The 144,179-nt window shown below is 44.0% G+C and overlaps 1 protein-coding gene across 2 annotated transcripts; it reads right to left on the reverse strand.

Moving 5' to 3' along the window:
* Positions 1 to 20,872: 20,872 nt before the first annotated feature.
* Positions 20,873 to 92,250, reverse strand: UCK2 (uridine-cytidine kinase 2; the record flags this gene model as incomplete). Of its 2 annotated transcripts, XM_082865718.1 has the most annotated exons (7): positions 20,873 to 21,980; positions 23,344 to 23,392; positions 25,861 to 25,958; positions 31,914 to 32,056; positions 38,733 to 38,829; positions 39,667 to 39,826; positions 92,152 to 92,250. In XM_082865718.1, 7 exons carry the CDS (start codon positions 92,248 to 92,250, stop codon positions 21,841 to 21,843), a joined length of 786 nt encoding a protein of 261 aa, XP_082721844.1. The 2 variants fall into 2 exon arrangements, with proteins under 2 accessions (XP_082721844.1, XP_082721845.1); XM_082865719.1 differs by lacking the exons at positions 20,873 to 21,980; positions 25,861 to 25,958 and having other exon boundaries at positions 23,376 to 23,392.
* Between the last annotated feature and the right edge of the window lie 51,929 nt (positions 92,251 to 144,179).

Consider the following 144,179-nt stretch of genomic DNA (forward strand, 5'->3'; position numbering starts at 1 on the left):
ACCCCACAGAATTATCTATAGAAAGAAAGATAAGTAGGTGGATATAGGCCTAGCCATAGACAATCTCAATGAAAAAATTAAATCAGGGTTAAAGGATAGACAGAGGGACAAGGATGGCTGCTCTGAGCATCACATCCAACAGAACCCAAATGAAGTGAGAGAATGTGAGTATCAGAGGAAGGGCATCCCAGGCAGAAGGAACGGCCAATGCAAAGTTCCCGAGACTGGAGCAGTGCAGTGATCAAGGGCTAGCAAGACATTGTGGCTGCAAAAGAACAAGAAGGAGGGTGGTAGGAGGTGAGGTCTTAGGGCTGGGGCGGGAAGGGGGCAGCGAGGGGAATATGTAGCCTTGGTGGTCACAGGAAAGACTTGGGATTTTTTTTCTTAAATGTGTTGGAACCTGGAGGATTACAGAATAAGTAGGTGTCTTGATTTGATTTACATTCTTAAAATACGGCTGCGGCTGTTCTGGGGAGAACAGGTTATAAAGGGCAAGAATGGAAGCAGAGGGGCTTCCCTGGTGGCGCAGTGGTTGAGAGTCCGCCTGCCGATGCGGGGGACACGGGTTCGTGCCCCGGTCTGGGAAGATCCCACTATGCCGTGGAGCAGAATCCTAGTCCAGTTATAATCCTGATCCTAGCCGGGGACCTCGGCATGGGAGGCATCAGAGCAACACAGAAGGTCCGGCTAGAGGCTCAGCGCCAGCCACGGAACCGTCCTTGGTTCCCCGCCCCCCTTTCGTCAAGACGGCAGGCCAGACGCACCATATAACACTTGCTGTGTATTTTTCGAATGACATTTCCCCAGTAGTGAAAACACCGCGTGCCACTTTAATGCAAGACGGTGGAACAAAGGCAGAACGCTGCGGGAGGCGCCTCAATTCCCTCCCATTCAGGGAGCCACGCTGTGTGTCCCACCAAGAGGCTGGGGACGCTTAATTTCAATACATGTTCCTGAGCACCTTCTTGCCAGGTGTTGGCTGGGGCACCAAGCTGCACATTACAGGGTGTTGTGCTCTTAGCCTGGTGGTGGGGAGAGAGGCTGGGGGACACAAGCGAAGGCGTGAAGGATGAAGCCAGGAGTAAGGGAAAAGGGACCAGGAGAAGGTCTTTAATGTGTGTGCCCTGAACAGGACTAGGGGAGGACCATGTGTAAACAGAGGCAGGCAGGTGTGCAGAAGCATGGACCCCAAGCAGTCCTGGGCAGGGGGAGTCCCTGTGGCCTGAACAACAGGAACAACAGGAGAAACAATTAATATTTACTGAGCAATGTGTCAGGCAAGCCGTGCATGAAGAGCTTAAAGGCAATTGCTCACTTGATCCTCCCAACGCTGGGAGCAGGCGGCACCACAGCCGCATCGTATGGGGTGAGGAAACAGGCTCTGAGAGCTTAAGTGAGTTGACCAAGATTATTTAGTAAGAAGAGGGATTAAAAAAAATTTTTTTTTAAGTTTTTATTGAAGTATAACACAGATACAGGAAAGATTACAAATCCTAAGTGTTACAAAACAGAAACAGACTCATAGACTTAGAAAACAAATTTATGGTTACCAAAGGGCAAAGGTAGGGGGGAGGGGTAAATTAGGAGTTTGGGATTAACATACACACACTGCTATATTTAAAATAGATAACTGACAAGGACCTACTGGATTGCACAGGGAACTCTACTCAATATTCTGTAATAAACTAAACAGGAAAAGAATTTGAAAAAGAATTGATATATGTATAACTGAATCACTTTGCTGTACACCTGAAACTAACACAACATTGTAAATCAACTATACTCCAATATAAAATAAAAATTTAAAAATTAAATTAAATTTTAAAACTTTTTATTGAAGTATAACACACATACAGAAAAGATTACATATCCTAAGTGTACAGCTGGATAAATCATCACAAAGAGAATACACCTAGTAACTACCAGCCAGGTCAAGAAACCGAATCTCACCCTTCCAAAGCCTCTCTCTGGCCCCTTCCCCAACTCTTCCTTTCCCTCCTCCCCAAAGGTAAGCACTATCCTGAATTCTGAATCCCTAGATTCGTTTCTGGAGTTGAGATTTGCACCCAGGTCTGCGGGACTCCTGAGGCCAGGGTTTTTAGTAGGCACAGGACTAGGTGGATGGACGTCCCCCAGTCTGGCTGGGTCTGCACACCATTGCCAGGACTGTTTTCCTCAACCACATCCCATTCTGTGCCATTCTCCTTGCAGTGCCCTTGGTAGCACCGGAAGACAGGTGACAGCTCTAAAGCGAACTCTGGAAACAGGTGTGGGAGCTGCCTGCACCCAGGCCAGGGTCCCTCCCTTGGCTCGGTGACAGGGATACGCACTAGACCTTAGGTCAGTGAGGTTGCCCACATCCCTTCTTCAAGAATGTATGATTTAATGCCAAGTCTGTCCTTTAGGAGAGAGCAAATCGATAGCCCTGAGCAGTGTCCTTGAATAGATATAACCATATTCTCAAAGCTAAGAGTTTTTATTTTGTGAGATGTGAAGAAAAACTTGGGGTGGGGGGAGGGGGAACGGGGAGTTAGTGTTTAAGGCAGAGAGTTTCAGTTTAGGAAGGTAAAGGACTTGGGACATGGATGATGGCGAGAGTTGCACAACCGTGTGAATGTACTTGGTGCCACGGAACCGTGCAGTTGAATATAGTTAAAATGGTATGTTTTATGTTATGTGACTTTTACCACAATAAAAAAACATTAAAAAAACTATATAGTCACTGCAAAATAAAATCAAAAGACTCCAGTTTGTCAACAGGACAATAAAACACACCCTCCGTTCCCCCACCTCACCCCCTAGTCTCTGTTCTGGTACAAAAACAGAAAAGAAGCGTAAACTTTGCTGATAGTGATTAGCTTGGGTTCTTCTGAAGCCCTGAGTAACACAAGCTCTAACCCATGTGCTGCCCGCTTCACCCTCAAGCATATTTCAGCCAGACCCTTAATACAGAATTCTGTGGTCCACTCCCCTCTTGACAAATCTTCTTTTTCTTGTGTCCTTTCACTCAGGACAAGATGAACCCCTGACTTTCTCAGGCAGCACCCATCAAGGCCCTGCTCCCCTTCCCTGGGCGTCCTGACCAGAGGACTGTTGGGTGGAAACAGTCTAGTGAAGGAATATTCCTCCCCTCTAAGCCATTGTGAGCTCAGCGGGGAGCCACCTGAAGGGAGACGGGCCAAGCCACAGACCCGAGTAAAAGAACTGAGGGTGGGGTTGGAGAGGTCCGTGAAGAGGGACTTTTAAAGTGCAGCTGTGATCGATACTGTCCCAAATGGGGATGTTATCGGGAACATGAGGCCCAGGCCAGGTGGCTGAGGTAACCACTTCCTGGTCAGGTGAGCAGGAAACCTAGTTTAGTGGAGAGCAGCATAGCACTTGTAAAGCTCTCCAGGTGGGGGAGACTGGGAGGTGAGAACCCTGTCTTTGGGACGCAGGACACAGAGGAGGCAGCAGAGTGTAAGGTACAGAGTTGAAGCTCTGCAATTAGAAAAACATGGGTTCCAATGCCAGCACCTCCATGCATTGCTGACTTGGCATAATTTACTTAACCTCTCCTAAACCTCAGCTCCTTTCATGGAAAGTGGGGTAACATAATCCACCTCATATAAGTCAAGTGAGATTTAAAATAAAATAATGTTATTACAGCGACAGACACACAGCAGAGCCTAGGTACATGGTTGATAAATGAAATGATTAGGAGAAATTTCAATTACACCCCCTGGTGGAATTAAGCCTAGCACATTGGAAAATGGAAGGAGCATTTAGGAGACGGTGTGACTATAGGATGTCATGGCTAACACACACACACACACACACACACACACACACACACACACACACAGTGTCACACGAAAATGTCTGCATGGAAATCTCATTTTAACTTAAGTTTTAAAAACAGCGACTGTGATCAAATTTATTAACACATTGCTTTTAAAATAGACTCTGGGGGACTTCCTGGTGGCACAGTGGTTAAGAATCCGCCTGCCAATGAAGGGGACACTGGTTCGATCCCTGGTCTGGGAAGATCCCACATGCCGTGGAGCAACTAAGCCCGTGCGCCACAACTACTGAGGCTGCGCTCTAGAGCCCGCAAGCCACAACTACTAAGCCCATGAGCCACAACTACTGAAGCCCATGCGCCTAGAGCCCATGCTCCGTAACAAGAGAAGCCACCACAGTGAGAAGCCCGCACACAGCAACGAAGAGTAGCCCCCGCTCGCCACAACTAGAGAAAGCCCGTGAACAACAACAAAGACCCATCACAGCCAAAAATAAATAAATAAAATAAATAGATTTATTAAATTAATTAATTAAATTAAATAGACTCTGGTGACAAAGAAATCCAAGAATCCTCACAGGGGTGTTCCTTGATGGGGCAGGAAGATAGCATGATAACATGTCTCCAGGCTGTCCTCCTCTCCTCTCTTTCCATGGACCATGGGAGGGTACCTGGAGTCCCCCGTTGACTAGAGGACTTGGTCCCCTTCCCTCAACTGTCAGTGGGATAGAAAAGTCCCCCCTAGCCACATGTTCTTTTATCACATCTGTCCTGAAAAGTGACAGAGGATTTTCCTCTTGGAGCTTGTTTCAGGGATTAGGACAGAGCCACACTCCACCCACACTGTCCTCCTTCCCCCTCGATGTCATCTTCCTCAAGGCCCCTGCGGGGGGAAGGAAGAGAGCCCCTCTCCTCAGGCTGAGGCAGACCCCTCCCACAGAGCCTGAGACAGGAACTCCTGCTACAGGAGACCTCCCTTCTTGGATGTCAGGCTGCATCAGGCCCAGGAAACATCAGAGCACGAGGCTCAGCTCAGCACTTCACTGACACTGCTGTTTCCTTGGCTCTGAACCAGCTGGTACACATCAACCAGCTGTGGGCCTCCTTTTCTGGAAGAGCTTACATTCTTTTTTTTTTCTTTTGGCTGTGTTGGGTCTTCATTGCTGTGCGCAGGCTTTCTCTAGTTGCGGCGAGCGGGGGCTACTCTTCATTGCAGTGCACAGGTTTCTCATTGCAGTGGCTTTTCTTGTTGCGGAGCACGGGCTCTAGGGCCTGCAGGCTTCAGTAGTTGTGGCACGTGGGCTCAGTAGTTGTGGCTTGAAGGCTCTAGAGCGCAGGCTCAGTAGTTGTGGCGCATGGACTTCATTGCTCTACGGCATGTGGGATCTTCCTGGATCAGGGCTCGAACCCGTGTCCCCTTCATTGGCAGGTGGATTCTTAACCACTGCACCACCAGGGAAGTCCTTACATTCAATTCATTCAACAAATGCCCAAGTGGGCCTAACTTTCCCTGAAGGAATTTTAGAGAAATTTATATGAACAATTTTTTTTTTTTTTTTTTTTTTTTTTTTTTTTTTTTTTTTGCGTTATACGGGCCTCTCACTGCTGTGGCCTCTCCCGTTGTGGAGTACAGGCTCCGGACGCGCAGGCTCAGCGGCCATGGCTCACGGGCCCAGCCGCTCCGCGGCATGTGGGATCCCCCCGGATCAGGGCACGAACCCGTGTCCCCTGCATCGGCAGGCAGACTCTCAACCACTGCGCCACCAGGGAAGGCCCTGAACAATTATTTTAATGCCTCCTAAGTTTATGGCACTTATGAATTTTCAAAGCATTTTAACCTTTAATACTTCACTTAAATGTGACACCGTTCTGGGAGGTGGTAAGGACCGATATTATGATCCCTAAATGAAATTGAGGCTTAGAGAACAGTTAATCCGGGGTCACATAACCAGTCAACTGCAAAGTGAGGCCTAGGAGGAAAACCTGATGGGAATGATAAGATATATACACACGAAACAACTGTGAGAAGAAGTCGGGTGAGACTGGGAGGGGGTGACACGCTCCTGGAGGCTCCTGTCTCATAAACTGACCAATCTGAGTCCTGCAGGGAAGAGGTCAGTGGTTCCTCCTTCTTAAGACTCCCTGGGTCGGGCTTCCCTGCTGGCGCAGTGGTTAAGAATCTGCCTGCCAAAGCAAGGGACACGGGTTCGAGCCCTGGTCGGGAAGATCCCACATGCCGCGGAGCAACTAAGCCCGTGCGCCACAACTACTGAGCCTGCGCTCTAGGGCCCGCAAGCCACAACTACTGAGCCCGCGTGCCACAACTACTGAAGCCTGCAGGCCCTAGAGCCCGTGCTCCGCAACAGAAGCCACCACAGTGAGAAGTCCGCGCAGCGCAACGAAGACTCGCTGCAACTAGAGAAAGCCCGTGCGCAGCAACGAAGACCCAACACAGCCAAAAATAAAATAAACAAACAAACAAAAAAAGACTCCCTGGGTCTAGGAGCTTGAATGTGCACGTACCATTCCGCCTCGGATACATGCTGTGTCTATACGTGAGTGGCCATTGGCCATTTATGAGGTCCCTGAGGGCAGAGACGGCTTGGCACAGTATCTGGCACATGACAGGCGTTCAATGTTTTTGAATTGACTGCCTTCCAGCTGTTCTGAAGGTTAAAGCAGGACTTGACTTGCTGTGGCTCACTCTCGCCATCTAGTGGCCAGTTCTAAGAGGAAACAGACCACAGATGGAGCCGAGTTTCCCAAGCCAATCTGGCTGCAGCATAGTCACACCTAGTCTACAGACCATTTTTCTGGTCAGGACCAACTCAGACAGATTTCCGTGACACTCTTTAAAAATATGTGTGCATCTCATGCTAACACTGTGCCTGGCTCCAAAACAAAAGTCAAGTAAATGGGCAACTATTAGGCACTGATTATGTGGACAAGTATGTGCAGCAGCACATGAAGGTACAAGAAAAGCACATTTCACAGTTCCTGAACTTAAAGAGCCTACAGTTTAACTTGGAGTAGCACACTCCACACCCTAGGCATCCCAGCACACTCACATACTTAGAACAATGGAAGTTTTAGAACTCCCAGTAAGACTTGATCCTGCAGACAAAGCAGAATTTTTCTGGAGAAAAAAAGTTTGAAAGAAACCAATGGGATTACTTTTATTTTTTTCACTATTGTGAGTCAGAGAAGCAGAAAGCCCTCTTGCTATAAAATACTAGAAATTCTAGATAAAATACCAAAATATGTCTTGCTTAATGCATAGTTGAGTACATAAGAAAATTAAAAATTTTTTACAGGGGCCAAGAATAGAAATTGAAAACATAAGGATAAGACACTGTAGAATATCAACAAGCAGATTTGTAATAAGATGAAATCGTTTTTCTAAAAGCTAAAAATATAGTCAATGAAATTAAAAACTCAGTGGATAAGTTTTAGACAACAGACTGAACATGGCTAAAGAGACAATAAGTGAATTGGAAATAGATCTGAGAAACTTTGCAAAAGTAGTTAAAAAAGGAAAAAATAGAATGAGAGTAAGAGACTTAGAGAAAAGAATAAAGAGTCCTGGGCTTCCCTGGTGGCGCAGTGGTTGAGAGTCCGCCTGCCGATGCAGGGGACACAGGTTCGTGCCCCGGTCTGGGAAGATCCCACATGCCGCGGAGTGGCTAGGCCCGTGAGCCATGGCCACTGAGCCTGCGCATCCAAAGCCTGTGCTCCGCAACAGGAGAGGCCACAACAGTGAGAGGCCCACGTACCGCAAAAAAAAAAAAAAAAAAGAATAAAGTGTCCTAATACATGTAACTACAGATCCAGAGGGTTAAAGGTGAGGAGGCACATTAGAAAAGATAACAGCTATGAACTTTCCAGAATATATGACACACGTAGCTCTTGCCAGTCAGGAAGCACAAGAAGGATAAATAAAAATAGATCCACGTCTCAACACTTCAAGGCAAATTGCAGAACATCAAAGACAAAGAGAAGTCTTTTTTTAAAAAAAGACAGTAGAAAAATATGTTCCAAATGTTGAGAGGAAATATACAGCTAAATTATCTTTCAAAAGTGAAAGTAAAATAGACAGTTTCCAACAAAGAGCATACCACTAACACCCTTTGTAAAAGTGTCATTAAAGAGTGTACTTTAGAGAAAAAAATGAATCTGGAACTAAGAAGAACAATGCAAAATGAAATAGTGAACAAAGGCATTATAAAACTCTGGGTAAACATAAAACAAGCACTGACAGCATAAAACAATACAAATTTTTTAAAAACAATAAATGATAACTAACTTAGGGGATATAAAAGCAAGGTGAATATAATGGAAAAGAATCTGAAAAAGAATATATATATATCTGAATCACTTTGCTGCACACCTGAAACACTGTAACTCAACTATACTTCAGTAAAATGAATACATGAATATTAAAAGTAAAAAAAATTTAATTTTTCAATAAAAATTAAAAAGCGAGGTAGAAATAAAACTCAGTAATGCTGACATGTAAGCTGGACTGCGTGATCAGAGTTAAAACTTTCTAAAGCTCATATTGTTAGGTAGGAGACTAGAGATTTTTTTCAAGTCAAGTACGCCTGTCAATTTTAAAAGATAATCACCAAAGGAAGAAGAATATGTGTAATTTCCAAACCTGTAGAGATGATGAAAATGAATACAGAAATCTCAAGAACTTTTCATTAAATATGGTAGATTAAACCACTGTTATATCTCTGCTCATTCCTGAAACTACTCTAAACATAGTATTAACATTAATAAGTAAGTTTAGCAAGGTTGCAAGGTAAAAAACCAGTATACAAAAATCCATAGTATTTCTATATGCTAGCAACAGGCAATTGGAAATTAGAATTTTTAAAAATACTATTTACAATAGCACCAAAAATTATGAAATACATAGGAAAAAATCTGATAAAAAATGTACAAAATCTGTAAACTGAAAACTACAAAGTATTGCTGAGAGAAATCAAAGAGCAAAATAAGTGGAGAGATATACCTTGTTCATAGGTCATGATTATATATCGAAGATCATTTAAAAATCAAAATGGAGTAACTCTGGTTCAAGCATTCAAAATGGAGCCAGATGGCCACTGTGGATGTGGTTTCAGACATGTTCCTGCATCACTGAGAACTTAAATTTTCTGAACTCCATCAAACTCAAGGATGCCACCAGTTGTTTTCAAAATAGTATTTGCTAGCAACTTCCAGCTGCAATCTCGTAACAATGTGACCATTTCGGATCCCAAGCAATCCTTGCTTAATAAGCACCCTTACTTCTTACCAGCTCCAATCCTAAGTCTTGACAAACAATTTATATAACTTTGCGGTTTTTTGCCTGTATAAGCCTCCCGCATTTTGTAGTCCACAGAATACAATTCAAGTGCTTCTTGATTCTGTGTCTTCCAGGCTATAGTCCTCAGCTTGGCTCATATAAAACTCTTTTCTATTCCTATCATAGATTGTTTATTGATTACTTGAGTTGACAGTCAAAAAACACAACATTGTTAAGATGTCAGTTCTCCCCAGACTAATCTAAGTCTCCAACGCCATCCCAATTAATGTCCCAGCAGGACATTTTGTGGAAATTGACAAGCTGACTCTAAAATTCATATAGAAATGCAAAGGACCTAGAATAGCCAAAACAATTTTGAAAAAGAACAAAATTGAAGGGCTTATACTACCTGATTTCAAGACTTATTATAAAGCTACAGTAATCAAGACAATGTGGTATTGACATCAAATAGACAAATAGATCAGTGGAGTAGAGTCCAGAAACACACACACAAATATGAACAGCTGAGTTTTTGCAAAGGTACAAAGACAATTCAATGGAGGAGAGTCTTCAACAGTGGTGCTGTTGAAAAATGGATGTCTCACGCAAAATAATGAACTTCCATCTATACCTCACACCATAAACAAAAATTAACTCAAAATGGATCACAGACTTAAATGTAAAACCTAAAACTGTAAAATTTCTAGAAGACAACCCAGGAGAAAAATTTTGTGACATTGGATTACGCAAAAATTTCTTAGATATGACTCCAAAAGTGCGATCAGTAAAAAGTTTTTGATAAATCAGACCATCAAATTTTTAAACATTAGCTCTTGAAATGACACTGTCATAGAACAGACAAACCACAGAATAGGAGAAAATACAATTGACCTTGAATAACACAGGGGTTAGGGGCACCAACCCTTCACGCAGTCAAAAATCCATGTATTACCTTATAGTCAGCCCTCCACATACAGTGTTCTGTATCTGTGGATTAAACCAACTGGGGAATCTTGCAATACTTTAATATGTATTTATGGGGGAAAAAATCCATGGATAAGTGGACCCGCACAGTTCAAACCCATGTTGTTCAAGGGTCAACTGTACTTGCAAAGCACATATTTAAAAAGGATGTGTATTCAAAATATATAAAGAACTCTCAAAATTCAATAGGAAAACAAACAGAAAGGGCAAAAACTTGATATACACAACATGGACCTGTATCAAAATTATGCTGAGTGAAAAAGTCAGACCAAAAAAAAGGAGTACATAGTGTATGACTCCACTTATATAAAATTCTAGAAAATACAAAATAGTCTATAGTGAGAAAGCCAAGCAATAGTTACTTGGGGGAAGAGGAGGAAGGAGGCTTATGAGGAAACTTCAGGGAATGATGGATATATTTACTATCTTGATTGTGATGATGGTTTCATGAATATATACATGTCAAATTTTATCTAACTGTAAACTTTAAGTATGTGCAGTTAATGTCACTTATACCTTCATAACTCCTTTCTAAAAAACAAAAAATTACATCAACAGCTATCATTTATTGAGAACTTGTCATGTTTGATTGGTTTTTCTGCTTATATTATCTTTGCATATTTCTTTTTTAAGCAGAGTAGGAATGACTCAGCTAAAAGACCACACTTCTCTATCTCCCTAGCACGCAGATACGGACGTAGGCTAAGTTCTGGCCAATGAGATATCAGCAGAAGTGTGTGGTACTTCTGAAAAGTCTTTCTTAACAAGAATAAGCCATGTCTTTCTTTTCCTCCTTCTGTATGGAATGCAAACCTGTTGACTGGAGTTCTAGCAGCCTTTTTGGAACACAAAGTAATCTTGAAAATATAAACCAAGTGCTGACGATAGAAACAGAGGCCTGAGTCCCTGACAACATGATGAAACCACCATATTTGCCTTGAACCTCCAGTCCCTAGACTTCTTTTGTGAGAAAAATAAACTACCTTGCTTAAAGCCAATTATTTGGGGCGCTCCGTTAGTTTGTGTTGTTGTTATATGCAACTGAACCTAATCCTAACTGACAGAGCCTCTTTCAATGATGCTTGGTATGGTAGAGCTACTTCTCAGACTTTGGGAAGGTTAGATCCTGTGACAGGTTGACACTTTGACCAGAGGTAAAGAAATAAACATTGTCTTCATGCTTCCTGCAGGTTCACGGACACTGTCCCAAAGCCACGCTCTCCGAGTGGCTGACACAGGCTTTCACTCCATTAATCCACTTTGCTGTTTTCATCTGCTCTCACCTCCTTTCTGGCTATGTACAGACATCTTATTTTCCTCACCCACACATTTGTCTGAGTCCAACTTGATCATTTCTTAATACCACTTTGGCCTAGTCACATTTTCCACTGAAAATAAATAACACATTTTATGTTTGTATGACAGCTTTTATTGCTCTAATTCATGTTATAGCTGTTCTTTCACGTGATCTACTAAACCATTAAGTTGAGGAGGGCAGAGAGGAGTCTCTCATTTCTCAGATGGAGAGGACTGGCAGGAGAGGTGATGTGACTTGCCAACATCCCAAGGAAAGAGTGGAAGCTCAGACCAGATGAGGTTCCCTGACTCTGTGCCCATCTTGCACTGCATGCAGAGCTCTCCTCCCTCATTCATTGATTCCCCTTTGTTTTTCAAAAGTTTGTCAAACACCTGCTCTGTGGCAGAACTAAGCCATGCCAAGCATTGGGTGGGGATACTAAGAGTAGCCAGACATGCTCTATGCTCTGAAGGAGCTCCCCATGCAGGAAAGACAACTTTTTACACACGCAGGCAGTACCGTGGACAAGCGTGCAGCATCTCTACCTAGTGACTGAGCTGCGGTGAAGACAATTCCCTGGTGTCTTCCCTTATCTGTATTTAGGAAAACACCAGAAGATTCTGGGATTTCCCCCTTTTCTCCTTTCATTACCAGTCATTTCTGCCTTCCATTTCATAATCATCTCCTTTGGACCTCTGTGTGATAAATGGATTTTTTGTGTTCCCCATCTATTCAATAAATATCATCTCAAAGATTTTGCCTTATATTCTTTTTCAACAGTTTTCTTTTTATTTCCCTCCACTCTGAATTGGTTATTTCATCCTCATCCATTGCTGAACCAACATACGTTCTTCCTGCTGTGAGGTCACCCTCCACTTCTGTCATCACCGAATTCCCCTTGAGCCCTTCACTCCTCCAGGATTTTCTCTCTTTGGCTGTTTTCTTAGCCCTTTTCACGGGCTTTCAGAGGGGGCACTTCCAACACTTAGGCCACTCCTGAAAAACTCAAGGCCTTTGGAACCCAGGGCTGGAAAAATGTAATCTTTCCTGAAGGGTAACATGAAGGCAGAAACCCCGCTAGACAAAGGCCTAACCAAGGCCTGGCTCTCTAGTTAACTAGCCATGACCTTGGGCAGGTCACTTCCTCTCTCTGGACCCCAGTACCCACTTTGGTAAAAAGATAGTATTTAACGGGAGCCCTTGCCTGACCCAAACACAATATAATTCTAACTGTACTGACCTGCGCTGTCCAATAAGGCAGCCACTAGCCATGTAGCCATTGAGCCCTTGAAATGTGCCCAGTCCAAATCAAGATGTGCCGTGAGTGTGCGACAGACACTAGATAACGAAGACTTTGTACAAAAAAAAGAAAATGCAAGATATGAGTAATTTTTACATAGACTACATGTTGAAATAATGGTATTTTGGATATACTGGGTTAAATAAAATATAATGTTAAAATTAATTTCACCTTCTTTTTACTCTTTTAAGTGTGGTTTCAAGAACATTTTCAATTACATTGGGGTTGCTTGTTGTGTGTCCACTGGCCAGCACCCAGACAGCTGTCACACAAGAAGCCCAGTGCCATGCATGGCTGGGTCCTGACTCACTCAACTCAAGACACATAGTAAAAGGAGACAAATTCGTCTACCTTAGTCACCAGGTGACCCGGAAGATTTGGATCTAGACCAGTGTTTCTTAATCTGAGGATTAAGGACAGAAGCCTTGGGCAGAATTCAGGTGGTCTATGATCTTTAAAATTTACATCTTTATTTTCACTGGCCTCTACTTGAAACGTTAGCCTTTCCTTCCGTTATGAATGTAGGAAACAAACCACAGGAATGAATGTTAGTTGTACTTGGACTTGTCTGTCAGCAATAGAAATCAGAGTTACGTTCCTAACACCTTACAGTTGCCGCAGAATTTCAAAATACGATTTAGTTTCATCACTATGATACCATGTAGTGGTTATTAGACCGGCCACTGAATCTTGCTATTTGATGTGTTAATAAAGAAGCACACGTATCACAGATTTGTTTTTATATTTTGGTAACTGTGTTTCAGTATAATTTATTTTCTTAAATTTCTTTGGATGTTATTTCATAGGTGTAAAAACATTATTCTGACAGGTGTCCTTAGACTGCTAGAGGGGTCCATGGCACAAAAAAAGACTGAAAACCCTAATCAAGAAAGACAAGGCACTTTCATCGGCTGGAGTACCAGGGGGGACCCCTAACCCCGAAGGGGCTGCCAGGACAACGTAGGCTGTCCCACTGGAGATGCCCAGCGCCGCCCCTCAGCTTGTTTGCCCCACAGACAGACTCTTCAGCTACAGAACAAGAGAACAGAATATCTGACCCCTTTGTTTTGGTGCCAAGGCTTCTGGATAGTCAACATTTTGAGGTCCTAAAAAGCACACCATCAAGTATTTGGATCCATTTTAAATACCTAAATGATATGTACAACAGATATCCTTCCTTATTCCACCCCTGAATCCAACTCCCATCTCTGAGCCTCACACCCGTGGGAGGTGTCAGGGTCAACAAGAGGGCCAGAAATGGGTGGGTTTCAGCCTGGGAGGCTCAGAGCCCTGGGGGCGGGCTAAAGCTCTGAACCTATTGGGTTGGTCTTTGCGTCAAAATATCCTATTGTGCTTTTGCTAAACCCTCCTCTGGCAACTCTGAGATTAGCCCTGGGGCAGGGCTCCAGCAGTAGCTACAGAGAAATCTGGTTTAGGAATTATTCCCCAAGCCAGCCAGCCTCTCCCAGATGCCCTGAGCTACTAAGAAAAAGCCTTCTAGGAACTCAGTCTCACCCACTGCAGCCCAATTACTAAGAGTATAAAGACAGCCGCCACTCCCTGGACACTTTACACCCAGGCCGTCCTGCCTGTGTACAAGCTCTCATTCAACACTGAGCAAAGCAGGGGTCCTTATCCCTAGAGTACAGGCTGCACAAGACCACACAGCCATTACGTGAAAGAGTCAACATTGAAACTAGATCTGTCAACTCCACAGTGATTTCCCCCAACAGGCTTGAAGTCTCCCTTTGACTTGAAGCCAGACAACAGTGAAATCATTGAGCAGAAGGTGGAATCCGTTTTACAGAACTCAGCTGACCCCCAACTAACCAAACATAATTTTTAAAAGAAGTTCGATTCTCTCTCTTCATTCTCCTGCCTTCCACCCACCCACCTACAGCTTCCTGTAGCTGCCCAAAAGAGTCAGTCCAGGGCTTCCCTGGTGGCGCAGTGGTTGAGAGTCCGCCTGCCGATGCAGGGGACACGAGTTCGTGCCCCGGTCCGGGAGGATCCCACGTGCCGCGGAGCGGCTGGACCCGTGAGCCATGGCCGCTGAGCCTGCGCGTCCGGAGCCTGTGCTCCGCAACGGGAGAGGCCACAGCAGTGAGAGGCCCGCGTACCGCAAAAAAAAAGAATCAGTCCAATGGCAGTGGTCCACCCCAACTTCTGCCACCAATGCCTGCCCTGGAGAAGCTCTAAAGGACTACAGGAGGAGAGACTTTTGTTTCCAACCCTGAAATCAAGTCCACTGCAGACCTACAGCCCAGTCGGTAGTAGGATCTGGACCCAGTCGTTTGCCTCTGGGCCCTAGGTTCCTCATCTGTAAAATGAAGGGCTTTGACTTCAATGGCTTCAAAGAAAACCCTGAGAATTCTCAAGGGAGAAGCTGCTTTTCTGCTTTTCACATTGAGACTTCAAGGAAGACTTCACGAAGGGCTCCATGACTAAAAGCATGCTTGAAGGCAGTGGACTAGATGACTTCTAAAAGCTTGCCCTGCTCCCAGGACATCCTAGGAACTTTCCCAGGGCAGACATGCAGCCGTAGTTTAGTGTCTCCTGGTGCCGGGTTTTGGGGGGGGGGGCTGGGGGGGTGGAGGGTGTCTTACAACCTAAGAGGCAGTGCTGGACTTGAATGAGCTTCTGAGCAGCCTTTAATGCCCCTTTCCAGTCCCCATGCAGGCAGTGAAGGGCTTTAAACAGCACAGATGACATTTTCAGGAGAAATGGGCTCTCCAGTGCTGTGAACATCACAGATTTAAACGGTCTACGCGATTAAATACACAAGGTCCTGGGTTTCCAACTCTGCCTATTCATCTGACTCACCTGTAGTTTGTTATAAAAGACCCTCTCCCTAGACCTACAGAATCAGAATTCTCAGGAATGGATCACAGTAGCGTCTTTATCAAGCCCCGGTGATGATGATGGCCAGCTTGGGGAACCACTAGAGTAGACTGCAGCAACAGAGAAACTAAGAAGTAGGAGCTGATGCTCCTACCTGCCTTAGTGAAGGCTTTAATAAAGATCTTCCAGGAAAAAAAAAGAAAAAAAGAATCACATCAGAAGTAGTTAGACTTCTAGGCCCTCTGACCATTCTCTTAGAAACCGTGATAGCCAAGCAAATAGTATTAGTCCCACAACCCAAGGCAACCCCCAACCCCCATTGAGAACTGAGTTCCACCACGAGATGGCAGACACGCACCAGACAGCCTCCTCCTACAGCACAGTCCTACTTCCTAGCTTCCTGGGTAGAACTGGAGCAGGACCGCATTCCTAACATACTTTGCAGGACTGTTTGAAGGCTGGAAAAGTCTGATGTGAGTGTTATCATGAAAACTGGGAAATTTCAAGAACTGAAAAGAAAGTACATGGTGCACATGGTGCTCACTGATAAAGAGGAATCTGGAAATATCCTCAACTCTAATTCCCTTAGTGAGAGCATCCTGGGCTTGTCAGATAAAACCCCATGAAGCACATGAGCTTGTAAGGCAGAGGCCAGGCTGGCTTCCCCTGGCCCAGGGCAGTCAGCACTTAGCACCACGGTGGACCCCAGGCCATTTTCATCCCCTGCATCACGGGCGCCACTGACCTAGTCCCAGCAAATCCTCATTGTAAAAGGGGATGCCAAGCATGGATTGGACTGTGCGAAAAATGAGTTTGCGTAAGGCACAGTTTCATGTTCTCCCACCCGTAAGCTCCATCTGTTCATCTGAGGAGACATGTCTAGACAAATCTTTAGTCCTAGCTTCAAATTGATTCAGTTGGCTAGTTTGTTATTTTAGTTCATGGTGTAATTGAAAAGATACATAAGCATATATGCAGGTACAGCCCAAGATTTAGCAGGAAGGTTAACTTCATTCTGGGTTTTAGCAAATGTGTTTAAACTCTGTTTTAAAATAGAAATCTCAACAGCCCCCAGCACCAGATGATGAAAGAAATCAATCCCTATGGTCCCATCCTCTCAAAGCTTTCCCACATCCTAGGCCTCCTTCTCCACCTCTTGTCTTTAAAACTCTTAAGCAGGTCCTAACAGGTTTCTTTCAGTCTGAGCCGACTGGTTTGATTCAAGCAGCACTCACTCGTCAAAAGGGTGAGTCCAGGATGCAGAGCGGAAAGTGGCTCAAAGGATGCTGCGACAGGCGGGTGGGAGGCAGAGCAAATCGCTCAAGTGCTTCACTGGCCTGCACAACTGTGCCTCAAGTTACAACAAGGAAGCAGAACTGAATTCTGAGAAATGAACAGAGTCCCAAGCAAAGCTTGGACTCCAGACGTGGTCCACAGATAGGGGAAATGTGAGAGCAACGCACAGAGCAAACTGGATCGCAGCTAAAGCGGCTTGCACAACCACGACTCACGTCTTCATCTGCCTGCAGGTAATAATCGAGCTTGATAACACACACCTAAGTGTTATGTGAAAACACAGCGGCCTTCTGAGGATGGATTCCTCTTAAATCCAAGTTCTTTTGGATCTGAATTCCTTGAAGGGTTTGCCTCTGTCCTTGGAACAAGTGGCTGGAAATAGCAGGGCAACTCCGCACATCAATGAGGGTCATTGGGTGCCTGGGAGGCAGCAGGTGAAGGGATGAAAGGGAAGCTGAGAAAAGGGGGGGCCGGGGGGAAGAGTCAGGGTGCTACAAGGAGCACAAAAGCCAATTACTTTAATTATTTTAAAATCCCCGGTGGTGGGTGACCTAGATCTTTCAGTAACAAGAGATGATGATTATCTGCATTTGATTGATGTATGACTATACACTAAATGGATATAGTCATCAGGGTAATCACACACACACATATGTATGTGAATTCAACCTGAAGTTGTTCACATTGTCCTAATGTCAACTTTCCTCCACCCAACCCCAATAAAGTTTTCTTTATTTAGAAGGTTTTGTTCTGGCTTTTATTGTGAAAGTTGAGGAAGGGATGGGGAAGGGAGGACAGGAAGGGAGGAGACTGCACAAACCGGATGACCTCAGAGGGAGCAGAGCCGGCCAGAGCCAGAGAAGAGAAGCCTCCCAGGGATCTCGACCTGGCTTCAGAAGCAGAGCAGAAACACACAAGTGCACACATGGTGGCCTGGGTGCAGCCCAGGAGGGGAGGCATAGTGACAGCAGGCTGGTGCCCGTATCCACACAGCGAAGGCCTGGAGGCACTACTTTCCCTTCAGCTCGCTGGCCTCAGCCACTGTTCCTCCGGCCCAAGCACCACAAAGAAGGCAAGAGTGGGTTCTTTTCTGTTCAGTCTTTATTTACAGCAAAGTACAGAGTATGTGGTCATTTATGTAACTGCTAAGAGTAAAGGCAGGGCAGTAGAAAGAAAAGGGGGAAGCGCAAGCATCTAAGACACACAAAAAAAGCCTACGTCTTTATTTACCACTCACTCTGTTCCTAAGGCAGGACTGGCTAGGCACTCACTGCCTCTAAGGGTGGCCGGATGCTGACCTGTAGCCAGCCCCCTGCCCCAGGAGGGCCGCAGAAGGCCCAGAGACCAAGATCAAAGGGGACTCAGCTCCAGGCTCACCCCGACGGTTTCCTCAGCCTGCTCTCCCTCTCGTTTGCTCGGACACCGAGACTTTCCCCACTCCACCCTGAGGTCAGGGTGAAGGAGAGGAGTGGCAGAGAGGTCCAGTCAGCCCTTCTCAGAAGCCCAGCCCTGGGACCCAGAATCTCCCTAGCCCGCCTCACCCACACGGTTGTGGACAGGCAGGTGGGAGACTCCAGGGCAGAGGAAAACACTTCCCTGCAAGAGGCTACTACTTCCCTCCAATAGCCTTGGGCCCTAGTGCTGGCCAAGGATGTCAAATCAGGGAAACCTCACAAGGACAGCAAAGGAGGTGATACACCAACGAGCTGGGCTCCAGTCCCTCCCGCACACAAGCCTTAGCCTGACCTAGTGGCCTCATGAGACTGGCAACCCACCCTGGACACAGAGACAAGTGTCCAAGCCAGCCCAGGAGAGGCAAGAAGCCAGTGTCCTTGACTGCACAGCAGCCGAGACCACAGTGGGTTGCTGCAGAGACAACAGGCTCTGAAGGGTGAACCGGGGACCTTTCCCTGCCACCCTCCCCAGCCTGTTCTTCAGAGACGGCTGCCTCTTTGAGGGCCTACCCTATCCATTCCAAATCAAAGGACACCTGAAGTCACAACACTGCATCTTCCGTATACACACTGCCAGCTCTCTGCCCCTATTGGTCTCAGGCTGCCCAAGAACAAGAAACCCAGGGAGCAGAAGCTCCACTGGGGTGAAGGAGCTTGGGACCAGGCCTTCCCACGACACAATGCCTGTTCCCTAAACACATGGTCCTTGGACAATACCTGCGCAGCTGGGAGAAGCAAGCACCACCGGGTATCTCTGAAGACAAGAGACTCCCATGTACACACGACCAACATCGCCCCACTCTGCTCATCCGTGTCGCCTCCCTGGACAGCAAAGGGTACCCAGGTGACTCATGTCATGATTTCTGGCCTAATGGCTCTACCTGACTCTCCAATGGAATCAGAGATCCAGTGACTCTTAAAATACCAAGTCCGGGATTGGGCACATAGAAAGCTCAAATTCAGATACTCAGTTGGCTAAACGCTGGGGTCACCACACCAAGGCAGAGCTTCCCGTCCCCTCCTGGCCCCAGACGTACTATGTCACAGAACCAGAGGAGTCGTCAGCACGGCCCAGTGAGCCCCCAACCGAGACACCAAGAATTGGTGACGGTTTTACCCAGAGGCAGGGCAGCCCTAGAGCTGCTTCCAGCGAGGACAGGGCTATTCGGAGACACTGGAGGCTTGGTCCCAACACCAGGAGTAGATGAGGAAGCGGCTAAGTAACTCAAGGCTCAGAGATGAGAAGAATCCATCTTCCAAGGCAGTGGGATAGACAGCCAAGGCACTGAATGGTTTGGCACCTGGGAGCTTCAAGTAAAGTTGACCGTGCTACCACCGAAGGGCCGAGGCGCTCCCAGACAGGGACGGGCTTCCCCTGAGCACAGACAGGCCCCACCCAGCAAGGCAGGAGACCCCTGGGTCCTCAGGATCCTGCCATCTACCCTTCATCTCAGAACCGCACAAGGCATGACTGGAAAGATAATCAATACTGACTCGGAAACACGCACTCCAGAACTTGGCCATCCCGCCAGGCACCGGCCTTCAGAGCAGGCACCTCGGGACCCTCCCCTTCTCCAACCAGGCAGCTGCTGCCCTTGGGGGGCTCCCTCAGGGCCTGCAGCACAGTCTCCTGAAGGTCTCAGGGGTGGCAAAGCCCTGCTGGGGATTAGGTTTGACTTTTTGACACAGCCCAACGGAGTTAGAGTCAAATGGAGTCCAGAAAAGGGGAGGCAAACTGCATGGTGCCGCTTGCTCCCGTGTGACTAGAGTTAACGGCATCAGTTTATCTGAATGGCTCAAGGGGCTATGAAAGCAATGGAAGGAGAAGCGCTCCCCAAAATGTTTCAGGCTGTGGCAGTCACAAGGGAATAACTAAGGGCATAGCCTACCGAGCACTGAGATGGAACACACTGAGGTGAAAAGCTTCTGCCTCTTCTGCAGTTAAAAGGTGACGCTTCAGGCCTCTCTAATTACACCTCCTCCTTCTCGCTTGGTCCCCTGCTTCCTCCACCCCTCCCCACCAGGAATCTTCAGGAATCCGTACTTCTTGCAAAGAAGGAAGTTTTCACCAAGAGGGAGCCCTCGGAAAAGCTGGAATTCTCCACCCCAAATGTTTTCAGCCCAAGACTCCAACTTGTGACTTAAAAACGCCACTCCCAGGCTTCCCTGGTGGCGCAGTGGTTGAGAGTCCGCCTGCAATGCGGGGGACACGGGTTCGTGCCCCGGTCCGGGAAGATCCCACATGCCGCGGAGCGCCTGGGCCCGTGGGCCATGGCCGCTGAGCCTGCGCGTCCGGAGCCTGTGCTCCGCAACGGGAGAAGCCACAACAGTGAGAAGCCCGCGTACTGGAAAAAGACAAAAACAAACAAAAAAAACACGCCACTCCCCTTCCCCACCCCTCGTTTCCGGCAGCTGCCACGTGACGCGGCAGCGTGGTAAATAAGTCAGTCAATGTGGCTGTGATGCCGCCAGTGACGGTCCCCGTTATCCTCACCTCGCTGCAAATCCCCACGCCTCGGGGAACAAAAGCTACAGGCTCCCTACACGGCAGAGCTCTCTTGCCACCCTGTGAGGGGCAGGCTGCCAGCAGAGGCCCTCAACCGAAGCCCAGACTGCAAGGGTCCACTGTGCACTCCACAGCTTGGGGGACAGCCCAAGGAATCTCATGGGTGACTTCCCTGGGAGGCACCAGCGTCTCAGACGATACGACAGGCATAGTCCCACTCCCTCCTTCCCCACTCAGTCAGGAAGCGACCCCGTCACATCCCCACCAGGGAAGGAGAGAGAGGCAGCTCTGGCTTTCCGAGAGACTGAGAAGCGGGTGAGTAAGGAAGGAAGTGTGGAGCTACCCGAGCAGCCAGAGGTGGGCAGGGGCAAGAAGAAAACGCAGAAGACTCATTCCCCTCAGTGGGCCCCTTCCCTGAGTTTGAGTTTTGAGTTGAGGTCTTGCCTAATTTCAACTCAAAAAAAAAAAAAAGAAAAAGAAAAAAAAAAAGAAAGAGGATCTCTCATTAACATTATCCTGAAGCTCCAGCACCAGGAAGGTGGCATCTGGCAGGGGAAGCGATCAAAAGTTCCAAACTCCACTTCCAACGAGACCCACGGACACTGAGAGCAGCGAACCGTGAGCCTCCCTCCCAGATGCCTGAGCCTGCCCCACCTGGAACCCACCAGGCAACTTCCCTTTGGTGAAACTCCAGCTCCAGCCCCCAAAACACACTCAAGTACAGGCCCTCCTGCAGAATACTTACGGCAAACAGCTGTACAGTATTTGTACATTTACACAAAAATAGATCCTTTTCTATATATATATATGTATGTATTTATAACTGGTTACACGTTGAAGTCATAATTAGGCATCACCAGTAGTAGTTGGCACAGTTTGCCATTTAAGCTCAGGGTCAAGTTCTGTTTCATTTCGCTGCTCCGAAGTACCAAAAAAAAAAAAAAAAAAAAAAAAAAAGGCATTTCATCTCCATGGTGTTTTCTTAAATATAGCAATGTCATAGGAAACCATATGTATAGATGCACAGTGCCTCCTGCCCCCTCCTCCTGTCCCTTGGAGATCGGGGCCAGGGTCTGAGGAGACGGGGGTCAGTGCGGCCGGCTGCTGGACTCCGAGGCCTGCCTCTTGCGTGAAGGAGTATAGCCATTGAGATAGCCGTTGGTCTGCCGTTTGGAGAGCCCTCCGTTCAGGATGTCCTGGATGTGCTGCACGATGAGGTTGATGGCCACTGTGGGGCAGAGACCAGAAGAGTGTTAGGGACACGGGGAGGGTGGGAGCACGTCTGTGGGGCTGTGTGTCTGTTTGGGTGGACGGCACTCAGGAACCAAAGGCTAAAAACTGTTCCAGGAAGCTGGCTCTGCTGCTTGCGAGCAGGTCACGCCACCTCCCCAAGCCTCCATCAGGGCTAATATGACCCCCGCAGGGGCATTCTCGGAGTAGGACAACGTAGAACACGATCAGAGGCACGGACTGGATGAAAGCAATCGACCCGAATTCTGTAGACATGAGGTCTGGCCTTCGCTCTGACACCATCAATTAGCTGTGAGACCCTTCCACTGGGCCCCCATCCCATGCAGCTCCCCATCCCAAAGACAGGGACCCTACAGAAGGCCCTCTCCTCCAAAGGTCAAATGGGACTCTCTTTCCTTAGCCTTGGAAAGAAATCATATGATTCAAGCAAATGATCAATGTTAACATCCCCCAAAATGGGATAAACATCAAGTGCTCTCTGAGGTGATGCCCCAAGAACAACCCTCCCCCAGGGTATTCTCCAGACTATATAAACTGAAGCTAATCCTGAGGACACAAAAGCAAACCCACGCTGAGTGCCATTCTACAAAACAATGGGCCTGTGCTCCTCAAAAATGCCAGTGTCATAAAAAACAAAGAAACGCTGAGGAAAGTTAAAGGAGATTAAGTCAATGTTAATTGTCCTGGATGTGATGAGCGCACTGTGGCAATGTAAATGAAAATGGCCTTGTCCTTAAGAAATATACAGTGAAATTTTCACTGCTCTGACTAACTCCCAAAAGGCTCGGCAAAAATTTTACTTTTTAAACAGAGGAAAATTGAAAGAAATGATAAAGAGAATGAGAAGACGGGGTATTCTCACAATTCAACTCTGCCCCATTATGCCTAAGTCCAGGGATAGTCCTACTTTCTAGACAAGTCAAAGCTAACGCATAAATGCACTAGTGGTAGAAATCCCTTTCCCTTTAGGAAAGGCTACCTTAGTGCAGGTCATTCTAAACTAGATTAAGAAGGAAATCTACTTTTGCTAAAAAATGGCCTCAGATACAAGGCAGCCAGGTATCATCACTGGGAATGACAGTAGAAGGTAATCTATTGCCCTCTGATTGTTGCCAGAGAAGCACAAGTTCACGCCTGTCCCCATTTATGTACATGCATATTCACAGGGGCCTGTCCCCGAGGCCAGATGCATAGGTATAAATACCTTTCTGGCTCACAGCAGCAGCCAGTGGCTCAACCACATCTATAGAGCCTTGTCTGGTTACCACATCCTACTCCAAAGTATAACTGACAAAGGGTAGAAGTTATGCCCCACGGGATGGCACTCCATGAGGACTCACCTAGATTATCTGCACCTCTAGGAATGATCACATCAGCGTATTTCTTTGTCTGTGGAGAAAGATATTTACAATGCGTTAAATGCATTACAACACATTAAAGAGAGAAGCTGGACCAAGCCCCTCTTCTAAGGGAATGTGGGGAAAGGGCCAGCCTTCTACCAATCCCAGAGAGCAGCAGCTTGTGGCTTTAAACAGAATACATTTTATCCACGTTATCTAATTTATAATAAGTCGGCTTTTCCCTGAGTTCTCATTAGCAGTTAACATTGTTTCAGCTTACAATCTGCACAGAGAACGTGGTCTTTGAAACCAAATATATAACTGCCTCTTCACTGATGGAAAACCAACAGTTAGTAAGACCAAACTTAAAGGGGAGCAATTCACCTTGGATTTCTATACACAGTTTATCTAGCACGAGGGTAAACCCAAAAAGAAGTAATCGCCATTGATGACCACTTTCCCTGGCTCTGTTATGACACAGCCTTAAAAAAAAGAAAGAAAAAAAGAAAAAAAACCCCACAGACTCTGTTTTTGTTTGTAAAGTTTACTGACATTTTGTGGACCATTTTACAAATAACTTGTGTCTTGGTGAGACCACATAAATGATGCCTTAGGACATGGGCATCTGTACTCTGTGCAGCTTCCAAGCTACAACTGTTGAATTGCGACTGATGCCCAACTTGAACCAGGCCGACAATTTATCAGGCCCAAGTTCCTGGTTGACGTGGGAATGAGCTGCTTTTCCCTGAGCTGAGTGGCTGGACAGGAGGAACAGGTAGAACAACCTAGAAAATATTTACGTAAAATTCTGAGCTCCATTACAAATAAGTTAAACAGCAGGAAGTTGGCAGTAAACTCTAATGTATGTTCAGTAATCAGTTTACTTTGTATTCTTTTTTTTTTTTTTTTTGCAGTACGTGGGCCTCTCACTGTTGTGGCCTCTCCCATTGCGGAGCACAGGCTCCGGACGCGCAGGCTCAGCGGCCATGGCTCACGGGCCCAGCCGCTCCACAGCATGTGGGATCTTCCCAGACCGGGGCACGAACCCGCGCCGCGTCCCCTGCATCGGCAGACGGACCCTCAACCACTGCGCCACCAGGGAAGCCCTGTATTCTTATTATTAAGTTAAAAAGAGCAGGAGAGGTCCTCAGATGGATGGATAGAATTTCACAGCTCCACAGCCACTTCTGCCCTCTTCCCAGAAACCTAATCCTGTGACCCAATCCTCTCCAGGGGAATGAACAGGGCATCAGCGTTACTCAGGCTGACTCAAAGTCTGGCTGGTTCCAGGCTGAAACAAATGTCAAGTCTGTTTTGATGCAAAACCTACTAACAGACTTAAAGAAACAAAGAGGCCCCCCGGGGTGGGAGGGATGGGCAGGGGTAGGGTGCGGTGGATGAATTGGGAGATTGGGACTGACATATATACACTACCATGTGTAAAATAGAGAGCTAGTGGGAAGCTGCTGCATAGCACAGGGAGCTCAGCTCGCTGCTCTAGGTGGTGACCTAGATGGGAGGGATGGCAGGGATCTAAGAGGGAGGGGATATAGGTACACGTATAGCTGATTCACTTCATTGTACAGCAGAAACTAACACAACATTGTAAGGCAATTATACTCCAATAAAAATGAAAAAAGAAAGAAAGATGGTTTGGGATCATATTTTTCCATGGGAGGAAAAAAGAAGTTAATTATTAGGCGAAGCAGAGAAATCCCCACACTCGGCCACACTCTACACCTCTCATCTCCCTGAAGGCATCACCCAAGACAAGACGAAGACCCAACCTCTCTCACTTTCTCTCAGAACTTAACCCCACCACTCCAAACCTCATGTCCCTGAGGTCTTCCCTCAACGTTCGCAGATCTTTCATGAAGAAGCTGGGGTGTTTCCTAGGCTGAGGGCTGATTCACTAAAAGCTGAGAATTCCCCTGTCCTCACCCTTCCTTCTCTGAAAGCCACCTCACTAGAGAGTTCCCAGCTGCCGTGGGCAGGCCTGACAGAGCCCGTGCTAGGGCAGAAGTACAGAAGCCTGTTCCAATATGGCGAACCTCCCAAATGGGAACTTACACGGGGACCAACGACAAGCTCGAAACGGGGCTCAGATGTAGTGGCAGAAGAGATTCAGAAGGGAATACCTTGTAGCTGAGGCCTCCTACACCAGTACTCCAACCATCACAGACCTTCTGAAGACCCAAGTGGCTGAGTCTATCCTGGGATACCGATGCACCCTCGATAAAGGGTCTCACACCATGAGCCTACCAAGCAAGAAGTGTACAGCTTGCTGGAATCAGACAGCAGGATCCTGAAGGGGTACCCCAGAAAAAGAGTGGCAGGACAGAGCTCTCGGAGAACACAGTGACAGGAAACAAAGCACCAAAGGCTGTCCTTTCTTGGGACTTGAGGATAGAGGAGGGAATGAGTGAAATCCCAGCCAGGGAGCTCAACTTACAGACCTTTATTTGTTTGATTACATTTTAAAGACTAAATTCAATGAAAAACAAGAACACAACTCACTGGCAAGCAGAATTCCTCAAAGGCAGGCTTGACGAATGTAATGTACTGAGATAAAATCTGCTCAAGGTCCCTCCCTCTTTCGCTGATGTCCCTTAATACTAGAAGAGAAGGAAAAACAAGAATCAAGAAAAGAGTGCATGAGTCAATACATGTCCGCCTTTCACGAGGCCGACCAGGATCACACAGGCTTCACAATGACTCTGGATGATTCACAAGCCGGATTCCTAAGAGACTTGACCGAGAGCCAGTCAGCAGCCGCTTTGGGAAAAACAAGTTGCATTTTCACATCTTGCTACAGTCAAATCCAGCTATGCTCTCCAAAGCAAGAGGTTTTCCAGGAAAGGCCAATAGTCTTGCCACTGGTTTCAAGCAACATTTGACCCAAATAAAACTTCATTGAGAACCCCAGAAAAAGGCAGGACAAACTCATAATAGGAAGTGGACCGGGCCCAGAGAGGTGGTGGGGCTTCCTGGAAAAGGGTGCGGGTTGCCCGGAGACTTCTCCTTTGCCCACCCTGATCCCGTGCCCTTACACTTACCTGTGTTCAGGGCGGCAACCCTCTGCTGATGTGCCACCTCCACCTGCCCGGCTCCCACCCACACTTGAGCCCCTACAGGGGGTAGAAGTGGGGCAGAGGGCCCAGCTGTGGTCAGCCACTCCTGCCCACCTCAAGCACAGAGGTCTGCAAAGGGAAGACCTCTTAGTGAAAGATGAGAAAACCATGGTGTAAGAAACCACGGCCTGGAGCTGTGAAGCTGTCCAGATGGACCCAAACTCACCATCTTCTACCTTCTTCCTCCTGGGGGTGCTGTTATTCGGGGACTTGCAACAAACACTGCTTTTAATACAGTCTTTCATCAAAACACGGAAAAGCGTCCAGAATCCTCGTTCCGCCACTGTACACTAACCTCCCTGGGCCTGAGTTTCTCCCAAACTCAGCAAGTGAGTTTGAGTCCCATAATCAAAAACAGCCCCTCCCTACAAATGTTTTCAATCTTGGCTATTAACTCTTTCCCTCCTACCCCAAAAGGGTATCGAATCCATCTACAGTCACTTGCAATGGGCTCTCAGCTCCCCTCAATCATTTCTCAGGTAATCGTTTCAGTGTGGGATGAAACTCTGAACAAACATAGGGAATCCTTGTAAGTGAATTTCTGGAAAGCCACGTCTGTAAATAATTCTGTGTTTACGCGCAGGCATGCGCACAGGAACGCACGCACGTGGGGAAGGGCAGGTAACAGGGAGAGCCTGTGGTTTTGGTCCAGGCTGGCATGAAGCCTGCATGATCAGATGGCTAGAAAACTGTCAGGAAGACCCCATTCCAGAAACCCGGGTAACAAATATACTGCTGTCACCATTGACTTCTCTACCAGCTCCTCAAATCACAAGGAGTTTTCCCCCCGCATGAGCCCTGGCAATAAAATGGTTGGTTGGTCCCTAAATCGTCAGGATTTGCCTCACAAACCCTGCCGCCTGTGCACCCAGCCCAGCCAGGAAATGGTCTTCTCAGGCATTTGGACACAGGGCCCCGCTCCAGCTGCCACCGCCACTGCTCTGCCAGGGACGCTTGGCCAAGTAGGAGCTCCAACAGGTGCCACGTGGCTCAGCCCCACAGGCCTCCAAGAGCTTGGGCACTCAGGCCAACGGGCCGAGCTCACCAAAACACACAGCCCATGCGGCCTCCAGCTCTTCACACGTCTCCAGATAAGGTCCAAAGAGAAAAGGAAGCCAGACCAAAAGGTTGTCAGAGCTGGAGGGAAAAAAGCAAACACACGCCCGCACTTATTAAGCAGCTTTGACTCAAAAGCCCTGCAAATAAATGCCTGATGCCGGGTTTGTTTCACAAGACGTGCATTTCACACAACTGCTGACAGCTTCAGCACTGTGGGAACCTCTGTCCTTCCCCCAGAACACACACACACACACACACACACACACACACACACACACACACACTCACTCACTCCCCTTTCACATCGCTCTGCCACTGCCCTCGGCCCAGGCCTGCAGCTCTCTTGTGTCTTGCAGACCCGAGAGCATCACCTGTCATGTCACGGGAGACAGGAACGTACCAGGGAGAAAGCAGTGGACGCAGGTGAGTCACACCTGCGACCGCTGAAGCCCGAAGCCACTTCTTGCCCCATCAGCTACAGCGATGGGGGCAAAACTGACCCAGTTTGAATCCTGACCCCATTAACTACTACCTCTGTGGCCTTAGACAAGTTACTTAACATCTTTGGAGCTCATTTTCCTTGACTGTAAAGCAGAGCCCATAATAGCAACTTTCTCACAAAGCGGTCACTTAGGAAGACAGGGAGATATCCATAAAACGCTTCAGCACCGTGGCTGGCACATGGTGTGTATTCAATAAGCCTAAATTTCTATGAAGACAACAGGAACTGAGGAAGCTCCGGGAGGGGGATGGCTCCCTGAGACAGCAGACTGTCGTATCGGAAGGATGGGAACTGTGAACTCAGGTGAGCAGGCTGGACCCAGTGGGGGTGGGAGTCCCTCAGAGCAGCTGGGAAGGTGTGGGAGGGGCCGGGGGGGGCTGCAGTGCAGGAGGTGGAGGGCGGACACGTGGAAAGACAGGATGGAGAGGGAGAAACAGGAAGACAGGCAGGGGGCATCCTCCAGCTTCCACCCTTGGAAAAGGAGATGGCAGTGGGTCGGCACGTTGCCCAGACGCTGGGAACACGCAAAACCATAAGGCTTCGCCCACCTCCGCTCCCAAGAGCCTTCCATCGAATTATTACCTTAAACAGACGGGCCCCCCTCCTTAAGCCAAGGACAGCTCGGGGCCAGCCAGTTCACCGCACTGAAACGCCCTCCTCCTCAGTCAGGAAACGGGGCGAAGCCGACAACTAAGGCAGAACAAGGTCTTGGCACAAACCGGACACTCCAGGGACTTAAACCCAGCTTCCTTGTCATCACTCTGGCCCTGGCACATTTGCTGGGCTGAGACAGGCCCTCTCAGAGGGGCCTTGCAGGGTAAAGGGCAGGAAACGACAGGTCTCCCCTTCCCTGCTTGGCCTCCACTCAGCCCTTCCAAATCAGCTAACGCTGCTTCCCATCAGCCAAAGCTGAGAACCACACGTAGAAGGACCCAGAATAAACACAATTCCTCCATGGCTGTCAAGTCACTTTAAAAATTCGTTGAGGAGACGTGTTACTCTAGTAAAAGAACACACTGACTATGCCAAGGCTCAGTGCAGCCCTAACTCCGTGTAAACTGGGCACAGAGAGCCACGGCGGGAGAGACGAGGGGTCAGCAGTCTCAGGGCCCCCGCCTCTCGTCTCCCCTGTCCCTAATTCAAGGGTTGGTTAAATGCATATAGAGAGGGAAGGCAAAGGCAAGCTTTGCTGGGAGGAAACCAATTCCCTAGGAATACAAGGGGGTCCCTGGGAAGGAAGGAAGTCCTTCCAAGGCTATGAGACTTGATGCAGACCTCCCTCCCACATGAGGGTCAACCTGGAATGTGCCCAGGAGGATGTAACCCACAGACAGGTGAAATCGTAGCGCTCACTCAAGTCTCCAGGAATGTTCTTTTGCCCCACAGCTCCCGACTAACCCTCCCTCCCTCTCCCTTACCCACAAAGCACATGCCAGGCATGTATTTGGACAGAGAGTGAATTTGTAGAAACAACTTTTGCTGAGAGTGACTAAGCAGTGGGTGACATGACAAGACAGCGGAACGGAAAGAAGGCAGCGACCTGCCCCGGGGGCATCAGGGAAGGCAGGGGGTGAAGAGAACTGACCCTAAGAAATCCCCAGAGAAGGCCACCATCACCTCAGGTCTCTCCCCCATTTCACATAAGGATCTCAGCACAAGAAAAGGAGGGAGAAGTTTCTGTTTAATCTACCCTAGGATTACTTGTTTGAATGAATCAGAGTCCAAGGATGTGGCCCCTCCACAAAACGCAGTTCTAATTTCCTATGCAATTTCTTGCCCTCGCTCCACCCTCAGGCATCACTCCATCCCCTGGGATTTTAGTACCACCTGCTGGACTAATGATGCTACCAGCCCAGGTGTCACCAGCTCCTGAGGACATGACTACTCAAGAGGTTCTGACAAGTCCTGAGAGAACACTTGGAAAACATAACATCATCATCTCAGGTGAAGCAGGTTTCTGACCTGCCACACTGACATTTATCGACTAATGCCACCACCAGGCATTTTACCTGCATTACCTCTGATCGGCACAACTATCCCAGGAGTACTAACTAATCCTTACATGATCAACCAATAGGAAAATAAGGTAGAAAGAGATTAAAACATAATCTGAGGAAGAGATATGGGAACATATGTATATGTATAACTGATTCACTTTGTTATACAGCAGAAACTAACACACCATTGTAAAGCAATTATACTCCAATAAAGATGTAAAAAAAAAAAGGAAAAACCCCCATAATCTGCCCAAGGTCACACATCTACTCAACGGTGAAACCAGGATTTAAATAATGTCCGGTTCATCTGACTCCAATTTTCCCCCCAGTGATGCCTCCCAAATTTGGCAAGCTAATATGGACATCCGAGCAGATCAGCCTAGGTAGGACCTGGGTTTGTGGATGAAGGTGATAAACCAGACCCTGGGGCAGATGCATAAGCAATTGTCAGGCTCAAGCCTCAATTATCTGTCAAAAAAGATCATGCAATTCTTACCTGGCCTGTGTAACCCTAAAAAACAGGTCTGTCTCCTTCATATTACCCATTTAAATAAAAAAAAACCCATGCCTGGGAGGTCACAAGAGGCACCAAAGTCACAAAGCTAGCAAGGGGCTCTGCTGGGACTAGAATTCTCCTTTTCTCTATCAGGTTACTCCCACTGCCCGACACCACCGGGGAGGGGAAGTACAGCTCCCCTGACTTAAAAGAGTGTGACTCCTATTACTTCTTAGGAGGGTAAAACCCAGGGAGTCATTTCTCTAGATGCTGCCATTTCCACTTATAGTTCTTGTGACAAGAGTACTGAACTGGATAAACTAAAAATCTGTTTCATGAACCGGAAAAGAGGAAACTTCACAGACTTTGAGGTCAGAAGGCTCTGGGCTGCAGCTTATGAAATCTGACTCTGCCAATGACTTGCTCTGCGACTAGGAGCTAACCCTGGCGTTTCCTGTGTCACTCCTCTTCCGCACGATGGGGACTCAAACCTTAAGTCAGCTTTCATCCCTCTCCTCAGTCACCCACACCCCGCTGCCTTGGCTGGGGTCCGGTCAGCTCTAACTCTGCTAGGAACCTTTCTCATCTCTCCCCAACTCTCCATTCCCCCTCACACCACCCACGGGCGACAGCCCTACCTGTTGTCCAGATCAGCAGGACAGTCCTAACGAGCCATGGTGTCTCTGTTTGAGGTATATGCCTTCCTGGGCTGCCTAGGCCATCACCCCGCCCCATCCAAGTCCAGAACCCACTTCCCCCACAAAGCCTGCCAAGCTCTCTGGTAGAAGCAAGCCCTCTGCTTCGCATCCCGCAGAGGGGAATTCACAGGCTCCGCTCTCCCACCAGCAAGCAGTTTGGTGTCTTCAGCACTCGTGGAAGGAAGGCCTGCAGAGAGAACAACTGACTTGGCTCCCGAGCTGGGTGGACAGAGTGACCAAACCTCCACAGAACGTTCCGGAAAGCAAAGGGCGAAAGAAGCAGGCAGGTGGGACCAGCTGCCCAGAGTTGCAGGCAGAGGGTGTTCCTGCCCACCCCCCAGATGTCCTACAGTGAGTGCCCATCTTGATTATGACACCTGTGGGTAAATCATAAAGGAACTGAGCACTTAAACTTTTCCCCAGCAAAACCCAAACGTGAACTTCTTCTGTCATCTCTGTGACCTCACAAGCTTTCCGTTATCTGAAACAGTAAGTGACTAATCCCTTCTCAAATGTCACCAAAAGTTTGGGCAACAGGACATCCCTGGGGCTAGACTGACTCAGTTGGGCTGGGCCATGCAGTCACGAGGCAGGCTGCCTCGGGGGAAGGCACGGGGCCCAGAATCGGGGAGGGCAGGGGCCTGTTACAGGCCACCGACGGGGCCATCAGAGGCTTTTGGAACGCACCTCTGCGGGAGAGCCGGGTGTCCGCATCTGTGTCCACGAAAAGCTTCATCTGGAACAGGTCTCGCACTTCCTGGGAGTAGAAGGCCAGGATCCCTTCGAAGAGCACCACATCTGCGGGGTAGACGGTAACCGTCTCCTCCTTCCTGCAAAGCACAGAGCAGATGATGGGCCGAGCCAGGTAGGGGGAGCCCGGGAGGAGGAAACAAGAGAAGCTGTCTGGGAGTCTGGGGTCCTAGCCCCTTGACTGAAAGGGCACTGAGAGGGTTTAGCTAACACAACCTTACAGAGCCCTCAGACCACCACGGAAGACCCAAGAATGAGGTCCAGGACGGCTGCAGCAAAGGTCTCCTGTGACCAGTTCTTCTGAGCTTCCGCCGTAAAGCAGATGGGTAGACATCCTTCTCCTTGGAATAAGAAACCTGCTGTTGGGACCTCCCTGGCGGTCCAGTGGTTAAGACTCTGCGCTTCCAATGCAGGACACGCAGGTTCGGTCCCTGGTCGGGGAACTAAGATCCCACATGCCACACAGCGCGGTCAAAAAAACAAAAAAAACACCTGCTGTTGAATGAAGAATAAAGACAGACAAAAGAAGATGTGATCACTTTTTTTTTTCCCCCTCCGAAGGCGTCTCCAGGAATGCTCTCAGTCCTGGCATTTATGGAACCTAACACTCTGAACTTTCAAAAACAGAAACTCACAGTTTTCTGCCAACAAGTCCACCCCCTCCCCCAGTGCTGAGGCAACTGGGAGGAAGAAGGAAGGGGCAGATGGAGGGAGGGGAAAAGAAAACTTTAGGTAAGAGGGTGGGAAGGGGAAAGGATTTCTGTGGAAGGAAAGAGTCCCAGTCCTGCCAGGGTTGGCTCTGCCCAGCTCCTACAACTGTCTTCCTTATCAATAAAGCAGGGATGGGCTTCCCTGGTGGCGCAGTGGTTGAGAGTCTGCCTGCCGATGCAGGGGACACGGGTTCGTGCCCTGGTCCAGGAAGATTCCACATGCCGCGGAGCAGCTGCGCCCGTGAGCCATGGGCGCTAGGCCTGCGCGTCCGGAGCCTGTGCTCCGCAACGGGAGGGACCACGGCAGTGAGAGGCCCGCGTACCGCAAAATAAATAAATAAATAAATATAAATAAATAAAGCAGCGACATACATTACCTCATCCATCTCCCCACAGGATTGGGAAGCCCAAGGCAGATACTACTGTAAACACGACTTTTCAAAAGCCAGGGAAGTGAAACCAAATGGATAACTGGGGGTCCAGCTCCGCCCTGTCTCAACTTTCACTGCAATCTTGTCTTTCGCTTCTGTCGGAAAACCACCTTGCACTTCACCTCAAAATTCACGAAAAGGGAAGTAATGACGCCACTGCAAGGTTTACCACTCACCCTAACCAGCAGACATTTGTGAAGAAAACCACACAGTTATTTCAAAAGTTCCTTAAGATTATAGGTTTTATCTGTGCAAACACAGTGAAGTCAGCAGCAGCTGGCCACTCAGAAGGGACTTCCCTCCCATAAACATGCTTTGATTCTTTATTGGCTCAGTCCCCTGGGTTCTTGTCTAAATTCTAAGGCAGCACTGTTGGAGCAACTACCAAGGTGGCAGAATATGGAGCATGAAAGACAGCAGAAAAGCACCAGGTTAGTGCAATTAGGAGACTCTCTAGGATGGCGGTATTAACTCTGGATGCACACAGAATCATCTGGGGAGCTTTTAAAAATATTTATACCTGGACCCGACTCCCCTGGGGCTCTGACTTCATTAGTCTGGGGTGGAGCTAGAGCATCGATATTTTTTAAAAGCTCCCCAGGTATTTCTCTTCTTTTTTTTTTTTTTTTAAAGTCATGAAACTTTATTTACTTAACAGCAGAGGTTCGAAGTATATTGAGCGGATAAAAATACCAGGAGAAACTGCATCCACGTTGGTATTGGAGAGACGCCTAACTTCTGTATTTTAGAAACTGACAGATGAAATAGCAATAAAGAAGGAAATGGAAAGTATGAATAACACAATTAGCAATCATGTATGTGTTTGTGCGTGCACACAACTTTGTACAAAACTTTGAAATACAACTGCAGCAGGCACAAAAATTAACTGTTAGGCCACAATGGAATATTGACCAATTCCAAAGAGTAGAACTCACTTGTGTATTTCTTTTTATTTATCCTGCTTGGGAATTTGTTGCGTTTCTTGAATCTATGGATTTAGTGAGTTTCATTAGTTCTGGGGAAAATTAAGCTACTGTCTCTTCAGATATTGCCTTTATTCTCTTTCCTTTCCTCCTGATTAAATATTTTTCAGGTCTTTTCACTGTCTTTTATGTCTCTTAATCTCTTTTCTGGTTTTTTTCTGTCGTCTTCTTTCCTTAATGCATTAATGAATGATTTCTTCAGATCAATCCCCTAGTGTTTGAATTGGGTTTTTTTAGGTCCATTTTGCTGCTAAATATGTCTACTGAGTTTTAAAAATGTGCCGTTGTGTTTTCCGTTTCTAGAAGCAATGTTTGTTCTTTTTCCATATTTGATACATTATTTTTAATTTTTTCTTTTTCTAAAAAATTTACATTTTCTTCTCCCAGTTTCATTGAGATATAATTGACATAAAGCACTGTGTAAGTTTAAGGTGTACAACATAATGATTTGACTTACATACATCATGAAATGATTACCACAATAATGGTAATAATGTTCAGTGAACATCTGTCATCTCATATAAATGAAATATTTAAAGAAACATTAAAAGGAATATTAAAGAAATAGAAAACTTTTTTTGTGAAGGAACTCAGGATTTAGTCTCTTAACTTTCATATATAATGTACAACAGTGATTATCTTTATCATGTTGTACGTTACATCCCTAGTACTTATTTATCTGATAACTAGAGTATGTACCTTTTGATCTAGTTCTCCCTCCTTCTGCAAGCCCATCTCCCCATTTCCCCACCTCCCCAAACTCCCCACACTGGTATCAATAAGTTTGATCTCTTTTTCTATGAATTTGTTTTTTGAAGTATAATTGACATACAATACTACGTTAGTTGCTGGTACACAACACAGTGATTTCATATTTCTATACATTTCCAAATCATTACCATGCTAAGTCTAGTTGTCATCTGTCACCATACAAAGATATTACATTATTATTATTGAGTATATTCCCCACACCGTACACTTCATACCTGTGATTCATTTATTTCGTAGCTGGAAGTCTGTACCTCCTAATCTCCCTCACCATTTCTTCTTCCCTTACCCCCTTCCCCTCTGGCAACCACCCGTTTGTTCTCTGTATCTATGACGCTGTTTCTGTTTTCTTGTTTGTTCATTTGTTTTTAGATTCCACACAATACATGAAATCATACAGTATTTGTCTTTCTCTGTCTGACTAATTTCACTTGGCATAATACCCTCTAAGTCCACCCACGTTGTCGCAAATGACAAGATTTCAGCCCTTTTTTAAAAAAGCTCCCAGGTGTGTCTACTGTGCAGCCAGGGCTGAGACACGCCAACCCTAGAAGAATGTCAGGTACTGGAAAACAGGGTGCTCATTGTGGTTTAGGATAAGGAACCAAACTGGGCAGAGTTCAGAAGCAAGATGGATAGAAAAAAGGATCAATGAGTGAGTGAAATAATGAGTCACTCTAGGCAGCTGCCCTGGGCCAAGAAGAGGGCAGAAAGGCTCTGCCGGGAAACAAAACGTGTGTGGGATTCCTAGGGTTCCATCTGGAATACACAGAGTGAGTGCAATGACTGTGCTAATTTACCCAGACTGACACTGTCTGGCAGTGCTGATCAGCTTGCCTAACTGTTAACACTAAAAAGGAACAGGTGGTTTTCCAACTCAACAGTCATGCCTCTTCAATCCTGGGACAGTAAGGAGAACCAAACTGCCTGCTCTGTGGGTGGTATCCCCAAAAGTTGAAATCAATCACTCCCCAAGTCCACATGTAGGTCTAGGTGGGAGAAAATTTAGAAATAGCCTAGAGCTAAAAACAACATTTATTGAGCACCTACTAGCCCAGGATGCGCCAGGAACCTATGGTGCGATATTCTGTTTAGGAGTTTAGAGATGGGCTGGGAGGTTCACATAAACCTGGAGAATTAGAGCATTTGGGATTACCAAATTTGGGATTACCTAGCCCAACCTTCTCATTTGACAATCATTCCTTACGATAAAGAAGGGGAAGACCAGAGAAAGGTATTTACAGAGAATAGGTGACTTCTCAGTTGTAGCCCAACATTTGTTTGTGGTCACCAAGAAAGACCCATGGCTGGGATGGGATCAGTTAACCCTGGACAGCTGGGTCCCTCACAAGTGGCTCTTAAGAGTTGGGGGGGACTGCTGTGGTCTTAGGTGGTCACAAAGCTTCATGCAAGAGATGGGCTCTGGGCCACTAAAGAACAGGATTTTAAAATAAAAGGTATGAGAGGGGAATCTGGAGAAAAAAGTCAAACACAACTGGACGGGCAACTCTGCAGGGTTTTTTTTTTGTTAATACGTGAACTTCATGGAGCTTGTGCTGCACAAGGTACTCATCTTCACCCCCTGCCCCCCGACTACACTGGTCAGGCCCTGACTCCTGCCAACTGCCCTCACTCCACTCCCTTCCATCGGGCCTGTATCAGTCTCTCACCTGGGCCACTCCAACGGCTTCCTAAACAGCATTGTGAATCCTTGTTCCTGCCACAAGACTGACCTCTCCATTCCTACATAACTGCCATCTATGGCTCTCTACTGCCAACACGTTTATCCTCTGGCCCTGGGGTCCATCCATGGTCCTTCCTGATCTGAGGCCTACCTGCCTCCCAGCCTCCCCACCTCCCGCCGCTCCTCCCACACACTGACCCCCATCCCTCCACACCTAACCTACTGCAATCCCCCACCAAGCTGGCCCCTGAAATGCCTACCTACCCATCACCTTGGAAATCCCTTTCCCAACAGCTTCTCATGCTTTCCAATGCACAGCTTAAATATCATCTCCTTTACACAACCTGCACTAAATACTCCAGCCCTTCCTCCCTCCTACTGCTCCACATCCCCTTGCCTCAGTCGTCAGGCTGCACTGTAATTCTGTAGCAGTACCCTGCCCAGGCCCTGAGAGGTGGTGGGCTAGACTGTCTCTTGTCAACTTGACATCACCACCACTCCCCCAAGGCTAGAAACTACAATTCCCAGAATCCCTTTCCCTACATGGTCCCAGCTACTTTACCAATGGGAAACTCAGAAGATGAAAGTGATTACCACAACACTGTAAATCAACTATACTTGAATAAAATAAAGGTTTAAAATTAAATTAAAAAAGAAGATGAAAGTGAAACAAAATCTGTAATTTTTAGGAGACCATAATAGCTAGACAAGGAAACTGCAGACACTCCATAAGTTCCCATTCAGAGGCTGTGGGCCGGATGAATGCAGCGGATTCTTGGACTTTGCACGAACCTAGCTGCTTCTCCAGATGGCAGCTCAGGCTGCCATCATTGGGGACGAATTTCTCTGATTCTCCGGCTGCGGCCTCCCAGATCTTTGCTCTCCCAGCCCCCTCGTTATTCATGTTAGCTCCAGTTCCCTATTCTAAGCGCCCCTTTATTCCTGCATAGTCTGGAGAGGTTTGCTATAGGAGGCATATCTTGTTCTCTGAATGTCCTGCACAGCAGAATCGGGTCCATAGTAGGAAGTACTTCAAGAGCTACTGGTGAGGGATGAAGGTGAGAACCAAAGCAGCCCGGCTTTCCATCACAATGTGCTCTTTCCTCCTCCTCCAACCCAATCTTTGCCACACCCTCAAGTTCTGAGAAAGTTCATGAGAAGAGCACAGAACATGTGAGCTAACTGCATTAAAGGCTGAGATGTGTCCTAAAGGAACACACAGGGAGATGAAGATTGGGCTTTTAATGATAGAAACATTTGGTAGTAAACATTTGGTAGTAGGAACATTTTAATGATAGAAACATTTGTTTTTAATTATAGAAATATTTGGTATGAAATCTAATTTCCCATTTTTAAAAAATCAACTCAAGAGAGAGTGGGATAAAGAAACCAAGAAGGAAAATGAAAAGTGGGAGGCAGAAACTTTCAAAAGATCCCAGAGCTAAAAACAACACTTACTGAGCCACTACTAAGGAGCTACACGTGATGTGACACACATTTACGAGTGTCGAATGTGCCTGGGAGGTCCCCCGAAGGAGACAAAGTGAGCAAAGAGCTCTATGTAGCTCTGAAAGAGCTTGGGGTCTGGCTAGCAGGAGGGAAGTCCTCCAGAAGCCCCTTCCCACCACTCAAGAGGGAAGGAGGCTGTGATGGAGGTCAAGCCACTCTGCTATTCTATTAGGAGCATGAGAATCGACAAATGGAAAGGACAGGTCTGACGTGATTGAGAAGCTCTCTGGTGGGTCTAGTCTTTGGTGACCCCAGTGCCCTCACACCTCCCCACACAGCTCGATCCCAAGTAATCCAGGAGAGCAGAAAGAACAGCTTCTTTTCTTCTTCTTCCTGTTTTTCCTCTACCATACCCCCTTGCATTTGTTCCAGAAACAACAGCTTGGGCATGTGGATGAGGACGAATGTGCAGTCCCTCACCTGAGTCCAAATTCACAAATCTATCCCTTCAGAGTTAACAAAGCATGATGATCACGATGGGACTGCTCCAGGAAGCACCTGGATGAATTCCTGACCCCGTGCACCTACAGGTATGCTGACGCCACCGCCCTGTCACTGACAGGCTGCACTGGGCACCAGACACATGGGGGCAGCGTGAAGAAGCCTGGAACTTCTGGGGACCCTCTGGGGAGCAACAGGTAACAATCCCCAGCCCAGAGCAGCTCACTTACCGGGAATGGGAGACAAAGTCATACACAGGAATCTGGACTGTTTTCCCTTCGGTGATTTCTTTGAGTGTCTTGAAGATGAGTTCATTGTCAAAGGCATCTGAAGGAAATCAAACTATTAAGATGTTTCTTAATTGTAAAATGATTTCTCCTATAGTGATGAACAGGGGCATCCCTAGAAACCTATTATTTCACATACGTGTATCACACCCTAGAGAAGCATCCCCTCCCCACAAAAAAGCCAGATTTCTACCTAAAGCAGAATGCCAATTTCCTGCATCTCAAACCAAAGTGTATAAATGAGTTCTGAAAAGTGGATTTTTTTTTTTTTTTTTTTTTTTGGCTTGCCATTCCGTCTCTGGCCTCAGACATCTCTGTCCTCCCTCTAAATCCGGCAGCATATGATAACCTGGAAAGCATACTCACAACTAGGGCACTGCAGCAGGCATCACACCAAGTTTTGACTCTCACAGTTATAAGAATTCCAAACCAGCTGAAGGGGCAGTGTGCTCATCTGGGACTGTCAGGGCCAAAGACATTCTGGACAGGCAGCCATCCTGGACCCTCCACCCCACTCTCTGCCAGTCGGTGAGTTTAACACACGAGTCACGCACACGCACGTGCTGGCGGGAGGGTGTGACACAGGCTGCTGCAGAGCAGGAGGCGGGAGAACCAGCTGTGTGTGCGCTAGCCTGTGTCTGGCCCACCCTGAGGAATAGGCTTCTCCAAGAGTCGCCCTTGTTCAGACACAGATTCGATCAGTATTTAAGGCGCCAAGCACCAGAGGATGCGTTGCAAAGCGCTTCTTTCCTCTAAGCCCCACCGCAACCCCGCAAGGCACCTAACAGTCCTCCATTTTATGGATGGGAAACAGAGAGGTTAAGTAACTTCTTCAACCGATCCCCCCCACACACGCCCCTTCGATGCCCCGACTCACCCGGGTGATCAAAATTGAACTGGCCCTTCAAGGCTTTGGCCTTCTGCTCTGAAGTGAGGACACGGTAGAAGCTATCCTGGCTCAGGATGACCACCTGCTTCTGGCGATAATCCACCTCATTCTGTCCCAGGAGCTGCACAATCTTAGCACAAACGGAAGACTGTAAGGAAAGAAGGGAACACCACGGAATAAGGGAGGTCCAGTCACTGAGCTGATGTGTGCGCCCTTAGCAAGGGGGCCTTTGGAAAGAAGAACCCAAAGGCTACGATATCTTGGATGATGCATTAGGGGAAGGGAGGAAACGTCTGCTGAGAAGGAATTCGGGGGCCCCAAAAGTCTCTTCCTCCCTTTCCTTAACACAATTTACTACACTCAGGTATCCACAGTGAAGGCAGGGGAAGGAGGGCCGTAATCTCTAACTCCTCTTCCATAAAGCCTTCCCCAAAGCTACTAATAAAAGGTGACACTATTTTATTCTTCGTTGCTTGCACCCTGGTATAGATACACAAAAAAGACAGCAGAAAGTGGGGAAAGGGCACATTGAGGCTGTGCTGATGGGCCCAAGGGCCTCTGGGTCATGAAGTGACTGGGCATTTGCTAGACATCTCACAGCCCCTGCACATCTCTTTATGTCAAAGGAATCTCATAGCAGAGAGCCTGGCTGGTTGGCAGTAAGGCCAAGGTCATGGTTTCCATCCTACTTCTGTTGGTTTCTTTTGCTCTGGTCCAGAGCCGTGGACATCATCGCCCTCATAGTACCCCAGACAGCCTTGTCACAGATGTGTGCCCCCGCTTTTAGAGCTGGAGACATAAACATCACCAATACCTGAAACAACCTAGGGGTATCCCAACTAAGAGTAGGGACGCCAGTTCCAGATGAACTCAAACCTACATGCTTTGTATTGTGTTGCCAGTAATACACATATCTGACTCCTTTTCTCTCCAATAACATACGCTCTTTGTAAAAGGAAAAGTATAAAAGCAAGCGCATTCCAAAGAATGAGATAGTGAAAGATTGTATTTACCAAATAACTCTTTTCTTTTTTTTCATTTGATACAAAGATTAATTGAAAAATAAGAATGTCTACATTACAAAACCTCTAGAAGCTGTAACTCAAGCCCCCTATGGAACTGGTTGACCTAATTACAAGCGATGAAACAATGAGCAGTTAGAGGTTTCTTGGGCTCAGCCTTAGAAGTCTTACTATTGAACTTATTTTACCAACTGATTTTACAGGGAAAAACCAGGAAACTTTTAAAAGTTCTTATGAAGAATGTATTTGATTTGTCCAAGCATAAGGAAAACTGGTCATTCCTGTTGTACTAGCCAGTGCAAACTAAAACTATTTTGAATTATACGCCAATAAAGTTGTTAAAAAAAAAAAAACTATTTTGCACAATATGTCCTGTTGTACACGTGGTGAAACACACTGCCATATTATAAGGATCTGTGGGGGAAATTTTTTTTTTTTTTTGCAGTACGCGGGCCTCTCACTGTTGTGGCCTCTCCCGTTGTGGAGCACAGGCTCCGGACGCGCAGGCTCAGCGGCCATGGCTCACGGGCCTAGCCGCTCGGCGGCATGTGGGATCTTCCCGGACCGGGGCACGAAGTCGTGTCCCCTGTATCGGCAGGCGGACTCTCAACCACTGCGCCACCAGGGAAGCCTGGGGAAAAATATTTTGACTCAACTGTTAATTATTAGAAAATTATTTTACTTTTATGACACTTTTGCATATTAACACACAAAAAAGCATTTAAAACTACTTAGGATTTTTGGAACTACAGATGTGCCAAAAGAAAGAAAAAAAAGGAAGGTATAAAGCTTGCACATGACTTAAACTACATTCAAAAATGAAAATGCTACAACAGAATCAAAGGTTCTATGCAGTCAAAACCTCTTTAAGTTTTTAAACATGTATAGGCCCATAATTTCCTTTTCCTAGCTCAAGGCTATGAGAGGGCAACTTTTATACCTGCAGCCTTCACTAGTAGATAGAACTCCTTCCAGAAGTCCAAAGAACAAAAATGAAAAGAGGGATTCATGGAGCCAGATATATATAATCTATCAGGTTATTCAAATAATGGTATTTTTTTATTTGTAGCTAAAACACATTAAATATGTGTTTTTTAAAGAAGAATAGTAATCCCACCACTGCCAGAAAAGCATATAAGGAAGTTACACTACTTAATTTCACAGATAAACCATCATTTCCCTTAACCCAGGCACAACCTAGGACAGAACCTATCCAATGGCCAATAAAATTGGTTAATGAACATACAATAGGTACAATTCTAGAACGTTAGTGCTCATCACCCTCTCTAACAAGAGTAAGGATGGCTGGGGAATTTCCTGGTGGTCCAGTAGTTAGGACTCAGCGCTTTCACTGCCGGGGCCTGGGTTCGATCCCTAGTCGGGGAACTAAGATCCTGAAAGCCACGTGGTGTGGCCAAAACAAAGCAAACAAACAAACAAAAAGAGGGTAAAGATGGCTGTTTTGTTGGTCCACAGCTGCTTGTCTCAGCTCTATGTTTTCAAGGACTGAGCTGGTGATCGTTCTTTCCACAAACATACCACCACCACCAACTGCTAACATTTTAACTGATTATTGGTTAGGTGTCAGGCCCTAGGCCAAGTGCTCCATTACAGCTACCCCCAGAAGTCACAAGTGTTACCCTTCACAGATGTGGACACCAAATTAAAGGACTTGGCTACAGTCATACAATCCTGGTTCCTTTCCTCTTCAACTTAAAAGTAGTCAGGGACTTCCCTCGTGGCGCAGTGGTTAAGAATCCGCCTGCCAATGCAGGGGACACGGGTTTGATCCCTGGTCCGGGAAGATCCCACATGCCGTGGAGCAACTAAGCCCGTGAGCCACAACTACTGAGCCTGCGCTCTAGAGCCTGCGAGGCACAACTACTGAGCCCGCATGCCACAACTACTGAAGCCCGTGTGCCTAAAGCCCATGCTCTGCAACAAGAAAAGCCACCACAATGAGAAGCCCGCATGCACAATGAAGAGTAGTTCCCACTCGCCACAACTAGAGAAAGCCTACGCGCAACAACAAAGACCCAATGCAGCCCAAAATAAATATAAATAAAATAAATAAATTTATTTTTTAAAAAAAGTAGTCAGAAGTGGGGGGTGGGATAAATTTGGGGTTTGGGATTAACATATATACACTACTACATATAAAATAGACAAATGACAAGGATTTACTGTATAGCACAAGCAACTATATATATTCAATACCTTGTAATACCTATAATGGAAAAGAATCTGAAAAATAGATATAGATATATGTATAAGTGAATCACTTTGCTGCACACCTGGAACTAACACGACACTGTAAGTCAACTATGCTTCAAAAAAAAAAGGTAGTCAGAAGTTCCAAGCCGAAAAAACCCTTTTATCGCTCAGGAGATAAACACCACTGCATGAACAAACAAAGAAACACTTGCCTCTAGGTTAATTTAGATTTTTCTAGTATTTTCTTCTTTCTGGAACTTGTTAAAACTGTTAAATCGGGGCAACAGATACTTGGGGAGGGGTTCATTGCCTCTACTGGTGCTTAGGTTTGAATCTTCACACAATCAGAAGGAAGAAGTCCTACAGAGGACATCTGCAATGAGTGAATGGTTTTTTCCTTACTGAAGGCCCTCCTTTTATATCTCCTTCACTTTAATTTCCCTTTTCTCTAACCCTACCCTTTTCAAAAGGATGAAATGGAGGTGCAAGGTGTCTTGTTCCCTCAAGAAAGGAAGTAAGTCACTAATGACTAGGGTTTGAGGAGAAGGCAGGCAATCCTGAGCTTGTAGAATGCTAAAAATGGGAGAGAGCGCAATTGCTGTGGTGAGCTAAGACTTATTAAATAATTATAGTCACAAAACCACAAGTACCATATGATCCCACTCAGGAGGTATGTAGAGTAGTCAAACTCATAGAAACAGAAGGTAGAATGGAGGTTGCCAGGGGCTGGGGGAGGCAGGGTAGTGGGGAGCCATGTTACGGATATAGTTTCAGTGTTACATGATGAAAAAGTTCTGGAGATTGGGTGTCCGACAATGTGAATATACTTAACACTACTGAAACGTACACTTAAACATGGTTTAAGATGGTAAATTTTATGTTATGTGTATTTTACCACAATTAAAAATATTATTATTATAAGAAGAGTCCACATTTAAGGGGCAGTTTCTTGCTATGTGCTGATACTGGGCTCAACATTTTTAAATCATCCCATTTACTTATTACAACCTTGTATGCTGGCCATTATTATTATACCCACTCTATTTACGGTGAAGCCTGAGGTGAAGTGACTTGCCCAAGTCAAGTGGCAGTGGAGCCAGGATTCCAACGCTAGGAGTCCAACCCCAGAGCCCACCCTCCTTCCAGCTGCACCTCCCAGGCAAACTGGTACCACCCGTGGGGCTGGAGGTAAACTCAGTTTTGCATGGTATCTCCACATGTAGCGCGATGTATCCAGAATGTCTTCTGTCCCTGCCACTTCTACTACACTATTTTAAAAGAAGAGGGGGTGGGGGACAGGACACACAGCAACAAGCCAGCTAGGGTTGCTGTCTGAATACAAAGTTAAGATCAATGAGGTTAGCTTTAGAAAAGGAAAAAAAGAAATCATATGGAAGACTCAGGGAAGGTCATTTACAATTTCTTCACTCCTGTGCCATTTTGAAGATATTATCTCAATTCTTTTACAAAAGATACTATTTTATCTTTTTTTTTCCTTAATGAGAAAACTGAAGCTTAGAGATTTCATTCAAGCTGAATGGCTTGCTCAAGGTCATGGAGCCCAGTCTCAAGCCACAGATCTTCTAACTGCAAAGGCACAATTCTTTTCACAATTCCAAACTGAAGCAGCTCTGGCATCAGCCCCACTACTCTCTATAAATTTACTCCATTTCCAGAGAGCAGGGAGGGAACTGGTTAGAAACGTAATACTGTTTTGTCCCACTGTATCATTAAAGTCAACTTTCACAGAATTTCATGTGACTCAAGGCAGGCAAGTGATTTGTATATCAAAAAGAAGCTAAAAGTACACACACACACACACACACACACACACACACTCAAGGTATTTGGAACCTAAATTTGGATTATGCTCAACGAATCCAGCTATTTGGAGCCAGAAATTTGGAGGGCCCAGAAAATTCTCTGAAGAAAAATCTGTAGGACTAAATCTCACAAACAACTACAGTGATGGAGAACAACTCACAATGACTTTAAGATTCCTTCCCACATTGTAATTCCGAGAACATGCCAACACTGGACTTCATAATTAGGCCAGTCCACCAGATGTGCTAACCAATATGGCGGACTCCCTTCTCGGGGACACTTCCCATTGCTTTAGGAAGTACAGCAATTCTCTAAATTGATTCTCACATAGGAGGTGGCTCAGACAGCCTAGACACCATCTTAGTGTGCCATTTCTAGTGTGTGTGTCTTCCAAGATCTTCCTTAAGATCCTCTTGTCCAATCCCAATATTGCCAAATGAGGAAAACAAACGAAACAAACAGAGCAAATGAGCTCTGGTGGCCTCTTTGTTGGGTGAACCACCAACCACCCCAACACATAACCTGGATGGAGCCCAAGCTGGTCAGCTCAGAGCAACATAGCTCAGCCCTACAGAGGGCTTCAGGCTGGGTGTGTCCCCAGGGGACGGGGTTGGCATCTCTCATGCGCAACCTTACAGAAGAGTACAGGCTGAGGGCTATGCTGCCCAACATGCAAGAATCGCATCAAGCTGTCTGTCCTGCTCAGAGTGAGCTGCTTCATTAGCAGAGGGAGCGCTGCTGAGATGGAGGAAAACCTAGCAACCACACAGCCCGCAGCTTAAAATAGTCAGCCAGCTCCAGGTGAGGCACCTGACTCATCACTCCCTCCCCACCCTTCAGAATGGGTTGTGCGCATCAGTTAACACCTGCCCTGAAGGCACCACCCAGCAGCTAAGAGTGCAAGAAGGCCAGATGCTTAGCCTCCTCAGGCAGGAAGACCCCATCTAACTCCGTCACTCTGGGACTGTGTACAAGTCACCTTGAGAACTCTTAAAAGTAGCTTTCCCTGTCACTATCATCGAGTAAGAAACACACCACTGGAACTTCCCTGGTGGCGCAGAGGTTAAGAATCCGCCTGCCAATGCAGGGGACATGGGTTCAAGCCCTGGGGTCCGGGAAGATCCCACATGCCGTGGAGCAACTAAGCCCGTGCGCCATAACTACTGAGCCTGCGCTCTAGAGCCCACGAGCCACAACTACTGAAGCCTGCGCGCCTAGAGCCCGTGCTCTGTAACGAGAGAAGCCACCACAATGAGAAGTCTGCACACTGCAACACAGACCCAACACAGCCCAAAATAAATTAATTAATTAAAAAAAAAGAGAGAGAAAGAAAAAAGAAACACACCACTACCTTCTACGGTGCTCAGCACGGCCCCCAGACATTACATCACAACTTTGGGGGCTGGGGTTGCTCCCCATGCAGCTCAGAAACTCTAATTTACAAGTATGAGAAAACCAAAGCCCCAGTAATTTGCCCTGAGACAGAAGAGAGCTCAAATCTGCTGACTCAATTCCTGGTCAAGCCAACTATATGGAAGCAATAGGGAGGTGTCACTCAATGCTTCCCCGGGAATATCTCTAAGGCCAACCAGCCTTGGGTCCACAGATGACCCCAGAACCCATGCACTGCTAAACGGGTTCTCCTAGCTACCACTACAATACCACCACCACATACACACACACACACACAAATAAATAAGATCTAAATCAGAAACTCACTAAGTTGTTATGTGATAAAAAGGGTCTTAGACATCAAGAGGTAGCCACAGATCAATCCAGTCACTAACAGGTGTTGGTGAGCATAGCTACCTTACAATAACTAAGAGTTCCTGGAACACAGGAACCAGTTATGACTCAGCTCAGCTTTTATTCCCAGGGCCTGGCAGGGCTTGGCACCTGGGGGGCTCACTCAAATGTGGTTAAATGGATGACCACAGGAAATGTCTGAATTGATGGCCCAACAGTGTTCTTTTTCCTTCAGACCTGGAATTTCAAAAATATAGTTTGCCCTGCTCATCCTTAGCATCAGCCTTGATTCCATCCTAAAGCATCACATACTCAGGTAGAGACAACTAGCTGTGTACCCAAATCTCAGCCTCCGAGTTTTAGCTGCGCACATGACTACATTTCCCAGCCTCCCTTACAGCCTGTGATGGTACTAAGTTCTGACCAATTAGACCAATTGTGAAATGGAAGCTTCTAGAATCTCCTAAAAGAATAAAGGTCCCCTTTTGACTCTCTCCTTTCTGTTGGCTGGAGTGAAAACTTGATGGCTGGAGCTCAGGCAGCCACACTGTAGGATTGATATCATGCTAACTAAGGGTAGTGAAGCAGCTAAATAAAGGAGCCACAGACTCAAAGGATCATAGAACTAAGATAGGAATGAGGTAAATTATCTTGTTTAAACCCTGTTGTTTGAAGGTTTCTGTCTCTTTCAACTTAAATAATCCTAACGTCAACACCCACATACCCAGTATACCTTAGTGTAAATGTCCTGTTGAAAGCTGCAATAATTCTCCTGTCCTGGGCCAAGAGGCTGCCTTATTCATCACAGGCGCCACAAGCATCCCCTCAGCCAAGCAATTTCTTTGAGTTTTAAAAGGTGAGGTGAGAGGGCTTCCCTGGTGGCGCAGTGGTTGAGAGTCCGCCTGCCGATGCAGGGGACACGGGTTCGTGCCCCGGTCCGGGAAGATCCCACGTGCCGCGGAGTGGCTGGGCCCGTAAGCCATGGCCGCTGAGCCTGCGCGTCCGGAGCCTGTGCTCCGCAACGGGAGAGGCCAAAACAGTGAGAGGCCCGCGTAACGCAAAAAAAAAAAAAAAGGTGAGGTGAGGAACATTTTGCCTGGGCCAATGTCCCCAGACCACTGGGTACCTCTGTGCCACCTGCCAGCCTCTCTCTCTGTATTTACCTTGATGTGTCAGAGTGGAGTTAAACATCCTCCCCATCTTTTAGCACATTACTTGTGCTGCAAACCAAGCACTCCATAGAGGAAGCTGCAGCTGGGAGGGGGAAACCAGATTATAAACAGCACTAGATGAAAACGCCCCACAATGGAAGCTCTCAGTTGTGTGTGTGTGTGTGTGTGTGTGTGTGTGTGTGTGTGTGTGTGTGTGTGTGTGTGTGTGTGTGTGTGTGTGTTTAAATTGGAGTATAATTGCTTTACGATGTTGTATTAGTTTCTGCTGTACAACGAAATGAATCAGCTATATGTATACATATATCCTCTCCCTCTTGGACCTCCTTCCCCCGCCACATCCCACCCATCTAGGTCATCACAGAGCACAGTTTTAATTCCTGATCCGTGTTGGTACTGCAAAGGTAGTCCAGCCTAGAAAATCCCAGGTATGAGCCTGCAGCTGAGAAAAATTCTAGTTGATCAACAGTCACCAACATAAACATATCCCCAGGACTTTTCAGTGAATTGTCCATCTAAGCTCTATTCCTAGCAAAGACATTTAAAATAATTCACTTCTGGGTTTGTAAAATTACCTAGTTGGCTCTGTTCTCTTTGGAGTCACGAGCCCCTGCAGAGAAACCCCCTCAAAGAACACTCACTCATGAAATTAAACTTGTTTAGAATCAACTGAGGAATGATGAACAATAGCTAACACACAGACGCCAGGAACTGTTCTAAGGACTTCACATTTACTATGTTATTTAATCCTCAAATCAACTCTGTGAGGTGCGTGGTCTTACTGTGCCCATCTTACATCCAGGAAATGGGGGTACAGAGGTAGATTAAGTGACTTGGCCCAAGATCACACAGCGAGAGAGCAGCTGCGCCGGTCTTCACAACCAGGCAGGCTGGCTTCAGGACGCCGGCTCTTAACAACCACACACACTGCCTGCCTTGCCACTGCCTCAGAAGGGGACAGAAACCTATTCTCTTCCCGAGAGCCACAGTGACCCTACAACACAGGTGCAGTGTCCACAACAAATAATACAGGAGCTGCCAGGAACAGAACACTCTCAGCACAGCTCTGTAATTTCCTCCCCTTGCGCTCCAAAGCACAGGCTTGCTGGACTTCCTTAGAAGTTAGTTTTCCTGAGAAATATTTTACTAGGAAAAGAGCAACACAAGTCACTTCTGGTCCCCCTACTTTGCTGTATACTTGAAACTAACACAACACTGTAAAATAACTATACTTCAGTTAAAAAACGGGGGGGGGGGTACCCATGCTCCTTATGTGAAGCCGTGTTCCAGTCTCAGCCACAGCCTGGTTAACACCTGCCACCAAACTCAGGCAAAACATCAAGCAAGATAGGACTGTGCTTGTGCTCAAGGGGTGAGGCGGGCCTCACCACCGGGTTACAATTATTCAGTATAAAAACAGTGATTGATTTCAGCCCCCTCTTGCTGATTCTGAGCCTGAATATGGAATCTGTGGACACTTCTTTGTACTCCCCACAGGACAAACACAAAAGGCACCACCACCACTCTCCTCACTCCTAAAAAAATGGAATGCATCTAGGCTTATTGCTAGCTTTGATGAATTTGCTCCTTATGAAGCCCACCGCAAAAGGCAGAAGCAAGAGGAGGCATGCCGGAGGGTCAATTCTCACCGCCTCGTGGGTGCAAGTGAGGCTGGATCTCTTTTCTTCCCCTTTTACTTGAGGGGCAGGAGGCAAGTTGAGATGGTAAGGCTCAGCCAACCCAGCCCCCTCTCCGAGGAAAAGATGAGCACGTCTCTGGACAAGGGGTGCCCAAACCCACCCACTTCGTACAGTTTGACTTACGAAGCAAGGATAATATGCCTATTACAGAAATTATGGCCCAGGACTTGAAGTCCCTCTGGAGAGAGGCACAAAAAGGAAAGCTGACTCCCCCCTGTTTTTAAAAAATGAATGGATAAAAAGGCGAGCACAATGTGCGGTTGGATCCTTGGCTAAATCTTTGCAAACTGAAGGCCACACACGGGTAAACGTTTAACGTGGACTTAACAGCACAAGACTGCTTTGTTGTACACAGCATATTTGAGTTAACTCTTCCTTTCCAGTAATCCTAATCCAAATTGTGGAAAACCAGAAGTTAGACTATCTAGCGGTCAAAAGATTTTTTTTTTTTAATTTTCTCTTCAGGGTTCCTCTAGCACCTGTGTCTAACTGCAGCACAGCAGGGAGAGGAAACAGAAAGTGTGTGCCACGCACCCACTTCCCCGTCCTTTGGGGAAGTCTCTTTCACTGTCCTTGAAAACCCAACTTCCCATTTATTCCTCATAGCATCTGAAGAAAGGGGTTCAAATCCTCTGTTAAGAGATTCAATTGCCTCAAGTTATCCCTTCCAGATTTTGATGGATTCATCATTCATCAACTACCTCCTTGGCCCCCCAAACTCCTCTGGAATCCAAAAATAAATAAATAAAAGAATTCCCAAAGCTACACACCATGTTACTCTATAAAGTATGGTGAGTTTACCACAATGTAAATCATCATAAATCATCAGGGCTAATCTACTGTTGGCAGATAAGAGGCACTAAAGCACGTATCCTTTGCAGAGAATGATTTTCTTTTATTAATTTGTGAAACTGAAGCAACTATCAGTAGACACAGGCCAAACTTTTGTTTTAGACTCACACAAATAACTCCACCTGCTTGACAGAGGAAGGACAGTCTCTTCCAGAAATGGTGCTGGACCAACTGGACATTCATTGGCAAAAAAAATGAACCTTGACCTAAACCTTATACCTTATATACAAATTAACTCAAAATGGATAACGGGCTTATGGAAAACAGAAAACTTATTAGGGGTAATTCCCTGATGGTACAGTGGTTAAGACTTGGCGCTTTCACTGCCAGGGCCCGGGTTCCATCTCTGGTGGGGGCACTAAGATCCTGCAAGCCAGGTGGCGCGGCCAAAAAGAAAAGAAAGTCTTCAGAATCTAGTGCTTGGCAAAAATTTCTTAGACTTGACACCATAAGCATGACCCATAAAAGGGAAAGCTGATAAACTGAATTTTGTCAAAAGTAAACCTTGCTCTGTGAAACCTCTCTTAAGAGGATGAAAAGACAAGCTACAGACTGGGAGAAAATACTCCCAAAGCACATGTCAAACGAAGTATCTTATATAAAAAATTCTCAAAACTCAACAGTAAAATACAAACACTCCTACTAGAACATAGGCAAAAGACGTGAAGGAGCATTTCACCCAAGAGGGTATAGAGATGGCAAATACGCACATGAAAAGATGATCAATATCATTTAGCCGTTAGGGAAATGTAAATTTAAACCAGGATGACATTTCACTACATACCTACAGCACAGCTAAAATAAAAAATAGTGACCACACCAAATGTTGGTGACGGGAAGGAAAGCTATCACTCATACACTGCTGGGAGACATGTAAATGGCTCACATCCTCAGGAAAACAATTCGGCACTTTCAAAACTAAACACGCAACTACGATATGATCCTGCAATTGTACTCCTTCCTGGGCATTTATATAGCCCAGAGAAATGAAAACATGTTCACACAGAGGCTTGTACCCATATGTTCACAGAAGCTTTAGTCATAACAGGCAAAAACTGGAAATCACCCAGAAGTTCTCCAGTGGGTGAATGCTTAAACAAACTGGTGACACACACCATGGAGCACCAGTGAGCAATGAAAACGAATGAACTCCTAACCTACCTGCAGGAATCTCCAGAGAGTTATGCTAAAGGCACGGGGGAGGGGGGGTAATGTATGATTCCATTTATGTAACCTAGCAATGACAAAATGATGGAAATGCAGAAGAGGCTGACAGAGATGAGGGACGATGGGGGGTCGCAGTGATGGAAGAAGGCAGGGGTGGCTAATAAAGGGCAACATGAAGGAGGGATCCTGTGGTGATGAAATGTTCTATATCTTCACTTTATTGAGGCCAGTGCCCTGTAAGATATTACCACTGGGGAAACTAAGTAAAGGGTACGTGGGGTCTCTCTGCTTTATTTCTTACAACGGTATGTGAATCTACAATTATCTCCCAAAAAAGTTTATCTGAAAAAAAGATCAATGACCATCCATCTTTTGTGATTCAACTTGTCGTGGGTTGAATTGTGGCCCCCCAAAAGATATGACCATGTCCTAAACTCTGGAACCTCAGAATGTGACCTTATTTGGCATAAAGGTCTTTGCAAATGTTACTAAGGTTGAGGATCTCGAGGTGAGACCATCCTTGCAATGGATGGGCCCTAAACCCAATGACAAGTGTCCTTGTAGGAAACAGAAAAGGAGGAAACACAGAGACATGAGGGAACACCACGTGAAGATGAAGGCAGAGATTGGAGTGATGTATCTATAAGCCAAGGAACTTCACCAGAAGCTAGGAGAGGAGCACAGAACAGATTCTCCTTCAGAGCCTTCGGAAGAAACCAATGCCGCCGAACATCTATAGTTTGGACTTCTTGCCTCCAGAAATGTAAGAGGATAAATTTCTGTTGTTTTAAGCCACCAAGTTTGTGATAATTTGTTACTGCAGCCCTAGAAAGCTAATACACCTGTCATTTTTCAATGGCTGGGTTCAATTTCTCTCTTTTTTTAAATCACAGAGAATATGAGCACGTTCTTCAACTTCTATTAATGTCTACTTTTGGACACAATTTTTTTTTCTTCTTCCAGAGGATATATGCCATAGGATATGTATCATTTCATTCTATAATCTTTTCCTGCAGAATTTTTCCTGATGTCTTCCATTTGCTCTAAGTGTAGACTATTACTAGCTGGCATATAGGAGTGTCTACTTCATCAAATATCCTGGTTAATAATTATCATACAAGCTAAACAGACTCAACCAATTTTTAAAGATCTCAACTACACTTAAAAGAAACTAGACTGAGCACTAGGCTAAATCTACTGTTTCCTTGGTAACTAAGAAGTTGCTTTTAGATCCAGCAAGGTGCCTCAGGGTCTTCAAAATGAGTACCAATTATTAGGCTGCAGATGTGTAAAAAGTGCCATTTTGTATCGTGATAGAAATGCCCTAAGCTTCTGAGCAAGATAGATCAAAAAAAAAAGAGGCCGAGATGGACAAAAACTACCCACTTACCACAAAGTCTAAAAGGTGAAAAATGGGTCCTTTTGAATCAGGCTGGGCAAACGGGACCTGGCTTGATTCCTGACTTTACCGCACCCACACCAGTTATCAGACAACTCAACCTCTCAGACCATTAACTGTCCTTGTTGCAAATGGTAGGAATGACAGCCATTCCACAAATGGGCTCTAAGTGTTAACAGGTCAATATATATAAGACAGTGGCTAACACAAAATACATGCTCAATAAAAATTGTTCTTGTCTCTAAAACCCCTTAAATTTTCATTTATACAAATATTTCCTGGAAACAGTCTATTGGGAAACTTTTTATTTTGTAACTCAGTTGAAGACTTCATCCTGATTCATGCCCATTCGTTTTATTTTCTTCACATCTATGAAACCGTACAGGACTACGTTCTCTCTCTAGCTCAGAATTCTGTCATTTGTCCCCGCTTCATTGTTAAACCTTGGTGATCTAAAACCTGAGCTGAAATTCTAGGTTATTGTTGGGTTTTGGGGAGTGTTTTTGATTTTTCTGGGTTTTTTTTAGTTTTTATCTTGGTTTTTCTACTTACTTATCTCTATTACCCTTTTCAAGGCAGTTAGCTTTTTAAGAGGCAATATCTGAAACATGGTACAAAATCTAAAAGGTATGAAACAGCACAAAGTGTGAAGTCTGCCTTCTTCCCACCCCACATCCCAACCACCTTTCTGACTTTCTTGCAGGTGCTGTTTTCGGTTTTCATGTACATCATTTGAGAGGCGGTCACTGCATATAAAAAACAGAAGCGTGTACAAACTTTTCAAACAAACACTAACACAATGCTGTACCTTCGTTCACTCATATATTTTGAAGATTTTCTCATCAGCACATTTAAGACCTCTTCCTTTACAAGTGCATGCATTCCATTGTATGAATGGAACCACAGCTAGTCTTCCACTGATAAACATTTTAATCATGCCCAACTTTTTCTAAAACAAGCATCATGTATGGGCAAATGTATACACCTGTCAGATAAATTTCTAGTAGTAGATCTGCTAGGGCAAAGAATCTCTATTTTTTAAAATTTCCATACATAAGCCCAGATATCCCCCAGCATCAGTGATTTACATACATCGATTTCCTCATACTCTTAGTATCTAACGTAATGCTATCTACCTATTTAATTTACATTTCTATTTTAAGTGAGGCTAACCATCTTTTATATGCCTAAAAACCTTTGTTTTTCTTTTTCTGAAACCAGTCTGTTGATATCCTATCCTCACTTCTCTGTTGAGTTACTGATCTTTTCTTTATTGAAAAGCTCTTGATATCCATTAAGAAAACTGAGCATTTCTCATTTGTATTACAAATATCCTTTCCAGTGAACTGTCTTTTACCCTTAAAAAAGGGATGTTTCCTGAAGAAAAATTTTATTTGTGTAGTTAAATTGATTAACTTCGTAATGCTTTTATCATGTTATATTTTAAAAAGACTTCCTCACGCAGAAATTTATAATCAATTCCCCCAAGTTTTCTTCTTCTTAGGGACCCTGTCTTGGCCTTCAACTCCCAAGATCCCAACCAGATCAAAGGAGGACCACAAGAGGGCCCCAATCCAGAGGCTCTCTGAACCCTGAACCTACAGGCCAGACACCCAGGGAGCACTGAGGGCAAAAAACTGAAAGGAAATGAGATCTAAAGGAGTGGGTTGTAAGGAACTTCCTGTGCACATGCAAAGAGTTACAGAAAAACCTGCAGCTGTGTCCCCCTGGAATTCATCCGGAAAGAGACACAGGCTCTGCTTTCAACCCTCTGGTCCACAGCTGCACACATGTTGAGATCAGGCTTGTGTTGTGGCACCACTTTTAGGGGAGAAATCTGCAGCAGGTTTAGAGTCCATCACAGATGAAGGCCATGTGCAAAGTTATCTTTCTTTCAAACAAGGTAATATCTTCCCACCAACATGAAACCCTGTTTCTTCTCTACCATGACAAATAGCTAAAGTAAGCGCACACATCCCCACTGAAACCCCCCCCCTCACAAACTAAAGACTAACGAGGAATTCTAGTCCAAACAAGCCTCCTATAAAGAATACATATATAACTAAAGATAACAGATTAAGAAGCACATTATATACCATGTGTTTCTCATCTTACCTTGATAATGTCCTTCTCTTTCCCCCCTTCTCACTTGAAATGGCTCCTGCAGATTCCCAGACGTGTGTTGTGGGAATTCCCAGACTTGTGTTGCACAGGAAGTACCCACAGGGAAGCTTCCTGCAGTGTGCTGTCTCTCCATAATGCAGTGAGAGGCTTGAATCTCTTCCTCCTATATCATTCAAACAGAGCCCTCTTGCCAGAGACTGTGGCTCAATAACTCCTGTGAGTTGCTTGCAGCTAAGCATCTTCTTTCATATATTAAAGTTGTCTTTCAACATATTGTATTAGGAAAACTGAATATCCACAGGAAGGAAGAGAGGGAGGCAGGAAGGAAGGAAGAGAGGGAGGGAGGAAGGAAGGAAGGAAGGAAGGGAGGGAGGAAGAGGGAGGGAGGGAGGAAGAGGGAGGGAGGGAGGGAAGGAAGGAAGAGTGAGGGAAGGAGGGAGGGAAGGGAAAAAAGAACTGGAACCGTACCTTATACAATATACAAAAATTAACTCTAAATGGACCAAAGGCCTAAACGCAAGATTTGAAACCACAAAACTCTTAGAAGAAAACACAGGAGGAAAGCATCATGATGTTGGATTTGACAATGACTTTTGTTTGGATATGAAACCAAAGGCACAGGCAACAAGAGAAAAAAATAAGATGGACTTCATCAAAAGTAAAACCTTTTGACCATCAAAGGACACTATCAACAGAGTAAAAAAGCAACCTAAGGAATGGGAGAAAATATTTGCAAATCACGTATCTGATAAGGGATTGGTACCCAGAATACACAAAGAACTCTTACAACAACAACAAAAAAAAACGGATTAAAAACTGATCAAGACTTGAACAGACACTTCTCCTAAGAATATATGAGTGGCCGATAAGCACATGAAAAGATGTTCAACATCACTAATCATCAGGGAAACGAAAACCAATACCACAGTGAGATTCCTCTTCACATCCATTAGGATGGCTATTAGCAGAAGAAAATGACAAGTGATGGCAAGGATGTAGAGAAACTGGAACCCTGTGCACTGCTGGTGGGACTGTAAAATGGTGCAACCACTGTGGAAGACAGTACAGTGATTCCTCAAAACACTAAAGATAGAATTACCATAAGCTCCAACAATTCCAGTTCTAGATACATACCCAAAAGAACTAAAAGCAAGGAACAGATATTTGTACACCCATGTTCAAAGCAGCATTATTCACAACAGCCAAAGATGGAAGCAACCCAAGTGTCTATTGATGTAGGAATGGATAAACAAAATGTGGTATATAACCATACAATGGAATATCTATTCACCCTTAAAAAGGAAGCAAATTCTGACACACGCTACAACATGGATGAAACTTAATTCCTGGAAGAATTAAGCCAAATGAAATAAGCCAATCACAAAAGGATAAATACTGTATGATTTGCTTATGAGGTACCTAGAATAATCAAATTCACAGAAAGTAGAATGGTGGTTTCCAGGGGCTGCGGGGAGAGGGAAATGAGGAGTCATTGTTTAACAAATACAGAGTTTTAAGTTGGAGAAGACGGAAAATTTCTGGAAATGAATGATGGTAAATACATTCACAACAATTTAATGCCACAGAACTGTACACTTTAAAATGGTTCAAATGGTAAATTTTATGTTATGTATATTATGCCACAATAAAAACTTATCTATTATTTATATTACTAACCTTGTATCACCAAATGACGGGCAAGGGTCTGATCTCATTCATCTTTGTACACCTATCCCAGTGCCAAGCCCTCAATAAAAGTATGTTGAGCCAAAGTCACATTTCTCATGTAGAGTCTAAAACCAAGATGCCTTCCAGCTTCAGGTTCAGAGTACTGAAAAGCAGCCCCTGAAGCCATGATTTGTGGGGAGGGGCGAGACACACACCATGTCTTATAACCCTTTTTCTCAGTTATAGAAATCAATTCTCTCATTAACAAATACTTAACCAAAAAAATTTAAAAATCAATAGTTTGCATTACTAGTTACCAACTTCAAGCCAAGCTCTTAAAAGGTGCTTGCTTCCTGGTATATGCCAAAAACACAGCATATACTCTAATCTCCCAGAGTTAACGTCCTCTTCCAAGAAGACTTAAAAGATTGCTCCTTGAAAGTATCTTTGCTCCCCGCTCATCCTCCTTTTCTTCCTCTCCCTACTCCCCACACTGGCCAACCACTCAGTTTTCTACAGCCCTTCTTCCATTCCCAGCCACACACCAACTAACTGCTAAGAAGAAAGCCCAGGTTAGTGAAAAGAGAATTAGATCAGGCTTGGTCTCACACCTACAAGGAAGCAAGAATCCTGACGTGAGTCCTGCCATCACTGGTGGAAGTCAAGTCTGACGACACGCGTGTTCTGTGTTTAGTTATCACGGCTGTGGTCACCCTAGTTAACCACCCCCTGGCTTTTCCAAGCTCTCTCATGGGGTCCTCGGCTATGATGGGAGGTCTGCTCCTTTCAGATCACCTCTACTGTCTTCTCACGGTGGACACTCTGAAATGGAATGAACAGTCAGTGGCTCGCTTTTTCGTGTACGAGAGAGGGTTTAAAAAAAAAGAAAGACAATCTAGTGTGTACATGTCAATCCCAAACTCCCAATCTATCCCTCCCCCCGCCATAACCTTAAGTTCTTTCTCTAAGTCTGTGACTCTGTTTCTGTTTTGCAAATAAGTTCATTTTTATCATTTTTTTTTAGATTCCACATAGAGCCGTATCATATGATATTTGTCTTTTGTCTGTCTGGCTTGACTTCACTTAGTATGATAATCCTGCTACATTTAAAATAGGTAACCAACAAGGACCTACTGTATAGCACAGGGAACTCTGCTCAATATTCTCTAACAACCTAAATGGGAAAAGAATTCGAGAAAGAATAGATACATGTATATTAAATAAATAAATAGATAAAGGCAATATAATATAGGTCTCTCTTTTTACATGAAAAAATAAGGAATATATAAATAGGGCTGAGTTTTCGAGAAGGAACTCACCCCGCCCCACCCCCAAAAGAAGCAAGAGCAAAAAATGCTAGTTACAACCGGTTTTCTCGTTTTTTTTTTTTTTCTTCTACGGCTCGCGCTGCTGCGCTCACCATGCCTGCGGCAGGGGGTGGGGGAGACCCTTACTGCACTGCCGCCCCGGCGGCGACACACTGCATCTGGGGCCCAGCTGTCCTGGGAAACTACTCACAATGCTGCCAATGGCATGCACGGAGGATTTTGTTCCCGGCTTGGCAAGAGCAGGAAAAACGTTCATCCTTTTAACCTATAATTAGACTTCTAGGAATTTATTGTAAGGAAATAATTAAAAAGGAACAAAAAATTTATGAAGATGTTCATCAATGCAAAAAAGTTAATGACAACCTACTTAGTCAACAATGAGGGGAGTGGGTTTGTTAAGTAAATTCTTGTACGTTGCACATAAAATATAACACAGGTACCAGGCCATGTTTGCAAAACAATTTGGGTAATATGGGAAACTGCTCGGGATATATTAAGTTTTCAAAAGCTATGTTTTTCTCAGTTTTGTCCGAAAACAAAATAAGGTCCATGGATGTATATATATTACAGTTCAGAAAGAAATTTCATAGTTTTAACAATGGTTAGGTCTGGGTGAATCAAGTATAAATCATTTTTCTTCCTCCTTACACTATTTTGCTTATTTTTTCACACCAAATGATAACGTTCAAACAGAAAGAGGTCCAATCCAAAACCCCATACACAACACGCTGCTACTCAGAAAAATAATAAAAATGACATTTGTTTCTGAAATGTTATTTTTAAAAATCAGTCTATTTATTTTAAAAAGACTGCTAAGAGGAAAAGCTGTGCACCCTGGTAAGGTTTACAACCCATTATCATTAGAACAGGTAGAGATGGAAAAAATTCTGTGGTTTCCTATTCTCATTTGGCACCCTGAGTCTGACCATTACAAAAGAACAAAGAATGCACAAAAACAGGTGGCAGATCCAGGACCCTGATATGAAGGGTCACTTACCTAGTTGTTGGAAAAATAAGGGGGGAACTATTAAAAGATAAATGACATGACTTTTTATAATACATGTAAGGTGATTGCCGTATTTCACAAATACATAATGTAATTGATATATACCATATGTGCTTTCTATAGACATTGCAGACAACTTAATTTTTTATTACAGACAAACCAGTTTGCAAACCAGCAATTAGGAAGCACTAGATCATCTCTATGACTCCACTACTAATATTCTGAATTTCTTTTTTTTCCGCGGTTCGCGGGCCTCTCACTGTTGTGGCCTCTCCCATTACGGAGCAACAGGCTCCGGACGCGCAGGCTCAGCGGCCATGGCTCACGGGCGCAGCCGCTCCGGAGCATGTGGGATCTTCCCGGACCGGGGCACGAACCCGTGTCCCCTGCATAGGCAGGAGGACTCTCAACCACTGCGCCACCAGGGAAGCCCAATTCTGAATTTCTAAACACCCTGTTGGAAGTTATTCAGGCTCAACCATACTACAGTCAAGTCCAAAACTCATTTCGAGCATGCTTTTTTAGCATCTGGTTCCAGTGACTCCCCTTTAACCCACAGAAGGTCCTGACTTGAAAAGAATGTTTCCTTCTTTACAAAATACCCTACAAGCAGTCCCCAACTTACAAACACACTGCCACCCAAAAGTTCACTGGCTGTGCAAAAATGGAACACATTTTTCCACATAAATGAGTGAGGATTAGGTTCCCAGCATAGCTTCTAATGTCATTTAACCCATACTGACGAACAGTCTACAAAACAAGAGAAAGCAATACTGCTGCATTTCTAAAATTTAAGTAGAGAAGAACACCAGTACAACTGAGTAAATGCTGGTGCTTGAGGACACAGACCTATGCTTCTAAAGCTGTTTTCTTCATGCTACTCACAGAAAATGGCCAGCATGGCTGGTTCTTCAACACATAACCTGTCCACCATCTCTCCGGAGGTCTCTACTCCAAACCTCTTGGCCTCACTAGTTTTCTGTGTGTCTCCAGAGACGAGCCCTCAAGTGCATAAAACCCCCTTAGGGTCAACATGCAAAGCACATCTTTAGCACAGCTGGGAACCAGGCAGAGGAGAAGGCAGCAGCCTCTAAATGGAGGTCGCAATAGCTGCGCATCTGTTGTCTTGGGGCCCAAAGGCTCACACATAATTACATGTTTCCTAAGTTCCAGATCTGGCTGGGGGCAGTTGAGAACCAGACAGTAAAATTATCACTAAGTAGCCAAATGCCTAGCAAGGTCCCTGATTCAGATAAATCTCTACTTTTTCTACACAGGGAGATCCTCAATTATAGGTTCCTCTTTATTTTTGCCCACAAATCTAAGAAGCTTCCCTTCCAGATTTCCAGTCAAAGGGACAGTAATTAACCATAATTGTTGAGTGCCTCTGTGTGGCACTATTTTATTCTCATTTAAGGGTCTAAGTGTCTTGTCAAGGCCACTCAGCAATGACATCGGAACTGTGACCTGAAACTAGACCCCACCTGGTAGATCTGAAGTCCCTGGAAGCAGTCAATGCCAGGAGTCGGCAGCCAGCAACAGGCTGAGTGCACTATTATGGTAAGAAAAAGAAAAAACAAAAAGCTGACACAAGTCTCAGACTGCAGCAGCTCCATTTCCCCCTGCGGAAACAAGGGGGCGCTTGGGATGTTTTTCGATCACTTCTCCCTAAAATTAAGTTTTCCCAAGTGTTGGTACTTAAACGGGGCTCTCTGAAATGTGCCACCCTCGAGGTTCCGGGGGCGGGTTGGGGTTTTTTACTCCCCAGGACCTCACGCTTCCAGGCATCTCAGGTTGCCATTCCCTGAGCAGCAGAGATGTGGCCAGACTACCACCCTACGGATGCTTTCTGATGCGGATGCGGCCCTGTCCTGGCCCTGGCTGCCTTAGCAAGGGCAACCTCACGCTTCCCTGAGTGTTTTTGAAGCAGCAGGAAGAGACACTTCAGAGCACAGGTGACAGGATTAGCTTCCGAGAATAGTACCATCTGAGACCACTCAAAAGGAAGGGAAAATCAAAAATGAGACTGTGCGTAGGCATAAAGAGACTGATGAGAGCACATACCTGGGGACTTGAATGTTTTCAGTCAAGTATTTAGTAAGGATTTCTACCAAGGCTCATAAGAGGACTGATGGCTTTCTTTTCAATAAGCAAGGACTTCCAAGTGGGAATCATTAAAGAATAATAAAAAATGATGAGGGTCTCCTATCAGAACTCCTCTCTCCCGAGGGTCACCCAATAATTATCAATCGGTTTACTGAAAATGATAATATAATTTACTGAAATTTAAAAGTGGCTTCATGAAATTGGCATGTATTCCCCTGAAGGCAGAAGAGCACAGTGAAGACAAAACAGGATTGTGTTACACAGATGTGTGCTCGAATCCCGATGTGGATGGGTGACCTTTGATTCATCTCCTTTAGCCTCAGTTTCTTCAACCACAAGATGGCCAGGTAGGGGACACCTATCTTATAGGAATGTACAAGCATTCAATAAACCAGAGCTAATTCGTTTTACTGGTGCTAAGACACAAATCATATTTGACAAGTTGCTTTCTTTTCTTTTTCAAAACAAAAAGCAGTTTCAAGCACTTACTTATGCCTGGTAAAGTATGGGGCATTTATGGAAAATCATGTAGACTTAATCCCTGCTCTCTTGGACTTTATCATCACAATCCCAAGGATACTAACAAACAACGGTATTAGATTAGATATTCGATAAGATGAAGAATTTACTCTGTATAAACGTCACGCATAATTGCAGGGAGGTGAGCTAGAGTCCTGTGGTCATAGTACTCTCTCTTTTTAACAATAGTGAAAAGACTTCAACAGAGAAAAAGGCAGCTCAATGGTGGTGGTGTTGCAGCCTTAGCAACGACTTCAAGGAAGGAGGGGGACAAAGGTGGGGGAAAAGAAGTGGATCCTGGACTTCCTTGGTGGCGCAGTGGTTAAGAATCCGCTTGCCAATGCAGGGGACACGGGTTCGAGCCCTGGTCCAGGAAGATTCCACATGCCGCGGAGCAACTAAGCCCGTGAGCCACAACTACTGAGCCTGTGCTCTAGAGCCCCCGAGCCACAACTACTGAGCCCACGTGCCACAACTACTGAAGCCCACGCGCCTACAGCCCGCGCACCGCAACGAAGAGTAGCCCCTGCTAGCCACAACTAGAGAAAGCCCGCGCACAGCCACAAAGACCAACACAGCCAAAAATTAATTAATTAAAAAAAAAAAAAACAGTTTAGAAAAGAAGAAGTGGATCCTGAAAGGCAGGTGGTTAACACTGAAAACAGCAGCGCACCAGGCATGCTTGGAGTTAAGGTACAGATGGGTTTCAGATGAAAGGTACAGATGAAAGTCCAGAGCTCCCATGGGACGGGAGGGGTCTGTCCCACTGCAAATGCGATGGTGATGTGAGCTGATTCAAAGCTGGGAGCAATGAACACAGACAGCCCCAGCACACAGCAACCTATAAGGAGGCTGGGGAAAGGGGGAGGGCACTGCAGTGGGATGGAAGGGCTACTGTCAAGGGGAGGCAAGGTGGGCAGGGAGGGTGGAGTGTTCACAGAGAGGGTGAGGGACCCTCCCCCGGGATTCGAGTTTGGGAAGGGACTTTCTCTTCATTCCAGTTGAACCTGCTAACAGGGTGCTGTTTGGGTCTGAAATGCAGGGGAAGGTTTGTATACATAAATTTATATGGATTTTATTACAGTTTTCCATTCCCTGTGTCATAAATGTCACCACCCAGTGAACTGTCTTATCTTTCTCAGTCTTCAAATCAAACGTCAGGGAGTCAGGGCCAGCATCACCTGTAAACCTGTAGAATGGGATTTGAAACGGGACAACTACTAGTTCAGTAGATTCTGTGACATGTCCAGACACTTCTGCTGCAAGGCCTGGTATAACTTTCCTGGACTCAGCCTTTCCCTTCAGGGACAAGTTCCCAGGCCTATCAGAGCAGCCGCTGCTGGCTTGCTTGTCTGTCAGCAAAAATCGAGCTAACGTAGGCAAGGCTGCCAAGGGGGCAGACAGGGAACCACAGCCACTTTCTGCATGGCACCCAGGGCAGCACCACCAGACCCACTGACACCTGCAGCAGGCACGGGGCAAGCAGGAAGAGCTGGACAGACACACGTGTGAATCCCCGGGTCCATCCCTTATTGGTTGAGCAAGCTTGGGCAGGTTACTTAACCTCTCTGAGTCTCCACTCCCTCCCCTGAAACAGAGGACCAGAACCTCACCTCAGGATAGAAGTAAATGAGCAGCTTTCTATCTTTAGGTGCACCCTGCACAGCAGCTAGAACACTCAATAATGCTTGTGGTCTCACAAACCAACCTCATGCACATACCTCATGTACCCTAACTTGAGATTTTTTGGAATGGTCTGGAAAACAAACCTTTCTCTAGTCCTCCTACCATTCACCTCCCTCACTTTCTCAGAGCGCTGATCCTAGAGGCCAAGATCCAAGATCCTCAGAACTCCTCCTGTACTGCTCTCTCCATCCCTCCAGCAGACACAGACACGGGGAAACAACATAGGGAAATCACTCCGAGAGGACACACCTGGCCTGGTGAGAGCCTGTAACCTTTAATGTGCGAGGCTGACACTGACAGCCTTGGGAGGGGTTAAAAAAAAAAAAAAGGAGAAAGGAAGGGGAGGGAGGGTGGCCAGAATGACAGTCAGATGACAGCCAGAGCAGCACATAAAGGACATGTGGGGTACGGTGGCAACGGGACATCATTCAAATGCCTCCGGCTTGGCACACGGAGCTGCCAAGCTGGCCTCTACTGGCTGCTCCCGTTCTGTCTGGAACGCCACCCTGAGAGTGTCCCCACCCACCTTTCCAATCTGGCAAACTTCTGCTCATCTTTCCTACTGCAGCTCAGTCACCGTCTCCGCCTTCTCCAACTCCCCACCCCTGCGATGACGTCTCCCTCTGGGTGTTCCCACATCATGTCACTTACCCAACTGCACGGCCATCGCTTGTATCCGTTATCTCTGTCCTCTCCTATTGCCTTACTCGTCTTTGTATGCCAGGTACTAGGGACTCAACAGGCACTCAACGTTGGCTGAAGAAATTGAAGACTCGGGTGGTATTCAGTACCATAGCCTGCCTCCTGCTCTGATGGAGCCTCATCAGCTTAGTGGAAACCAGGATTCAGCGAGATGAGGGTTCAAGTACCAGCTCCACCATCTGCTAGCTGTATGTGACCGGGGAAAACACTTGGGGAGACACTCATTTCTGAACCTCAGTTTTTCATGCATTAAAAGGAGGGATGAATAATACCGTCCACCTTACATGACTGTGATTGACCTCAGGATCTCGAGAAAGCAGGTAGAAGAGAACTCTGGGAACTGTTGAGGCAAATGCTTTCCCAAGCCCCTGAAAAATGCTCTCTCCGCAGAGAATGAAGCCACATCACCTGTAGGAGGCCTTCTCGGTCTCATCTCTGTAGACAGGTTGCCCAATGTTAAAAAGAAAGCCCCGGAGCCCATGAAGGTTGCGTTTAACGCATATCCTTCATCCTTGGGCTCTAAATGCTGGTCCCAGGTGACATCTGAAACTGCCAAAGGACTGACATTTGACTCTGGAAGTGTTTTCCAATTAATTTATCTACCAAAGCTTTCCAGCTCCCCCTAGGTGAGCCCAAAGCTGAAGAGTTAGGAAGGTTAACAGTTAAATCACCACCTGGCCAACTAAACACAAGCAAAGCTGACACAATCACATGTCACAACTCCTAGTTCACTTACTGAAGTCATGCCGTTTCTCTTCCTAAGAGACACGCCTCTGGCCAGTTGCAGGGTATATAGACACAGGAATGTCAACTAAGAAATTAAGACTGAGGGCTTCCCTAGTGGCACAGTGGTTGAGAGTCCGCCTGCCGATGCAGGGGACACGGGTTCGTGCCCCGGTCCGGAAAGATCCCACATGCCGCGGAGCGGCTGGGCCCGTGAGCCATGGCCGCTGAGCCTGCACGTCCGGAGCCTGTGCTCCGCAACGGGAGAGGTCCGCGTACTGCCAAAAAAAAGAAAAAGAAAAGAAAAAAGAAATCAAGACTGAGAACCAAGGTTGGAGTAGTTAAAAAGAGGAAAAAAAATTTTAAGCCCAACGCTTTTAAAGATCATTACAAGTTACTTAGAGGAAAAAACTGAAATGACAACACACAAAACTCACTTAACACCTAAAATGCCAGGTATTAGGCCTACGGTAGTCACTTAATGTTTGCTGAAGAAATTAACCCATCAGATGGTACCTAGTACTATAAGTTGCCTACTGCTTTGATGGGCCTTGATTAGCTTAGTAAAAACCAGGTTTCAAAAAGAAGATTCAAGTGCTGGCTGTGCCACTCACTAGTTGTATGAGCTTGGGGAAGACACATTTCTGAGCCTTAGTTTTATCATCTATAGTAAGTGGGATGGCGTATCTACTTTATATAAAATGTAACATACCACTTAGAACACATAATACATAATACCTTCTACCCTGGAAAATGCATATCGCCTTATCACAGAGAGTTCTTTAGGGTTTAAAAACATTTTCACACCTATTTTCACCTTTTATTCTCGTAACACCTGAGTGCCACAGATAGGGCAAATTCCTTTCTACTTTATAGAGATGATCAAACATCTTGGAAGTTAGTCGACCTGCACCAGGACACACCCAGAGGAGAGCGCAGATTCAGAGTATTTTGACTTCTCTACTCTGCGGCTCTTCCCGGGGGCCATGCTGGCCAGGGAAGGGAAACAGAGCTCCAAGTCTCCCAGGGCCAGGCTGGCCCCTCTCTTCACCTCTGCCCCCACGTTCTACATCACAGGTAGCCCTGTCTCCACGTGCCACAGCCTCAGACATGGCGACTCCAGCGCATCACCCAAAGCAAGGTTCAACCAAACAGCACGTGTTCCACCACCCAACCTGTGTCCAGACATCTACGAAAACCTTGGGATGCGCAGGTGGACAGAGGTCACGTGGGTCCCAGTTAGACAAGACAGAAGGAGCTTGTGAGAGAAAATGCAAAAACTGGGAAGTGACTGGACCCACATGTGAAAACAGTTTTACTTCCTACCGTGGTGGACTGTGTGCCAACTGAAATGTGTTCAACTGTGAGCGGTTCTGAAACAAGATGCAAGGAAGTAGGATCTGTTGCTATATATAAGTGACTTACTGGGGGACATCTTTACTGCAAAGTACATGGAGATTCAGAGAGACCAGGAATAGGCATTTATAGGAATGAATTCAGAAAGCCTGACTCCTTGGAACTAACCTTCACACACTAAGGCCTACAACATGGGGAAAGAGGTCCTGAAGAGAGCTAGTTGGACCCTGCCAATTACAATCTATATCATTCCAGAGATGAAGAATGTCCTTTTCCTTTGTTTTACAAGTGTCCAACTCTCCAAGGTAAAACAGTTCAGAACAGGCAGAAAAAAATACAGGTTGACAAGCATTTCGCACAGGGTGAAAAAGTGGCGATCATCATTTTCTCCAGCAAGATACTTTATTCTGTCCCTTCTCTTTTCATTGTCCCTGTGTGCAAGGTACCTAGCAAACTATTAATTACACCTTCAGAAGGGACTTACCTAACTTTTCAAAACCAGTTAAAATCTTTTCAACTATGTCCTTCTAAAGTAGGGTCCAATAAGTGTTGAGGATCTGTAGGAAAAACAGAAGTATAAAGGAAAGAGTTCGGGGACTGAAATAAAGAAAGTAAGGTATTATTTATGGACTCAAAAAGATACGGTGCGGCCAAATAAAAAAGAGAGAAAAGAAAAGATATGGTCGGGACTTCCCTGGTGGTCCAGTGGTTAAGACTCCACACTCCCAATGCAGCAAGCCTGGGTTCCATCCCTGGTCAGGGAACTAAGATCCCACATACCACAACAAAGCCCGCGTGCCGCAACTGCTGAGCCCACGTGCCACAGCTAGAGAAGCCCGCGCACCGCAACGAAGACCCGGCGCAGCCAAAAATGAATAAAGAAATGATTTTAAAAAATTAACTTAAAAGAAAAGGTATGGTGAAGGAAGAGTTATGGTGTGGGGGGCTGATTTAGAGTGAAGAGCTGAACAAAAATCAGAACATCAAGAGAGGAAAATACAAGTTTCTTTAATCTATAAAGATTCAAAAGATACATTTTTTTTTTTTAAAGGAGGCTGAGTTAGCAATGTACAGTCTAACTCTAAGAGGCGGGTCTGGGGGAGGGGACACAGGTCACTGAAAAGGCCACTGGCATGCAGCTACACAGCTACACTGGTTGGGTTGGCCATGGGCCTTACACTACCCGGCAGTTCTCTGCATTATTCGAGTGATCAAGTCCTGGAGGGAAACCAGAGAAACCAAAGTTTACTTTCCCATGGGATGCGTGGTAATCACCTGAATGAAGTTATTAACTAATATCCTAGGACCAGAGCCCCTTGTTCCCCATCCCTCCCTGTGGCATGGGTGGTTTCAGAAGCTAAGCCCCTTCTTTTTGTGTGGGATGGTGTACACATTCTCTGGCCTGCCACCACACTCCATGGTGCCTTGGGGGAAAGCCATTCCAGAATCCACTGCTTGACTGCTTCCTACCGCTCCCTCAGGAAATCTCAGCAGGCATTCTGCCTCACCACTGGAACCCCCAAATGAAGGGAGATACAAATGGGACCCCACCTCCCCCAGTCTTCAAACTTCCCTGAGAGCAGGGCATTCTGACGGCTTGGCTCTAGTTGAGAAGGCTGCTGAAAAAGCGGTACCCAAGATTCTATCCAAAGCTGCTAAGGAAGAAAGTTTGAAAGATGAGCTCTTTACATTCGAATAACTACATACAAGTGCTCCCATAAACGGACATTCCAAGAGCTCTGATGGCTTTTCCAGAGCCTTGTGTTTGTGCAAGTTAAGAACTCCCAAGGAGGTAACTCTCTTGTCCCCAGTTGTGAAATACTCATGAAGGGAGACACAACTAGGGCGTGGGGATGGAAATGGAAAGTTCCAGAATATCACTAGTACCTTAACCTTGTGTCACCAGGGGCCCAAAATAAATACTTTCCATTATCTTCACAGGTTATAAGCACCAAACAAAGGAGGGAGTAGAGAAGAAAAGCTCTCTGTGAAATGCATTCTGACAGAGGATGACATTCAGGGAGGGAGGTGATTCCTTTTTGGATAAAGACCCTTTCTGCAAACTCCCAGCTGGGTAGGGGAGAGACGGAAAGAGAACCCACTGGATTTAGCAGGCAGACATGATACTTAGCGTTCTTTAAAAGATATAACTATTTGGGGCTTCCCTGGTGGTGCAGTGGTTGAGAGTCCGCCTGCCAATGCAGGGGATGTGGGTTTGTGCCACGGTCCAGGAAGATCCCACATGCTGCCGAACGGCTGGGCCCGTGAGCCATGGCCGCTGAACCTGCGTGTCCGGGGCCTGTGCTCCGCAGCGGGAGAAGCCACAGCAGTGAGAGGCCTATGTACCACACACACACACAAAAAGATATAACTATTTGGTATACTGGCATGCTTGGTTTATTTTTCAGGGAGACAAAAAAAAAATCTCATAAATATGCCTGACAAGTTCAGTGTTGGAGATGCAATAAGGGAATATCCTTCTCCTTTGACTTTGCAAAAACAGATGGGCATTAAAATCACTGAGATGGTCTGCTCTACACTGAGTTGCTCCCCAGCTCCCCAACCCAAATTTTCCCATCCCGCCCTCCAGTCTCTGACCAGATCCAGGAGAGAAAAACTGTCAGTAGGTTGGGCTCTTTCTGGTGTCTCCAGGTGCTAATCTGAAAGCCTGATGGCAATCCATAGCTTTAAAGTCTGTTCTCTATGATTCACATGGTTCTGCAAAATTCTGTGGGAAGGTGGCCCCTCAGAGCTCACAGGCGCCAGGCTGGAACCCTGATATCCACATGACACGTAACTCACAACGAAAGGGACAAGTTAGAAGAAAAGAAACCAGAGCCAGGGCCCTGAGAGGGGCACAGCCTGGGGAACGAGAGCCTTGACGAGGGAGACCTTGCTTTGATACTTGAGAGATGTTTGACTCAAAGCCACAGCAAGAGCTGTACTGGCTTGAGATTGATTCTCATCACTGTATACGAGGACTTTTCAGAATGTCCCAGTTAAGCCAGATGGTACCAGGTATCCAGGCTGGGCACTGAGGTCACCCCTAAGAACCTCACCCAGACCCAGTTAAAAAAAAAAAAAAAAACTGGGGCACAAAATGAAAGCTTCCTTCCAAACATTCAAAAGGAAACTAAGACAAAGGAAAGAGCCTGAGAATCTGTGTGCTTATGGATGAAGCCAGAAGACAAAAGAATAAACCAGAGAGAAAAACCACCACCACAATGAACCTTTCACAATGTTTCCCCTGGGGGTTGACGGCCACAACCGGATCTCAGAGATACCCAGGTGTGCCGGGTCAGCTCCAAAGATGAGACACAGATCACAGAGGGAAAAGAATCTTGTGTTTACCTTCCCCAAGATTCAGACTATGTGACCTGGAAGGGAATTTCAAGGCTGTCTAATCCAGTTCCCCTCAACGTGGACCTAAAGAAGGTGTCTGTTCCGGCATATGGAGCAAGCTTGGGTTCTTTTCCTGACTATTCCTTACCATTTCTGGGTCACCCCAGTCAAACCTCTTACCTGTTAATCCAGTCCATCTCTCTGAGTAATGAGTGTTAGTAATTACACCTTCTTGATACAGAAAATGACCAAGTTACGGAGGTTTATGACTTACTGTTAACTATTCAGCAAAACCTGGTAAAGGCCGAATGAAAAATGTGGAGGAAGGTACCACACCAAGAACAGAAAGGGAAGAACTACTGTGAACAAGAAAACCCTCTGCTACTCACTCCAAGAGACATGCTTTCCCAGCTAAAACCAGCTTTTCCAGTGTGTATAAACCCTCACGACAATTACCCTACAAAACTGGTCACTAACCCCCAACACAAAAAGAGCCAAGAGGGAGGCGATATATGTATAGATAGCTGATTCTCCTTGTCGTACAGCAGAAACGAACACAACATCGTAAAGCAATTATACTGCAAAAAAAAAAAAAACAAAGGTTAGAGCCAAAGATGAGAAAAGGAACTTTGTCTTAAGCAGGAATTAATCTTGTGTTTCTCTCTCAATGCTGCACCTGATCATTCTGTATAAAGCAATCATTAGTACCTGAGCACTGGCTTCCTCCTCTCTCCCCACCCTCCCCCCACTCCGGCCCTGCCCTGCCCCTTTCCCGCTACATCTCTGAGGCCAGCAAGTCCCAGACCAGGATCCCTTCAGGACTACTTCATTAACTGCAGCTCCAGAGAGAAATTCTGCTTTGGGTCTGGTTTTCCCCAACCCCTGTCCCAAATCCAGAGCCCACACTTTCACCATGAACTACACAAAGGCAATGTTTTGTCTCCCGTTAGGATTCTCAGAGCAGTGGCACCGCACCACCTGACCTCCTGGTCTGGTTCGTTGGTAAACACTTGAGACCCACAAAACCACAACTCCTCCTTTGTCCTTATCTCCGCCCCTCCCCCCAGGCTGGGTAAACTGTACCAAGTATTATAGAAGTAAATCAACACTGACTTTCCATCTGTGAAAATCTGCCTAGTCCTTCTGTTGAGTGCACTTTGAAGACTCTGCTCTTCCCTACTGTCATTCGTATTTCCTTTTCATAATCATATTAGCAGTCTGCCTTTTCCCACATTGGGCTCATTTCGTTCCACACCCACCTAGGCAGTCCCACCTTGTGCTTCCCTGAAACCTGGCATATGTTCTGAAGCCTAAGGATAAGGACCTGAAGGGCAGCTAGTACCAAAAGCTAACAGACTCACAGACATCCATGTCTGCTCCAAACTCCCAGTCTATCGAAAGCCCAGTGTTTCTTCTAGAAATTCAACCTCTACCAATTCTAAGATTCCTGTATGGTTATATGAACTAATGAGGTAAAACTGAACAGCCGAGAAGAAAAATGAGCGGGTCACAAAATACATCTAAGCAGTTAGCAACCGCATGACAACCTTTAACTTCATAACTGAGAGCAAATCAACAATACCCCCTTCATTTTTTTTTCAATTCAAAATAGCAGTTGAAATATTCAGTAACACCCAACACTATCCCACAACTCAGCTATGAACAAAGTTTATATGATCATAATAATGTAAAACACTAAATGTCGCTCTGCATATATACACTACCAAATGAAAAACAGATAGCTAGTGGGAAGCAGCTGCATAGCACAGGGAATCAGCTCGGTGCTTTGCAACCACCTAGAGGGGTGGGATAGGGAGGGTGGGAGGGAGGCTCAAGAGGGAGGGGATATGGGGATATATGTGTACATATAGCTGATTCACTGATACAGCAGAAACTAACACAACATTGTAAAGCAATTATACTCTAATAAAGATGTAAAAAAAAAAAACAAAATTGGTTCACTTTGTTGTACAGCAGAAACTAACACAACACTGTAATTCAACTATACTCCAATAAAAATTAATTAATAAAAAATAAAATTTATGGGACTTCCCTGGTGGCGCAGTGCTTAAGAATCCGCCTGCCAAGGCAGGGGACATGGGCTCGATCTTTGGTCCGGGAAGATCCCACATGCCGCGGAGCAGCTAAGCCTGTGTGCCACAAATACCGAGCCTGCGCTCTAGAGCCCGTGAGCCATAACTACTGAGCCCACGTGCTGCAATTACTGAAGCCTGCGGCGCCTAGAGCCCGTGCTCCGCAACTAGAGAAACCACAGCAATAAGAAGCCCACGCACCGCAACGAAGCGTAGCCCCCGCTCGCCGCAACTAGAGAAAGCCCGCGCACAGCAACGAAGACCCAATGCAGCCAAAAATCAATCAATCAATAAAAATTTTAAATAGCAGTGAAAATGTGATTTTTTGAAATTCAGAAATAGTGAAATAATCAAAAGAATTGAAAGTGTTTGTCTCTGGGAAATGGGATGGAGCGTAGGAGAAAGGACTCCTTATTTAGGGTTATAAGCCTTTCTGCAGAGGTAGTTATCCTTACTGTCATCATCATCTTCCTAAAAGCTATTTACTATATACCAGGTAACGTTTCAACTGCCATCTCTATATTATTTCACCTCTTTTGAGAGGTACATTTTGGTACCCATTTTACAGATGAGGAAAATGAGGCACAGCAAGCAACTTTCCTCAAGCCCACTGCACTAGGCAGTAGCAGAGCAAAGGCAGAACTATTTGTCTTTTTATACCAAATACATTTTTTAAACTTTTACCAAGTAATAACATACAGGTTAAATTTTTAATCAGGTACCTGCACAAAAGTAGCAGCATTTGGAATAAAAACAGCCAGTTAAGGCTTCCCTGGTGGCGCAGTGGTTGAGAGTCCAGTCCGCCTGCCGATGCAGGGGACACGGGTCCGTGCCCCGGTCCGGGAGGATCCCACATGCCGCAGAGCGGCTGGGCCCGTGAGCCACGGCCGCTGAGCCTGCGCGTCCGGAGCCTGTGCTCCGCAACGGGAGAGGCCACAACAGTGAGAGGCCCGCATACCGCAAAAAAACAAAACAAAAAAACAAAAAAAACAAAAAAAAACAGCCAGTTAAATATGAGGGTGTGAGCTATTTCCAAACTACATGATAAAAGGCTCAGATGGGGACGAAAGTGGGCATGACAGTAGTGTCACACCAAAATGTTTATTTAATCTGAACAGGTGCCCCCTGTATACAGGCTGAGCCCACACATTCTCCTCAATTAGTGAGAACCTCTGTGCCCTAATGAGGAAACGTCCAAACTGCCCTCTCTAGAGGGCACCCACCTCATTTCCTCAAACTAGAAAAAAGTATTTCCAATCTCTAAATCAAGTCAGCCTCCAGAACCGCTGTAGCCTGAGAATGAGAGTGTGTTAATACCCGTATCAAAAAGGGCTCTCTGTGTCCTCATGCTCCATTCTGGGATGGAAAGCTCCTCCAGCAAAATGCACACACTTAACAAGATTCTACATAGTTTAAGAAATTGATGGCCCTTCTGGAACACCACCCTAGGGCCCCAGGCTAACCTAAGAGCCCCTGCCCTTCAGGGAAAGCCTCCGCTCCCACTGGAGGGGAAGAGAAGGAAAGACATGACTTAACCACTTCCCAAATGTTATTATAAAAGGTTGTTATTACACAAAGAAAATTTTACAGTCTTTTTTTTCTCATCAGCACAATTATAGGAACTAGGAAAAGACCACAGTCGGTAACCAGGATGCTCAAACCTCCAAATAAGGTATATCCTTAGAGTTTAGCAACATTAACTTTCTTTACAGGGATGACATCTTCTAGTAAGAATCAACAGAAAATAGATGGCAGCAGCCATCTGGACGAGCACCACTCTCCCCAGGATATTGCTGATGAAGCTAAAATGTTCCCCAAATCTCAAGAAAACTGACATTTAGGTAACATAAAACAATTTCAGGGCCGTTCATTGTTGCACAGCTAAGATAATGTCATAGCTCAAGGGACATGTCCCCAAGGAGTCATGGAGGAAAAGAAATGTTTCCCAAGAGGGTTAACATTTATGTAAAAGGACTCTATCTGTGAATAAGTGTATGCTTGTAATTGAAAAAAGCTTTTTGAGGAAACCAACCAAATTGTACTGCAGAAGGGTGCTGAAAGAGGACTTCATTTCCACTTTTTGCTTGGTATATTTCATGTTCATTCCACACAGCCAGTGCAGAGCACCACACTGGGAGCTGCAGGAAGCCAGGCACCTGTCCTATCCAGCTTACGCTGAGACTCAGCAGAACAGACTGGGGTCTTGGACTCTGAAGCCAAACTGCTTGGATTTAAATTCCATTGCCACCACATAGTGCTTACGGACTTGAGACAGTTACTTAACTTCTCTGTACTACAATCTCCTCATCTGGAAATCGGGGATAATTGCAGTAACGTATCTCTCGGGGTTCTTAGAAGGATTTAAGGAGTTAATAAATATATAACACTTGGAACAGTACACAGTCAGTGCTCAGAAAAATATTAGCTATTATTTTTAAAAGTGTTTTGAAAAGAAATAGAAAATCAACATACGTACAAATAATTTCAGAAAGCGATGCAAGTAAAATAAAATAAGGCAGTGGAATAGAGTGACTGCAGGCACTCCAACATGTCATGCTGATGTTTCACAAGAGCATGTGTTATTTCGGATTAAGAAAAAAAAGAAGTGGCAAAAGATGATAAAAGTTGTACTTTCTAATAAATTAAAAGACTGTGCCTGGGAATTCCCTGGTGGTCAGGGAATTCCCTGGCAGTCCAGTGATTAGGACTCCATGCTTTTATTGCAGGGGGCATGGGTTTGACCCCTGATCGGGGAACTAAGATCCTGCAAGCCGTGGGCTGTGGCTGGAAATAATAATAAAATAAAATAAAAAAATAAAATAATTTTAAAAAAGACTGTGCCACCCCTCAAAACACCAGTGACCCAACAACTTCTTGAAATTGAAATATCTACCTAGGAACTCAATAGAAAAGCAATGGTTTTTCCTATAAATACAGGGTTCATTTAAAGCTGACTTTTTTTTCACACTCATGTATAATAACTTTTTTTTTTTTTTTTTTGCGGTATGCGGGTCTCTCACTGTCGCGGCCTCTCCCGTTGTGGAGCACAGGCTCCGGACGCGCAGGCTCAGCGGCCATGGCTCAAGGGCCCAGCCGCTCCGCGGCATGTGGGATCTTCCCGGATCGGGTCACGAACCCGTGTCCCCTGCCTCGGCAGGTGGACTCTCAAACACTGCGCCACCAGGGAAGCCCTATAATAACTTTTGACAAAGTTTTCTGCACTAGTCCCATGTTCTAAAACATCAGTGCCCAGTCCATCTGCCATCCCCATGCCTGCTCTCCTATCACACGCCTACACACACATGACAGGCACGGCAAAGGTTAAACCAGATGCAACATCAACAAGTGTGGGACTTCCCAGGTGGTGAAGTGGTTAAGAATCCACCTGGCAATACAGGGGACACGGGTTCGATAACTGGTCTGGGAAGATCCCACATGCCGCAGAGTGACTAAGGCGGTGCGCCATAACTACTGAGCCTGTGCTCTAGAGCCTTGAGCCACAACTACTGAGCCCACATGCCTAGAGCCCGTGCTCCGCAACAAGAGAAGCCACCGCAATGAGAAGCTCACACACCCCAACGAAGAGTAGCCCCCAGCTCACCGCAACTAGAGAAAGCCCGCACGCAGCATTGAAGACCCAATGCAGCAAAAAATTAATTTGTTTTAAAAAAAGGCCTGCCTATAAATTATTAAAAAAAAATCAACAAGTGTGCCTCCTGCTAGTATACTTCCTACCAACACTAGTTTAACGTTCAGCTCTGCAGAGAGCAACTGCCATGAACATCTGTGCCACACCAACCAAGAACTATATATATGTGAGATTAACTTTTCAGATCTCAAATTCTGATGTTAGAATGAAAAAAAAAATTATCCAGGTGAACCCATACATAACTCAACCCTACACTCGTAGCAAAACAAAAAGCAAAAAACAAAACAAACAAAAACAACGAAAACCCTCATACCTATGATATTCTAGGTATAGTAGAGATGAAAGACATTGCTCTTAAAACTCAGTCTGCTGGGAAGAAAAATAAGCAAACAGCGAACAGCGTGCTAGAGGGAGGAGAACACAGGATGGGAACCTCAATTCAGAGCACAGTGGACGGCCAGAGAACACCTCCCAGGGCTTTGAAGGGACCGGAGAAAAGGGGAGGGGACAACATGTGAAGAAGAAGCAGCCACACGTCCAGAGGTGTGGAGGTGAGCCGTCCAAGATCTGGGAACTGGAAGCTGACATCTGGGTTGGAAAGGACAGGCATGGTGTATGTATGGGGAGAAACAGGAAGTAAGCCTGGAGAGACTAAACCATTGCTTAGGTGGGAGGCAATGCTGACAGCAAGACTGAAGGCAAAGAAGAGCCACTAAAGCATTTTTGGGGAGTGACAGGCATGATCACTCTAGCAACAGTGTGGAGAATGTCTTGAAAGAAGTCCAGATTGGCGGCTGGGAAGTCAACCACTGGAGAGTTATCCAGGCAAGAAATGATGGATGCAGGCGAGGGAGGGTGGGGGTGATTCCAAGGGAAATTCAGCAAGTAGAACTGGTGGGACCCCAGGAGCCAGGAAGGGTGTGGGAGGATGGAGGAGCGCTGGAGAGAGATGACTTGAGGTTTCTTTCCCATGCATTTCTGCGGAGGGAAAATATGGGTAGTGCAGCACCTGTGGCTGGAAGCAGTTGAGACTGGGTACTAGTGACTAGGTGTCTAGTCCTGAATAAACTTAGTTCATGAACATCAAAGGGCAATGCCCAGGAGACAGCTGGATAAGTGGGAAAGGAACCCAGGAACAGGCTCAGGGCAAGAAATCACCTGGGAGTCACCAACAAATGGAGGATACAGAGTATGCAGAGGGTACAAACCAGTGAGCTAAGGAGGGGGTTCTGAGGCATGACACATTCACAGGCAGAAAAAACCCTCAGAAATGGAAGAACCACGAGACAGGAAGAAAGTCAGCCTAGAGTGGTAAAATCTAAAAACTTTCCCCAGGGACTTCCTTGGTGGCGCAGTGGTTAAGAATCCGCCTGTCAATGCAGGGGACACGGGTTCATGCCCTGGTCTGCGAAGATCCCACATGCCTCAGAGCAACTAAGCCCATGTGCCACGACTACTGAGCCTGCGCTCTAGAGCCCGCGAGCCATGACTACTGAGCTCGCACACCTAGAGCCCGTGCTCTGCAACAAGGCAAGCCACCTTGATCAATGATAAGCCTGCTCACCGCAACCAAGAGCAGTCCCCGCTCGCGGCAACTAGAGAAAGCCCGCCTGCAGCAACAAAGACCCAACGCAGCCCAAAGTAAAAAAATAAATTAATTAAAAAAAGAAACTTTCGTCAGAGGAATTGGTCATTGTCAATTGTTACAGAAAAGTAAACTAAGGAATCAACAGCTTTAACGGGCCTTAGGGACTAGGTGATTATTGGTGACTTTAGCAAGAAAAGCTTTACCATAGCCATTAACATTCTCCAACTCCTCTTAACTTCTGACAACACTTGCTGACTGTACCATTTATTCGGCACTTGTCACACCTTCAATAATCAGACCGAAGTCCTTTCTATGCAAGAGACTAGGAATACAAAGATGGACAACCTGCATTCCAGGATCCTGGAATCTGGAAGTCAGAGGTCTTGGATGGACCTGGAGGGTATCATGCTTAGTGAAATAAGTTAGAGAAAGACAAATACCGTATGTTATCACTTATATGTCGAATCTAAAAAATAAGACAAACTAGTGAATATAACAGAAAAAAACCCACAGACTCACAGATAGAACAAACTAGTGGTTACCAGTGGGGAGAGGGAAGCGGGGAGCGATAAGATAGGGGTAGAGTATTAAGAGGTACCAACTGCTATGAATAGAATAAATAAGCTTCGAGGATATGTTGTACAGCACAGGGATTATAGCCAATATTTTACAGTAACTATAAATGGAGTATAGTCTACAAAAATTTTGAATTGCTATATTGTACAGCTGATCTAATATAATACTATAAGTCAATTATATCTCAAAAATAAATAAATAAAAATGTTTTAAAATACGGGGGAAAAAAGTCAGAGGTCTAACAGCTGAGCACATTACTACAAAAGGGTAAATGCCATCGGAGAAGAGTAAAGGGATTATATTTAGTTGGGTTTGGAAGACATTTATTAAACACCTACCACGTGGTTGGGTAGTAGGTTAGCACCCGTGAGTCAGACCTAGACACGTGAGCCCCACGAGGTCAAGGGCTTTATCTAATCACTGTTGTGGTCCCAGTACTTAACAGTGTGCCTGGCCCTTTGTCAGAAATCAATAAATATTCACAGAATGAACCAATGAATGGAAGACACGACCTTTTCTCTCAGAGGCAGACAAGGGTGAAAGCTTCAGTGGCTTTATTTTCATATGCATGTATCTCCTATACTAGACCAAGTTCCTAGAGTCCCACAAGTCATACATGGTAACTCTTCAGCTATGAAACACTGCCTCGCATCTAGCAGACAATCAAGAGACAATTGAGAGGAGGGTAGTGATGGCAAGGGACTTGCAGTGATGCTGGTCACAATATATTTCTTAACTTGGGCGAGTACCTACACAGGTGCAGTCACTTTGTGATTAATTCACTGAACCACACACTTGTAATTTACACCCATTCCTGTATGTTGTATTTTTAATTAAAAGGGTTTTTGGGTTTTTTTTAAGAAAGTAATGTTAGGGGCTTCCCTGGTGGCGCAGTGGTTGAGAGTCCGCCTGCCGATGCTGGGGACACGGGTTCGTGCCCCAGTCCAGGAAGATCCCACATGCCTCGGAGCGGCTGGGCCCATGAGCCATGGCCGCTGAGCCTGCGCGTCCGGAGCCCGTGCTCCGCAATGGGAGAGGCCACAACAGTGAGAAGCCCGCGTACCGCAAAAGAAATAAAAGAAAGTAACGTTAGGGAATTCCCTGGCGGGCGGTCCAGCAGTTAGGACTCCATGCTTCTATTTCAGGGGGCGCAGGTTTGATCCCTGGTCAGGGAACTAAGTTCCCACAAGCCACGTGGCACAGCCAAAAAAAAAAAGGTATGTTAATTAATTGCTTTTTTTTCCCCCATAACTACACTTTATAAAACAAGTCCATCTTAACAGCTACAGAACAGGATCGCTAAGGCCTCCAGCAAGTTGGGGATGAGAAAAAGAACACTGAGAAGTCAACATCTGACTAGTCATGGCCTTATCAGCAAAGAGGACAGGCCGTGGCCTCAAGGAGACAGCACCACGGTTAGCAGGTAGGAATCACAATGCCCAAATGGGTCCTCATCACTATCAACACCGCAACGCCTGGACAGCACCAGGCTCATGTGCTCAGGGAGCCGTGCTGGTCAGAAGTGTCAGCAGGATGGCCAAAGAGCCTGCAGTGACAGCACGGCTGCTGCAGAGCAGGAACCACGGTGCAGGCGAACAGGTCCCCTGTAGACTCCCTGCGATGTATGTACTTCTGCTCCTTCCCATGGAATCCTAGCAACTCTCCAAACGAGACATGATCTCCTTTTCACAGATGGAGAAAGGGGTTCAGAAGAAACAGATGAAGAGTGGTGGAACTGGGACGTTAACACAAGCACGCTGACTCCAAAGCCCATCGAGCTGTCTGGACCTACTGGAGATCTACTGCAATCCCTGCTGCAAGGAGAGACATCATAAAGCTTTGATTCTATCACACCAAGACCTTGAACCCCACAAAGACCTGCAAAAGGAGCCTCATGGCAGGCTGGGGATTAGCTCTTCTCAGATGTACAAAACACAAGCTTTTCCACTTCCAGCATGACGTCCCGTGATCGTGTCCCTCCAGAACCCAAATGGTCAATCCAGCACAGCCTCTAGCTTGTGTCCTCCAGAGTCACACAAGGAGGGCTCTGCCTGCAATGCCTTCAGAAGAATACTCACTGCCCCTTATTCAATTGCTATGTGTCACTCCGTCGTCTGCTACTTATGCTTTCAGAGGTTTACTTTCTCAGGACTTCCCTGGTGGTGCAGTGGTTAAGACTCCATGCTCCCAATGCAGGGGGCCCGGTCCTGGTCAGGGAACTAGATCCCACATGCATGCCACAGCTAAGGAGTCCATGTGTGGCAACTAAGGAGCCCGCACACCGCAACTAAGACCCAGCACAACCAAAATAAATTAATTAATAAGTAAATATTAAAAAAAAATTTTACTTTCTCTACAAGGGGGGTAGAGGAAAATGAAGCCACTTACTAATTAGAATAGCATGTTTTACAACCTAAAAGTCTATCGACATATGAATGAATAAAGATGTGGTACAAATATACAATGGAATACTACTCATGCATAAAAAAGAATGAAATGATGCCATTTGCAGCAACATGGATGGACCTAGAGATTATCATGCTAAGTGAAGTCAGACAAAGACAAATACCATATGATATCATTTACATGTGGAATCTAAAATATGACACAAATGAACTTATCTATGAAACAGAAACAGACTCAAAGACAGAGAATAGACCTCTGGTTGCCAAGGGGGGGTGGGGGGGAGGAAAGATTGGGAATTTGAGATCAACAGATGCAAACTATTATATATAGAATGAATAAACAACAAGGTCTGACTGTATAGCACAGGGAACTCTATTCAATATCCTGTGACAAACCATAATGGAAAACAATATGAAAAAGAATGTATAAATATATGTATAAATGAATCACTTTGCTGTACAGCAGAAATTAACACAACATTGTGAATCAACTGTACTTCAATAAAATAAAATAAAATAAACTTTTAATGCATATTTTAGCTCATTAGAAAAATCAACAGGTCCCCAGGAAATGCAGCCCACCTGAAACAGTAGGGCTCTTAACCAATCTCCTCACCAAACTCAACTACTGGAGAAATTCTGGAGAAAGTTTGCGCAGACAACCAATACACCATACAACAGAAACAGGTCCTCAGAAACCCTCCACTGGGACTTCCCTGCTGGTGCAGTGGTTAAGAATCTGCCTGCCAATGCAGGGGACACGGGTTTGATCCCTGGTCCGGGAAGATCCCACATGACGCGGAGCAACTAAGCCCGTGCGCCGCAACTACTGAGCCTGCGCTCTACAGCACACATGCTGCAACTGAACCTGTGTGCTGCAACTGAACCTGTGTGCTGCAACTACTGAAGCCCGTGCGCCTGGAGCCCGTGCTCCGCAAGAAGAGAAGCCACCGCAATGAGAAGCCCACGCACTACAAGGAAGAATAGCCCCCACCCGCCGCAACTAGAGAAAGACCCCGTGCAGCAATGAAGACCCAACACAGCCAAAAAAATAAAAATTAAAAAAAAAAGAAAAGAAAAGAAACCTTCCACTGAGACAAAGGGCAGTCATACCACAGCTGCTTTGATAAATGCCAGGGTGATTCCAATGCACCTGTTGGTAGAGGTGCTAACTCATGAGCTGCACAGATGCGGCAGGCTACCCGTGGTTCCTGGGTATTTGCCCCGGGTTCCAAGTTCTATTCCTGCGCAGAACTACTTATTATCAGTCCTATCATAAATTTACTAGAGCAGTGAAGACCTCAACTGTTTCAGTTTACAAAGTATCTGCATTTCTTTTGTCGAAAAAGAGAAAACATTTTAAATAGTAGCATCTCAGATCTTAACACTGCTGTTTTACAGCAGAAACTAAAGTTTCTAATACATATAATTATGTCTCATCCGTGTTGATGAAAGGAAGAACACTAATAACCCCAACGGGACAATACAAAATTACACACATAGCTTTGGACAGTGTCTGTCATGTCGAATCTCTCTAATTCAGTAAGGACACACTCTGTTGCCTACAAGCCACACTGAACTCAAAAGAACCTAAAAAGCTACCATGTTTTCCCACCCTATGGCTCTGCTCAGCACTTCTGCAACTCCAATCCATGCTACAAAAGGCCTATATTCAGAGGAATGCAAGCTGCCCAAAGCAGAGATAGTTTTTCTCAAAAGATGATGCATCTACCTTCCTCTAAGATAGAGAAGATAATCGTTTTGGTTTAAAAGATCTACTCTTCTAGCATTTCTTGAGTTAAAGTAAAAATCTAGTTCATATCAACAAGCATTTCATTAAACAAAATTAGGTGGCATCCCTAATATGAATTTGACAGCGAGATATTAACGTTCATTATATATTTTTTAAATGCGCATTAAACAGGCACCAAAGCCATCTAGAATGTACACTGACGCCGAGCTCTGTGGTTGGCAATGTGCCCACAATCCTACCCTGGTAAAGTGATGTCCAAGAGGAAGTACAAATGTGACCAGCAAAGGGACAGTGATCTCCCAGCAACAGCCAAAGCAACTGGGTTTAAGAGCTGAAAACTAGTATTAGAAGGGATAACTGAGCAAGGAAATAACGCACTCTTCATCCATTGATTCAACAAATATTTGAGTGTCTACTGGGTGCAATTCTAAGTAAGGTGACCAAGGAGGTGAGAGAGTTAACTATTCCGATGTCTGAAGGAAGTGCTGTCCCCACAGAATGAACAGCCAATGCAAAGGCCCATTTGTAGGACCCTGTGGAACTTTGTAAGGACTTTGGCTTTTATTGAGAGTAAAATGGGAAGCTACTGCAAGGTTGTGAGCAGAAGCAGGGAAACTGCTAACCAACCTTCCTTCATTTTTTTTTTTTTTTTTTTTTTTTTGCGGTACACGGGCCTCTCACTGCTGTGGTCTCTCCTGTTGCGGAGCACAGGCTCCGGACACGCAGGCTCAGCGGCCATGGCTCACGGGCCCAGCTGCTCCGCGGCATGTGGGATCTTCCTGGACCGGGGCACGAACCCGTGTCCCCAGCATCGGCAGGCGGACTCTCAACCACTGCACCACTAGGGAAGCCCAACCTTCCTTCATTTTAACAGAATCACTCTGGCTGCTACGATGAGAACAGAGTATAGATGGAAGACAAGAGTAGATCAGGGAGATGAGTCAGGATTCTACTGCAGTGACCCAGCTGAGAGATGCTGGTGGCTTGGATCAGAGTGGAAGCAGTGGAGATGAAAAGTGGTCAGATTGTGGACATGTAGGTAAGGAGGTAGGGTCAACAAGATTCCTTAATGGATTGGATACAAGTGAACATAAGAGGAGTCAAGAATGGCTCCAAAGTCTTAGGACTGAGCAACTAGAAGGCTGAAAATGTCATCAACTAAGATGGGGAAGGCTGCAGGTTGAGCACATTTGAGGGAAGCGCAGGACTTAAATATTGGACATATTGAGATTCCTGTTATACATCTAAGTGAAGATGTCAGGGAGTTACAGATGAGTCCTTAATGTTTGGTTATTTAACAAACACTTACTGAGAACTCACATAGACTGTTGTTAGCCCATGTGTGAGCCTTACTCAGGCAACAGTGAGGTAAACATAGTCCCTGATGCTGAGAGCTCCGTCTAGAGAGGAAGACAAACTAAAGAAGCAAGGACCTCCCTGGGTGGGGGAGAATTCTACAACGGAGGTCTGGTAGGACACTTTAGCAGCACAGCAGAGGGACACTCAAATCATGCCAGCCTAGGAGGACTGCCTAGGAGACAGAGACACCAACAGAAAGATGAGCAGGGGCTATCCGGGTAAGGAAAAGGAAGGAGGATGCAGGGAGGAAGGAACTCTAGGGAAAAGAAGCAACATCTATCTGTGAGAGGAAGCACAGAGGGCCCCAGGACCTACGAGAAATCCAGTTCAGGTGGATGTTGGCAAGGGCCAAGAGATGACAGTGCCTCAGAACCCCACCAAAAGATTACAAATGCCAACCGCGTCATAGAGGTTCGGAGTTGAAGATTTGAAAAGTACTTGATCTGTGTGACCAGTAGTGAGAAAACAATTATAGGATACTCAAGGCAAGCTGTGGAATTGTGAAACGCTAAGAGCTGAAAGGACCCTCTTCTATAGACGAATATACCTAATAAGTAACTGGCAAAGTTGGACCGGAATGCAAGTTTCCTAAATTAGTGGCCATACACTGATTTGAGATACTAGTGCCGTTACTAAAAAGTGAATGACCCAACGCGTGGGTAACAAATGCTTTTACAATTCTGGAGGTTTCCAGTTTTCTGCTTTCAATAAAATTAAAGGGAGGTGGGTGGCAAGCTGGCTGATTCATAAATACACATCAGGTTCTGACATAAATAGAAAGATGAAAACTGGGTGACCTTGATATAAAAAAAGTTCTTCCATTCCCATCTACTTACGTCAACAAGGTTTCTCAAAGTTTACATCTAAACAAGCAAAACATCTTATTCTAGCATTAAGTAGTAATCATCCCCCAATACATGAAGTAATTGGGTGGGGGAGCTCCACCTGTCTCATCAAGTTGCTTTCCAACATAATTCTACCTTTTGTGTCTAATTACTTACCAAAATGTATATCTACTTGATCTGATTAATTTATGCTAATAACCATACTGATGCAATCCAAAGGAAATTAACACTGAAGAGACTTATGAGAACAGGAAATAAAGATCATTCCAATGTACATACATATTTCTGTTGCAGAAGGATGACAGAGTGATCGATAACAAATTTTCAAGCATAAAAATAAATTAACATTTTGTGGAGGAAGTGGAATTGAAATAAGATTTCAAGGAGAAAAAAATGAAAAATTAACATTTCTGATTCAATGAAGAGCTTATTCATGTATTTCTTAAATGGATGGTAATAGGTCAAATTATTACAGTATTTAGAGCACATTTAAGAGAAGGAAACAATTATTTTAAAACGTCAACATTTACAATATATCAGAAATTACATATTTTGCTACTCTTTACTCATGTGATAAAAGAAACTGATGTCAAAACCATGTGACAGGGATAAAGAATTCTCCAAAATTCTCTTAGCAGAAATGGATGCAAACATGTTTAAAGACCATAGTCCAAAAATCACAGGTCAGCACCCTTAGCATCCCATTCTACTACAAGCTCTGTGTAGAGCCTGAGAGAGACTACCAACCTGCACAGAGACAGAGCTCACCCTCCACCATGCGGGAGGAGGCAATCCTACAGACAACTGCAGAACTCTGGACTGCCTACAGGACAGGCAAACAAACAGAGGATGTTTGCTGAGATATGACAAAACAGCTCTTCAGCTGAGGGGAAGGGAGGTATGGATATCAGACCAGACAGCATACTTCCAGCCTCATTAAAGCAATAAAGAAGCACAACTCAACTTCAACAACACACACACAAAATTCTTATGCTTCTACCATGTATGTACCAGGCAAAATTCTTACCTTACCAAAGCTCTACAGTAATGTGCCACAAGTCATACAAAAAGCAAGTGGTAGAATCTTCTGTCACTATTATTGTGAAAATGAATGCTCCACCAAAATGAAATGTGGGATCACACGGGATGGTGGTGGTGGGATGAACTGGGAGACTGGGATTGACATATATACACTAATATGTATAAAATGGATAACTAATAAGAACCTGCTGTATAAAAAAAAAAGAAAGAAAACATTAAATGGAGCATCTTGGTTTGCAAAAACAGCTGATGGACAACAAGGACGATGAAAATTTTCTAGCTGCATAATTGGGGGATGGGACTCTCATGATTTTATAAATACTGCAAAGGATGAGTTTCCTGTACTTGGATCATTTTGGGGAATAACTTTTTAAAATACAGTCATGAAATCAAGATTCATGATACTTAACTTAGAACCAAACTTTCAGCCTTATATTATCACTAAGAGTAATATCACCAAGATCATCCAAGATTCATGAATCACCACATTTGAAATAAGATTTTTAAAAATAAAACATTCAGTAAGAACCAAAAGTCTTTATACTGCTAAAGAAACCACAATTTTTAAGTGTTTATCTCATTTTTCTTATCTTTTCATTATCCCTATTTTTGTTTTTAATTACATTGATTATACTTACATAATTTGCATATTCAGATACATGACATATTACAATAACAAGATGATCAAATGCTTTAATGATAAATTGGTTTAATGATAAAAAGTTTAATGGACAAGAAAGCACATAAACACACACACACAGAATATACATTCAAACGTTTTTATTGATTTAAAAAATTGAGACACACGTCTAAAAGACCTTAGAGATCTTAAGCAATTCCAACAGCACCATCTCAGATCCCACTAGCAAAAAAGGCCAGGTCTTCAGCCATGAAATTCCCAAACACAACCTGTCTCCATCACAGGACCTCATGAGAGCAAGACTCAACAAAGAAATAATATCAATGAAAAGACAACCTACAGGACTTCCCTGGTGGTGCAGTGGATAAGAATCCCCCTGCCAATGCAGGGGACACAGGTTCGAGCCCTGGTCCAGGAAGATCCCACATGCCGTGGAGCAACTAAGCCCATGCGTCACAACTGCTGAGCCTGCACCCTAAAGCCCGCGAGCCACAACTACTGAAGCCCGCATGCCACAACTACTGAAGCTCGCGTGCCTAGAGCCCGTGCTCCGCAACAAGAGAAGCCACCACAATGGGAAGCCTGCTCACCGCAACCAAGAGTAGCCCCTGCTCACCACACCTAGAGAAAGCCCGCGCGCAGCAATGAAGACCCAACACAGCCAAAAACAAATAAAATGAAATGTTAAAATAAATAAATAAATATATATATATAAAGCAACATAACTCAAAAGATAATTTTAAAAAAAAGAAAAAACAACCTACAGAATGGGAGAAAATATTTGCAAATGATGCAACTGACAAGGGATTAATTTCTAAAATTATATAAACAGCTCATACAGCTCAATATAAAAAAAAATCAAAAAATGGGCAGAAAACCTAAATAGACATTTCTCCAAAGAAGACATACAGATAGCCAACAGGCACATGAAAAGATGCTCAATATCACTAATTATTAGAGAAATGTACATCAAAACTACAATGAGGTATCACACCTCACATGGCCATCACCTCAGAATGGCCATCATCAAAAAGTCTACAAACAACAAATGCTGGAGAAAAGGGAACCCTCTAACACTGTTGGTGGGAATGTTTAAAAAAAATAAGAAAGAAATAATATCAGGCAGAAGACCTAAGCAAATGCTACAGGTACAGTGAGCTGGAGTTAGGTGACCACAGACAGTGTGCATCAGAAACACACTTCAAAGACTTTCCAACAAGAAATGAGGCAGCAGCTGAGGAAAGGCAGCAGCAGCAAGACCTGCTGCTTGGGCTTCATTCTGGCAGGCATGTGCTAGGCACTGGCACAATGAACAAGAGGGGAATTTCAGGCAGAGCAAACAGCAAGTGTGAAGAGCCCTGGGCAGGGGCGAAGCATGATGGGCCAAGCTGGGGATGTGGCTGGAATCGAGAGCAAAGGGGAGAGTGGCAGGAGGTCAGCAGGGCCAGATCCCGTCAGACCTCCCAGGCAGCAGCTTGAGGCGGTACAAAGCAGACAATGCCAGCTCTGAGAAAAACAGCAAAAGAACCAAAGCAGTCCCATGGTTCTGGGAGCACCTGATGGAGGGAGGGTGCGGAATGAGTGATCTGGCCGGATGGGGATGGCTGCCGAGGTTCCAGGAACCCAGCAATGGGAGCCGGAGCCGGAGGTCCAGGGAGCATTCCAGAGCGCTCCAAAAGCAGATGCTGACTCACGGTCAGGCCGAGCTGAGGTGACAGCCCCCACCTCTGAGGGGACTGCAATGTCCTCTCTTGGTCTGTATTATTCATACACTGTCCGACTGACCTCCCTCAAAATACGTCCGAGGGCTGGTCCCTGCTTGTGGAGAAAGTTCAAAACAGGCATAGATTTAGTAAAGGAAAAACCTGGATTCCAATCCAAGTTCTATCACTTACTAGCTACATGACCTCAGGCAAGTCAAAAATTCTCCTAACACCTTCCAGTGTTATCCATCAGTGGGGAAGACACCTGCCCCACTCCAAAAGGAAGAGATAAGGAAATGCTTTAATGATAAATTGGCTTGATGAGCTGTTTAAGCAGCTTGTAACTATAAAATACTGACAGACTTTCTCTCATATTTCCTTATGACCTGACTTCCTCATAATACAGTATTCTTCACAATGACATTCAACAAATGTTCATTTAGTACATACTAATTAAATGCTAGGCTCTGAATAAGCAATACCAATGTACAGTATTAGGGTTCAGCGGGGTTTTTTACTGTCTAGTCACTGCAACACGAATAGCACAGTTAAACATGGTTTCAACTGTGGCTTCAAAGCCTAATTCAAATAGTCTTATGAATTAAAAGAATAAAAGGATAATTACAAATGATGGTCTGCCTAACTCAGTTCAACAAACACTGTATCAAACACTGTAATGGGCATTAAAGCAGAAATAAATGAGACACTCTTATAGAACTTTTACTATAGCGGGGGAAGCAGTCAACAAATAACCCCAGCACTAGGCAAAATGTGGTGAAACTATGGAAGCATTAGAGACAAAAAATAATTCTGATTAAGAAAATGGATAACAAAGTTCCCTGGGGGAAGTATTAACAAAACTGAAACCTTGAAAGGATTAGAGGCCATTCCAGAGAGAAGACCAGGAGCAAAAGTATAAATGAAAGAAGTTCCACAGATGTGTGTGTGTGCATTTGGGTGTGGGGAAGTGGGACAAGAGTGGAAAAATAGTCTGGTGGGACTTCCCTGGTGGTACAGTGGTTAGAAATCTGCCTGCCAATGCAGGGGACACAGAATTTGAGCCCTGGTCCGGGAAGATCCCACATGCCGAAGAGCAACTAAACCCATGCGTCACAACTACTGAGCCTGTGCTCTATCAGCCCGCAAGCCACAACTACTGAAGCCTGCGCGCCTACAGCCTGTGCTCCACAACAAGAGAAGCCACCGCGATGAGAAGCCGACACACTGCAACAAAGAGTAGCCCCCGCTCACTGCAACTAGAGAAAGCCTGCACGCACAGCAAGGAACCCAACACAGCCATAGATAAATAAATAAATTTATTTTAAAAAAATTTTTTTAATAAATAAATAAATAGTCTGGGACCACATTTGGGGGCCAGGGGGATGTGCACTGTGCTGAAATATCTGACCTATAGCCTGGGCAGTGAAGAGGCATCCAAGGTTTCCAAAAAGGAGAGTGGCACAGTCAGAGCTACACTAAGGAAGACCGCTCTGATGGCAGTGCAGACTGAGAAGCTATTTTAATTGACGAAGAAGTCACAGCGCAGTAAACAGCAAAAATAAAGAGAAGAGGGAATGGCACCTAAAGTCATGGATATATATTCAGGTAAAGAAGTTTAAACTGTTTTTTTTCCCCATCCAGTGTTACTTCTTGCTCTCTTAGACTTGTCCTTTAGGAGGAAATACGAGAATGTGATTTTTTTTTTTTTTTTTTTGCGGTACGCGGGCCTCTCACTGCCGTGGCCCCTCCCGTTGCGGAGCACAGGCTCCGGACGCGCAGGCTCAGCGGCCATGGCTCACGGGCCCAGCCATTCCGCGGCATGTAGGACCTTCCCGGACCGGGGCACGAGCCCATGCCCCTGCATCGGCAGGCGGGCTCTCAACCACTGCGCCACCAGGGAAGCCCGAGAATGTGATTTTTAACATAGATCAGAATTACTTTCTCAACCCACCACAGATTTTTTTTTTTTTTTTTTTTTTTGCGGTACGCGGGCCTCTCACTGTTGTGGCCTCTCCCGTTGCGGAGCACAGGCTCCGGACGCGCAGGCTCAGCGGCCGTGGCTCACGGGCCCAGCCGCTCTGCGGCATGTGGGATCCTCCCGGACCGGGGCACGGACCCGTGTCCCCTGCATCTGCAGGCGGACTCTCAACCACTGCGCCACCAGGGAAGCCCCCACCACAATTTTAAGGTGAGTTTTTAAGAATGATTTGCCATGTCAGCCTAGCAAAGCTTACTCTAGAGTCCTAATTAATCTTCATGTATAAAACAAACTTTAATGTGATGTATGGGACTTCCCTGGCGGTCCAGTGGTTAAGACCCTACGCTTCCAATGCAGGGGGTGCGCGTTCGATCCCTGGTGGGGGAACTAAGATCCCACGTGCTGTGTGGCATGGCCAAAACAAACAAACAAAAATGTAATATATGGAGCACAATCGCTATTTTTGCCTTCTACAACCAAACTAATTTAGGCTAAGATAAAATACTTGTTAACTCAGGGCAGCAACAACATTGAGACAAATTAGAGCTCTCAAGAGAAGCTGAACAGGGAGTTGTTTTCTCTTATAAAGGAGGGGAGAAAGCAATCAAGATCTATATTGCCAGGCCACTGAGTACAAAGCAATCTGCATTTCCATTTCCTTTTGGGTCAAGTACCTCTGAAACCATTCTGTAGCCATTTCCAAGTAGCCCCTTTCCAGGTTGAAAGTGTAAACTTGTGTTCTCCGGGCATGCCTTAGTCAATTCTTCTTAAACAAGGCCAATAGCTGGGACAAATATATGATCTGAATTCATTATTTTTCTCATCCGTAAGTGATGAGATGAAGTGTTGGACTCCAGGGCCTCCGAGATTCCTTCTAGCTCTAAAACTGTCCTTTTTTGTTGATGTCCTTGGGCCCTTTGCCTTCTCCCAAATTCCTTTAACAGGCACAGAGCAAATATGCAGGGGGTAGAGTATCGACTTTGCTTCCAGGCCCTCCTGTACCACAATGTTCAGACTTGAGGCTTCCAAAGGAGGTCCAGTTTGTTAATGCTGACCATCCTTTAAAAAAAAAAAACAAAAAAAACACAACTTCAAATTCCTTGGAGAAAAGGCACTAAGGACTGGACTAAAGAATCAAGACATAATTGCAGCAAACTGACTGCAGTAAAGAATTTTTGAAGTCCAATGCTCCTTTGGACTTTTTTTAATAACAAAAAAATTATAAAATCTTACAATGACAAAGTATTTGTTAATGCCCAAAAGATACAACATGCTTTAAAAACTGCATGACAATAGACGCTTTCTTAGGAGTATCTTCCTCCTTGATGAGAAATAGGGACAGCAGAGTTAAGAGTTCCCTTAATGGCTCATTCCTAGCTCCTACTTGACACGTTACAGAAATAACACATTTATACTGATTATCCACTGAGAAAAGGTGATGATTGAGGAACGCACAATAATAAGAAGCGAGTTAGTTCACCTTTTAGGATCTTAGTTTCCGCCTCTGTAGTGACTAAATTATTTAGATGATTACCAAGGTCATTTTGTTTCTAAATGCTACACTCATCTGCCAGTTTCGGTCTCCTCCCCCCTAGGAGGGCTGGATCTCAGGTTAATATTTGGGTCCAACTATGTGCCAGGCATCGTGCTAGGAGCGCTGGGAATATGGCCATCAACAACAAAAAAGGTCCCACATAACACGAATATACTATGGAAAGGGCGGGGGGTGGTGCGGAGGGGGACTGAGAAAATTCTAATATAACAGGTACATTTCCTAAAAGAGCTGGCATCCTGGTTTGGCTTTGACTTACTAGTAATAGTACCAATAAAAAACATGTAAAATTTTTAAAAATTAAAAAAGGCATTCAACCAGGGGCAAATTCAACATAAACTTCTGCGAAATAAAGCAGGCAGATCCCAAGCCCTGGGGGCTACAGTCGAGATTAACTAATCAATAAATAAGTTCCATAGCGCCAGCTGCCGTGCCTGGGCCCCGGGCGCCAAAGTAGTCCAGACCTGGAGGGAAAAATGTAAAACCAAAATGGAGGAGGGGCTACGGCAGAGTCTGCTCCGGAGCAAAAACCTCGTGGCTCGCTTCTCATGGCGCCAACCAGCCTTCCTGCTCCGCTTTCCCTGACCCTAGGAGGCATCATCCCACCTCGCCAAACCCAGCGCGCAGCACCTATTTCTCGCAGGCTCCCCTTGAGGAGCCCGGGCACCAAATGAACTTGTTAAACAGTAGGGTAACAGTAGGGTAAACAAGTAGCCACATCTTAAAGGCAGGGGAGCACAGAAAACTATCTGAGAGGACTCTACCCTTCTCCACCTGCAGAAAAAGCCGCGGGCAAAGCTAGGAAAGCATATCCCTAGTCTCTCCTTGCCTTGCTGAAAAAACAAAGAAAGCAGGCTCCTAGAGGAGTCAGACAGCCAGAGAACGACCTCCTTCCGCGGATGCAAGACGCGTACGGCCCCAGACATCTAAGAGCATGGGGCCAGCACAACTTTCTCATTGAAGCCGACCGCGTTTCCTCTTAAAACCCCCCAAAAAGAGAAGCCCCGACTATGATCATTTCACTGATGTCACCTCGCCTATTTGGCTCTCGGGATTTTACCCGAAAACCTCTGCAGTGCCCGGCACCGGCGTCCAGACCAAGTGGGGCTCCCCTTCCCCGGGACGCCGCGTCACGTTCTCGCAGCCCTCCCGGTCGGGCTACCCGGCTCGCTCCGACCCGGCACCGGGGTTGCGTCGCCGGGCGAGCACATCAACGCCAGGCCGAGGGAAGACGGGTGTACCGGGGATTCGTAGAGGACCCCGCTTAAAGCCCTCTCCCCCACGACGGACTTGCAAAACAATAAGCATCCGCTTTCTCTGCCCCTCCCCCATAGGACCCCGGCCACGAATTACCGCCGCCGGAGAGCGTGCCAGCCCTGTGATCGGTGGCCGGAGTACCCCTGGAACCTCAGATGGCCCGAGTCCCCGGCCACCCATCCGCTGCCGCGGCGCCCGGAGTCTGCGCGGGGAAGACTCTGCACTGGAGCGCGGCCAGCAGCGGAGGCGCGCGGGCCACGCGGTGGCTGCAGGAACTGACATGGCCCGCGGCCGCCGGCCACATGCGGCGCCGCCGGGCCCCGGCCGGGGTGGGGAGAGGTGGGGAGGAGAAGAGAAAGCGGCCCCGGGGCCCCGCCGTACCTTGCCGCTGGCCGTGCCCCCGCTAACGCCGATCAGGAAGGGCTCGCCGCCGTTGGGCTGCTGGTGGTTCTGCAGGGTCTGCTCGCTGTCCCCAGCCATGGCTCGCGCCGCCCCTCCTCCCGCTGCCTGTGCGAACGGACGCACGCTCCCCGCCCGCGCCGGGCTCCCTCCGCTTCCCGCAGCCTCCGCTGGGCGCTGCCCAGGTCGAGGCTGACGCGGCTCCCTGCGCACCGCTCGGATCCCGGTGCTGGAGCTGGCTTTCCCGAAGGAGCCGAGAGCCTTCCTCTGCCCGCTGTGGCCGCCCCGGTTTACATCCCAGGCAGAGGTCAGCGTGATGCTGCTGCTCCAATCCGGGAGGACAGCGCACTGCTATTCGCCGAGGCAGCGGCGGCGAGGCGTCTGCCCCAGCCTCCGCCCCTCCCGGGCCCCGCCGCCGCCGCCGCCTGGGGTCTCTGGGAAAGGTATGAGCCCGACCCTTCTCCCAACCCGCCTGGTTAACCCTTTCCGCGACGACGACCTGCGGCGGGACCAAGGGAAAAGAAAGGAGCCTTCTGCGTTTTAATTGGGTATGCTCCCACCTATTTCAAAAGGGATAAAAAGCTAAAAGGACAGATCAAATAATGGAGGAGATGCCTCAGGTTTGAGAAGCAAAATTAGAACAAGCTTGGAAGGTTAAGATGAAACAAAGAGTTAATGTCATTTACCCATTATCCAGACTAAAAACTTGTGTTGCGAAAATGAGATTTCTTTTTCCCATCCCGTTTGCCAAAATAATATGTCAGCCTCTGGCTTTAAATATTTCCTCTCTTGGAAACCCCCAAACACCATCCTCCTTAAACGGCGACTCTCTGGAGTCCTTCCTAGAGAAAGGTAATTTGAGGAGCTCATCTGAGGGAAGCCCTCCCTCCTAACATCAACGCCCTTTCTAACCGTAGTTTGAAATCCCAAACACTGAGGTTCCTGTGGAGTTAGGGCTGTGGAAACGATAAATGATGCTTAATGTCACGTTGACTTATTAATACCTTTAAGTGAACTGGTTTCTCAGAGATGGGGAATTAGGCACTTGGTTACAAAGGCAGTAGCTGCTGATGACTCAGAACAGCGCCACCTCTGGAGCCAGATTTCTGCATTGACTTGCAGTTCCCTGAGCAAGTTAATCTCCCTTGCTCAATGTTCTCATCTGTTAAATGGGAATAATAATGGCAGTTATATGCTAAGATTATTATATTAAATGAACTATTGTATTTAAAGTACTTAACGTGGTACCCTGCACAGGTACAAGACCCTATATAAACGATCTATGAGGAAAAGCCCCTAAAGGGCTGAAACTGGAAAGGGAAGCTTCGTTTGGGCACAGGGGAGAGAGGGAGGACTAGACTAGTCACAGCCGCTGCCCCTGTGAACCTGGGACTGGTATAAATGAGCTGATGGGGGTCCTACAGTCTAAAGGAGAAGTTAAGTCTATAGCATTCTCTTTCAAAACTTAGTGTTACCTAAAATTCAGAATTATTTTGAAAAAAAATTACTAAAGAAAATTGAGTATTAGAAAAAACAAATGTTCGCTTCACTTTTTATATATTTCAGGTAACCATCCAAAACCAAACTCCACAGAAGCTCAGACAGGAAACTAAGCTGGGGAACGCAGCTACCTGGTACCCAGAGGCAGGCATTTGGGGGAGGTTAGCTAGAAGGGTGCCTTATCAAATGCCTGTGGGGTGGGTGAGTTTTAGCTGATTCATGTGTCTGCTTCTCCTCCTCCAAGTTTTTCTCCACTAAAAAGATAAGATCTTCAAGGACTTTTGCAGAGCTCTTCACAGCCCAAGACAAGGCCTATTGGAATTTGGAAGTTGATGGACTCATAGCTAAGGGGATATTAGGTAGCTGAGAGGAAGAAGAGGATAAAACACTGCCATGTCCTCCATGAACTTTCCCCAAATCTCTGCCTTTTTTTTATCATTCCTATAACTTTCTTCTACAATATTTTATCATAAGAATTTTCAGACATACAGTTGAAAGATTTTACAGTAAACACTGATATAGCCACCACCTAGATTCTGCTGTTAACATTGTACTATACTTGTTTCATCACACTAGTTGTCTACCTATCCTCTATCACATTTTTATTATTTTTATTATAGCTTGTTTCCCTTTGTTACTCCAAACTGGTTTATACATTTCTTGCTTTGTCTGTCTAGTTTTTTTTTAATCTTTTCTTTTTTAATTTATTTAATTAATTTATTTATTTTTGGCTGTGTCGGGTCTTTGTTGCTGAGCGGGGCCCACTCTTCGCTTCGGTGCGCGGGCTTCTCACTGTGGTGTCTTCTCTTGCTGCAGAGCACGGGCTCTAGGCACGAGGGCTTCATTAGTTGTGGTTCGCGGGCTCTAGAGCGCGGGCTCTGTAGTTGTGGTGCACGGGCTTAGTTGCTCTGCGGCATGTGGGATCTTCCCCAACCAGGGCTTGAACCCATGTCCCCTGCATTGGCAGGTGGATTCTTAACCACTGTGCCACCAGGGAAGCCCCTGTTTGTCTGTTTTTAACTACTATATCCCTAGCACCTAAAACAATTTCTGAGACACAGTAGGACCTTCATAAATATTTGTTGAATGAATGGACACCATATCTCATTTCTACATTCCCAAGGCCCACAGAGCAAAATAATTGGAAATAGGAAGCGCTCAATACATGTTTGTTGAATGAATGGATGGATGAATGAATGAACAAATATGAAAGAGGTAAGAAAATACCAACAAGTAAACTTCACTTCCACCACTTTGGAAGGAAATGTGGTTTTCCCTAGATTGCATTTATGTGGTTACTATTATTTCTAAATATTTTGTTTTCCTGGCATTCCAAGTAACTGTCTACCTCTAATCCTAGTACGTGCATCTATTAACTAGTTAAACTAACTCATTAACTGTGCTAACTCATTACACTTATCTGCACCCTGTTTAATAATAATAATATTTGACATGAGTTAATATACATAAAAGTGCTCTGGGGACTTTCCTGGTGGCACAGTGGTTAAGAATCTGCCTGCCAATGCAGGGGACACAGGTTCCATCCCTGGTCCGGGAAGATCCCACATGCCGCGGAGCAGCTAAGCCTGTGCGCCACAGCTACAGAGCCTGAGCTCTAGAGCCTGCAAGCCACAACTACTGAGCCCGCGTGCCACAACCACTTTAAGCCCGCGTGCCTAGAGCCCGTGCTCTGCAACAAGAGAAGCCACTGCACGCCACAACGAAGAGTAGCCCCTGCTCACCACTAGAGAAAGCCCGCGCGCAACAACGAAGACCCAACACAGCCAAAAATAAATACATAAATAACTTTAAAAAAAAGTGCTCTGAAAAAAAACAAAAGCTATCTCTATAAAGGCCTAATCCAGCTGCACTCTGCACTCCCTGTTTTCACTTTGCTGTTTTTTCTCTATTCTGTCTCTAGGGCAGGCTCACCTACACATAAGGAAGTTCCCCTTGTCCATTTAAATTATTAAGAGTATTCTCAGCACTGGTGACCTGAGCAAGGACTTTTGCATCTTTGCTCTCTAAAAAGCAAGGCAGGCTGTCTGTGCTATTCCCTGTGCTGTGTCATCCTCTCTTGGGAGCCTGGTCACCAAATCCCACAGCTAGGGATGTTCAAATCATGTTTGAGCCTCCTCTAGCAATTACACTGCAGATTCTGGATTAAGTGATTTCCAGATGCCCTCTTTCCCCTCCCACTAAGAAAAAAAAATTAAACATTTTCAATAAAATCCAGAGCTAGAACAGATTCAAGGGAACACATTTTCTCAGTATCTGTGAGAATGTTTTTAATACAAATTCAGATTTCAGTCTGATCAAGCTCTGGCCTAGTTAACATTTGGGAATGAAGTCAGCATGAGTGTGCAACTATAGCTGTAGCCAAAGAAGGAGAAAAGACCTTGCTGTTGACAGTCCTCTATCTGCCTGCCTTCTCTCCTTAAAGCAGCTATAGTTCTGAACTAGACAAGCAACCTTACATTTTGCATCCAGCTGACAAATGCTACCTCTAGGTGCTTCATGCACCATAGCTAACTCTCTTAATTGCTTATCACATTTCCCAACCAGAAAAAAATGTTCTCACACTTCAGTATGTCTTCTGCAGCATGTTAGTTCCCTGTTTTGCCTTTCCAACTACCTCCTGCCTTTTATCAATCAGCAATTGCTTTGACAGGTCATAAGTACTGTTCTGAAAAGATGACCAGATGATATGAAAGCTACTTCAGCATCTGGCTCTGTGATCTTAATCAATCCTGTTCTCAGATACTGTTAAGCAGCAGGATATAGCACAGTCCCAGAAAGAGCAGCTTCAGCAGCCTCTGAAGGCAAATCCATGGGCCCCACCCCAGAGGTAATAAAACTGAAAGTCTGTGGGAGGGGCCAAGCAATTTGTCTTTCATAAACCCTCCACTTGACTCTAGTGCCCACCAAAGTTTGAGAACTACTGATTTAGTGGAACAAAGACAGTGTGAGCTCTAGTCAGAAAAGCAAGCTTTACATCCTTGCTTTGTTACTAAGTTTGTAACCTTTGGCAAGTTACTTACTTTCTATAATCCTTGGTTTCTTCAGCTGTTAAATGGTACCTGGCTCATAGGATGGTTGTGAAAATAATGAATCTATATCGGTATGCATATAGTGGTTGGTAAATATCATTTCTCTTTCCCTCCTATTTCTGTCACAGGTCCCTGATTATTGCAAGAGTCATACCATGTAGAGATTAGGAATTCCAAAGGTAAGGACTCCTAATCCCCAAGGACACTTTAAACTAAAAATGAAATATAATGTCCAGAATAGGTAACTATAGGTAGAGCTTGCCTACAGCTAGAGAAGTTGGGGGATAAATAGGGAGTGGCGACTAATGGGTCCAGGATATCTTTCTTAGGGTAATGGAAATGTTATAAAATTAATTGTCATGATGGTTGCACAACTTTTGCCTAAGAACCATCATTGAATCATTAAGTTGGTGAATTGTATGGTATGTAAATTATATCTCAAAGCAGTTTCAGAAATTAAGTCTCAACCTGCAGTCTAGGAGGGGTAAGAGATTTTTCAGAATTGGGAACAGAAATGGCAAAGGCACAGAAAAAAGACTTGAGAACTAAAAAGACGATGGTCAGAGGACTTTGTAACCTATAAAACAGTACCCAAATGCAAGTTGTTAATTTTGTTAAATTCAGTATATTGATTTTTGCACATATGCTCGTCCCCTTCCTCAGAAAAATAATAGTCATACAAGGGCCCTTAAATTTTAGCTGGCCCAACTTCAGAAATCCCACACTACCACAGAAGTCTTCCCAGACTTTGAAAACATTAACATATAGATTTTAGTTCTATAGGGATTTTCTGATTTTCTCTCCCTACCTTATAACAGGATTTTCTAGTGTGATTCTATGAAAATAAGACTTTAAATAAAATAAGGAGTTCAGTTGTCTTGCCCAGCCAGCTCCCAGCATCACTATTTTGTTCGCTCTCCTTGTTCTAAGCCATTTAGCTTCATTTTGTTCCCAGGTCTTATCCCAGACCTGCATCTGACCCTTTGCTTCTTTTCCTATCACCAGATTACCACCCTGCCCATCCCACTTTTCTACAATGACTTCCTTCACCTTCCTCAATTAGCTACAAGGTCACTTTCTCTGTAATTAATCTACTTCTATTTCTACCCCTCCCCCCTCCCCCCTGGGGTTGATGCTCTGTCCATTACACCATAATGGATGCATCCTGGTTGGTGATGTACAGTGCTGGGGACTAGCGTGACACAAGGGAGACCCCTAGGGTGCAAAATGTAAGGAGGCTCTGACTCTTGGATGGAGGAAGTGCTAGCGTAGGGTGGAACTTAAAAAGAAGTCTTCTTTACCTGTTTGCTCTAGACGCCTTCCTTGCCTCACCCCAGTCCCAGCCCTGGTAATTGTCAGCAGGAGAAGCAGAGGACAGTACAGCTAATGGCATCAACCTCAGAGCAGTAGCTACATTTAGTCTGGTGGCTTGGCTTGTATTTAGACTGGTGGCCAAGGATGGCAGGTTTGACTCTCCTCAGGGTGATGGACTGAGGTGCTAATTGGTGTTGGAGGCTAAATGAGATTGCAGATTTAGCAGGTTAGTTTTTGCTCAGAGTTCAAATGGTATGTTGCTGAAAAGTTACTTTGGTATCTCGAAGCAACCTCTCCCCAGATCATTAGGAGAGAAAATTAGTTCAAATCTGCTTCATAATGAAATTACAGCTGCTTCTGGTGGCAAAGAGGCCTAAGGCTTTGAGTGATGGAACCTAGTGTTTCAGAAATATTTTTAGTCACAGACTGAGAAAGCTAAAAAAAGGAGGCGATTCCCCAGGAACACACACACATACACACACAAGTAGAATTTTGAGTATAATTTACTCAGGCCTGACATAGCCTCAGTTTTTATCCTGGTGGCCAGGGGAGGTGGTGGGGGTGAGGACAGCTTCTGAGGAGAGCACCTATTGCCAGCACAATGGAAGTGTTAATCTCTTTTTAAGGAATATGGGCCATCTCTGAGAGCACAGAGGGCCCCAGGGGCATGGTGGTTGCCAAGGCAATATCCTCAAAGGCACCCATCCAGATGTCCCCACCCATAGTTTAGGATCCTAGGTTTTTATCACCAAGGCCCTGACATTTTCCTACCTGTCCTGCCTTGGCTGACCAGTGTAAACAGCTACTGAGCTCTGAGCCTCTAACAACTAGGTCTTCAGCCTGCTGCTCAAATGTGCCTGCACTTCTACTGCAAAAGATCAGTGTAAGGCCAACTGGCCCGAGGCAGGGGAACACAATCAGATTCACAGGTTGCATCAGACCGAAACTCTCCGGACCACCCAGTTCCAGAAACTGCCCTGGAGACATTCCGGACCACCCAGTTCCAGGAACTGACCTGGGGACTTCGAACCCAGCCCAGCCTTCCCGCCTTTCGAGGGGCGGGACTAACGGTCCCCCAGGATACCCGAAAAGGCCACCAAATAAGGAATACCCTGCGCCCTCCCAGATTCACTACACCCCTTTTCCTTCTTCCCCTATAAAATCTTGCCCAACCCTCGCCCGGGCGCGACTTCTCTGGCCCCTTTCTCTCGGACCAGTGAACCTCGCCCGGGAGCGCTCCCTAATAAAGCTCACTTGAAGCTTTCCTCTGTTTCGCGGTGCCGTTTGTTAAGATCCGACCTTACAATCAGGACCTCTTTGTAAGCTACCAGAGGTTCTCTGACTCTCACACTTAACCATTAACTGCTTGCTAACAATAGCATGTCACAACACAAATCAAATCTCAATAAGGAAACAGTATAAAAAGGAACGAAATGGAAATTCTAGATTTGAAAAGTATAATAACTCAAATGAAAAATTCACTAGATGGTCCCAGCAGCAGATTTGAGATGACAGTTGGCAGCAACCAGCCAACTCCGGTCTCTGTAGGCACTGGTCCCCCATATTTTCTGAAAGGCCTGAAACATTGCTCCTGCCACGGCTTTCTCCGCCACCAGGACATTTTCACGGGCCACCACCAGTGAAACCTTTGGCAACTGAGGCACCATCTTGTGCCACGTCCCATTCCCCAACCAGGACAGCATCTTCTTCCTCTGCTGGGCAGTAAGTGAGCCATTCCAAATCTCTGTCTTACCACCTATTTTCTTGGACCACTCTTGGTACCAGTGGTGCTAATCTGGGTCCTCTAAGAAGCAGATGCCAAGATGGGATTAAACACATGAAGATTAGGGGTAATGACTGTGAGAGGAAAGAGGGGGCTGGAAAAACTTGGGAGAGACCCCAGACTGCAATACAGACCTGGCTCTGAGTGAAGGAGAGGGAGAAGGAAGATTGGGCAGAAGCACGCTAGACTACTGTGCAGACTAAGAAAGATTCAGCCAAGCTGTTGGGAGTCCTCAAGTCAAAGTTAACAATAAGAAGAGCCTCATTTCTCCTAGGAATGGACCTGCCTTCGTATTCCAGTGACATGGAGTATTCCAACTGGCTGGCAGTAGCCTATGGGAAGCACAGTTGGGGAGCAAATGCAGCACGGTTGCTCAGGCTCTTGGTCAGTTCTGTTCCTTGTGGGTGTTCTTTGAGGCATTTCTCCTGGCCACCACATATGGAGTGTGAAGTGTTGAAATCTCTAACTAAAATTGTTGAATTATCTATTTTTCCTTTCAGTTATATCCCTTTTTGCTACATGTATGTTGGGGCTCTTTTGTTAAGTACATGTAAATTTATGAGTGGTCATATATAGAGAGATATATATAAAGGATATACATATCCTTTTCCATTATGAAATGTCCCTATTTATCTCTAGGAATATTCTATGCCCTAAAGCCTGTTTTGTCTGGCATTAATAAGCTACTGCAGCTCTCTTATGATCACTGTTTGCATGGTATATCATTTTCCATCTTTTAGTTTTAACTTCTTTGTGTCTGTGAATCTAAAGTGTGTGTCTTGTGCACAGTATATAGTTGGATCTTGCTTCTTTATATAGCCTGACAATCTGTAGTAGATCTAACAGTATAATATAATAAGTCTGCTAGTAACATCTTCTCTCAGTTTTTGCTTGTCCGGTAATATCTTTATTTCAGTTTCTTTTTCAAAGAATGGTTTTACTGGATATAGAATTCTTGGTTAAGAGGATGGTATTTTTTCCCCAGCCCTTTTTTTTTTTAACATCTTTATTGGAGTATAATTGCTTTTCAATGGTGTGTTAGTTTCTGCTTTATAACAAAGTGAATCAGTTATACATATACTTATGTCCCCATATCTCTTCCCTCTTGTGTGTCCCTCCCACCCTCCCTATCCCACCCCTCCAGGTGGTCACAAAGCACCGAGCTGATCTCCCTGTGCTATGCGGCTGCTTCCCACTAGCTATCTATTTTACGTTTGATAGTGTACATATGTCCATGCCACTCTCTCACTTCGTCCCAGTTTACCCTTCCTCCTCCCCGTATCCTCAAGTCCGTTCTCTACGTCTTCCCCAGCCCTTTTAATAAGTCATTCCACTGTCTTTCTGGCCTTCAGTATTTCTAGTGAGAAGTTAGAAGTTAGTTAGTTAATTGTTTTCCCCCTATGTATGATGAGTCATTTTCTCTCACTGCTTTCAAGATTTTTCTCTGTGTCCCTGGCTTTCAGAAATTTGCCTCATATGTCTAGGTGTGGTTTTCTTTTAGTTTATCCTATTCAAATTTCATTGAGCTTTTGGACGTGTAAGTTAAGGTTTTTCATTAAATTTGGGACGTTTTCAGCCATTATTTCTTGGAATATTTTTTCTACTCCTTTCTCTCTCCCCATTTTGGGACTCCCATTACATTTAAGTTGGAATGCTTGACTCCAAGGTTTCTAAGACCCTGTTTATTTTTCTTCAATCCTCTTTTTTCTCTGTTCTTTGGAGTGGATAATTTCTATTAGTCTATCCTCAGATTCACTGATTATTTCTTCTGTCATCTCAAATCTGCTGCTGGGACCATCTAGTGAATTTTTCATTTGAGTTATTATACTTTTCAAATCTAGAATTTCCATTTCGTTCCTTTTTATACTGTTTCCTTATTGAGATTTGATTTGTGTTGATTCATTGTTAGCATTTCTAAAATTATTTGAACATATTTATAATAGCTGCTTTGGAGTGTTTCCCTGCTAAAGCTAAAACCTGGGCCCACTCATAGTTTCTTCTAACTGCTTTCTTCTCTGTATATGCGTAGAACTTTTCTGGGGTTTTTTTGCGTATCTAGTAGTTTTTGATAAAAAAAAATGGACATTTTAGATAATATATTGTAGCTACTCTGAGTTTCATTTTATATTTTTGAGAGTTGTTGGAGTTTTGGTTTTTTTGTTTAATAACATGCCTAGATTTAAACTGCAGAATCTATCTCCCTGATGTGCAGCCACTGATGCCTCTGCTGTTTTATTTTTGTTTGTTAATTTGTTATGTTTGCTTAAACTGGCTCCCTAGTGATTTCCTCTGTGACTGCATAGCTTACTGGTCAGTCAATGCTTTGGGCAGAGGTTGTACTCAAACATCTTGAGCCAATTAGGCTCCTACCCTCTGCTGACTGATATGTGTGTGGACTGGGGAATGCATTCAAAGTTTCAGCCTGTGCTCAAGTGTCCCTCATCTTTTACGTTTTGCTGGTCTCTCCAAGGTCTCTTGGATCTTCTCTAACCATGTGTAGTGTCTCAGTCAGCCAAGGATGTATGAGGAGCTTATCTCAGCTATTCTATGTGTGTCTCATTTCCAGAATTACCCTGTTAAATTTCTGGCTGCTTCACCGCTTGCTCTGAACCTGAACGTCATCTTGAAGCTGGCAGAGCTGCTTGAAGCATTTCCCTTGTGCCCAACTAAGTCCACTGCTTATTGCTGGCAAGGCTGTGGGACTGTGGCCACTACACTGAATGGCGCCTGACTCCTCTTGCAGAAGTGAGATTCTCTTGCAAAACTGAAAACTATCGAGTGAAATAAAACACAGCAAGATAAATTTCCAGCCTCTGATACTTTCATTAGTGAGTTATACCAAACATTCAAAGGAGAGTTAATACCAAGATTTCACAGGCTCTACTAGAGAGAAGAAAAACGATGGAACATGAAGCAACTCATTTTATGAGACCAGCAGAACTTTAACACCAAAACCTGACAACACGTTACAAGAATGGAAAATTAAAGGTTAGTCTCTCTTATAAGCGTAATATGTAAAAATCCTGAACGTAAACCACAATTTTAAATCCATCAATACATAAAAAGGACAATCCATCACAAACAAGTTTTGTTTAGTTAAAAAAATGTATTAGTTTAATATTGGAAAAATCTATACCTTCAATATTCTATATCTGGCTCAAAAATGACATGCAACAAACAGGGTAACTTTATTTTTTTTAAATAATTTTTGTTGGAGTATAGTTAATTTACAACATTGTGTTAGTTTCTTCTGTACAGCCAAGTGAATAGGTTATACATACACCTACGTCTACTCTTTTTTAGATTCTTTTCCCATATAAGTCATTACAGAGTATTGAGTAGAGTTCCCTGTGCTGTACAGTAGGTTCTTATTAGTTGTTTATTTTATATATAGTAGTTTGTATATGTCAGTCCCAATCTCCCTTTATCCCTCCCACCCCCTTTCTCCCTTGATAACCATAAGTTAGTTTTCTACATCTGTGACTCTATTTCTGTTTTGTAAATAAGTTCACTTGTACCATTTTTTTAGATTCTACATGTAAGCCATATCATATGATATTTGTCTTTCTCTGTCTGACTTGCTTCATTCAGTAAGGGTATCTTTATATATGGATAAATCCTGTGATAAATAAGAAGGGGTAGGGTCCTTCATTACCTATCACTATGAAATGAACTCTTTCTTGAACACCCTACAGCAGTGTTTCCCAAAATATGTGCCTTGGAACAGTAGTTCTGGGAGGAACAAAGGTATTGGGAACAAATAAGTTTGGAAAAACCTGTGTAATACCCTCTGTTCCCACTTGTGCAGTAGCATATTAAACACCCTGAGAAATACTGCAGTGAAGAAACTTATTTATGTTTGTTTAAACCAGTGTTTTACCAAAGTTACCAAAGCACAGAATCCTTTTTTTTCCTGTATGCCTATTACTAAGGGGCAGAGCTAGTATTTTGTGGAGCTCACCCTAAGAAATGCTTGTCTATAGTAACCAAGGGTCCATACAGCAAATTATCTCCTACCAGGAACTAAACAGTATTTTGCTAGCTTGGAAGAGGTCCTAAGAGACCTATTTACATTGAGAAAGATATTTATTGACTTCAACTTTCTATTAGCTCAATATCTCATGTTCAATATTCAGTTATTAATAATTTATTATAATTGTTTTCTCACTTAAGTTATAGATGTTTAGTGTATAAAAATCAAGCAACGCAGAAAAGTTTTATATAGAATGTTAAAGTTCTCCTTAATCTCCTCCTTTAGAGATTATCATTATTAGCAGTTTAGTGTTATTATTCAGTATTTAAAATTCATATTTTTTGCAAAGTTTTTTACAATAATTGCTCACTAGCAGAGGATTTGGTCAATTTTTGCTATCTAATGAAAATGCACACATTAATACCATTAAAACCTCTAAGCTTTCAAATAAATATGAAAATATCAGAGTTTAAAAAATATATGCAAAAGATGAACATTAAAAGTTAAATACATACCATTGTAAAGCAATTATACTCCAATAAAGATGTTAAAAAAAAAAAAAAGAAAAAAAAAGTTAAATACAAAAGGGAAGATAAAAGAAGGAAAAAACCCTAGGAAAAGAAAGACGATGACTGTGACATCTGATTAACTTGAAGCAAGAAACGGAACACACCAAAGATGGGAAACAAAGGGATAATTTATTTATTTCTGGATACACAAAACACTTACCTTTTGAATGCTCTGACAGTTTCATAAAAAACAGTTTTCACTATGGCTATTACAAATCAAGGCATACTTACACAGGAAAATATTCACAGGCATGAAATTACTGTTTACGCCAACAAGAGAAAATGGATAAAAGACATCAGTAGTTGACAGTTATGATTGATGGGGAGGAGGTGTCTCTCATTCACAATAATCCAGGATTTGGAATGAAATGAAGGTCAACAGAGGAGGGACTCCAAGTAAGTGTCATCCTGTTGACACCTGAAGCACCACTGTCACCAAGGGAAACAACTAGGCATTCATTGTCCCCTTTCCATTGGTGGCGTTTCTAGGGATCAAGTGGGAATTGAAATGACAAGAAAAAGGGTTTTGTAAACAAGGCCATAGTAATTATCATACTGGATCAGTCTTATGGGTCATTTAATTCATGACAACATCTGACAGTGGTGTCCAGGGCTATTTTGTGGAGCGTCTCATTTTCCTCTATGCTGACTTCAAACGTTTCAGGTCCAGTTCCAACAATTATTTTCTTTTAACGGCTCAGGCTGAAATGTCAGAGTGTTTATATACTATTCTTCCAACTCTCAGATCAGTTTCATTTCCTCCTGTGGTTCTTTCTCCAGCTTTAATGTATCCTTCCTCCAGTGTGGACACAGAACTGCATACTGTATTCTGAATGTGAACTCTTCTGTTTCCTCTACAATGCCATTCCTAATGACCCCACATTTTTGCTGCTCTTTGAGGCTGAAGAACCAGTCTGGACCAGCATGTTCAATGAACAAGATGATTGTCTCTGACCACCCCCCTTTCCTTGGTTTAGATGATAGTCAATCCTTCTTTAGGTTTGGTGGAATCAGCAAGTCAGGAGTCCTTGCCCACGGTCTGGTATTATCAATAATGAGCTATGTGACCTTGTAAGTTATTTAATTTATTCATGTACTAAATGAAAGGATTGACTTTTAGGTGACTTAAGTTCCCTCCCAGCTCTGAATTTATGTAATTATGCTATTGTAGCTTATCTACCATTTTTCTCTACATTCTTACACCTCAGAGGAACTTTTAGCACTATATTTCTATCTTGGCATTTCATTTACTGCAGTTGGTTAGTGTCAACTACAGATGTAAATATTTTACCTTAAAATCTCAAATCTTAACGTAACATACACTTCTCCATCAGTGTGTAAGTAACCATCTCCTTTGTGCTTTTTAAAACCCCAACCCTTTATTTCCTAGCTGTAAATTACAACCCTAATGGCCATCGTCAAAAAAATCTACAAACAATAAATGCTGGAGAGGGTGGGAGAAAAGAAAACCCTGCTACACTGTTGGTGGGAATGTAAATTGGTACAGCCACTATGGAGAACAGAATGGAGGTTCCTTGAAAAACTAAAAATAGAGCTACCATATGATCCAGCAATCCCACTCCTGGGCATATATCTGGAGAAAACCATAATTCAAAAAGATACATACACCCCAATGTTCATTGCAGCACTATTTACAATAGCCAGAACATGGAAGCAATCTAAATGTCCATCAACAGAGGAATGGATAAAGAAGATGTGGTACATACATACAATGGAATATTACTCAGGCATAAAAAAGAATGAAATAATGCCTTTTGCAGCGACATGGATGGACATAGAGATTGTCATGCTGAGTGAAGTAAGTCACACAGAGAAAGGCAAATATCTGATATCGCTTATATGTGGAATCTAGAAAATATGGTACAAATGAACTTATTTACAAAACAGAAATAGAGTCACAGATATAAAAAACAAACATGGTTACCAAGGGGAAAAGGGGGGGGAATAAACTGAGAGATTGGGATTGACATATACACATTACTATATATAAAATAGATAACTAATAAGGACCTACTGTATAGCACAGGGAACTCTACTCAATACTCTGTAATGACCTATATGGGAAAATAATCTAAAAAAGAGTGGATGTAATGTATAACTGTATATGTAATGTATAACTGATTCACTTTGCTGTACAGCAGAAACTAACACAACAGTGTAAATCAACTATACTCCAATAAATTTTTTTTAAAATTCACAACTCTATCCACTCATTCACTTATACATTCTTTCATTTTTTAAAAAATATTAAGTTCCTATTAATGTGCCAGTAAGACAGATATCATTCCTATTCTTATTGCGCTTACAATATAGAAAGACAGGTACTTGAACACTCCAAGACAATAAAATGTAATCCTAGGGAAAGTACTAGGGAATATTTAGCAGAGACATATAACCAAGTCCCAAAGCAACCTCAGTTTTTTAAAATGACTTCACTATTTGAAACTATGAATGTATGAATAAATTACATCTGCAGTTCTCCTTTATTTAAGATAAAGTAACTTAAGTAGTAACATTTAGAAATTCTCCTTTCCCTAAAAAAGTAGCTACATTCAGGCACCTCCATATCAATAACACCTTACAACCCAGGGGAGTGTTTTCCAAATGGCTTTATATTTCCGAGTAGCTTCTTTTCTTTTATGTGTTCCTTGATAAACAACCCGGCATTTTCTGCAAGTATTGTGGAAAAGTGGCCTGACGTAGGTGAAATGAATCAAATCCAATATACTTTATCCATTGTTTACAGAAATGTTTTGTCTGTATTCTACATGGGATGCCCCACAAATCAGTGTAATGCATTTGCTACAAAGGAACATAATTGGCCAACACACACAGTAGTCTTTCGTGTATTTAAGAGAGTAAAGCTTCACTGTTGTTGTTATTGTTGAATATTTTTAATCTTAAATTTAATGGTTTTGACTTTTATTATTTCTCCATTATATACATAATATAGAATTATAGTCATATTAGAAACTCGTAAATGAGTAAAAAAGAAAACAATCACCCTTAAAGTTCTAGTCAGATATAACTCCCATGAACAGTTTAGAGTATAACCTCCTAGATGTTTTTTCCTCTTTCCTTTCTTTAATGGACTTCAACTGCACAAATTTGAAATAATCATAACCCTTACTTTGTAACACATTCTCATCATTGACCCTCTTTATTATTTATTAATAAGCTAATAAACATTTACCACCCTATGCAAGATCTAGAATACTGACAATAAATTACAAGTTATTGTCAATATTCTAGATGTTTTCCTATGTGGTATGTGTGTGTGCATATATATATGTAACTTTTAAAAAAGTGGTCCTTTTTAGCCAAGATCTCATTAGCCAAGTACCCACAGTTAAGAGATTGCACTAAAAAGCAAAGATTGTCCTAACATATATTTACCAATGAACCAATATAGTCACATGATATATTGTGAACTTTCAACGCCATCAATATACATTTATATCATTTTAAGTACTGAACAGTATTCCATTGCATAAATTTGTTATAATTTGTTTAATGGTCCTCTTTTTTAACATTTAGATATTCTGCTTTTTTAATTAGGTAAGAATGTGAAAACATCCTTAAATATGCTTCTTGACCCATCTATCTGATTATTTCCTCTTGTTGGATCAAAGGGTATGCACGTTTTTAAGGCCTTTGATGCATCCTACTAAATTGCTTTTAAAATTTAAACTAATTTAGGTTCCAGTGACCTCACTAGAGAAGCAGAAGCTCCTGATGCCAGAAGACCTCAGGCAACTGGACGTTGGTGGAGTAAGTACAACAGTCAGACCTGAGGTTAGGTAGGGCACTGACAAAGTCTGCTATGCTTTAGGAAGGAATCATATACAGAGCATTTAATCTGTGATATTTTAGCATATTTCTAGGTTATGTGTGCAACAGCACAGTAAAACCCACGATGGAAAAAAAGCCACAGAAACAAAATTCAGTGTGGCCAGAGGTACACGTTTCTATCAGAAAAGACAAATTATATGATGAAGAATGTGGAAATCATTTTAAAAAATAAAAAGTATAACTGTTCAATCCTATCCAATTTTTATGTATCTGTAACCCTTAGGACAACTTGAAATGCCCAATATGTAAACCTTCAGGTAGATGAAGACCTAGAAAAAATATTTTTGAACTGTTACATGCTTCTATATATACATGTAACAAACACATATTTAAATACTTTTCTAACCTGAATTTGGTAATTTAGGAATATTCCCACCTCATTCCAGTCCTCCTGCTTACCATTTATTTTAGGTTTTAGAAATGGTAAAATAATTGTAAAATAGTATATATATATATATATATATATATATACTATTGTATTCAGGAAAAACACATACTCCCTTTTTGGCCAACTGCATCATTGGTGAAGTTCTGCCGCTTTTCATGTGCTTTAAAGGCGAGTCCAATGTATCTCTTGAAAACTGTTTCCTGCAACTCTGCCTTGCTTTCAAATCCTTTTCGATGCCTTACCTCAATAAATTTTTGGACGATAGTTATCATTTATAACTCTGCAGGTTTGTGAATTGCAGTGCCCCTCAGCTCCATTTTTCAACTCGCCTTTTTGGGAGCTGGCCGCAAAACAGCAGGATTGCTTCAGGCCCTATTCTGGTTCCGGGGAACAAGCTGAGCCTTTGGTTAATTATTCTTGATTGGAAATTAGAGTGACATGTGCCTGTCCAAACACCTAGAGCTTGTCTCTCATTGGTTCCCCCTCTTTCCGTCCATCCTCGGAAAAATTGCAAACTGTACAAAACAGGAGGTTACAGGTGCTGATTCTCCAAGTGGGGAGCTTGTTAGGAAAGAGGCTGGAGGGGTGAACCCGACTACCAGGATATGAGGAATTGACGTGTCTTTTCCAAACTCTTTCCGATCAAAGGGTGTACTATCTTCTGGGTGTCACAGGCATGTTTTAGCTGTAGGAAGAGTTCCCTGCATGTAAGGAGAACACCAGGGATTTTTCCAAATCAGTGTCTCCCCGAACCCCACACTGGGAAATTTTTAAGCTACGGGTACATGTTTGTTCATTAAGGGCCTTGGGCAGTAGTCAGATTCCGAGCTTTAGATGATTGAAGTCTTCACGGTCAGAAGCGCTCACCATTGACCTCCTTTAGGTTACATTTTATCTGTCGTTGATAGATGATGTCGATAAAAATAGCTATTCTTTTTAAGATTATTTCCCCTTATAGGTTATTACAAAATATTGAGTGTAATTCCTTGTGTTATACAGTAGTTCCTTGTTGATGATGTATTTTATACATAGCAGTGTGTATGTGTTAATTCCAAACTCTTAATTTATCCCTCCTCCCGCGTTTCCCCTTTGGTAATAGTAAGTTATAAGATTTTATACTCAGAAATGGGGGAGCTGAAAGAGAGGTATCATTTTCAATGGAAAAGCATTCAAAACAAGATTGAAGCGTCAGCCAAGATTATTAGACGTACATCCTTGGAAAGAAATCACTTCATTTCTCTAATATTGACCTGACAAATAAGACAAACCTTTTCACTGAACTTGCTTATAATAAAGTGATGGAAATATCCAAGGGAAGTGTTAGAAACATTTTACCTGAGCCTTATACACTGCTCTATGTTAATTACAGTTTGGCTCACATATCTGTTCATTGAAGTTACAGTGTTCTCAATTTCCGTTACTGATCCTCCAGAGTGGGCCCCAACAAGGGTCCCCCTGCCCAGTGTCATTGGAACCAACAGATCGAGATTGAGTTTGGTTCAGAAGCAAAGGAAACTTTATATTTTGATCAGAGAATGGAGAGGTGAGAGCGAGCGCTCCCCCGCGGGCTGTGGGCCGGGCTGCTGTGTAGGGATCCCGTCAGCGTCAGCAGGCGGGAGGGGGCGGAGCTCTCGAGGGCCGGGTTGGCTGGAGCTCAGGCTCTATGTCGCGGAGTTTGAACGGGGCCCCGCAAGCTGAGGTGTCGGCCCAGCCATATTGCACTAGGAAATCGGGTCTGCAGTGCCGGGTGTGAGGCCTCTGCCTGCGGAAGCCTAGGAGCAAGTGAAATTAGACAAAGCACAAAGGAAAAAAAGGTTAGACTTTATTTTATTGCCCAGATTCTATTTTTATCTCCCAGGAATTTTTAATGGGCTTTGCCGGTGACAAAACCCTCCTCTGCCTTTTGTTCCGTTCCTCATTCTTGGGGCGCTGAGGGTGCAGACCCCTCTTCTGTAAATGCTTCGTGCTAAGTTGGGAGTCCTCATACCCGGTGGGGAGGGGCAGAACGTCTCCCCAGCAGCCTCCAGGTGAGGTTGATTGTCCCTAGGCCTCCTGCCTCACTGCTCGTGTCCGCCTGAGCGCCAGCATTGGAAGTGTTATAGATTCCAATGACCTTTAAGGGTCCAGGAAAGAGATGCGCAGAGACGCTGGGGGGGCCGGTTTTACCCCGCCCCACATTTGTTCGGCCACCTTAGGCTGACGGTTTCTGCCAGCCTAGATGCTCTGACCAGTAGCCTGCGCTTTCTTCAGTTAGGCCCCTGAGTTAACGTACAAACAGCACCAGGTGTCAGAGCCCTGCCCGCTCAACTCCCAGACAGTCCAGGCCCGGTGCTGATCCAAGACCATGACGGCCACTGAGTCAACGGCCTTTTGAAGTAGCCAGGAGTCCAGCCGGTCTCATTGGCCGCCGTCACCGCGGTGGCTGTTGGCTTTTCTATGGTGACACCGTGATATACGGTTCCCCTGCCAAGCTTATTAGCTCCCCTCTGGGTGCAGTAAGTCCTGCAAGCAGTAGTCTACTCTTTTGGGACACACTCTTGTTGTTTTATGAGAGAAACTCCAGGTCAAGTGATGGTCACACGAGTTGTCATGGGGGCCCGTTGCCCCCGGTTGTCTCTCTGGAGGTTGGAGTTGGAGGGCCTCCTCACTCGAGGTCGGTGTGCCCACGGAGCGAACCCTGCAACTTCAGGGCATGGTTGGTGGTTAGGATTCCCACGTGGGGTCCTTTTCCCTTAGGAGGGAGCTGGCCTTGCGGGCTGCTGATTTCCAGGTTTTTAGATACCCCTAGTATCCTGGCAGCGGGCCAAGCCCTTGGTGACCGTAGTTTATCCTACCTGGATGGCATACTTGAGTTGTTCCAGTTCAAGTGGTCCCAGTTTTTGCACTAATACTCCAAGGGCGATTCACCTTCTACTGGGAATGTAAAGGTCAAAGTGTTTAGCTAAATTTGGGAGGGCCAGGGCCAGGGCCTGAATTAACTTCTCTTTCAATTCTTGAAAGGCCACTTCTGGATTCTATTCAAAAGGATCATCATCTTTTCCTTTCACTGTTTCATATAGAGGCCCAGCTAGTAGACTGTAGTTAGGGATCCAGAAGCAGCAAACCCTGGCCTCCCCAGGGACCCCTAAGCTGTCTTCTAGTTTTAGAAAGGGGTAAGGCTGCAAATGGCTTCTTCCCTTTCCTGGGATGGGCTTCTCCGACCTTCTGTGAGAATGAAGCCCAGGCAGGTCACCTTAGTCTGTGATATTTGAGCGTTTGTCTTGGACACCTTCTATCCTTTATTGGCTGGGTAGTTCAGAGACCTCTTTAGTAGGGCTGGCGATCAGAATGTCGTCTGCATATTGAAGGAGGGTTCACTTCTCCAGAGGTAGATCTTTTAGGTCTTTAGCTAAAGTTTCCACAAAGATGGTGGGGGAATTTTTGAACCCTTGTGGTAGGACGGCCCAGCAGGATTCTTTCTGTTGTATGTTGAGTCCTGCCAGTCAAAAGCTAAAGTTTCTTGTGACTCTGGGACTAATGGAATACAGAAGAAGGCATCTTTTAAGTCTAATACAGAATACCAGGTGCTGGTTGATAGTAGAATGACGAGCTTTGTGGAGGAATTAGGAACTACTGAATGTATATCCTTGGTGGCTTCACTGACTGTCCTGACACCCTATACCAGGTACCCAGCAGCCCACGGGGCTCTCGTGGTCAGGCCCCCCCCCGGGATATGGAGCTCACCTGGGCTGGCACCCAGCAGCCCACGGGGCTCTCATGGGCAGGCCCCTCCCAGGATACGGAGCTCACCTGGGCAGGTACCCCGGCAGGGCTGGGCACACAGGAACCGTGCACATAGCCCTCATTGCAGAGCACCGCCAGCTCACCTGTTGGTCAGAGCTGACCCAGAGCACCTCAGAGCAGGACTTGAACTAACAAACAGCAGCTCCGACAGGTCTGTGACCCTGGGCTTCACTCTGGGCGGCCTCACTCCACCTGGTCGTCCAGAGGCTTCCACTACAGCCGCAGCACCAGGCCTCTGTCTCTACCCACCACCCCTCCTCTCCCTGACACCTAGGTTCCTCCCATTAGGAGAGGGTCTTCTTGAAGTTGTCTCCCACTCATGGACCAGATAAAATGATTAGAAAACAAGCCAGAGCTGCAGCCCCTTGTCTATCCTGACTCTCAGGAGCCCACACCTGTTCCTTGGACCTGGCCGATTCAGCAAGTTCCATTTTCTGCAACTGTGAGCCCCTGAGGGGTGAGGATTGGCTGACCTGGGCAGCCTGACCCGGCCGGCCAGCCCTCCCCAGGTGTGCCTGGGTTGAGGTCTATATAAACACCGCTCCAGGCAGCAAGAGCCCCTGTAGCTGTGCCTGACGCCATTTTCTCTGCCCTGTCAGCAGTCTCGGGGCTGGGCTGGTGGGAGGGAGTAGGGCCAACGGCTTTGTGGGTGGCCCAGTGTGAGTGGGGCTCTGCTGGACTTTCTGCAGCAGTTGCCAGGCTGCCACCTGCTAAAGAAGAGGATGTGTCACCCATACCTGCTGTTGGAATTTCTCCCTGGGCAGAGGTGAGGAAGGAAAAAAGCAGTGGGGGCAGGGACAGGATGGGTATCTCAGGCAGGGAAATGGAAAGCTTCCAGAAGAGCACCCAGGGCCAGGACCATCCTGGCTGGCCTGCAGGCACCAAGTCGGCCTGCGTGCTGTCGCTGGTGTGGCTCCACGGCCCTTCCTGTAGGCTTTCAAGTCCTTGCACACATTCAGGTGTTTTACCTGGGAAGGGTGGGAACAGTTCAGCAGCAGCTGGCCTGGGTTCAGCTCACGTTTACTCACAGATGCCTCGGCACGGTCCGCCAGCTTTGTAATGAGGACGATCCTTGCGGGTGGGCTGCTGGCTGCATGGGAGACGATTCCCCACCTCTGACCAACTTCAGAATTGTTTACCACTGGAGCAAGTGCCCTGATAGGGTTTTTCTCTGTGTAACTGGTGGGTTCCGTGGTTTTTTTTCTTTTTTTTTTTTTTTTTTTTTGCGGTACGCAGGCCTCTCACTGTCGTGGCCTCTCCCGTTGCGGAGCACAGGCTCCGGACGCGCAGGCTCAGCGGCTATGGCTCACGGGCCCAGCCACTCCGCAGCATGTGGGATCTTCCCGGACCGGGGCACGAACCCGTGACCCCTGCGTCAGCAGGTGGACTCTCAACCACTGTGCCACAAGGGAAGCCCTCAAGGTAGGTTTTATTCCTTTTTTTTTGTATTTGTAGATATAAGCATAGAAATAATTCATTCATATAAATACGTCTATGGGAAGGGAAGAACTTTTTCTTTCTTTTTTAAAATTTTTTTTATATTATTTATTTTTTTATACAGCAGTTTCTTATTAGTTATCTTTTATACATATTAATGTATATATGTTAATCCCAGGCTCTCAGTTCATCCCACCCCCCTCAGCCACTTTCTCCCCTTGGTGTCCATACGTTTTTTCTCTACATCTGTGTCTCTATTTCTGCCCTGCAAACCTGTTCATATGCACCATTTTTCTAGGTTCCACACACATGCGTTAATATGTGATATTTGTTTTTCTCTTTCTGAATTACTTCACTCTGTATGACAGTCTCTAGATCCATACACATCTCTACAAATGACCCAATTTTGCTCGTTTTTATGGCTGAGTAATATTCTATTGTATATATGTACCACAACTTCTTTATCCATTCGTCTGTCGATGGGCATTTAGGTTACTTCCATGACCTGGCTACTGTGAATAGTGCTGCAATGAATATTGTGGTGAATGTGTCTTTTTGAATTATGGTGTTCTCTGGGTATATGCGGGATTGCTGGGTCATATGGTAATTCTATTTTTAGTTTTTTAAGGAACCTCCATACTGTTCTCCATAGTGAATGTATCACTTTACATTCCCAACAACAGTGCAAGAGGGTTCCCTTTTCTCCACACCCTCTCCAGCATTTGTTGTTTGTAGATTTTCTGGTGATGCCCATTCTAACTGGTGTGAGGTGATACCTCATTGTAGTTTTTTTTTTTAAATAAATTTATTTTATTTAATTTATTGTTTTTGGCTACATTGGGTCTTCGTTGCTGTGCGCGGGCCTTTCTCTAGTTGTGGCGAGCGGGGGCTACTCTTTGTTGTGGTGTGCGGGCTTCCCATTGCAGTGGCTTCTTTTGTTGCGGAGCCTGGGCTCTAGGCGCACGGGCTTCAGTAGTTGTGGCTTGAGGGCTCTAGAGCACAGAGTCAGTAGTTATGGCACACGGGCTTAGGTGCTGCGTGGCATGTGGGATCTTCCCGGACCAGGGCTTGAACCCGTGTCCCCTGCATTGGCAGGAGGATTCCCAACCACTGCGCCACCAGGGAAGCCCCTCATTGTAGTTTTGATTTGCATTTCTCTAATAATTAATGATGTTGAGCAGCTTTTCATGTGCTTCTTGACCATCTGTATGTCTTCTTTGGAGAAATGTCTATTAAGGTCTTCTGCCCATTTTTGGATTGGGTTTTTATTTTTTTTAATACTGAGCTGCATGAGCTGTTTATATATTTTGGAGATTAATCCTTTGTCCATTGATTCATTTGCAAATATTTTCTCCCATTCTGAGGGTTGCCTTTTCATCTTGTTTATCTTTTCCTTTGCTGTGCAAAAGCTTTTAAGTTTCATTAGGTCCCATTTGTTTATTTTTATTTTTATTTCCATTACTCTAGGAGGTGGATCAAAAAATATCTTGCTGTGATTTATGTCAAAGAGTGTTCTTCCTATGTTTTCCTCTAAGAGTTTTATAGTGCCCCATCTTACATTTAGGTCTCGAATCCATTTTGAGTTTATTTTTGTGTATGGTGTTAGGAAGTGTTCTAATTTCATTCTTTTACATGTAGCTGTCCACTTTTCTCAGCACCACTTATTGAAGAGACTGTCTTTTCTCCATTGTATATCCTTGCCTCTTTTATCATAGATTAGCTGACCATAGGTGCATGGGTTTATCTCTGGGCTTTCTATCTTGTTCCATTGATCTATATTTCTGTTTTTGTGCCAGTACCTTATTGTCTTGATTACTGTAGCTTTGTAGTATACTCTGAAGTCAGAGAGTCTGATTCCTCCAGCTCTGCTTTTTTTCCCCCAAGACTGCTTTGGTTATTTGGGGTCTTTTGTGTCTCCATACAAATTTTAAGAGTTTTTTTCTAGTTCTGTAAAAAATGCCATTGGTAATTTGATAGGGATTACATTGAATCTGTAGCTCACTTTGGGTAGTATAGTCATTTTCACAATGTTGATTCTTCCAATCCAAGAACATGGTATATCTCTCCATCTGTTTGTTCCATCTTTAATTTCTTTCATCAGTGTCGTATAGTTTTCTGCATACAGGTCTTTTGTCTCCCTAGGTAGGTTTATTCCAAGGTATTTTATTCTTTTTGTTGCAGTGGTAAATGGGAGTGTTTCCTTAATTTCTCTTTCAGATTTTTCATCATTAGTATATAGGAATACAATGGATTTCTGTGCATTAATTTTGTATCCTGCAACTTTACCAAATTCATTGATTAGCTCTAGTAGTTTTCTGGTAGCATCTTTAGGATTCTCTATGTATAGTATCATGTCATCTGCAAACAGTGACAGTTTTACTTCTTCTTTTCCAATTTGTATTTCTTTTTCTTCTCTGATTGCCACGGCTAGGACTTCCAAAACTATCTTGAATAATAGAGGTGAGAGTGGACATTCTTGTCTTGTTCCTAATCTTAGAGGAAATGCTTTCAGTTTTTCATCATTGAGAATGATGTTGACTGTGGGTTTGTCGTATATGGCCTTTATTATGTTGAGGTAGGTTCCCTCTATGTCCACTTTCTGGAGAGTTTTTATCATAAATGGGTGTTGAATTTTGTCAAAAGCTTTTTCTGCGTCTATTGAGATGATCTTCTGGTTTTTCTTCTTCAATTTTTTAATTTGGTGTAGCACACTGAATGATTTGCGTATATTGAAGAATCCTTGCATCCCTGGGATAAATCCCACTTGATCATGGTGTATGATCCTTTTAATGTGTTGTCGGATTCTGTTTGCTAGTATTTTGTTGAGGATTTTTGCATCTATATTCATGAGTGATATGGTCCGTAATTTTCTTTTTTTGTAGTATCTTTGTCTGGTTTTGGTATCAGGGTGATGGTGGCCTCACAGAATGAGTTTGGGAGTGTTCCTTCCTCTGCACTTGTTTGGAAGAGTTTGAGAAGGATGGGTGTTAGCTCTTCTCTAAATGTTTGATAGAATTCACCTGTGAAGCCATCTGGTCCAGGACTTTTGTTTGTTGGAATATTTTTAATCACAGTTTCCATTTCATTACTTGTGATTGGTCTGTTCATATTTTCTATTTCTTCCTGGTTCAGTCTTGGAAGGTTATACCTTTCTAGGAATTTGTCCATTTCTTCCAGGTTGTCCATTTGATTGGCATAGAGTTGCTTGTAGTAGTTTCTTAGGATGATTTGTATTTCTGTGTTGTCTGTTGTAACTTCTCCTTTTTCATTTTTAACTTTATTGATTTGAGTCCTCTGCCTCTTTTTCTTGATGAGTCTGGCTAATGGTTTATCAATTTTGTTTATCTTCTCAAAGAAGTAGCTTTTAGTTTTATTGACCTTTGCTATTGTTTTCTTTGTTTCTATTTCATTTATTTCTGCTCTGATTTTTATGATTTCTTTCCTTCTCCTAACTTTGGGGTTTTTTTTCTTCTTTTTTCTCTAGTTCCTTTAGGTGTAAGGTTAGACTGTTTATTTGAGATTTTTCTTGTTTCTTGAGGTAGGCTTGTAGAGCTATATACTTCCCCCTTAGAACTGCTTTTGCTGCATCCCATAGGTTTTGTATCGTCATGTTTTCATTGTCATTTGTCTCTAGGTATTTTTTGATTTCCTCTTTGATTTCTTCAGTGATCTCTTGGTTATTTAGTAACCTATTGTTTAGCCTCCGTGTGTTTGTGTTTTTTACTTTTTTTCCCTGTAATTAATTTCTAATATCATAGCGTTGTTTTCAGAAAAGATGCTTGATATGTTTTCAATTTTCTTAAATTTACTGAGGCTTCATTTGTGAGCCAAGATGTGATCTAAACTGGAGAATGTTCTGTGCACACGTGAGAAGTAATGTAATCTGCTATTTTTGGATGGAATGTCCTATAAATATCAATTAACTCTATCTGGTCTGTTGTGTCTTTTAAAGCTTCTGTTTCCTTATTTATTTTCATTTTGGATGATCCGTCCATTGGTGTAAGTGAGGTGTTAAATTCCCCCTCTATTATTGTGTTACTGACTATTTCTTCTTTTATAGCTGTTAGCAGTTGCCTTATGTATTGAGGTGCTCCTATGTTGGGTGCATATATATTTATAATTGTTATATCTTCTTGGATTGATCCCTTGATCATTATGTAGTGTCCTTCCTTGTGTATTGTAACATTCTTTATTTTAAAGTCTGTTTTATCTGGTATGAGTATAGCTACTCCAGCTTTCTTTTGATTTCAATTTGCATGGAATATCTTTTTCCATCCCCTCAATTTCAGTCTGTATGTGTCCCTACGTCTGAAGTAGGTTTCTTGTAGACAGCATATATATGGGTCTTGTTTTTGTATCCATTCAGCAAGCCTGTGTCTTTTGTTTGGAGTATGTAATCCATTCATGTTTAAGGTAATATCTATATGTATGTTCCTATTACCATTTTCTTAATTGTTATGGGTTTGTTTTTGTAGGTCCTTTTCCACTCTTATGTTTCCCACTTAGAGAAGTTCTTTTAGCAGTTGTTGTAGAGCTGGTTTGGTGGTGCTGAACTCTCTTAGCTTTTGCTTGTCTGTAAAGCTTTTGATTTCTCCATCAAATCTGAATGAGATCCTTGCTGGGTAGAGTACTCTTGGTGTAGGTTCTTCCCTTTCATCACTTTAAATATATCATGCCACTCCCTACTGGCTTGTAGAGTTTCTGCTGAGAAATCAGCTGTTCCCTTGTCTTTTATTTGTCGTTTTTCCCTTGTTGCTTTCAATAATTTTTCATTGTCTTTAAACTTTGTCAATTTGATTTTTTGTTTGTTTGTTTTTCTGTACGCGGGCCCCTCACTGTTGTGGCCTCCCCCGTTGCGGAGCACAGGCTCCGGATGTGCAGGCTCAGGCTCAGCGGCCATGGCTCACGGGCCCAGCCGCTCCGTGGTATGTGGGATCTTCCCGGACCGGGGCACGAACCCACGTCTTCTGCATCAGCAGGTGGACTCTCAACCACTGCGCCACCAGGGAATCCCTGTCAATTTGATTATTATGTGTCTCAGCATGTTTCTCCTTGGGCTTATCATGCCTGGGTCTCTGTGCTTCCTGGACATTGGTGGCTATTTCCTTTCCCATGTTACAGAAGTTTTCGAAAATAATCTCTTCAAATATTTCCTCTGTTCCTTTCTCTCTCTCTTCTCTTTCTGGGACCCCTATAATGTGAATGTTGTTGTGTTTAATGTAGTCCAGAGGTCTCTTAGGCTGTCTTCATTTCTTTTCATTCTATTTTCTTTTTTCTGTTCCATGGGAGTGAATTCCACCATTCTGTCTCCAGGTCACTTATCCGTTCTTCTGCCTCAGTTATTCTGCTATTGATTCCATCTAGTGTATTTTTCATTTCACTTATTGTATTGTTCATCTCTGTTTGCTTGTTCTTTAATTCTTCTAGGTGTTCCTTTTCTAATCCTTCTAGGTGTTTGTTAAACATTTCTTGCATCATCTCGATCTTTGCCCTCATTCTTTTTCCAAGGCCCTGGATCATTGTCACTATCATTGTTCTGAATTCTGAAAGGTTTCCCTCTTTTGAATTTTTCGGTCGATTTTAAACCCCAGGATTTTTTTGAGTGCAGGTGTCATTTACAGGCCTGCAAATATTGTTAATATTAAGTGACCAGTAGCACTGGGTTAAACTGCTATTGTGGGAAACGACCGCAAAGTGGCAGCATTTCTCCATTTCCAAATCTGGTTACTAGGGCAGTAGACCTTTCCTCGAAGTAGTGTTTCTAGGTTGTAAATTAGAATGGAATGTGCCAGGAAGAACCCCCCTAAGTTTATGTCTCAGTACTTCTTGTATGTTCTTTCAATTTATCTTTTCTAATCAGGGTAATGATTAGAATATCATTTGTTCTAAGTGTACAAAATCTGCTTCATTTGTACATTATATATATCTATTCATGTACAGATCCTCTTCTCGTGTAAATTAATACAGAGTGTTCAGTAGCCCTGCCTTCATATATGGTCGCTCTTTTTGATATATGTATTTAATATGTATAGGTATAGCTATGGTAACCCTAATCTTAATTTATCCATCCTACCACCTTTCATTTTAGATAACCACAGTTTGTTTTCTAAGTCTGTGAGTGTCTTCTCTGTGGAAATAAGTTCATTTGTGTCAGTTGTTATATAACACCTATAAGTGATATCATAAGATATTTGTCTTTTGCTTTCCGACTTACCTCATGTTCTGTGATTATCTCTAGCATCATCTATGGTGCTGCAAAGAGCAGTGTTTCATTGTTTTCCACGGCTAATATTCCACTGTGCACATGGACCACAGTGTGCACATTGTCCACTCATCTGTTGATGGCCATTTTGGTTGCTTCCACAGTGTGCACATTGTCCACTCATCTGTTGATGGCCATTTTGGTTGCTTCCATGTCTTGGCTTTTGTGCATATTGCTGCAGTGCAGCTTTGCCAGCCTGTGTCTTCTCGACTCTGGTCTTCGTATGTGAAAATCCCAGCAGTGGGCCTGCTGGATTGAATGGTACCTCAGTTTTTACTTTGAAACGCAGTTCCTATCTGTTCTCATTATTCTTACTACTTTACATCTCACCAGCAGCTAGAGGGTACACAGTTCTCTAAAACCTCTTCTGGATTTATTGTTTGTATTTTTTGCTGATCGTCATTCTGACCGGTGTCAGCTGATACCTTTTCATGGTTAGATTTGCATATGTCTAATAATTCCTTATATTGAGCTTATAGCCATGCATTTTTTATTGTTTTTTAAAGAGTGAGTACAGCTTACCTATTCAAATATTGAATTATGCGGCATATTTTGAATTTATTTTGCCATTACCTCCCTCAACACATTTTCTTGGCAGGTGTCATTTATAGCCCTGCAGTCCTTGAGAATATGAAGTGACGTTTAGCACAGGTTTTACAGCTGATGTTGCCTCAAATGGCCCCAGGGTGCACCACTTCTACATTCCCAACTCTGGTTCCTAGGGAAACAGTACCTTTCTATAAGTAGTGTTCCTTGGTTGTAAATTAGAGTGGAATGTGCCAGGAAAAACCCCCATAAGTTTATGTCTCATTACTTCTTGTTGGTTTTCTTAATTTAATTTTTATTTGTTATCACAGCAAATTTGATTACAATGTTTTGTTTGTTCTAGATGTGCAAGATGTGGTTCTTTTACACACATACATATATCTATTCATCTTTGGATCCATTTCCCATGTGGGTTAAGACAGAATGTTGAGTAGTCTTCTCTTGGTATTCCATAGGACTTTGGTGCTTACATATTTCACATGTGTTGGTATATCTCTGTTTACCCCAATATCCTAATTTATCCAATCCACACACCTTTCATTTTGGTTAACCATATGTTTGTTGATTGAATCTTTCATTGCCTTTCTCTGTGAAAAATCTTCATTGGTATAAATTTTTAGGTAACACCAGTAAGTGAAATCATAGGATATGTGTCCTTTGCTTTCTAAGTTATTTCAACTTATGATTACATCTAGACTCAACTGTGGTGCTGCACACAGCATTGTTTTATTTTTTCCTTGGCTACTATTCCATCTGTACATGTACCAGTTCTTTTCCATTCATCTTTGGATGGACTTTTTGGTAGCTTCCATGTCTTGCCTATTGTCATACTGTTGCAGTGCAGTTTTGCCTGCCTGTGTCTTTCTAATTGTGTCTTCTTAGGTCATAGGCCCAGGAGTGTGCCTGCTGAATGCTATGGTAGCTCAAATTGTACCTGTTCAAGCCACCTCTATTCTGTTTTCATTAGTGGCTCTTCCCAGTTTAGTCCCACTTAGAGATGAGGGTACGAATTTCTCCACAGCGCCTTCAGCATTTTTTGTTTGAAGAGTTTTTGCTGATGGTCATTCTGACAGGTGTGAGCTGATACAGTTTTGTAGACTGGATTTGCATGTCTTTAATAATTCCTAATTATGAGCATTTTTTCATCCCTTTTTTTGTTGTTGTTTAAAAAAAAAGTGCGAGAAAAATATACCTCTTGAAATTATCTTCTTGAAAGGTTGCCCTCTTCTGAATTTTTTGGTCGATTTTCAACCCCAGGATTTTTTGGAGGGCGTGTATTACTTACCAGCTTGCAATTGTTTTAATATTTAGTGACGTTTAGCACTGGGTTTAAAACTGTTGTTGTGGGAAAAAGCCAAACGGTGGCAGCGTTTCTCCATTCCCAAATCTGGTTACTAGGATAACAGAGCTTTGGTGGAAGTTGTGTTCCTAGGTTGTAAATTAGAATGGAATGTGCCAGTAAAAAACCCCATAACTTTATGTCTCAGTACATCTTATTTATTGTTATAATTTAAATTTTTTAATCAAGGTAATGATTAGAATATTATTTGTTCTAGGTGTACACAATCTGGTTCATTTGTACATTTTATATATATATACACACACACACACACACACATATATATATTCATGTACAGATCCTCTTCCCATGTAAATGAACACAGAGTGTTCAGTAGGCCTCCCTTCGTATATGGTGAGTCTCTTATATATATGTATTTCATATGTATTTGTGTGCGTACGGCAGCCCTAACCTTACTTTGCCCATTGCTCCCACCTTTCGTTTTAGATAACCATAGTTGTTTTCTAAGTGTGTGTCTTTCTCTGTGGAAATAAGTTCATTTGTATCAGTTGTTAGATGCCACCCAGAAGTGATATCATAAGATATTTGTCTTTTGCTTTCCAACTTACCTCATGTTCTGTGATTATCTCTAGCATCATCTATGGTGCTGCAAAGAGCAGTGTTTCATTGTTTTCCACGGCTAATATTCCACTGTGCACACGGACCACTTCTTCTTTGTCCACTCATCTGCTTATGGCCATTTTGGTTGCTTCCATGTCTTGGCTTTTGTGCATATTGCTGCAGTGCACCTTTGCCAGCCTGTGTCTTCTCGACTCTGGTCTGCTCGGGTGAAAGGCCCAGCGGTGGGCCTGCTGGATTGAATGGTACCTCAATTTTTACTTTGAAACACAGTTCCTTTGTGTTCTCATTGTTGGCTCTTACTCCTTTACACCTCAACAGCAGCTAGAGGGTACACAGTTCTCTAAAACCTCTTCAGCATTGATTGTTTGTAGACTTTTTGCTTATGGTCATTCGAGTGGTGTGTGTTGAAACCTTTTCATAGATTAGATTTGCATGAGTCTAATAATTCCTGAGTTTGAGCTTTTATCCATTTTCCATTATTTTCTGTAAAGAGTGTGTAAAAGTTACCTCTCATAGGATCTTCTTGAAAAATTTGCTCTCTTTTGAGTTCATTGGCCATTCCCAATCTCAGAACATTTTTTTTCAGGCCCGGTGTCATTTACAGGCCTGCAATTAGGGTGAATTTTCACTGATCATTAGCATTGGGTTTAAAAGTGCTGTTGGAGGAAGGCCAAAATTCTGCACGATTTCTTCATTCTCAAATCTGGTTACTACGTCACAGAGCTTTCCGGGAAGCTCTGTTCCAAGGTTGTAAGTTAGAATGGAAAGGTCCAGGAAGAACCCCTATAATTTTATGCCTCATTACTTCTTGTTCGTTTTTTTAACATAACTTTCATTTTTCAAAAATTATTTATTTATTTATTTGTTTGTTTGTTTGCAGTACGCGGGCCTCTCACTGTTGTGGCCTCTCCTGTTGTGGAGCACAGGCTCTGGACGCGCAGGCTCAATGGCCATGGCTCACGGGCCCAGCCGCTCCGCGGCATGTGGGATCTTCCTGGAGCAGGGCTCATACCCGTGTCCCCTGCATCGGCAGGCGGACTTTCAACCACTGCGCCACCAGGGCAGCCTTAATTTTTATTTTTTATCACAGCAAATTTGATTATACTGGGTTTTTTTTGTTCTAGGTGTGCAAGATGTGTTTGTTTTACACCTATACATATATGTATTCATCTTGGGATCCTTTTTCCATTAGGTTTTGACACAGTGTTGAGTAGTCTTCTGTTGGAATTTCGTAGGTCTTTGGTGATTATATATTTCATGTGTTTGTATATACCTGTTAACCCCAATATCCTAATGTATGCAATCTTCACAACTTTCCAATTGGTTAACCATAAGTTTGTTTACTAAATCTGTGATTGCCTTTCTCTATGGAAATATCTTCATTGGTATCAGTTTTTAGGTAACACCTATAATTGATATCATAGGATATGTATCTTTCACTTTCTTACTTACTTCAATTTCTGTGATTACCTCCAGAGTTATCTATGGTTCTGGAAACTGCATTATTTCACTTTTTTTTCGTGGCTAATATTCCATCTATACACGTACCAGTTCTTCTCTGTCCATTCGTCTCTTGATGGACTTTTTGGTTGTTCCAAGTCTTGGCTAGGGTAAATAGTGCTGCATTGTAGGATTGTCAGCCTGTGTCTTTTTGATTCTGGTCTTCTCAGTTGTTAGAGCCAGTAGTGGGCTACCAGATCACATGGTAGCTCAATTTTTACCTGAAAACGTTACATTCTTTCTGTTCTCACTACTGGCTGTTACCATTTGACATCCCACCAGCAGTTAGAGGTACACATTTCTCTAAAACCCCTTGAGCATATATTGTTTAGAGATATTTTGCTGATGATCATTCTGACTGTTGTCAGGTACAAGTTTTTGTAGATTGGATTTGCCTGTCTTTAGTAATTCTTGAGGTTGAGCTTTTTCCATGGCTTATTTTGAATTGAAAAAAAAAGAAGGAAAAGGAAAAATATGAGTTAAATGTGCCTCTTGAAATTTTCGTTTTGCAAGGTTGCCCTCTTTTCAATTTTTTCAACTATATTCGAACCCAGGATTTTTTTGAGGGCAGGTGTCATTTACAGATCTGCAATTCTTGTGAATATTAAGTGACCCTTAGCACTGTGCTTAAAGCTGCTTTTGCAGGAGACGGTCACAAGGCTGCAGCATTTCTCCATTCCCAAATCTGGTTACTAGGGCAAAAGAACCTTCCTGGGTGTAATGTTCCAACTTGTAAGTTAGAATGGAATGGGCCAGGAAAAACCCCATACATTTATGTCTCATTATTTCTTGTTGGTTTTCTTAATTTGATTTTTATTTGTTATCACAGCAAATTTGAATACAATGTTTTGTTTGTTCTGTGTGTGCAAGATGTGGTTCTTTTAAACATATACATATATCTGTTTATGTTAGGACCCATTTCCCATGTAGGTTATGACACAAATATACATATTATCTGTTCACCTTCGGATCCATTTCCCATGTGGGTTAGGACACAGTGTTGAGTAGTCTTCTCTTGGTATTCCATAGGTCTTTGGTGCTTATATATTTCACATGTGTTGGTATATCTCTGTTTCCTGCAATATGCTAATTTATCCAAACCTCACACCTTTCCATTTGGTTAACCATACGTTTGTTGATCGAATCTTTGATTGCCTTGCTCTGTGCAAAATCTTCATTGGTATCAATTTTCAGGTAACACCATTAAGTGATATCATAGGATATGTATCCTTGGCCTTCTGACTTACTTCATGTTGTGATTACCTCCAGGCTCATCTATGGTGCTGCAAACGGCATTGTTTCATTTTTTTCCTTGGCTACTATTCCATCTGTACATGTACCAGTTCTTCTTTTCCATTCATCTTTGGATGGACTTTTTGGTAGCTTGCCTGTCTTGCCTATTGTCATACTGTTGCAGTGCAGTTTTGCCTGCCTGTGTCTTTCTAATTGTGTCTTCTTAGGTCATAGGCCCGGGAGTGTGCCTGCTGAATCCTATGGTGCCTCAATGGGTATCTGTTAAAGGCAGCTCCATTCTGTTTTCATTAGTGGCTCTTTCCAGTTTAGTCCCACTTAGAGATGAGGGTATGCATTTCTCCACAGCCCCTTCAGCATTTATTGTTTGCAGAATTTTTGCTGATGGTCATTCTGACCGGTGTGAGCTGATATGTTTTTGAAGATTGGATTTGCATATCTTTAATATTTCCTCATGATGAGCATTTTTCTTTTTCTCTTTCTTTTTAGTGGTAAGGTTTTTTAAAAAATATTATTATTATTTTTTTAACATCTTTATTGGAGTATAATTGCTTTACAATGGTGTGTTAGTTTCTGCTCTATAAAAAAGTGAATCAGTTATACATACACATATATTCCCATATCTCTTCCCTCTTGTGTCTCCCTCTCTCCCACCCTCTGTATCCCACCCCTACAGGTGGTCACAAAGCACCGAGCTGATCTCCCTATGCTATGCGGCTGCTTCCCACTAGCTGTCTACCTTACGTTTGGTAGTGTATATATGTCCATGCCTCTCTCACGCTTTGTCACACCTTACCCTTCTGCCTCCCCATATCCTCAAGTCCATTCTCTAGTAGGTCTGTGTCTTTATTCCTGTCTTACCCCTAGGTTCTTCATGACAGTTTTTTTTTCTTACATTCCATATATATGTGTTAGCATATGGTATTTGTCTCTCTCTTTCTGACTTACTTCACTCTGTATGACAGACTCTGGGTCTATCCACCTCATTACAAATAGCTCAAATTCATTTCTTTTTATGGCTGAGTAATATTCCATTGTATATATGTGCCACATCTTCTTTATCCATTCATCCGATGATGGACACTTAGGTTGTTTCCATCTCTGGGCTATTGTAAATAGAGCTGCAGTGAACATTTTGGTACATGACACTTTTTGAATTATGGTTTTCTCAGGGTATATGCCCAGTAGTGGGATTGCTAGATCATATGGTAGTTCTATTTTTAGTTTTTTAAGGCACCTCCATACTGTTCTCCGTAGTGGCTGTATCAATTTACATTCCCACCAACAGTGCAAGAGGGTCCCTTTTCTCCACACCCACTCCAGCATTTATTGTTTCTAGATTTTTTGATGATGGCCATTCTGACTGGTGTGAGATGATATCTCATTGTAGTTATGATTTGCATTTCTCTAATGATTAGTAATGTTGAGCATTCTTTCATGTGTTTGTTGGCAGTCTGTATATCTCCTTTTGAGAAATGTCTATTTACGTCTTCTGCCCATTTTTGGATTGGATTTTTTTTTGTTATTAAGCTGCATGAGCTGCTTATATATTTTGGAGATTAATCCTTTGACAGTTGCTTCATTTGCAAATATTTTCTCCCATTCTGAGGGTTGTCTTTTTGTCTGGTTTATGGTTTCCTTTGCTGTGCAAAAGCTTTGAAGTTTCATTAGGTCCCATTTGTTTATTTTTGTTTTTATTTCCATTTCTCTAGGAGGTGGGTCAAAAAGGATCTTGCTGTGATTTATGTCATAGAGTGTTCTGCCTATGTTTTCCTCTAAGAGTTTGATAGTTTCTGGCCTTACATTTAGGTCTCGAATCCATTTTGAGTTTATTTTTGTGTATGGTGTGAGGGAATGATCTAATCTCATACTTTTACATGTACCTGTCCAGTTTTCCCAGCACCACTTATTGAAGAGGCTGTCCTTTCTCCACTGTACATTCCTGCCTACTTTATCAAAGATAAGGTGACCATATGTGCGTGGGTTTATGTCTGGGCTTTCTATTCTGTTCCATTGATCTATCTTTCTGTTTTTGTGCCAGTACCATACTTTCTTGATTACTGTAGCTTTGTAGTATAATCTGAAGTCAGGGAGCCTGATTCCTCCAGCACCATTTTTCATTCTCAATATTGCTTTGGCTATTCGGGGTCTTTTGTGTTTCCATACAAATTGTGAAATTTTTTGTTCTAGTTCTGTGAAAAATGTCACTGGTAGTTTGATATGGATTGCATTGAATCTGTAGATTGCTTTGGGTAGTAGAGTCATTTTCACAATGTTGATTCTTCCAATCCAGAAACATGGTATATCTCTCCATCTATTTGTATCATCTTTAATTTCTTTCATCAGTGTCTTATAATTTTCTGCATACAGGTCTTTTGTCTTCTTAGGTAGGTTTATTCCTAGATATTTTATTCTTTTTGTTGCAATGGTAAATGGGAGTGTTTTCTTGATTTCAATTTCAGATTCTTCATCATTAGTGTATAGGAATGCAAGAGATTTCTGTGCATTAATTTTGTATCTTGCTACTTTATCATATTCATTGATTAGCTCTAGTAGTTTTCTGGTAGCATCTTTAGGATTCTCTATGTATAGTATCATGTCATCTGCAAACAGTGACAGCTTTACTTCTTCTTTTCCAATTTGGATTCCTTTTATTTCCTTTTCTTCTCTGATTGCTGTGGCTAAAACTTCCAAAACTATATTGAATAAGAGTGGTGAGAATGGGCAACCTTGTCTTGTTCCTAATCTTAGTGGAAATGCTTTCAGTTTTTCACCATTGAGGACAATGTTGGCTGTGAGTTAGTCATATATGGCCTTTATTATGTTGAGGAAAGTTCCCTCTATGCCTACTTTCTGTAGGGTTTTTATCATAAGTGGGTGTTGAAGTTTGTCGAAAGCTTTCTCTGCATCTATTGAGATGATCATATGGTTTTTCTCCTTCAATTTGTTAATATGGTGTATCACGTTGATTGATTTGCGTATATTGAAGAATCCTTGCATTCCTGGAATAAACCCCACTTGATCATGGTGTATGATCCGTTTAATGTGCTGTTGGATTCTGTTTGCTAGTCTTTTGTTGAGGATTTTTGCATCTATGTTCATCAGTGATATTGGCGTGTAGTTTTCTTTCTTTGTGACATACTTGTCTGGTTTTGGTATCAGGGTGATGGTGGCCTCGTAGAATGAGTTTGGGAGTGTTCCTCCCTCTGCTATATTTTGGAAGAGTTTGAGAAGAATAGGTGTTAGCTCTTCTCTAAATGTTTGAAAGAATTCACCTGTGAAGCCATCTGGTCCTGGGCTTTTGTTTGTTGGAAGATTTTTAATCACAGTTTCAATTTCAGTGCTTGTGATTAGTCTGTTCATATTTTCTATTTCTTCCTGATTCAGTCTTGGCAGGTTGTGCATTTCTAAGAATTTGTCCATTTCTTCCAGGTTGTCCAATTTATTGGCATAGAGTTGCTTGTAGTAATCTCTTATGATCTTTTGTATTTCTGCAGTGTCAGTTGTTACTTCTCCTTTTTCATTTCTAATTCTATTGATTTGAGTCTTCTCCCTGTTTTTCATGATGAGTCTGACTAATGGTTTATCAATTTTGTTTATCTTTTCAAAGAACCAGATTTTAGTTTTATTGATCTTTGCTATTGTTTCCTTCATTTGTTTTTCATTTATTTCTGATCTGATTATTATGATTTCTTTCCTTCTGCTACCTTTGGGGTTTTTCTGTTCTTCTTTCTCTAATTGCTTTAGGTGCAAGGTTAGGTTGTTTATTCGAGATATTTCCTGTTTCTTAAGGTAGGATTGTATTGCTATAAACTTCTGTCTTAGAACTGCTTTTGCTGCATCCCATAGATTTTGAGTCGTGGTGTCTCCATTGTTATTTGTTTCTAGGTGTTTGTTTTGTTTTGTTTTGATTTTTTTTTTGCGGCACAGGGGCCTCTCACTGTTGTGGCCTCTCCCATTGCGGAGCACAGGCTCCGCACGCGCAGGATCAGCTGCCATGGCTCACGGGCCCAGCCGCTCGGCGGCATGTGGGATCTTCCCGGACCGGGGCACGAACCCCTGTCCCCTGCATCGGCAGGCGGACTCTCAACCACTGCGCCACCAGTGAAGCCCTGTTTCTAGGTATTTTTTGATTTCCTCTTTGATTTCTTCTGTGATCACTTCGTTATTAAGTAGTGTATTATTTACCTCCATGTGTTTGTATTTTTTACAGATCTTTTCCTGTAATTGATATCTAGTCTCATAGCGTTGTGGTCGGAAAAGATACTTGATACAATTTCAACTTTCTTAAATTTACCAAGGCTTGATTAGTGACCCAAGATATGATCTATCCTGGAGAATGTTCCATGAGCACTTGAGAAAACTGTGTATTCTGTTGTTTTTGGATGGAGTGTCCTATAAATATCAATTAAGTCCATCTTGTTTAATGTATCATTTAAAGCTTGTGTTTCCTTATTTATTTTCATTTTGGGTGATCTCTCCATTGGTGAAACTGGGGTGTTAAAGTCCCCTACTATGAATGTGTTACTGTCGATTTCCCCTTTTATGGCTGTTAGTATTTGCCTTATGTAGTGAGGTGCTCCTATGTTGGGTGCATAAATATTTACAATTGTTATATCTTCTTCTTGGATCGATCCCTTGATCATTATGTAGTGTCCTTCTTTGTCTCTTCTAATAGTCTTTATTTTAAAGTCTATTTTGTCTGATATGAGAATTGCTACTCCAGCTTTCTTTTGGTTTTCATTTGCATGAAATCTCTTTATCCATCCCCTTACTTTCAGTCTGTATGTGTCCCTAGGTCTGAAGTGGGTCTCTGGTAGACAGCAAATACATGGGTCTTGTTTTTATATCCATTCAGCCAATCTGTGTCTTTTGGTGGGAGCATTTAGTCCATTTACATTTAAGGTAATTATTGATATGTATGTTCCTATTCCCATTTTCTTAATTGTTTTGGGTTCTTTATTGTAGGTCTTTTTCTTCTCTTGTGTTTCCTGCCTAGAGAAGTTCCTTCAGCAGTTGTTGTAAAGCTGGTTTGGTGGTGCTGAACTCTCTCAGCTTTTGCTTGTCTGTAAAGGTTTTAATTTCTCCATCAAATCTGAATGAGATCCTTGCTGGGTAGAGTAATCTTGGTTGCAGGTTTTTCTCCTTCATCACTTTAAATATGTCCTGCCAGCCCCTTCTGGCTTACAGAGTTTCTGCTGAAAGATCAGCTGTTAACCTTATGGGGATTCCCTTGTGTATTATTTGTTGTTTTTCCGTTGCTGCTTTTAATATGTTTTCTTTGTATTTAATTTTTGACAGTTTGATTAATATGTGTCTTGGTGTATTTTTCCTTGAATTTATCCTGTATGTGACTCTCTGTGCTTCCTGGACTTGATTAACTATTTCCTTTCCCATATTAGGGAAGTTTTCAACTATAATCTCTTCAAATATTTTCTCAGTCCCTTTCTTTTTCTCTTCTTCTTCTGGAACCCCTATAATTCCAGTACTGGGACGTTTAATGTTGTCCCAGAGGTCTCTGAGACTGTCCTCAGTTCTTTTTATTCTTTTTTCTTTATTCTGCTCTGCAGTAGTTATTTCCACTATATTATCTTTCAGGTCACTTATCCATTCTTCTGCCTCAGTTATTCTGCTATTGATCTCATCTAGAGTATTTTTCATTTCATTTATTGTGTTGTCCATCATTGTTTGTTTCATCTTTAGTTCTTCTAGGTCCTTGTTAAATGTTTCTTGCATTTTGTCTATTGTATTTCCAAGATTTTGGATCATCTTTACTATCATTATTCTGAATTCTTTTTCAGGTAGACTGCCTATTTCCTCTTCATTTGTTAGGTCTGGTGGGTTTTTATCTTGCTCCTTCATCTGCTGTGTGTTTTTCTGTCTTATTTTGCTTATCTTACTGTGTTTGGGGTCTCCTTTTTGCAGGCTGCAGGTTCATAGTTCCCATTGTTTTTTGTGTCTGTCCCCAGTGGCTAAGGTTGGTTCAGTGGGTTCCGTAGGCTTCCTGGTGGAGGGGACTAGTGCCTGCGTTCAGGTGGATGAGGCTGGATCTTGTCTTTCTGGTGGGCAGGTCCACGTCTGGTGGTGTGTTTTGGGGTGTCTGTTGACTAATTATGATTTTAGGCAGCCTCTCTGCTAATGGGTGGGGTTGTGTTCCTGTTTTGCTAGTTGTTTGGCATAGGATGTCCAGCACTGTAACTTGCTGGTCGTTGAGTGAAGCTGGGTGCTGGTGTTGAGATGGAGATTTCTGGGAGATTTTCGCCGTTTGATATTATGTGGAGCTGGGAGGTCTCTTGTGGACCAGTGTCCTGAAGTTGGCTCTCCCACCTCAGAGGCACAGCACTGACTCCTGGCTGCAGCACCGAGAGCCTTTCATCCACAGGGCTCCTTAATTTGGGATGATTCATTGTATTCATGTATTCCACAGATGCAGGATACCTCAAGTTGATTGTGGAGCTTTAATCCGCTGCTTCTGAGGCTGCTGGGAGAGATTTCCCTTTGTCTTCTTCGTTCTCACAGCTCCCAGGGGCTCAGCGTTGGATTTGGCCCCGCCTCTGCATGTACGTCGCCGGAGGGTGTCTGTTCTTCGCTCAGACAGGACAGGGTTAAAGGAGCCGCTGATTCGGGGACTCTGGCTCAGTCAGGCGGGGGGGAGGGGCACGGAGGGAGGGGCACGGAGTGCGGGGCGGGCCTGCGGCGGCAGAGGCCACTGTGACGTTGCACCAGCCTGAGGCGCGCCTTGCGTTCTCCCGGGGGAGTTGTCCCTGGATCCCGGGACCCAGGCAGTGGCGGGCTGCAAGGCTCCCTGGAAGGAGTGTGTGGATAGTGACCTGTGCTCACACACAGCATTCTTGGTGGCGGCAGCAGCAGTGTTAGCGTCTCATGCCGGTCTCTGTGGTCCGCACTGTTAGCCGTGGCTCGCGCCCGTTTCTGGAGCTCCTTTAAGCAACGTTCTTAATCCCCTCTCCTTGCGCACCAGGAGACAAAGAGGAAAGAAGAAGTCTCGGCAGGTCCAGATTTTTCCCCGGACTCCCTCCGGGCCAGCCTTGGCGCACTAACCCCCTGCAGGCTGTGTTCCCGCCGCCAACCCCAGTCCTCTCCCTGCGATCCGACCCAAGCCCGAGCCTCGGCTCCCAGCTCCCGCCCGCCCCGGCGGGTGTTCAGAGAAGCCTCTCCGTCTGGTGAGTGCCGCTCGGCACCAATCCTCTGTGCGGGAATCTCTCCGCTTTGTCCCCCGCACCCCTGTGGTTGTGCTGTCCTCCGCGGCCCCGAAGCTTTCCCCCTCCGCCACCCGCAGTCTCCACCTGGGAAGGGACTTCCTAGTATGTGGAAACCTTTTTTCTTTCACAGCTCCCTCCCACTGGTGCAGGTCCTGTCCCTATCCTTTTATCTCTGTTTATTCTTTTTTCTTTTGCCCTACCCAGGTACGTGGGGGGTTTCTTGCCTTTTGGGAGGTCTGAGGTATTCTGCCAGCGTTCAGTAGGTGCTCTGCAGGAGTTGCTTCACGTGTAGATGAATTTCTGGTGTATCTGTGGGGAGGAAGGTGATCTCCACGTCCTACTCCTCCGCCATCTTCCAAGGATTTTATGATAAGCATTTTTTCCATGCCCTTTTTTGTTGTTGTTAAAAAGAAAAAAACCAGTGCGTGTAAAATATACCTCTTGAAATTGTCTTCTTGAAACCTTGCCCTCTTTTGAAACTTTTGGTCGATTTTCGACCGAAGGACTTTTTTTGAAGGCGTGTGTCGCTTACAAGTTTGCAATTGTTGTTAATATTTAGTGACCATTAGGACTGGGTTGAATGCTGCTGCTGTGGGAAACGGCCGCACGGCGGCAGCGTTTCTCCTTTCCCAAACCTTGTTACTAGGGCAGCAGAGCTTTCCTGGAACTCGTGTTCCTAGGTTGTAAATTAGAATGGAATGTGCCAGGAAAAAAACGTATAAGTTTATGTCTAAGTATATCTTCTTCATTGTTATAATTTAACTTTTTTAATCAGGGTAATGATTAGAATATTATTTGTTCTAGGTATACACAATCTGGTTAATTTGTACATTATATATATATAATATACATACATATATATACATACATATATATACATACATATATATATTCATGTACAGATCCTCTTCCCATGTAAATGAATACAGAGTGTTCAGTAGGCCTCCCTTCGTATATGGTGAGTCTCTTATATATATGTATTTCATATGTATTTGTGTACGTACGGCAGCCCTAACCTTAATTTGCCCATTGCTCCCACCTTTCGTTTTAGATAACCATAGTTGTTTTCTAATGTGTGTCTTTCTCTGTGGAAATAAGTTCATTTGTATCAGTTGCTGGATGCCACCCAGAAGTGATATCATAAGATATTTGTCTTTTGCTTTCCGACTTACCTCATGTTCTGTGATTATCTCTAGCATCATCTATGGTGCTGCAAAGAGCAGTGTTTCACTGTTTTCCACGACTAATATTCCACTGTGCACATGGACCACTTCTTCTTTGTCCACTCATCTGTTGATGGCCATTTTGGTTGCTTCCATGTCTTGGCTTTTGTGCATATTGCTGCAGTGCACCTTTGCCAGCCTGTGTCTTCTCGACTCTGGTCTGCTCGGGTGAAAGGCCCAGCGGTGGGCCTGCTGGATTGAATGGTACCTCAAGTTTTACTTTGAAACACAGTTCCTTTGTGTTCTCATTGTTGGCTCTTACTCCTTTACACCTCAACAGCAGCTAGAGGGTACACAGTTCTCTAAAACCTCTTCAGCGTTGATTGTTTGTAGACTTTTTGCTTATGGTCATTCGAGTGATGTGTGTTGAAACCTTTTCATAGATTAGATTGGCATGAGTCTAATAATTCCTGATGTTGAACTTTTATCCATTTCCCTTTTTATTTGTAAAGAGTGTGTGAAACTTACCTCTCATCGGATCTTCTTGAAAACGTTGCTCTCTTTTAGGTTTTTTGGCCACTCCCTACCTCAGAACATTTTTTTTGAGGGCAGGTGTCCTTTACAACCCTGAGTCCTTGTGAGTATTAAGTGACCATTAGCCGTGGTTTAAAGCCACTCTTGCGGGAAACGGCCACAAGGCGGCACAATTTCTCCATTTACAACTCAGGGCATTTGGGCAACAGAGGCTTCCTGGAAATCGTGTTAGGAGGCTGTAAATTAGAGTGGAACGTGCCAAGGCAACCCCCCAACAGCTTATATCTCCTTACTTCTTGTTTCTTTTTTAAATGTAATTTTTCTTTTTCCTCAGAGCAAATTAGATAAAAATGTTGTGTATGTTTTAGGTGTACAGAATCTGGTTCATTATATCTATATATCTATCTATTCATCTTTGCCTCCTTTCCCATGGACGTTATTACAGAGTGTTGAGTGGACCTCTCTTGGTATTCCATAGGTCTTTGGTGATTCTAGGTTTCATATGTATTAGTATAGGTCTGACGCCCCCATATCCTAATTTATCCATTCCTCCCACCTTTCCATTTGGTTAAACATAATCTTGATTTCTTAATCCATGAGTGTCCTTTTCTTCGAAATAAGTTCATGGGTATCATTTTTTAGGTAAGACGTATAAGTGATATCATAGGATGTCTTTCTTTCGCTTTCTTTCTCACTTCAAGGTGTGTGATTATCTCTAGGTCCTTCTATGGTGGTGCAAACAGCACTGTTTCATGCTTTTCCGTGGCTCATGTTCCACTGTGTACATGGACCACTTCTTTGTCCATTCATCTGTTGATGGCCATTTTGGTTGCTTCCAAGTCTTGGCTGTGGTACATATCACTGCAGTGTAGGATTGCCAGCCTGTGTCTTTTGGATTCTGATCTTCTCAGGTGATAGGCACAGCAGTGGGTCTACCAGACCCTATGGTAGCTCAATTTTTCCCTTGAAACGCATGTTCTTTCTGTTCTAACTACTGGCTGTTACCAGTTTACCTCCCACCAGCAGCTACAGGGTACACAGAGTTCTCTAAAACCCGTTCAGCATGTATTGTTTGTGGACTGTTTTGCTGATGATCATTCTGACTGTTGTGAGGTGAACGTTTTCATAGATTGGATTTGCGTGTCTTTATTAATTTCTGATGTTAAGCATTTTTTCCATGCCCTTACTTTGGTTAAAGAAAAAAAAAACCGAAGAAAAGACAAAATGTGTGTAAAATATGCCTCTTGAAATTGTCTTCTTGAAAGGTTGCCTCTTTTGAAGTTTTTGGTCGATTTTCGACCCCAGAATTTTTTTTTGAGGACAGGTGTCATTTACAGGCCTGCAATTCAGGTGAATTTTAACTGACCATTTGCACTGGGTTTAAAACTGCTGTTGGAGGAAGGCCAAAATGCTGCAGGATTTCTCCACTCTCAAATCTGGTTACTAGGTCAACAGAGCCGTCCTTGGAGCTGTGTTCCAAGGTTGGAAGTTAGAATGGCATGAGCCAGGAAGAACGCCCATAGTTTTATGCCCCATTATTTCTTGTGCATTTTTTTAATATAATCTTTTATGACAGCAAATTTGATTGTAATGTTTGCTTTGTTCTAGGTGTGCAAGATGTGTTTGTTTTTTACACCGAGACATATATGTATTCATCTTGGGATCCATTTGCCATGTAGGTTATGACACAGTGTTGAGTAGTCTTCTCTTGGAATTCTGTAGGTCTTTGGTGATTATATATTTCACGTGTGTTTGTATACCTCTGTCGACCCCAATATCCTAATATATCCAATCTTTACAACTTTCCAATTGGTTAAGCATAAGTTTGTTTAATAAATCGGTGATTCCCGTTATATGTGTAAATATCTTCGTTGGTATCCATTTCTAGGTAACACCTATAATTGATATCATAGGATATGTGTCTTTCGCTTTGTGACTTACTTCAAGTTGTGTGATCACCTCCAGAGTCATCTACGGTTCTTCAAACTGCTTCGTTTCATGTTTTTTCCATGGCTCATATTCCATCTGTACACGTGCCAGTTCTCCTTTGTCCATTCGTATCTTGATGGACTTTTTGGTTGTTTCCATGTCTTGGCGATTGTAATACTGTTGCAGTGTGGTTTTGCCTGAATGTGTCCTTCCATTTCCGTCTTCCTAGGTTATAGGCCAAGGAGTGGGCCTGCGGGATCATATGGTATCTCAGTGTTTACCTTTTAAAGGCTGCTCCGTTCTCTTTTCATTTTTTTTTATAAATTTATTTCATTTATTTATTTTCGGCTGCATTGGGTCTTCGTTGCTGTGCGTGGGCTTTATTTGTGGTGAACAGGGGCTACTCTTTGTTGCAGTGCTCTGGCTTCTCATCGCGGTGGCTTCTCTTGTTGCAGAGCATGGGCTCTAGGTGTGAGGGCTTCAGTAGTTGTGGCTCGTGGGCCCCAGACCGCAGGCTCAGTAGTTATGGCGCATGGGCTTAGTTGCTCCACGGCATGTGGGATCCTCCCAGACCAGGGCTCGAACCGTGTCCCCTGCGTTGGCAGGCGAACCCCCAACCACCGCGCCACCAGGGAAGTCCCCCGTTCTCTTTTCATTCGTGGCACTTACCAGTTTACGAGCCACTTAAAGGTGAGAGTGCATTTGCTCACAACCTCTTCAGCATGTAGTGTTTGTATTTCTTTGCTGAGGGTCATTCTGACTGGTGTGAGCTGATACCATTTTGTGGCTGGATTTGCATATGTCTAATAATTCCTTATATTGAGCTTATAGCCATGTATTTTTATTGTTTTTTAAAGAGTGAGTACAGCTTACCTATTCAAATAGTTTCTTGAAGTATGCGGCATATTTTGAATTTATTTTGCCATTACCTCCCTCAACACATTTTGCTGGCAGGTGTCATTTATAGCCCTGCAGTCCTTGTGAATACGAAGTGACCTTTAGCACAGGTTGTAAAACTGCTGTTGCGGCAAACGGCCACAGGGCGGCAGCATTTCTACATTGCCTACTCTAGTTACTAGGGAAACAGTACCTTCTGGGAAGTAGTGTTCCTCGGTTGTAAATTAGAGTGGAATGTGCCCGGATAAACACACAAAGCTTATGTCTCCTTAGTTACGTTTGTTTTTTATATTGACTGTATTTATTGTATCGGAGTAATACTCCGTTGTATACACGGACCACTTCTTTTTCGTGCATTCATCGGTTGATGGACATTTTGGTTGTTCCAAGTCTTGGCTAGGGTAAATAGTGCTGCAGTGTAGGATTGTCAGCCTGTGTCTTTTTGATTCTGGTCTTCTCAGGTGATCGAGCCAGTAGTGGGCCGACCAGATCATATGGTAGCTCAATTTTTACCTCCTTTCTGTTCCCACTACTGGCTGTTACCATTTGACATCCCAGCAGCAGCTAGAGGGTATACAGTTGTCTGAAACCCCTTGAGCATTTATTGTTTAGAGATTTTTTGCTGATGATCATTCTGACTGTTGTCCCGTAAACGTTTTTGTAGATTGCATTTGCATGTCTTTAGTAATTCCTGATGTGGAGCTTTTTCCACGGCCTTTTTTGTTAAACGAAAGGAAAATAAAGAAAAAAAGGAAGCGTGTGAGTTAAATGTGCCTCTTGAAATCGTCGTCTTGAAAGATTGCCCTCTTTTGAATTGTTTCGTCGATATTCGAACCCAGGATTTTTTTGAGGGCAGGTGTCATTTACAGAGGTGCAATTCTTGTGGATAGTAAGAGACCCTGAACACTGTGTTTAAAGCTGCTTTTGCAGGAGACAGTCACAAGGCTGTGGCATGTCTCCATTCCCAAATCTGGTTACTAGGGCAAAAGAGCCTTCCTAGGTGTAATGTTCCAACCTGTAAGTTAGAATGGAATGGGCCAGGAAAAGCCCCCATGAGTTTATGTCTCATTACTTCTTGTTGGTTTTCTTAATTTGATTTTTATTTGTTATCACAGCAAATTTGATTACAATGTTTTGTTTGTTCTGGGTGTGCAGGATGTGGTTCTTTTACATATATGCATATTATCTGTTCACCTTTGGATCCATTTCCCATGTGGGTTAGGACACAATGTTGAGTAGTCTTCTCTTGGTATTCCATAGGTGTTTGGTGCTTATATATTTCACATGTGTTGGTGTGTCTCTGTTTCCCGCAATATGCTAATTTATCCAGTCCTCAAACCTTTCCATTTGGTTAACCATATGTTTGTTGATCGAATCTTTGATTGCCTTGCTCTGTGAAAAATCTTCATTGGTATCAATTTTCAGGTAACACCGTTAAGTGATATCATAGGATATGTGTCCTTCGCTTTCTGACTTACTTCATTTTGTGATTGCCTCCAGGCTCATCTATGGTGCTGCAAACGGCATTGTTTCATTTTTTTCCTTGGCTACTATTCCATCTGTACATGTACCAGTTCTTCTTTTCCATTCATCTTTGGATGGACTTTTTGGTAGCTTGCCTGTCTTGCCTATTGTCATACTGTTGCAGTGCAGTTTTGCCTGCCTGTGTCTTTCTAATTGTGTCTTCTTAGGTCATAGGCCCAGGAGTGTGCCTGCTGAATCCTATGGTGCCTCAATGGGTATCTGTTAAAGGCAGCTCCATTCTGTTTTCATTAGTGGCTCTTTCCAGTTTAGTCCCACTTAGAGATGAGGGTACGCCTTTCTCCACAGCCCCTTCAGCATTTATTGTTTGCAGAAATTTTGCTGATGGTCATTCTGACCGGTGTGAGCTGATACGTTTTTGAAGATTGGATTTGCATATCTTCAACGTTTCCTCATGATGAGCATTTTCCCATGACTTTTTTGTTGTTGTTGCTGTTAAAAAGAAAAAAAAAACCAGTGCGTGTAAAATATACCTCTTGAAATTGTCTTCTTGAAACCTTGCCCTCTTTTGAAACTTTTGGTCGATTTTCGACCGCAGGATTTTTTTTGAAGGCGTGTGGCACTTACAAGTTTGCAATCGTTGTTAATATTTAGTGACCATTAGCACTGGGTTGAATGCTGCTGCTGTGGAAAAAGGCCGCACCGCGGCAGCGTTTCTCCTTTCCCAAACCTTGTTACTAGGGCAGCCGAGCTTTCCTGGAACTCGTGTTCCTAGGTTGTAAATTAGAGTGGAATGTGCCAGGAAAAAAACGCATAAGTTTATGTCTCAGGACATCTTCTTCATTGTTATAATTTAATTTTTTTAATCCAGGTAATGATTGGAATATTATTTGTTCTAGGTGTACACAGTCTGGTTCATTTCTACAATATATGTATATATATACACACACACACACATATATATATTCATGTACAGATCCTCTTCCCATGTAAATGAATACAGAGTGTTCAGTAGGCCTCCCTTCGTATATGGTGAGTCTCTTATATATATGTATTTCATATGTATTTGTGTGCGTACGGCAGCCCTAACCTTACTTTGCCCATTGCTCCCACCTTTCGTTTTAGATAACCATAGTTGTTTTCTAATGTGTGTCTTTCTCTGTGGAAATAAGTTCATTTGTATCAGTTGTTAGATGACACCCAGAAGTGATATCATAAGATATTTGTCTTTTGCTTTCCGACTTACCTCATGTTCTGTGATTATCTCTAGCATCATCTATGGTGCTGCAAAGAGCAGTGTTTCACTGTTTTCCACGGCTAATATTCCACTGTGCACATGGACCACTTCTTCTTTGTCCACTCATCTGTTGATGGCCATTTTGGTGCTTCCATGTCTTGGCTTTTGTGCATACTGCTGCAGTGCACCTTTGCCAGCCTGTATCTTCTCGACTCTGGTCTGCTCGGGTGAAAGGCCCAGCGGTGGGCCTGCTGGATTGAATGGTACCTCAAGTTTTACTTTGAAACACAGTTCCTTTGTGTTCTCATTATTGGCTCTTACTCCTTTACACCTCAACAGCAGCTAGAGGGTACACAGTTCTCTAAAACCTCTTCAGCATTGATTGTTTGTAGACTTTTTGCTTATGGTCATTCGAGTGATGTGTGTTGAAACCTTTTCATAGATTAGATTGGCAGGAGTCTAATAATTCCTGATGTTGAGCTTGTATGCATTTCCCTTTTTATTTGTAAAGAGTGTGTAAATCTTACCTCTCATCGGATCTTCCTGAAAACTTTGCTCTCTTTTAAGCTTTTTGGACACTCCCTGCCTCAGAACAGGCAGGTGTTTTTGAGGGCACGTGTCCTGTACAGCCCTGAGTCCTTGTGAGTATTAAGTGACCATTAGCCGTGGTTTAAAGCCGCTCTTGCGGGAAACGGCCACAAGGCGGCACAATTTCTCCATTTACAACTCAGGGCATTTGGGCAACAGAGGCTTCCTGGAAATCGTGTTAGTAGGCTGTCAATTAGAGTGGAACGTGCCAAGGCAAACCCCTAACAGCTTATAGCTCCTTCTTGTTTGTTTTTTAAATGTAATTTTTCTTTTTCCTCAGAGCAAATTAGATAAAAATGTTGTGTATGTTCTAGGTGTACAGAATCTGGTTCATTATATCTATGTATCTATCTATTCATCTTTGCCTCCTTTCCCATGGACGTTATTACAGAGTGTTGAGTGGACCTCTCTTGGTATTCCATAGGTCTTTGGTGATTCTAGGTTTCATATGTAGTAGTATAGGTCTGACACCCCCATATCCTAATTTATCCATTACTCCCACCTTTCCGTTTGGTTAAACATAATCTTGATTTCTTAATCCATGAGTGTCCTTTTCTTCGAAATAAGTTCATGGGTATCATTTTTTAGGTAACACGTATAAGTGATATCATAGGACGTCTTTCTTTCGCTTTCTTTCTCACTTCAAGGTGTGTGATTATCTCTAGGTCCTTCTATGGTGGTGCAGACAGCACTGTTTCATGCTTTTCCATGGCTCATGTTCCACTGTGTACATGGACCACTTCTTCTTTGTCCATTCATCTGTTGACGGCCATTTTGGTTGCTTCCAAGTCTTGGCTGTGGTAAATATCACTGCAGTGTAGGATTGCCAGCCTGTGTCTTTTGGTTTCTGGTCTTCTCAGGTGATAGGCACAGCAGTGGTTCTACCAGACCATATGGTAGCTCCATTTTTCCCTTGAAACGCATGTTCTTTCTGTTCTAACTACTGGCTGTTACCAGTTTACCTCCCACCAGCAGCTACAGGGTACACAGAGTTCTCTAAAACCCGTTCAGCATGTATTGTTTGTGGACTGTTTTGCTGATGAACATTCTGACTGTTGTGAGGTGAACATTTTCATAGATTGGATTGCATGTCTTTATTAATTTCTGATGTTAAGCATTTTTTCCATTCCCTTGCTTTGGTTAAAGAAAAAAAAAAGAAAAGAAATGACAAAATGTGTGTAAAATATGCCTGCCTCTTGAAATTGTCTTCTTGAAGGGTTGCCTCTTTTGAAGTTTTTGGTCGATTTTCGACCCCAGAATTTTTTTTTGAGGACAGGTGTCATTTACAGGCCTGCAATTCAGGTGAATTTTAACTGACCATTTGCACTGGGTTTAAAACTGCTGTTGGAGGCAGGCCAAAATGTTGCAGGATTTCTCCACTCTCAAATCTGGTTACTAGGTCAACAGAGCCTTCCTGGGAGCTGTGTTCCAAGGTTGGAAGGTAGAATGGCATGAGCCAGGAAGAAAGCCCATAATTTTATGCCCCATTATTTCTTGTTCATTTTTTTAATATAATCTTTTATGACAGCAAATTTGATTGTAATGTTTGCTTTGTTCTAGGTGCGCAAGATGTGTTTGTTTTTTACACCGAGACATATATGTATTCATCTTGGGATCCATTTGCCAGATAGGTTATGACACAGTGTTGAGTAGTCTTCTCTTGGAATTCTGTAGGTCTTTGGTGATTATATATTTCACGTGTGTTTGTATACCTCTGTCGACCCCAATATCCTAATATATCCAATCTTTACAACTTTCCAATTGGTTAAGCATAAGTTTGTTTAATAAATCTGTGATTCCTGTTATCTGTGGAAATATCTTCGTTGCTATCCATTTCTAGGTAACACCTATAATTGATATCATAGGATATGTGTCTTTCGCTTTGTGACTTACTTCAAGTTGTGTGATCACCTCCAGAGTCATCTACGGTTCTTCAAACTGCTTCGTTTCACGTTTTTTCCGTGGCTCATATTCCATCTGTACACGTGCCAGTTCTCCTTTGTCCATTCGTATCTTGATGGACTTTTTGGTTGTTTCCATGTCTTGGCGATTGTAATACTGCTGCAGGGCAGTTTTGCCTGAATGTGTCCTTCCATTTCCGTCTTCCTAGGTTATAGGCCAAGGAGTGGGCCCGCGGGATCGTATGGTATCTCAGTGTTTACCTTTTAAAGGCTGCTCCATTCTCTTTTCATTAGTGGCACTTACCAGTTTACGAGCCACTTAAAGGTGAGAGTGCCTTGGCTCACAGCCTCTTCAACATGTATTCTTTGTATTTCTTTGCTGAGGGTCATTCTGACTGGTGTGAGCTGATACCATTTTGTGGCTGGATTTGCATATGTCTAATAATTCCTTATATTGAGCTTATAGCCATGCATTTTTTATTGTTTTTTAAAGAGTGAGTACAGCTTACCTATTCAAATAGTTTCTTGAAGTATGCGGCATATTTTGAATTTATTTTGCCATTACCTCCCTCAACACGTTTTGCTGGCAGGTGTCATTTATAGCCCTGCAGTCCTTGTGAATACGAAGTGACTTTTAGCACAGGTTGTAAAACTGCTGTTGTGGCAAACGGCCACAGGGCGGCAGCATTTCTACATTGCCTACTCTAGTTACTAGGGAAACAGTACCTTCTGGGAAGTAGTGTTCCTCGGTTGTAAATTAGAGTGGAATGTGCCCGGATAAACACACAAAGCTTATGTCTCCTTAGTTATGTTTGTTTTTTATATTGACTGTATTTATTGTATCGGAGTAATACTCCGTTGTGTACACGGACCACTTCTTTTTCGTGCATTCATCGGTTGATGGACATTTTGGTTGTTCCAAGTCTTGGCTAGGGTAAATAGTGCCGCAGTGTAGGATTGTCAGCCTGTGTCTTTTCGATTCTGGTCTTCTCAGGTGATCGAGCCAGTAGTGGGCCGACCAGATCATATGGTAGCTCAATTTTTACCTCCTTTCTGTTCTCACTACTGGCTGTTACCATTTGACATCCCAGCAGCAGCTAGAGGGTATACAGTTGTCTAAAACCCCTTGAGCATTTGTTGTTTGGAGATTTTCTGCTGCTGATCATTCTGACTGTTGTCACGTAAACGTTTTTGTAGATTGCATTTGCATGTCTTTAGTAATTCCTGACGTGGAGCTTTTTCCACGGCCTTTTTTGTTAAACGAAAGGAAAATAAAGAAAAAAAGGAAGCGTGTGAGTTAAATGTGCCTCTTGAAATCGTCGTCTTGAAAGATTGCCCTCTTTTGAATTGTTTCGTCGATATTCGAACCCAGGATTTTTTTGAGGGCAGGTGTCATTTACAGAGGTGCAATTCTTGTGGATAGTGAGAGACCCTGAACACTGTGTTTAAAGCTGCTTTTGCAGGAGACAGTCACAAGGCTGTGGCATGTCTCCATTCCCAAATCTGGTTACTAGGGCAAAAGAGCCTTCCTAGGTGTAATGTTCCAACCTGTAAGTTAGAATGGAATGGGCCAGGAAAAGCCCCCATGAGTTTATGTCTCATTACTTCTTGTTGGTTTTCTTAATTTAATTTTTATTTGTTATCACAGCAAATTTGATTACCATGTTTTGTTTGTTCTGGGTGTGCAAGATGTGGTTCTTTTACATATATGCATATTATCTGTTCACCTTCGGATCCATTTCCCATGTGAGTTAGGACACAATGTTGAGTAGTCTTCTCTTGGTATTCCATAGGTCTTTGGTGCTTATATATTTCACAATGTGTTGGTGTGTCTCTGTCTCCCGCAATATGCTAATTTATCCAGTCCTCAAACCTTTCCATTTGGTTAACCATATGTTTGTTGATCGAA

This window comes from Leucopleurus acutus (genome assembly GCF_964270905.1).
Source record: "Leucopleurus acutus genome assembly, chromosome: 2".
Classification (NCBI taxonomy): Eukaryota; Metazoa; Chordata; class Mammalia; order Artiodactyla; family Delphinidae; genus Leucopleurus; species Leucopleurus acutus.